General features: G+C 38.7%; 1 protein-coding gene and 1 pseudogene across 3 annotated transcripts; one reads left to right on the top strand and one right to left on the bottom strand.

The window, feature by feature from the left end:
- The first annotated feature begins 28,661 nt into the window (after positions 1–28,661).
- On the top strand, positions 28,662–120,878 carry MUCL1 (mucin like 1). 3 transcript variants are annotated; one of them, XM_073021343.1, is made up of 7 exons: positions 28,662–29,329; positions 38,913–38,972; positions 102,140–102,224; positions 117,088–117,154; positions 117,623–117,664; positions 119,297–119,446; positions 120,729–120,878. In XM_073021343.1, exons 4-7 carry the CDS (start codon positions 117,097–117,099, stop codon positions 120,776–120,778), a joined length of 300 nt encoding a protein of 99 aa, XP_072877444.1. In that variant the 5' UTR covers positions 28,662–29,329; positions 38,913–38,972; positions 102,140–102,224; positions 117,088–117,096; the 3' UTR covers positions 120,779–120,878. The 3 variants fall into 3 exon arrangements, with proteins under 3 accessions (XP_072877444.1, XP_037852912.1, XP_037852913.1); XM_037996984.2 differs by lacking the exon at positions 102,140–102,224; XM_037996985.2 differs by lacking the exons at positions 102,140–102,224; positions 117,088–117,154.
- LOC103238448 (non-selective voltage-gated ion channel VDAC1 pseudogene) lies at positions 70,345–71,257 on the bottom strand (annotated as a pseudogene).
- Positions 120,879–144,179: the final 23,301 nt, after the last annotated feature.

Below are 144,179 nucleotides of genomic sequence, written 5' to 3' on the forward strand. Positions count from 1 at the left end.
CTGACCAACATGGTGAAGCCCCATTTCTACTAAATATACAAAAATTATCTGGACGTGGTGGCATGCAACTGTAATCCCAGCTACTCAGGAGGCTGAGACAGGAGAATTGCTTGAATCTGGGAAGTGGAGATTGCAGTGAGCCAAGACTGCAACACTGCACTTCAGCCTGGATGACAGAGTGAGCCTCCATCTCAAAAAAAAAAAAAGAAAAAAAAAAAAGAAAAAAATAGCTTACCAATAACTTACCAACCAAAAAACAAAACAAAACAAAACAAAAGAAAACAAAACAAACAAACCTGTAAGCAGATGGATTCACAGCCAAATTCTACAAAAGGTACAAAGAGGAGCTGGTATCATTCCTTCTGAAACTATTCCAAACAATAGAAAAAGGAGGACTCCTCTCTCACTCATTTTATGAGGCCAGCATCATCCTGATACCAAAACCTGGCAAAGACACAACTCCTGCCTTTAAAAACCCTTACCTGTATGCCATCGGGGAGTTTGGGTCTTAAGCAGCATGAGCTGTTCCAATTCTCCTTCCTTGGTGTCTTGCAAATAAATGGCTCTCTTTCTACTGCTGCAATAACCTTTTTGTGGATGTCTGGACTTACTGCACTGGGCAAATGGAACCTAGTTTGGTTCTATAACAATATCTAGTAGGTAGCAAAGATTCGGATTTTGGAGGCTGAAAGTCGGGCGACTCTTGTTATGCAGGGGCAACACATTTGGATAAAAGAAACTGTAACAGTTGGAAAACTTAACTGTCTGCCACCTGGTGTGGTGTCAGTGAAAAAGATGGCAAAAAGGCAGAGTATTGGGGTTGGTTGGTTGCTTCTTGCTGCTTTCATCCAAGTTCTAGAAAAGAGATAAATTCAGGCTAGAGCTCACCAGTCTGTTGACAGAGATACAGACTGTTGGAGGTATAGCTCTCTTGCAGGTGCTCTGTGCCTGAGTCTTCTAATTTAAATTGACTGAAAGTCTGGAATTGGAGCCTTGCAGTTTGGTAAAGAAAATCACTAGCGTACTTCAAAGGGAAGCAGTTATATGCTGTGGCTGTGAAAAGACAGCCTAAGCAGGAGATAAAGCTGTGGTCCTAAGCCTTTTTCAGCACCTTTTATTAAGAGTTTTCTGCTAGACAATGGGAGCCCAGTGCAACAGCAAAGATCAGATTAAGCATCTTGCTATTATGCTAAAACAAGGTTTTTTTTCTTTCTGAGGGCTTCTAGACTGCTGCCATTAACTTTATGGCTTAAGGGGCATGGATAGAGGAGAGAAGCCAGAAAGCACAGACCAGAGTCTTCAGATTTAAAAACGATATGCAGATGCATTTGGTTGTGGAATATTTGCATGTGGGATGTCTGGAACTAACCACAGGCAAACAGATCATAACTCTACTAAGGTTTTGAAGGAATTATACTGACAGAGGAATCACAAGCCTGGCTGTAAAAGCCCGTGACTGTTCGACCCCTAAAGCCCAGGCCTCCAAACCAGAGAGTGGGAAGGTGTGCAGCTCCCAAGTAGGTGATAATTTCCAACGTTGTATTCGTCAGTTCTCACACTACTATAAAGAAATATCTGAGACTGGGCAATTTTTAAAGAAAAGAAGTTTAATTGGCTCATGCTTCTGTAAGCTGTGCAGGAAGCATGATGTTGGCATTGTCTTGGCTTCTGGGGAGGCCTCAGGAAACGTACAATCTGCACGTGGTTGGAGCAGAAGGCGAGGGGAGGTGCCACACACTTTTAAATGACCAGACCTTATGAGAACTCTATCACGAGAACAGCACTGGGGGTGGGTGCTGAACCATTAGAAACTGCCCTCATGATCCAAATCACCCCCCACCAGGCCCCATCTCCAGCACTGGGGATTACATTTCAACATGAAATTTGGGTGAGGATACAGATTCAAACCATACAAAATGTTTATTTCAATTCGTTCATGGAAGATAATGGACAAGGAAGAACAGACTAGACAGGACAGTGGACAAGGAAATTACTCTCCAAGACCAGAATCCAGGATGCCAGATGGTCAAAATAAGCACTCTACTACCAAAGAACAATGGAATTTATTAACTAAAATGGACTAGTGACTGCTGTGTATTTTCTCTGCTCCCCATTACCAAATCAAAGATTTAATTGCAGTTAATCTGCTTCTCACTCCTCCATTGCATCTTCGGTGTTTTTGGGGCAGAGGAGGTCACCAGATCACAAAGATCCATATCTAGATTTGATGGGAGTTTATCTCCCAGAGGTCCTGGACTTTGATCTGGAAGAGGTGTGCCTGGTTGGGGCTTTGCTGTTGTGTCTTTTGAGGAGGGTATAAACATGTCCTTTAAGGAGAGGAAGGTTGTGCACAGATGGTTGGGTGCCCAAAGGGATCGACTGTGTTAGAGACTGCAATAAGAGTTCCAAATATTCACTCTTCCTTTCTTCCTTAGTAAGAATCCTCAAATGTTAGATGGAAACTTGGCTGCTGGACCTAAAGATTATTTTTCAGCTGTCATTGCTAGTCCTGTGGACACAAGATTAAGTTCTGGCCAAGAGTGTACAAATGACTGTGCCTGGTGCATCTGCTGAGAGGTGTCATTAGAGGGAAGAATTGGAGAGTCCTTCTTTAAAACAAAGCAAAAAACTCTTTCCTGCTGACCAGAATGAGTTTGCTAGAAGTGGAAGGGATATTGTCAACCAGGAGGTAATGTGGAGTCCACATGATGAAGATGGTTGTGTAACAAGATAGAAGAAAGCTGGATTGTTGATAACGGAGCTCCCCAGAACAGTTGTAGGCTGCCTGTGCTTATGTGAAAGAAAAATGTATTTTTGGATCAAATTCTAATGAATACACATTTTACCTTAGATTTATATAATTAAGTAAAAAAAAAGTGCAGTTTTTTGTTTTATTTTGTTTTGTTTTAAGATGGAGCCTCACACTATCGCCCAGGCTGGAGTGCAGTGGCGTGATTTTGGCTCACTGCAACATCCGCCTCCTGAGTTCAAGTGATTCTCCTGTCTCCGCCTCATGAGTAGCTGGGATTACAGGTGTGCGCCACCACACCAGGATAATTTTTGTATTTTTAGTAGAGATGGGGTTTTATCATGTTGGCCAGGCTGGTCTCGAACTGCTGTTCTCAAGCAATCCACCAGCCTTGGCCTCCCAAAGTGCTGAGATAATAGGTATGAGCCACCACACCCAGCCCAGTGCAGCATTTTTAATGATCAAAAAAACAAACAACAAAAAACAACCAAACCTAAGGAAACCCCATGGAAGTGGAGGCAATATGGTGAAGATATAGATTTGAATAATGTTTTGTATTCAATTTGACTCTAAAGAGACATAACAAACAAGTTGTATTTTCTTTTCTCTCAGAGACCCCTTCGCTGAGTAAAGGCACCTGATGTATTGCTTGGGATTTGGGGGTGGAGCTCCTTTGCAACTTGATGGCAATTTTGAAGCAGGCCCGTGTCCCTGAGGTTGGCTTGACCCTTCCCTGTGAGGTACACTCCTTGAACAGTTTCTCTAGCGATATTTTTCATAAGCAAATTTTTCTTTTCTTCAATATCAGGCATAAATTAAATTTATAAAGGGGCAAAATAGCTTGGTTTGATGTTAAGAAGACTACATATAAATAATGCTGCCTAAATGCCACATAAAGGTAAAGTATTTTAAACAAGTTGCAGTTATCAGCCCAGTTATGATATCATATAACAGTAGAGTATGTGATACTGGCTACTTCAATAATAAATGTGTCTATATTCTATGTGTGTTAGAAATACTCTTTGTATAATACATTAGTCAAATAGAATTATTATACCACAGTGAAAAGTTTAATGCTAAAAAGTATATTTGAAGCATTTGAAGGTCATATATTTCAAAATATATGAAATAAAGAAACCATAATATCCTTTGCTTCTAATAAAATCTTACTCTGAAGTGTGGTACTTAGAGAAGTTGAGAGTTGATTCCTCTGATACAATCTCCGATGGATACACGGTCCAGAGCCCTGTTCACATAGCCCTCTCCCTAATCCTGGCCTGGGCTGCTCGGGGGTCTCAGGGAAATGCCCAGGGTCTGTGGGGGTAAAATTAGGTAAGAACCTCTCTAGTTCTATGCTCTCATTTAACATAGGAGGCGAAGTTATGCTTTTTGGGTCATATCATTGAAACTGCCTTTGCAAAATTATATGAGTGAGAAAATTACGGCAGTGAGAGAGATCTGATCTAGCCAAGCACCCTTGTGCCTTTAGCCTCCAAGCTGCCTTTAATTATTCCTGGTGTAGCTTTGAGAGACATTTACTTTATAGTTTAATTGATAATAGGCCTTCCCCAAAACTTGATCGTCTTTGTAAAGCTAATGAAAGGCCATCAGGGTAGGAGGAGGAGAGAAGCCTGAATCCTGCTGAGGTGTAGATATAAACAAGCACCAGCCTTTATTCTGGAGGTCACAATATATACAACTTCCCTGATTACTCCTGGAAATGACATCACTATTCTAGAATCTCCTTTTGTGATATCTTTTCAGGTTTTTTGTGTGTCTGACACTTGACTCCATCTGGACCCTCCGACTACTCCTGTGGCCCTACCCAGAAGCAGCTCAGTGAAAGAGACAGCTTCAACTCCCTATAATTTCATCTCCTACCCAACCAATCAGTAGCAACCACCTATTGCCTGGCTACCCCCACCCCTTCCCCCAAACCACCTTTGAAAAACCCTTAACCTCTGAGCCTTCCATGAGGTTGATTTGAGTAATAACTCCATCTCCGGTGTGGCATGGCCAGCCTCGTGTCAACTAAACTCTTTCTTTGTTGCAACACTGTGAATTGTCTTTGTTTGTGCAGTGGGCAAGAAGAACCCATTGGGTGGTTACCTCATGTGCACTCAGAATCCTCACTGTGATTGGTCTGTGTCAGGAGCTCTGTCGTGTTATGGTCCAGGGTAGGACTTCTGTCAGGAAGTGCCTTCTGTATTACTCTCTGATTTGTTTGCCGGGTTTACTAGAGAGAGCTTGCAGGTGGGAGAAGACAGAGAAGGGAGACGAGAGGTGATGAAGGGGAAGGGAAGTGTCAGGTTTACTCCTTATTTAGAGTAATCTGATAAGAGTTTCTTTCTTCCTTCTTTCCTTTCTAACTTCCATCAAACTATACTTTTCAAAAAGTTAAAAAAAAGACTCACAATATAATATGAGACTATGTAAAAGATTTACTTAAGTCATTAAGGAGGAAACCAGCAAGATAGGAGGGATTGATATACTTGTTAAATTAAAGAAAAATGCTGGAATAAGGTTGCAAAATTAGATACAAAATTGGTTAATGTCCTACAAGACTCAACCTTTGGAGTAATTTTTTCTGCTGGACAGAAAATCATGTGTGACTTACCAGTCTCCTCCAAATTAACATCTAACTTCACAGAATAATAAATAGTAAGCCAAACAATACCATAGTCCCTAGAATCAGATGACCCATTGAGGAGCTTGTTAGACAATGTCCTAGTGTTACCAGTGGCAAATTTATATGAGTCTGCAGCAAACTCAGTTTTTGCCTCCCTGGAGGAAAGAATTTGGCCAAGAAGTAGTTTCAAGGCAAAAGGAGAAACTGAGGCAAATTTTAGCGCAGGAGTGAGAGTTTATAAAACATTTTAGAGTAGGAATGAAATGAAGTAAAGTACGCTTGGAAGAGACAGGCAACTTGAGAGATCCAAGTGCCCCGTCCAGCCCTTGACTTGGGGTTTTATACATTGGCATGGTTCTGGGGTTTGCGTTTCTTCTCCCTTGATTCTTCCCTTGGTGCGGGCTGTTCGCATGCATGGTGGCCTGCCAGCACTTGGGAGAGGCCACATGCCCAGCGTGTCTACTGCAGTTATGCACATACTCACTTGAAGCATTTTTTCCTTAACGAGCGTTCCTCGAGGAAGGTCAGATACCTGTTAAACTCTGCCATTTCGCCTCTCAGTGAACATGCTTGAGCCCACAGCTGCTGATCGCCAGCTTCGGGTGTTTTCTATCTGTTGGGAGGCTGTCTTTTCCTGGTGCCAGCTGCGACCAACAATTATTTTAGAGAGACAGTTTAACAACTACCTGACCATCACCTGATGGTCGCCTGACATTTCGTGGTGGGGGGCTCTCCACTCTGCTCATTTCTGTCTAGCTACCTACTCTAACACTAGTACGACTTTGAAAGGGTGCACAGTAGTCTTCCTGTCTTATTTCCAAGTTTTAAATAGTTTCTCTTAACTTTTCTTTTTAATTTAAAATTTCTTCTTCTTCTCCTCCTCCTCTCCCCCTCCTTCTCCTCCTCCTCCTCTTCTTTTCTTTTTCTTCTCCTCCCTCCTTCTCCTCTTCTTCTTCTTCCTTTTACTCTTCCTCTTCTTCTTCTATCCTCCTCTTCCTCTCCCTCCTTCTCCCCCTCCTACTCCCCCTCCTCTTCCCCCTTCTCCTCCCCCTCCTCCTCCTCCCCCTCCTTCTTCTTTTTGTTCTTCTCCTTGTCCTCCTCCTCCTCCTCCTCCTCCTCCGTCTCCTTCATCTTATAATCCTTTCTGAAACTGACAGAGCCCTGTTCTGTGCTCTGAGATACAATGGTGAGAAAGCATCTCCAGAGCTCTAACAGCTCTTGCTCTATCCAGCTGTCTTCATTGGGATGACAGCTCTACCTCCCAACCCAATCTGGTGTGAGAGGTGAGGACAGTCAGACCTGCCTGATTCTGGAGTCCTGCCTCAGAATTTAGTCTAGTCCATTCATCTGATAGGGATCCTCTGACAGCCTGGTAAGGCTAGTCTCTGCTGTTAGTTGACAGACTGCCTTGGGAAGGGGGAGCAGGCATGTCATTTGTTGCTCATAAAACAGTCACAACAGTAAGTGGAGTTCTTGAGGTTCACATAAATTTATCTAGGTCTTTACCATGTTTTTGCCTCTACATTTGTAAGGCATTTCACAACACACATATCCAATATTCTTCTCGTCATTCACTCTTCCTCTGCCCTTTACTGTTTCCACCTCCCTCCTAGGAGTCAGTCCTTGTTCTTTTAAAAGATAATAGCTGTGATTCCATTTTGTTTGAACATAATTACATGACAGAGAGCTTTCAAAATGATTCTTGTGACAGACAGAAAAAGTGGTGACAGTGGCTCATTATTTTCTGTTTCCAGCCAGTAATTTTGTTAATTACACTATGCTTTATTACTTTCTGAATAAACAACTGAAGAGCATGAACCAAACATGATGTTACAATTGCGTGAGTTTGCTTATTGCCTTTACAGTTTATAAATATTTCTATAGCCAACTTTGCTGTAGCTGTGTGAAACCCTGAAATCTCTCTGAAATCAAATGAAGGAGCACCCCAGTATAATGTATATTTTGAAATAAGAACTTTTAGGAATCAATGGGCCCTAGAAGAGACTTTTCTCCTGTCTCCATAAAGATCAGATGGATCCATCAAGAACAATTGCTTTTCCTTTCCTTTGCTGTTATCTCATTATCTATTAATATTTCAGGAAAGGAAAGAATGTAACCAGACCTGGCCCAACCATTTTACAAAATAATTCCTGTCTCTCAGTTCATTCGACTTCCAAAGAGAATCATTTGAAAGTCCATCTCTGTTCCCCCTTTCATTCATTCTCCCAAGTACCCTTTCTTTTTCCTTTGGCAATCCTTTACTGTCTCTCCACAGTTACTCTATTCCCTATCTTCCCCCTCCCCTCTGAAAGAAGATTATATAAGTGTTTGGGGCCCATTGGGAAATTGGGTAATCACTCTGTAATTCCCCCCATGCACACAGTTAAATAAATTTGTATGCCTTTTCTCTTAACAGTCTGCTTTATTGTGAGGCAATAATGGTTCGCTGATTTTTTCATTGAAAAAGAGTTTGCTGATTTTTTTTTTCAGTGAACCTCTCTAGGGCAAGGGGGAAGCTTCCCTATGGCCCCTACAGTTTTGGCATAGTTGGCAGAATCATCAAAGCCATTGTGCGCTTCTGGAGACCACAGTGAAGGGAATCCAGGACTCAACAAAGTTGGCAAAGAAATGGTAAGAATTTCTTACTGGTCAGCCTCCCAGTTTCTTTCTTTCCATGAACTCTGGTCGAGTGAATGGTAAAAGAAAAAAAAAAATCGCTCTCTCCCTTTTCCTTTCCAAATGTAAGATTATTGAGAGAAAAGGTTTTATATGGGACTAGTTGGGTTTTAGCAACTCTGGTGTATTTACTTTGGGGTATGAATATTTATATTGTTTTGTTACTGGAAAGGAGTCCCAATCCAGACCCCAAAAGAGGGTTCTTAGATCTTGTGCAAGAAAGAATCTGGGGCGAGTCCATAGCGTAAACTGAAAGCAAGTTTATTAAGAAAGTAAAGGAATAAAAGAATGGCTACTCTATATGCACAGCAGCCCATTTTTATGGTTATTTCTTGATTATATGCTAAAGAAGGTATGGATTATTCGTGAGTTTTCCAGGAAAGGGGTGGGCAATTCCTGGAACTGAGGGTTCCTCCCTTTTTTTTTTTTTTTTTTTTTTTTTAGAATATTTAGGACAACTTCCTGACATTGCCATGACATTTGTAAACTGTCACAGTGCTGTTGGGAGTGTGTCTTAGTGTGCTAATACATTGTAATTAGTGTATAAAGAGTGGTGAGGACCAGCAGAGGTCACTCTCATCACCACCTTGGTTCTGGGGGGTTTTGGTTGGCTTCTTTACTGCAACCTGTTTTATCAGCAAGGTCTTTATGACCTGTATGTTGTGCCAACCTCCCATCTCATTGTGTGACTAGGAATGCCTTAACCTCCTGGGAATGCAGCCCAGTAGGTCTCAGCCTTATTTTATCCAGTCGTATTCAAAATGGAGGCACTCTGGTTCAAACGCCTCTGACAGTTTGAACTCTTTTTCTCTCAGAAATAGCCTTTTTTTGTTGTTGTTTTTCCATTTTCCTTTGTCTTTCTGTGTTATTCTTTTATAAAGAGGGGTACCACAGGGTAGAACATGAGCCTAGATCCCTATAAATGTTCAAGCTGGCCCTGTAGACTGGTTAGTTTTTTGCTGATCTGACTGGATGAGCATCTGTAAAGACAAACTGCTTTTAGTCCCTGAAACAAAAACTGGATTTTTTTGGGGGGTGTTTATAACCTTGGGAGGTTGACTTTGTGACTAAGTGTGGGTACTCTCTTAGTCTCCACCATCAGGAGGGTATGAATTTTTGGGTTCATGTTAGGTGGCGAATCTGAAAAGGCTAGGAGTCTGAGACATGTACGATTTTAAGCAGCACATTATTTGTACCAAATGTGCCAAGCTCTTAGGGGAGATTTGTCATAAAAGGTCCCATTTTTATGGGACTTTTGTTGTCTTTTGTTACTTTCAGCCTATTTCTGAGAGTGAATTTTGGACATTATGGGGACTGCCTCTTCTATGCCCTCTCCAGAAACACATCTTGCTTATACAGTGACAACCTATTCTCAACCTGGGAAATTTCCACCTGGGCTTACTATGAAGAGGCTCATTGGATTAAATCACTATTGGAATAAATAATCCATTGAAAATTCTAATTATCCATGGCCAGCAGAAGGATCTTTTGAATTAGAAAGGCTTAAATTTAAGGAAAATTTTTAAGAGCTCTCATTCTAAGCATTTGCCTTATTTGTATTTATGAGAAGATCAAATAGAAAGAAAGACATGTACTAGTGTTGCAGCTAGCCTTAAGAACTCTCCTGACAAGATTAAAGAACAGAAATCTAATCTAGAACAACAGTTAAAATCTGCCCCCAATTTAAATTTCCCTCCAACTTATACTCTTTTTTATCCTCAACTATGTGTCCCAGACCGCCCGAGAAGATTCTTTGGATCATCTGGGCCGCTGGTCAAAATCCCCCTCCTCAAAATCCAGTCTTAACCCCACAGCAAACTTCTGTAATAAACCCTAAAACAATTACACCCCTAATGCCTCCAGAAAATACTTTAGCTAATCAACTGCCTAATCTAACTTCTGTGTCTCTGCAACATTTACAGAAAACACTTAGACCTAATTTAAAGTCCAGATGCATACAGGTTGATTGTATAAGAGCTGACAAGCAAGAGAAACCCGTTAGATAAACCAGGCAGTGCTTGACTTCTTGTGCCATATGATGCTTCTTCCTTTCCAGGCTATGTAAGTAACTCCAATAGCTCCAGGCTTCCCTAGGCAGTGCCCCCTGAGAATATATCCAGGGCCTCCATGACAAAGAATTTATGTCCCCTATATGGCAGCAAATCTTCTGAATTACAAAACCTTTTGCTCACACTTTCAGAAGATCCTTCCTACCAAATTTATAGAAGAGTCGGAGAGGCTAGAAGCCATTTACAATCCCACTCACAGGGACCTTGACTGGCTGCTAAGGGATGTACTTCCCACCCATTCTACCCATGATTATTCTGTAGTCCATAGACAGGCCAGAAGGCCTCCAGGGGAAAACCCTAAACATGGGAAATGGGAGGCCAGCTCCTCTCCCTGGCACCCTAATGGTTGACCAGGAAATGGTTCAGCTAGAGGCTAATACTCAGGGTCCGATGAGGTGATATTAGAGGCTTTCACTCCTAAGGTTAATTGGTCTAAGTTCCAACTATGTAACCAGAAGGAGGGAGAACACCCTAGGGCTTTTATTGAGGGGTTTATGCAAACTTTTCAGAGGCATACTGGATTAAAACCTGATGCACCAGAACACAGAAATCTTTAAATTTCTGCCCTTGTTGAAAATCTTCTTCCATAACCCCCCCCCCCCCCCCCCCCCCACACACACACACACACACACATCTAGAACAATATAGTTGGTTGGGCTACTCAGCCTCTGTATTAGTCTGTTCTCATACTGCTATAAAGAACTACCTGAGACTGGGTAATTTATGAAGAAAAGAGACTTAATTGATGCACAGTTGCATAGGCTTAGTAGGAAGCATGACTGGGAGACTTTAAGAAACCTACAATCATGGCAGAAGGTGAAGGGGAGGCAAGCACTTTCTTCATATTGTGGCAGGAGAGACAGAGAGCAAAGGAGGGGGTGCCATACACTTTTAAACCATCAGATCTCATGAGAATTCACTCACTATTATGAGAATAACCAGGAGGAAATCCACTCCATGATCCAATCACCTCCCACCAGGTCCCTTCCCCAACATTGGGAATTACAATTCAACATGACGTTTGGGTGGAGACATAGAGCCAAACCGTATCATTCCAATCCAGAGCCCTCTCAAATCTCATGTCCTTCTCACATTTCAAAACATAATCATGCTTTACCAACATTCCCCCAAAGTCTTAACTCATTCTAGCATTAATTCAAAAGTCCAAGTCCAAAGTTTCATCTGAGACAAGGCAAGTGCCTTCCACCTATGGGCTTGTAAAATCTAAAAAAAATTAGTTACTTCCAAGATACAATGCAGGGACAGGCATTGGGTAAATGCTGTCATTCCAAAAGGGAAAAATTGGCCAAATTAAAGGGGCTACGGGCCCCATGCAAGTCCAAAACTCAGCAGGGCAGTGTTAAATCTTAAGGCTCCAAAATAATCTCCTTTGACTCCATGTCTCACATTCAGGGCCCACTGATGCAAAGCATGGGTTCCCAAGGCCTTGGGCAGTTACACCCCTGTAGTTTTGCAGGGCACAGCCCCTTTGGCTGCTTTCACAGGCTGGCATTGAGTGCCTGCAGTTTTTCCAGGTACATGGTGCAAGTTGTTGGTAGATCTACCATTCTGGGTTCTGGAGGATGGTAGCCCTCTTGTCACAGTTCCACTAGGCAGTGCCCCAGTGGGGAATCTGTGTGGGGTCCCCAACCCCACATTTCCCCTCCACTAGCAGAGATTCTCCATGAGGGGTCTGCCCCTGCAGTAGACTTCTACTTGGACATCCAGGCATTTCCATACATCCTCTGAAATCTGGGTGGGGATTCCCAAACCTCAACTCCTGCCTTCTGTGTACCCACAGGCCCAACACCATATGGAAGCTGCCAAGGTTTGTGACTTGCACCCTCTGAAGCAATGGCCCAAACTGTACCTTGGCCTCTTTTAGTCGTAGCTGGAGCTAGGGCAGCTGGGACCCAGGGTGCCATGTCTTGAGGCTGCAGAGAGCAGTGGGGCCCTGGGCCTGGCCCGCGAAACCATATTTTTCTTCTAGGCCTCCTGGCCTGTGATGGGAGGGGATGCCTGAAGGTCTCTGACATGCCCTGAAGACTTTTTCTCTGTTGTCTTAGCTATTAACATTAGGATCCTCTTTACTACTGCAAATTTCTGCAGCAGGCTTGAATTTCTCCCCAGAAAATGGGTGTTATTTTCTACTATGTGGCTGAGCTGCAAATTTTTCAAACTTTTACCCTCTGCTTCTTCTTAAAATATAAATTCCAGTTTCAGATAATCTCTTTGTTCATGTATTTGAGCATATACTTTTAGAAACAGGTCAATTTTGAATGCTTTGCTGTTTAGAAATTTCTTCTGCCAGAAACCCTAAATCATCTTTCTCAAATTCAAAGTTCCGCAGATCTCTATGGGGTGCAAAATGCCACTAGTCTCTTTGCTAAAATATAGTAAGAGTGACCTTTATTCAAGTTCCCAATAAGTGCCTTATCTCCATCTGAGACCACCTCAGCCTGGACTTCATTGCCCATATCACTATCGGCATCTTGGTCACAAGCAGTCAACAAGTCTCTAGGAAGTTCCAAACCTTCCCTCATCTTACTGTCTTCTTTTGAGCCCTCCAAATGGTTCCAACCTCTCCTGTTACCCAGTTCCAAAGTTGCTTCTACATTTTCAGGTATCTTAATGGCAATGCCCCACTCTTCAGGTACCAATTTTCTGTATTTGCCTGCGCTGACACCACTATAAAGAACTACCTGAGATCAGGTAATTTATGAAGAAAAGAGGTTTAATTGACTCACAGTTCCACAGACTGTACAGGAAGTATGACTGGTAGGTCTCAGGAAACCAATCATGGCAGAAGGTGAAGGGGAAGTGAACACCTTCACATGGTGGTATGAGAGAGAGAAAAGGGGGAAGTGCCACACGCTTTTAAATCATCAGATCTTGTGAGAATTCACTGACTATCCTGAGAGCAAGGAGGAAATCCACCCCCATGATCCAGTCACCTCCCACCAGGTCCTGGCCCTAACATTAGGAATTAAATTCAACATGAGATTTGGATGGGGACACAGAGCCAAACCATCTCAGCCTCTAAGCATTTGTTATGGAAGCAGCTACACAGTTCTTTGAAAACAACTCACAGAACAACAACAAAAGAGAAAGATTTAAAATGTGCAGGCCTTGGTTTGTAGGTTGAGTCACTGCAAAAGTAAAATCAGACCCCTGAGAGCAGATCGATATTCTCTCATCAGTCACAGAACATTCCTCCGGGTGTCTGCAGATACTGTAGGAATCCTGGACATTTGAAAAACAATTGTCTAGCCCTTAAAGTAGAAGAAAACTTAAAAAATTCCTCCGTCTGACTCAATAGGTTTGTTTCTCTCCTACTGTGGGACAATATCTTGTTGATTGGCAGGGTCAGTGAATCTTCAGTTGCACTCCAGAATCTACCATTAAAGTTAACATAGAGGATCAGGCTGGGCGTAGTGGCTCATGCCTGTAATCCGAGCACTTCGGGAGGCTGAGGCAGGGGGATCACCTCAGGTCAGGAGTTCGAGACCAGCCTGGCCAACATGGTGGAACCCCGTCTCTACTAAAAATACAAAAATTATCCAGGTGTGGTGGTGGGCCCCTGCAATCCCAGCTACATGAGAGGCTGAGGCAGGAGAATCGCTTGAACCTGAGGGACAGAGGTTGCAGTGAACCAAGATTGTGCCACTGCATTCAACCTGGATGACTGAGACTACATATCAAAAAAAAAAAAAAAAAAAAAAGAGAATAGAAAAAGATAGAGGATTAAGAATTGGATTTTAAAATTGATACTGGGGGTGATGTTCTCTACCATTTGACCAGAAGAATTATCTCTACCTCTCACCTCTAATTCTATTCAAGTCTCTGGGCAACCTATTTCATTTCATTATTTATCTCTTAGGTCACCCCGATATTCCTAGGCCCTCTTAACACACACCATGACTTTTCTCTGCCCTCAGACAAAACTCCAAACTTTCTAGTCTCCCTAATGGAGATCCATTCTGATTTAAATTCCTCTGAAGATAAAATCTTAAAGGATGCTCCATCTAGTTGCTAGTACTTACATGCAAATGAAGTCAAATTGCTGTTGAGTGTAGAGCCTATGTACATTTCCTGGAAGAGGAACAAGTCAGCCAGGTGCAGTGGATCTATAATCCTAGGACCTGGGAGGGGAGGCAGACAGATTGCTTGAGCTCAGGAGTTTAAGACCAACCTGGGCAACATGGTGAAACTCCATCTTTACAAAAAAACAAAAAATTAACCTGGATTGGTGGTGTGCCTGTAGTCCTAGCTATGTGCGGGGAAGAGGCAAGAAGATTGCTTGAGCCCAGGAGTTGAGGCTACAGTGAGCCCAGATCACATCACTGCACTCCAGCCTGGGTGACAAAGGGACACCTTGTCTCAAAAAAACCAAAACCAAAACCAAAAACAAACAAACAAACAAACAAAAGACCAAATCTTTCCAACACTTGTTTACGAGTAGTACTTGTTTTCACTACTTCATCCTGTAACACCCCAATTTTACCAGTAAAAAAGGAAGGAAAGTTTGATTCAGATAGAAATCAAATCTATCCATTTGTGCAGGATCTAAAAGCCATAACCTTGTAATTCGTTGCCACCCTATTGTGCCTAATCCTGCTGCTATCCTGACCTCAATTCCCACTGATGCAGTCTGGTTTATAGAAACTGACCTTTGTCCAGCATTCTTTCCAATTTTGCTGCACCCTGACTCAAAATTTCTCTTTGCCTTTAACTTCAGAGGGAGACACTTAACATGGACTTGAATACCTCCAGGATATTGTGAGTCTCCTTCAGTATTCTCTGAAATCCTCAAAACTGATGTAGACTCTATGACCTTTACCCAAGGTTCCATTGTTGTTCAGTATGTTGACAGTCTTTTGCTCTGTAACCTGACCAAGTAGGATGCCCTTCTAGAGTCCCTCATTTTCTTAAAGGCTAGCTATTTGAAGCCACAAAGCCTCCAAGTCTAAACTTCAATGGCTGCAGACAACTGTTATTTGCTTAGGACATGAGATATTTCAAGGCACTCAAAAAGCTCACTCCAAAAATGCCATGAGTCTATTTTGTCTATTTCTGTTCCCCAAATTAAGAAATACCTATTAGTTTCTAGAAGCAGCTGGGTATTGCAGCCAATGAATTCCTAATTTTGGGGCTCTTGCTAAATTTTTATTTGCCCTCCTCCCAGGTACCATTCTGGAAATTAGCATTATTCATACCCCTGCTCTCGGCTTACCTAATTTTGATAAACCTTTCCACTTATATTGCCTTGAAAATAATGGGACTGCTGCTGTTATTTTAGGACAGCCCTCTTCCTCCCAGATCCATCCTAGAGCATATTTTTCTTTCCTCCCCTTCCCCTTCCCCTTCCCCTTCCCTTCCCTTCCCTTCCCTTCTCTTTTTTCTTTTCTTTTCTTTTTTTTTTTTTTTTTTGTTGAGACAGAGTCTTGCTTTGTTGCCAGGCTGGAGTGCAGTGGCGTGATCTCAGCTCACTGCAACCTCCGCCTCCCAGGTTCAAGTAATTCTCCTGCCTCAGCCTCCCAAGTAGCTGGGACTATAGGCGCATGCCACCAGGCCCAGCTAATTTTTGTATGTTTAGTAGAGATGGGTTTCACCATGTTGGCCAGGATGGTCTCAATCTCTTGACCTCATGATCCACCCACCTCGGCCTCCCAAAGTGTTGGGATTACAGGCATGAGCCACTGCACCAGGTCCCTTGTAGCATATTTTTCATGCCAACTGGACCCTGTGGCAGCAGGTGTGCCGCCAGGCCTATGTGCAGCTGCCACTTTAATTGATAAAGTCAGCACTGTTACGTTAGGTTTCCCTATTCACTCTTAAGTTCCTCATACTGTGTCTGCTGTCTTACAAGTTCATAAAACGCAGTGTCTCTTTAGGTGATGACAGGCCACCTGTGAGCAACCCCCTTTGACCAATCCCTCCATTATTTTATATCATTGCAACACTATAAATCCAGCTACCCTCCTGCCTCTCCCTGATGATGGAGACCCTCACTCCATTTCATATGATTGCCTTGCAGCTGTTGGTATGGTTTGAAAGTCACAAGAGGATCCCTCGGACATTTCTTTAGACAACCAAGATTTACTTATTTTTTGTGATGGCTCTTGTAAATGAGATTTCAAAGGGAATGTAACTAGCTACACTATAGTTTTCTCACATGAAACCCTCTCTGGTAGGCAGACCATCTGCCTACCATAAAGTCAGCTCAAGTTGCTGAACTTGTAGCCCTTACTAGAGCTTGCACATTGGCAACAAACAAACAAACAAACAAAAACAAAAACCAAAAAAACGCCACTCTATGCAGACTCCAAATATGCCTTTGGAGACTATCATACACTTAGTACAATTTGGAAATCCTGTAGTTTCTTAACCTCTGCTGGCACTTCTATTGCCAATGGGCCTATAATTCTGTCCTATTATAGGCTATCCACCTTCCCACTAAGATTGCTGTTGTTCATTACCCAGCTTATACCAAGGATATGGATACTGTACCCCAAGGAAATTATTGAACAGACAGGGCTGCTAAATCTGTGGCCTAACGGCCCTCCTTATCCTTTTTATACGCAATTTATTAACCTGCCCTTATCCCTGCCTAACATTGCTGATTATCACAGTAATGCCTCACAATGTGAAACAGGATAAATGGATATTAATGGGTGCCAAACTATTATCAGATTGGTTGTATACTGGGCCAAATGGACTCCCTGGAGCCCCTTTCCTTTTAACTCTTTGGCACTTATCTCCCATCAGATGGGATGTATATACAAATGGGGAATAATTAATAAATTAAAAGATAGTTGGTACTGTCCTGGGAACTATAAAATTTATGGCCAAATTATTTCCCAGTGCACTATTTATAAATCTCACTAAATCTCTAGAGGAAACCAGTATTCCTCAGGAAGCCCCCGAAGGCCCATGTTGCCGCTTCCAGCACTCCAAATAGACTTCCTGGATTTACCTCCAGCTTTAGGCTTTTCTCACTGCTTTATTATTTTCTGCATGTTCAATGGGTGGACTGAATGTTATCCAACTAGGTGTGCTGATGCTACAGCTGTGGTAAATAAATAAGTTGCAGATTATTCCTCATTTTGCTATTCCCTTATGGATTGAGTCAGACCAACGGACTTATTTCACAGCAGAAATAAACCACTTGCTTGCAGAGGCTCTGGGGTACTATTAAAATTTTATAACTCGGCCGGGCGCGGTGGCTCAAGCCTGTAATCCCAGCACTTTGGGAGGCCGAGACGGGCGGATCACGAGGTCAGGAGATCGAGACCATCCAGGCTAATATGGTGAAACCCCGTCTCTACTAAAAAATACAAAAAACTAGCAGGGCGAGGTGGCGGGCGCCTGTAGTCCCAGCTACTCGGGAGGCTGAGGCAGGAGAATGGCGTAAACCCGGGAGGCGGAGCTTGCAGTGAGCTGAGATCCGGCCACTGCACTCCAGCCTGGGCGACAAAGCGAGACTCCGTCTCAAAAAAAAAAAAAAAAAAAAAAAAAAAAATGTATAACTCATATCATCCCCAATCCTCAGGGTAAGTGGAACCTAAAAATTTAGACATAAAAATAATTTTGGGAAAATTTTATCAAGACAGTGGACTTAAATGGCCAGAAGCATTATCTCTGACCCTTATAAAAATCTGGAATACCTCAAATAGGAGACATGGATTAGCCCCTTTTAAAATAGAGTTCAGTCACTCCATAGCTACTGACACCTCTAAACTTTCTCTTCTTGGGCTGAATGAACACCATGGGGATTTTTATTAAAAATTTTACTTTAAGTTCCAAGATACATGTGCAAAACACGCAGGTTTGTTACATAGGTATACATGTGCCATGGTGGTTTGCTGCACCTATCAACCCATCATCTAGGTTTTAAACCCTGCATGCATTAGGTATTTGTCCTAATGCTCTCCCTCCCCTTGCCCCCGACCCCGATAGGACCTGGTATGTGTTTATGTGTTTTTCCCCTCCCTGTGTCCATGTGATCTCATTGTTCAACTCCCACTTATGAGTGAGAACGTGTGGTATTTGATTTTCTGTTCCTGCAGTAGTTTGCTGAGGATGATGGCTTCCATCTCCATCCATGTTCCTGCAAAGGACATGATCCCATTCCTTTTTATGACTGCATAGTATTCTGTGGTGTATATGTGCCACATTTTCTTTATCCAGTCTATCGTCGAGGGACATTTGGGTGGGTTGGTTCTATGTCTTTACTATTGTAAATAGTACCACGATAAACATATGCATGCATGCGTCTTTATAGTAGAATGATTTATATTTCTTTGGGTGTATACCCAATAATAGGATTGCTGGGTCAAATGGTATTTCTGGTTCTAGATCCTTGAGGAATGTCCACACTATCTTCCACCATGTTTGAACTAATTTGCACTCCCACCAACAGTGTAAAAGCATCCCTGTTTCTTCATAGCCCCACCAGCATCTATTGTTTCTTGACTTTTTAATTGAAAGGTGATTAAAGATTGCCTGAACTTATCTCACTCATTCGCCCTTTGATCTTTCGCTGTGACTGTTGTTTTGAACTGTGCTTTTTACTAATTCTTGCTGTTTTTCTAGACGGTCAGGCACAAAGCTTTTGCACCAGGCTTGTAAGTCTTGACCACATTAACTAGTCAGTCTAATTTTGGTTATGCCAACATCTAGATGATGCAAAAGAACCTGAATTCATTTTTGTTTCTGCCAGTATGAGCACCTGGTGGATTCAGTCTGGAAGATGGATGTATGACAATATATGGCATCCAGAACCAGAGAAACAATGTCACATTGCATCTCTTATGGTAAGTCAACTGGACACAGAAAAGCCACTATGGAAGCTCAAAACTGTCTTCTACTTAGATAAAATTACTAGAAAGAAAATTTTCCTTCTGCATTGAAAACAGGAATGATGCTGGACCTTTGCTAGGTGACATACTAGGCAATATTGCAATCAGACCTTATAGTTTGATTCCACAAATGGCATTCTTGCACTTCTTACACAGACCATAGGTGGTCCTGATGCTGACTCATGAAATCAATATTTATCAAATCACCAGATGTTACAGATGGCTCACAAGCCAGCCCTGGTGTGCAACTTGGGGCAGCTTTCCTGTCAGATACTAAGGATTACATATGGATAGACTCAAAGTCTGGACTGATTTGGCGAGGTGATAAAACCAAGCCTTCTAACAGCCAAAACTAAAAGTCTTTTATATAAAATATTTCACAACTTGTTCTGCTCCCATAAATTGACAGGGAGACATGATAGCTGGAGATGTGGAAATGCCAATAACAAAGAAGATGAGGCACAGCAAACTCCAGGCTGAGGCGCCACAGGCTCCACCCTGACCCTATCTGTAAATAACAGTGGCCTTTTAATATTGTGTGGCGACAAGATGTACAAGTGGTTCCCACCTAGATGCTCAGGGTGCTGTGGACTCAGTTATCTGACATCCTCTGTTACTAGGTACTCCACTTTAAATGGCAGCCAAATTACAAATGGGCCTTTTTGTTCATAAAGTGGTGCTACACAGAAGTAATGAATGTGACTTTGTAAAAAACCCAACTGTGTATTACAAATCTATGTTCTTTTCAGTCCTCAGAACTTTTCCCCTGGCATTTGGAACTTAAGAAAATGAAAGGGCAGTTTAAAATCTTTCCATGGCAAGAGAACAAGACTTCGGTATCACTACACAAGCGTTGGGAGCACTCCAGCCAGAAGTCAACAGTCTGGCTTCTGCTGTACTTCAAAACTGCGCAGCCTGGATGTGCTGACGGTCCAACAGGGAGGAGCTTGTGCAGCTATTGGTGACAAATGCTGTTTCTACATGAACTGCTCAGGGCAAGTAGAGACTGATCTGCACCTTTTGAAAGTCAAGGTAAAATATTATCCATTATGTAACCAAGGCTAAACTGTTCTATTGGTCTGACCTATTCCTGGGAATGGGAGACTGATTTAACGGGGTGTGGGGAAGTGTGCTTAGATATGTTCTTTTCTCATTTTAATCTATGTTCTTTTCTTCCTTTTCAGATCTCTGACTACCCAACTACTAAACCAACTTCTCTCTTCAGAGCCACTAACTCAGAGATGGAGTCTTGCTCTGTCGCCCAGGCTGTAGTGCTGTGGCATGATCTTGGCTCACTGCAACTTCCGCCTCCCGGGTTCAAGCAGTTCTCTGCCTCAGCCTCCCAAGTAGCTGGGATTACAGGCACCTGCCATCATACCCAGCTAATTTTTGTATTTTTAGGAGAGACAAGGTTTCACCATCTTGGGCCAGGCTGGTGTTGAACTCCTGACCTCCTGATGCACTCGCCTTGGCCTCTCAAGGTGCTGGGATTATAGGCATGAGCCACCGCGCCTGGCCTAACTCAACTTTTTATATGTGAAACTTCTAGGAGCGTTGCAGACAGGGAGAATGAGTGAGCTCCTTGGGATAATGCATATTTTGAATTAAAAGCCTTTATAAATCAACAGGCCTCAGAAGAAACTTTTCCCCTAGCTTCAAAAAGATCAGATGGGCCCATCAAGAACAATTGCCCTTTCTTCCCTTCCCTGTTATCTCATTATTTCAGGAAAGAAGAGGAAGAATGTATCCATACCAGGTCCAACCATTTTACAAAATAATACCTGTCGGTCAGGTTCTTTTAACTTCCAAAGAAAACCATTCACAAGTCAATTTCTGTTCTCACCTTCCATTCATTCTCCTAAGTATCTATTTATTTTTCCTTAATAATTATTTAATGCCCCTCAACCAGAATTACCTATATTTCCCATCTTCTCCCTCCCTCTGAAAGAGGTTATAGAAGTGTCTGGGCCCCATTGGGAAATTGGGTAATCACTCTATGTTTCTTCCTGCACACATGGTTAAATAAATTTGTGTGCTCTTTGTCTTATTAATCTGCCTTACTATAAATTGATTTTTTTCATTGAACCCTCTGAGGGCAAGGGGAAAGCTCCTCCAATGCCCATACACAAGTGAAGCAGATCAAGATGGATTTATCACAAATCTGCCTTGCTATACAAGTGTCTGATGTATAAAAGATTGAAGTGAAATACTTCATAGCACCAATAAAATATAACTCAGTGGCAAATTTTCTAAAAAGAACTTTGTATCTAGGATTGATAGGTTTGGAAAAATCTTACAAACTTTTCTTCAACATCTGAAGGTGGTTTTCAGTCTATAGTAATTGTCAGGCATCTGAGCCCAAGCTAAGCCATCATAACACCTGTGACCTGCATGTATACATCCAGATGACCTGAAGCAACTGAGGAACCACAAAAGAAGTGAAATAGCCCGTTCCTGCCTTAACTGATGACATTCCACCATTGTGGTTTGTTCCTGCCCCACCCTAACTGATCAATTGACCTTGTGACATTCCTTCTCCTTGACAATGAGTCTCAGGAGCTCCCCACCGAGCACCTTGTAACCCCCACCCCTGCCTGCAAGAGATAACCCCCTTTAACTGTAATTTTCCACTACCTACCCAAATCCTATAAAACTGCCCCATCCCCTATCTGCCTTTGCTGACTCCTTTTTCAGACTCAGTCCACCTGCCCTCAGAGGATCAAAAAGCTTTATTGCTCACACAAAGCCTGTTTGATGATCTCTTCACACAGATGTGTGTAACAGTACTACTATTATTTTATTTTTTTGAGACAAGTTTTCACTCTGTTGCGTAAGCTGGAGTGCATGGGTGTGATCATGCGTCACTGCAGCCTCAACCTCCCTGGGCTCTAGTGATCCTCCCACCTCAGCTTCGTGAGTAGCTGGGACCACAGATGTGCACAACCACACCCAGCTATTTTTTGGTAGAGATTTTTTTTGCCATGTTGTCCAGGCTGGTCTTGAACTTCTAGGCTCCAGTGATCCGCTTGCTTTGATCTCCCAAAGTGCTGAGATTACAGGCATGAGCCACCATGCCCAGCCCTTAGTAATAATTTTAAAAGGTCTTTTAGTTTGAAGTTTTTGATAGCCTGAGAACTGAGGCAGCATCTTCTTAAATTACTCTTGTAAAATCTGTGGGTTTGAAGTTTGATTAATGAGAACATGATGTGTTTTTCCAATGCTTCATGTAGTGTCCCTTGGTCACGTTCCTGTTTTATTCTTACTGCTTGTGTTCTTTATTATGGCTGGATTGGTGCTAGAGAAAACAAACTTTGTTTGTGTGTGAGTGTGGATGTGTCTGATAAGTACTTGAAATGTGACTTACATGATTTTGCTGTTTTTCTTTTTCATGAAATATTAAAGTAGGAAAGTTGACATTTTGCTTTTAATTCAACCTAATATGATGTGAAGAATTTCCAAATAAGATTGTTTTCATGTAAGACTCGTGGCCTGGATGCACTTAAAATAATAAGATAAAAATAAAATATGATTATTAAAAACTATTTTGCTTTATGTCAAACATGCTGGTATACCAAACAATTCTACAAATATTAATCTTGATTAGTCTTCCTTTTAATTTTATTATTTAAAATATATTATTTTTTGCTCAAAAGGATATAATATTCTTTCTAAATTCAAGTAGCCAACGTACTCTTTTCATATTTGTATTAACCAACAATCAATTTATTGAATGATTTAATTTCTTAAGAACTATTTTTATACATAAATGAGTAGATTTTGTAATCATCATTAATCCTTGCTGTGTCAGGGGTCCCAAAAACTACCATTAGATTTGATGATTCTCTGGAAGGACCCACAGAATTCAGAAAGACTGTTATCGTTACACAGTTAGAGTTTATTACAGGAAAAGGAAACAGATTAAAACCAGCAAATGAAAAGGTGCATAGGCAGAATCCAGGATAAACCAAGAATGAGCCTTCAACTGTCTTCTTCCAGTGGAGTTGAATGGATTGTGCTTAATTCTCCCAGCAGTAACGTGTGATATCATTTTTTCTTCTTTTTCTTTTTTTTTAAAAAATTTTATTTTTCCATAGGTTATTGGGGTACAGGTGGTGTTTGGTTATGAGTAAGTTCTTTAGTGATTTGTGAGATTTTGATGCACCCATCACTCAAGCAGTATACTGCACCCTATTTGTAGTCTTTTATCCCTTACTCTCCCCACCCTTCCTCCAAAGTCCCTAAAGTCCAGTGTATCATTCTCATGCCTTTGCACCCTCATAACTTAGCTCCCACATAATGGTGAGAACATATGATGTTTGGTTTTCCATTCCTGAGTTACTTCACTTAGAATAGTACTCTCCAATCTCATCCAGGTCACTGTGAATGCCATTAATTCATTCCTTTTCATGGCTGAGTAGTAGTCTTTCTTTCTTTCTATCTATCTATCTATCTATCTATCTATCTATCTATCTATCTATCTATTATCTATCTATCTATCTATCTATCTATCTATCTATCTATCTATCTAATCACAGTTTCTTTATCCACTCATTGACTGATGGGAATTTAGACTAGTTTCATATTTCTGCAATTGTGAATTGTGCTGCTATAAACATGCATGTGCAAGTATCTTTTTCATATAATGGCTTATTTTCCTCTAGCTAGATACCCAGTAGTGGGATTGCTGGATCAAATGGTAGTTCTACTTTTAGTTCTTTAAGGAATCTCCACACTGTTTTCCATAGTGGTTGTGTTATTTTATATTCCCACCAGCAGCGTAGAAGTGTTCCCTGATCACCTCATCCACTCCAATGTCTACTGTTTTTTGATTTTTTTGTTTTTGGCCAGTCTTGCAGGAGTAAGGTGGTATCACATTGTGGTTTTGATTTGCATTTCCCTGATCATTAGTGATGTTGAGCTTTTTTCTATATGTTTGTTGGCCATTTATATATCTTGTTTTGAGAATTGACTATTCATGTCATTAGCCCACTTTTCGATGGGATTTTTTGTTTTTTCCTCTCTGATTTGTTTGAGTTCATTGTAGATTCTTGTTATTAGTCCTTTGTCAGATGTATAGATTGTGAAGATTTTCTCCCACTCTGTGGGTTGTCTGTTTACTCTACTGACTGTTCCTTTTGCCATGCAAAATCTCTTTAGTTTAATTAAGTCCCAGTTATTTATCTTTGTTTTTATTGCATTTACTTTTCGGTTCTCGGTCATGAAATCCTTGCCTAAACCAATGTGTAGAAGGGTTTTCCCAAGGTTATCTTCTAGAATTTTTATAGTTTTGGGTCTTAGATTTAAGTCCCTAATCCATCTTGAGGCGATTATTGTGTAAGGAGAGAGATGAGGATCCAGTTTCATTATCTTACATGTGGCTAGCCAATTTTCCCATCACCATTTGTTGCAAAGGGTGTCCTTTCCCCACGTTGTGTTTTTGTTTGCTTTGTCGAAGACCAGTTGGCTGTAAGTATTTGGGTTTATTTCTGAATTCTCTATGCTGTTCCATTGTTCTATGTGCCTATTTTTATATCAATACCATGCTGTTTTTGTGACTATGGACTTATAGTATAGTTTGAAATCAGGTAGTGTGATGCCTCCAGATTTTTTCTTTTTGCTTAGTCTTGCTTTGACTATGTGGGCTCTTTTTTGGTTTAATATGGATTTCAGACTTTTTTTTCTAATTCTGTGAAGAATGATGTTGGTATTTTGATGGGGATTGCATTGAATTTGTAGATTGCTTTTGGTAGTATGGTCATTTTCACAATACTGATTCCACCCATCCTTGAGCATGGGATGTGTTTCCATTTGTTTGTGTCATCTATGATTTCTTTCAGCAGTGTTTTATAGTTTTCCTTGTAGAGGTCTTTCAACTCCTTGGTTAGGTATATTCCTAAGTATTTTTTATTTTTTTTGCGACTATTGTAAAAGAGATTGAGTTCTTGATTTGATTCTCTGCTTGGTCGCTGTTGGTGTATAGAAGAGCTACTGATTACTGTACATTAATCTTGTATCCAGAAATTTTACTGAATTATTGTATCAGTTCTTGGAGCCTTCTGGAGAAATCTTTAGGGTTTTCAAGGTAAGCAATCATATCATCAGCAAACAGTGAGAGTTTGACTTCTTCTTTGCTAATTTGGATGCCCTTTATTTCTTTCTGTTGTCTGATTGCTCGGCTAGGACTTACAGTACTACGGTGAAGAGGAATGGTGAGAGTGGGCATCCTTGTCTTGTTCTAGTTCTCAGAGGGAATGCTTTCAACTTTTCCCCATTCACTATTATGTTGGCTCTGGGTTTGTCATAGATGGCTTTTATTACATTGAGGTATGCCCCTTGTATGCTGATTTTGCTCAGAGTTTTAAACATAAAGGGATGCTGGATTTCATCAAATGCTTTTTCTGTATCTATTGAGATGATCATGTGATTTTTGTTTTTAATTCTATTTATGTGATGTATCACATTTATTGACTTGCATGTGTTAAACCATCCTTGCATCCGTGGTATGAAGCCACTTGATCATGGTGGATTATCTTTTCGATATGCTTTTGGATTCAGTTAGCTAGTATTTTGTTAAGGATTTTAACATGTATGTTCATCAAGGATATCAGTCTGTAGTTTTCTTTTTTGGTTATGTCCTTTCCTAGTTTTGGTATTAGGTTGATACTGGCTTCATAGAATGAATTAGGGCAGGTTCCCTCTTTTTCTAACTTGTGAAATAGTGTCAAAAGGATTGGTACCAATTGGTCTTTGAATGTCTGGTAGAATTCTGCTGTGAATCTGTCTGGTCCTGGACTTTTCTCTGTTGGTAATTTTTAAATTACCATTTCAATCTTGCTGCTTGTTATTGGTCTGTCCAGGGTATCTAATCCTTCCTGATTTAAGCTAGGAGGGTTGTATTTTTTCAGAAATTTATCCATATCTTCTAGGTTTTCTAGTTTATGTACATGAAGGTGTTCATAGTAGTCTTAAATAACCTTTTGTATTTCTGTGGTGTCAGTTGTAATATCTCCTGTTTTGTTTCTTGTTGAGGTTATTTGGATATCTCTCTTCTTTTCTTTGTTAATCTTGCTATTGGTTTATCAATTTTATTTATCTTTTCAAAGAACCAGCTTTTTGTTTTATTTATCTTTTGTATTTTTTTGGTTTCAATTTAGTTTTGCTCTAATCTTGGTTACTTCTTTTCTTCTGCTGGGTTTGGGTTTGGTTTGTTCTTGTTTCTCTAGTTCCTTGAGGTGTAACCTCAGAGTGTCAGTTTGTACTCTTTCAGTCTTTTTGATGTAGGTATTTAGGGATATATACTTTCCTCTTAGCACTGCCTTTGTTGTATTGCAGAGGATTTGATAGGTTATGTCACTGTTGTCATTCAGTTTGAAGAATTTTTAAATTTCCATCTTGATTTTGTTTTTGACCCAGTGATAACTCAGGAACAGGTTATTTTATTTCCATGTATTTGCATAGTTTCAAAGGTTCCTTTTGGAATTGATTTCCAGTTTTATTCCACTGTGGTCTGAGAAAGTGCTTGATATAATTTAATTTTTCTTAAATTTATTGAGGCTCGTTTTGTGGCCTATCATATGTTCTATCTTGGAGAAATTTCCATGCACTGTTGAATAGAATGTGTATTCTGTGGTTGTTGGATGGAGTGTTCTGTATATATCGATTACATTTATTTGTTTCAAGGTGTAGTTTAAATTCATTATTTCTTTGTTGACTTTCTGTCTTGATGAACTGTCTATTGCTGTCAGTGGAGTATTGATGAAGTCCCCCACTATTATTGTGTTGCTGTCTTTTTCATTTCTTAGGTCTATCAGTAATTGTTTAGGATTGTGATATTTTCCTGTTGGACAAGACCTTTTACCATTATATAATGTCCCCTTTGTTTTTTTTTAACTGCTGTTGCTTTAAAGTTTGTTTTGTCTGATATAATAATAGCTACTCCTGCTCGCTTTTGGTGTCCATTTGTATGAAATGCTCTTTTCACCCCTTTAAGTTTATATGAGTCCTTGCGTGTTAGATGAGTCTCTTGAAGGCAGCAGATAGTTGGCTGGTGAATTCTTATTCATTCTGCAGTTCTGTATCTTTTAAGTGGGGCATTTAGGCCATTTACATTCAATGTTAGTATTGATATGTGAGGTACCGTTCCATTCATCTTACGATTTCTTGCCTGTGTACCTTGGTTTTTTTGTTTTTGCTTTTTAACTTGTGTTTTTGTTTTATAGGTCTTGTGAGATGTATGCTTTAAAAAGGTTCTGTTTTGATGTATTTCCAGGATTTGTCTCAAGATTTAGAGCTCCTTTTAGCAGTTCTTGTAGTGGTGGCTTAGTAGTGGCAAATTCTCTCAGCATTTGTTTTTCTGGAAAAGACTGTATTTTTCCTTCATATATAAATGTTTAGTTTCACTGGATAAAAAATTATTGGCTGATAATTGTTTTGTTTGAGGAGGCTGAAAATAGGGCCCCAATCCCTTCTAGCTTGTAGGGTTTCTGCTGAGAAATCTGCTGTTGATCTGATAGGTTTTCCTTTATAGGTTACCTGGTACTTTTGTCTCACAGCTCTTAAGATTCTTTCCTTTGTCTTAACTTTGGATAACCTGATGACAGTGTGCCTAGGTGATGATCTTTTTGTGATGAGTGTCCCAGGTGTTCTTTGTACTTCTTGTATTTGGATGTCTAGGTCTCTGGCAAGGCTGGGGAAGTTTTCCTTGATAGTTCCTTCAAATGTTTTCCAAACTTTAGAGTTCTCTTCTTCCTCAGCAATGCCAATTATTCTTAGGTTCAGTCATTCAACATAATTCCAGACTTCCTGGAGGCTTTGTTTATGTTTTCTTATTCTTTTTTCTTTGTCTTTGTTGAATTGAGTTAATTCAAATACCTTGCCTTCGAGCTCTGAATTTCTTTCTTCTACTTGTTTGACCTATTGCTGAGACTCTCCAGAGCATTTTGCATTTCTATGTGTCCAGTGTTTCCTGCAGTTTTGTTTTTTTATTTATGCTATCTAATTTCCTTGAATATTTCTCACTTCACTTCTTGTATTTTTTTTTTAAATTTCCTTGCATTGGGTTTTACCTTTCTCTGTTGCCTCCCTGATTAGCTTAATAACTAACCTCTTGAATTCTTTTTCAGGTAAATTGAGATTTCTTCTTGGTTTGGCTCCATTGCTGGTGAGGTAGTGTGATTTTTTAGGGGTGTAAAGGAGCCTTGTTTTGTCATATTACCAGGGTTGGTCTTCTGGTTCCTTCTCATTTGGGTAGGCTCTGTCAGAGGGAAGGTCTAGGGCTGAAGTCTGTTATTCAGATTGTTTTGTCCCACGGGGTGTTCCCTTGATGTAGTACTCTCCCCTTTTCCTATGGATGTGGCTTCCTGAGAGGTGAGCTGTAGTGATGGTTATCTCTCTTCTGGGTCTAGCCACCCAGCAAATCTATCAGGCTCCAAGCTGGTACTGGGGGTTGTTTGCACAGACTCCTGTGATGTGACCTATGGGTCACATCCCATGAATATAAGCACCTTTTCTGGTGGAGGCGGCAGGTGGGTGAAATGGACTCTGTGAGGGTTCTTAGTTTTCATGGTTTAATGCTCTATTTTGGTGCTAGTTGGCCTCCTGCCAGGAGGTGGTGCTTTCCAGAGAGCATCAGTGGTGGTAGTATGGAGAGGAACCAGTAGTGGGCAGGGCCCTAGAACTCCCAAAAGTATATGCCCTTTGTGTTCAGATACCTGGGTGAATAGGGAAGGACCATCAGGTGGGGGCAGGGCTAGGTGTGTCTGAGCTCAGACTCCTTGGGCAGGTTAGCTGTGGCTGCTGTGGGGGATGGAGGTGAGGTTACCAGTTGAATGGAATTTTGTACCTAGGAGGATTAAGGCTGCTTCTGCTGAGTCATGCAGGTTGTCAGGGAAGTTGGAGAAAGCTGGCAGTCACAGGCCTCACCCATCTTCCATGCAATCTGTAGGGCTGGTCTCACTCCCACCGTGCCCCACCTAACAGCACTGCCTCTGTTTCCAGGCAGTGGGCAAGCAGGGCTGAGGACCTACCCCAGACTACCTACCTCCCAGCTACAAAAGAATAGGACTTTAGTTCTTCCTCCAACTGTGGAATCTGCCGGCCAGATTCGTGCTCTCCCCTGAGTTCTGGCCAGGAAGCTTCTCAAGTGTTTCAAATTGTTACAAAGTTCACCTGGAGGTTTCTGTCTCCCTGTGGCATTTTCCCCGCACCTCTGGCTTCCCTCCCAAAGGATCGCTGTGATGCCAGACAGGAATAGCCTGCTTCCGGACCCAGTGAACTTCCAGGGCCTCTCCCACTGCTTCCTCTACCCTTGTGCTTCGCTCGGCTCTCTAAATTGACTCAGCTCCAGGTAAGGTTGGAATCTTCTCCTGCAAACTAGACCTTCAGTTTCCCCAGTAGGGGTGTGTGTTCTGGGGTGGAGGATCTCCCTTTCTCACTTCTGCAGTTTGGGCAGTCACAGTATTTGGGGTGTCTCCCAGGTCCTGCAGGAACAGTCTGCTTCCTTCGGATGATTTAGGGATCCTCTCAGGTTTCCTGATTTATTCCTGCAGTCATTCTGGAGCTAAAATTCACAATGCAAGCCTCCGCATGCTGCAAGCTAGTCCTGCCTCCCATCCACCATGATGATCTTTTAAGTCTAATGTGTGACATCATTTTTGAAGTACTGCCAACCAGCTTAGCTCATTGGAGCTTTGTTGTCCAGAGTTTTCCTGGGGGTCAGTTACATTGGTGTGGAACATCCACTTGACTGACCTTAGCTACTCAGTTGTCAGCTCCCCCAGAGGTCAAACTAATGCATTGTGGCCCAGAAACAGGTAAATAGAAACATGAATTCAACATAAATCACATTGTTAGCATAAATTATCTGTTGTGGCTCAAGGTCTTGGGTTTACAAAGACATTCATTAAGAAAGCTATTCCAGAAAGCTCAGAGGTTATCTCCCAGGAGCTGATCAAAGGCCAGTCCTTTCTTTGGAATGTGCAGGGTTTGAACACACCAGGCCTAGCTAAGCTAACCTTTTATTGTATTTGCAGAATTTACTGCACTTGCAGAATTCACTCTTTACACAGAATGCTTACATGAGGGTTAGCAATGCATCTGAATGACACACGTTTGTATTATTGATGTTGTTAGGTTATTGGCTCTCAAGGAACCTTTAAGATAATATGATCATTGGTCATGCAGATGTTCAGTAATGCCAGAAATGGGCGTGGAAGTAGGTACTCAGATAAAGGCAGAGGTTGAAGTCAAAGTTGAAGAGCAGATTCAAAGACAGAAGAGTTTTTTTTATAAAAATGCATTTTAAAAATTATTTTTATTGATACATGATACTTTACATATTTATGGTATAAATATGATATTTTGTTGTATGCATAGAATGCATAATGATAAAGTTAGGGTATTTGGGTTATGTATCACCTTCAGTATTATCTCTGCATTGGGAACAATTCAAGTACTCTTTTCTAGCTACTTTGAAGTATATGTTGCAACTATAGTCACCCTACTCTGCTGTTGAACATTAGGACTTATATCTTCTATCTGACTGTATTTTTGTAGCCATTAACCAACGTCTCTTCATCCTTTCTCCCACCCACATTCTGTTCCCAGCCTCTGGTATCTATCTTCTACTTTCTACCTTCTCAAGATCAAGTGTTTAGCCCTCACATATAAGTGAGAACATGTGATATTTGAAACCACCTGGTGAAAGTGGGCATCCTTATCTTGTCGCAGTTCTTAGAGAAAAAACTTTCAGCTTTCCACCATTCAATATGATATTAGCATGAATTTGTCACATATGGCCTTTATTGTTTTGTGGTACATTCCTTCTATGATTGGTTTGTTGAGAGGTTTTAGTTTGTTGAGAGTTTTTATCAAGAAGGGAAGTTGAATTTTATCAAATTATTTTTCTGCATCTTTTGAGATGATCATAAGATTTTTGTCCTTCATTTTGTTGATGTAATGTATCATGTTTAATGATTTGCATATGTTGAAGCATTCTTGGATCCCTGGGATGAATCTTACTTGATCATGGTGTATGATCTTTTGATGTCTTATAGGATTCAGTTTGCTAATATTTTGTTGAGAATTTTTGCATCTATATTCCTCAGAAATATTGGCCTGTAGTTTTCTTTTTTGTTGTGTCCTTGTCTAGTTTTGGTATCAGGTAGTGCTGGTCTCACAGAATGAGCTAGGGAGAATTCTTTCCTCTTGAATTTTTTGAAATAGTTTGAGGAGAATTGGTGTTAGTTTCTCTTTAAAGATTTGGTAGAATTTGGCACCAAAACCACCTAGACTCCTAGATTTGATAAATTCAATAAAGTGCCAGGTTACAAAATCAATGTACACGAATCAGTAGCACTGCTACACACTAACAGCAACCAAGCTGAGAATCAAATCAAGAACTCAACCCCTGCTTCTGTTTTTTTTTTTTTTTTTTTTTGAAACAGAGTCTTGCTCTGTCACCCAGGCTGGAGTGCAGTGGCGCGATCTTGGCTCACTGCAACCTCTGCTTCCCAAGTTCAAGCTATTTTCCTGCCTCACCCTCCTGAGTAGCTGGGACTACAGGCGCCCACCACCACACCCAGCTAATTTTTTTGTATTTTTAGTAGAGATGGGGTTTCACCAGATGGGGTTTCACCATATTGGCCAGGCTGGTCTCAAACTCCTGACCTTGTGATCCGCCTGCCTCAGCCTCCCATAGTGCTGGGATTACAAGTGTGAGCCACCACACCTGGCCGAACTCAACCCCTTTTAAAACAGCTTCAAAAACAAAGTATCTAGGAATACACCTAACCAAGGAAAGATCTCTGCAAGTAAAACTGCAAAACACCGCTGAAGGAAATCATAGATGACACAAGCAAATGGAAACACATTCCATGCTCATGGATGGGTAAAATTAATATTGTGAAAATGACCATACTGCCAAAAGCAATCTATGAGTTCAATGCAATTCCCATCAAAATGCCTTTAGACAATCCTAAAATTCATATGGAACCAAAAAAGAGCCCACATAGCCAAATCAAGACTAAGCAAAAAGAACAAATCTGGAGGCATCACATTACCTGACTTCAAACTCTACTACAAGGCTATAGTTACCAAAACAGCTTGGTAGGCAGTGTGCGGTGGCTCACGCCTATAGTCCCAGCACTTTGGGAAGCTGAGGCAGGTGGATCACTTGAGGTCAGGCGTTCAAGACCAGCCTGGCCAACATGGTGAAACCCAGTCTCTACTAAAAATACAAAAATTAGCTGGGCACGGTGGCACGTGCCTGTAATCCCAGCTACTTGGGAGGTTGAGGTGGAAGAATTGTTTGAACCCAGGGAAGGAAGTTGCAGTGAACCGAGATCATGCCACTGCACTCCAGCCTGGGTGACAGAGTGAGACTTTGCCTCAAAACAAACCAACCAACCAAACAACAACAAAAAACAAAAACAGCATGGCATTGGTAAAAAACAGGCCCATAGACCATGGGAACAGAATAGAGAACCCAGAAATAAAGCCAAATACTTACAGCCAACTGATCTTTGACAAAGCAAACAAAAACATAAAGTGGGGAAAGGACACTCAATTCAACAAATTGACAAACCACATGTAGAAGGATCCTCATCTCTCACCTTGTACAAAAATCAACTCAAGATGGATTAAAGACTTGAATCTGAGACCTGACACCAAAAAATTTCTGGAAGATAATTTGGAAAAGGTCTTCTAGACATTGGCTTAGGCAAAGAGTTCATGACCAAGAACCCAAAAGCAAATGCAACAAAAACAAAGATAAAGAGATGGGACTTAATTAAAAAAAAAAAACTTCTGCACAGCAAAACAAATAATCAGCAAACAGACAACCCACAGAGTGGGAGAAGATATTCACAAACTATGCATCCAACAAAGAACTAATATCCAGAATCTGCAAGGAACTCAAACAAATCAGAATGTAAAAAACAAATAATCCCATCAAAACTGGGCTCAGGACATGAATAGACAATTCTCAAAAGAAGATTTACAAATGACCAAGAAACATATTTAAAAATGCTCAACATCACTAATGATCAGGGAAATTCAAATGAAAACCACAGTGTGGTACTACAGTCTTGTAAGAATGGTCATAACTGAAAATAAAAAAATTATAGGCGTGGATGTGGTGAAGAAGGAATACTTTTTCACTGCTAGTGGGAATGTAAAATAGTACAACCACTATGGAAAAGAGTACGGAGATTTCTTAAAGAACTAAAAGTAGAACTACCATTTGATCCAGCAATTCCACTACTGGAATTACCCAGAAGAAATAAGCCATTATATGAAAAAGATACTTGCACATGCATGTTTATAGCAGCACAATTCGCAATTGCAGAGATATGAAACCAGTCTAAATGCCCATCAATGAACGAGTGAATGAAGAAAATGTGATATTATATATATTATGTGATATATATAATATGTGATATTATATATATTATGTGATATATATAATATGTGATATTATATATAATTCCATGGAATGTAGTAGAATATATATGAATTCTACTCAGTTATAAAAAGGAATGAAATAATGGCATTCACAGCAACCTGGCTGGAGTTGGAGACCATTATTCTAAGTGAAGTAACTCAGAAATGGAAAACCAAACATTCTATGTTCTCACTGACATGTGGGAGCTAAGCTATGAGGATGCAAAGGCATAAGAATAATGTAATGGACTCTGGGGACGCAGGGGAAGGGTGGGAGGGAGGTTAGAGATAAAAGACTACACATTGGGTATAGTGTACACTGCTCAGGTGACAGGTGCACCAAAATCTCACCCCAAAAAACTTATCCATGTAACCAAACACCACCTGTTCCCCCAAACTGTTGAAATAATAATTAAAAAAAGAAATTAAATTAGTGTTACTCACAAGTAGAGGCCTGTTAATATCCCAGTTTTCTATATAGCATCCTGGGATCTGACCAATCATAACTTCCTAGCATATTCCTCTTTTCTGGGCAAGAGTGATGGTGAGGGGGATTGGGACTATTCACCTTTTTTTTTTCTCCTATTATCCCATGTATTTAACAAACCTATGGTCAGCTTCTTGGAAGAATAATAGTTAAAATTTATTGATCACTTACAATGTGCCAGGCACTATTCTGAACAATTTACATGTACAAATTAGCTTGATTCTCAAACTCATCCTTTGAATTAAGCATTATTATTAACTTTATTTTTTAGATGAGGAAAATGGGACCAAGAGAAAATTTCATAACTTGTCCAAGATCTTCTAGTTGTCAAGTTGGGATTCAAACTCAGGCAGCCTGGCTTAAAGCCTATACTCTACCATTATTCTGATGGCAAAGATGGTAAAATAGCTGATTCTGTGAAAAATATTACATATACATTCACTTGAGACCAAACAATTGATTATACATGTTCATTGATGTTTCCAGAGATGCTTACTTAATATGTCCATGTAGAACTGAAATCAGTTAATTCGAACACAGTGTAATGAGGTTTATCTGTGCTGCTTGTTCATTCTTCCTGATTTAACTTTTGGATACAGCATCTTAAGTTTGGTCACCGCACAGTTTCACAGTGACCTGCAGATGGCAGTGTAGCCCAATTTAATACAATGCCAGTAATAGAAAATGCCCTCTATTGAACAATTCTGTTTTCCTCCCATTTTCATAGCTCCATACAAAAGTTATATCTCTAAATTGCATATTCTGCGCCCTGATCCCACAGAGAAATTAGCTTTTAAGAATATTTCTTTTTTCCCCAATTACAGCCACATGAATCCTTTCTGGGGAGGGTGGGTGTGGGTGAAATCTGGGTGGCTTCCTCTGCAGCTGCCTCAGAGCCTGGGCTTCTACTGGTTACATTTTCACTTTTAGCACCTACGTCAAGAGCTTATTTAGGGAAGGTGATGGATATATTAATCAGCTTGAGTTAATCTTTCTACAATCTACACATATATCAAAACATCACACTGTACCCCACAGATATATACAATTATTATTTGTCGATTAAAAAAAGCTTACTGGTGAAACACATCCAACTAGTGACGGGAATAAAATGTTTCATTTTTCAAATAATTCCATCAAAAGCACTGATATCGTTACCTCACCCCAGGGATTTACTGAAGCCTCCTTGTTCTGCCTTTGGGTCTATAGATGAAGCTTAAAATTCTGACTTTTCTCCCTTCCTGTGGTTCCAGGAATCCTGGCATCTTGATGCTGCATTAGTGCTGGTGCTATCTGTGAGCACTACCATGGTGTAACATTCCTACAGCCTGACTCACCTGTTCTGCTCATTCTGTTTCTCTCTTTCTTGAAGGACCTCAAGGATATTTCCAGCATCATGTCATTTACAATTGCTGCCATAGCTCCCAAGAAGGCTTTTATGCCAGAAAAACCTAAGAATATTCTGCCTTGACCAAGCCATTTTTCTTCTAAGCAAGTGCTCCTTAGAAAGATAAATGTGCAAAGGAGTCAAGCAAAGCAAAGCAGCAAAGTTTTTTTGGTTTGTGGTTAACAGACTCCTTTTAACACCTGTTTCCTCCCTACTTTCTTTTTCTTCTTCTTTTTTTTCTTGAGATGGAGTTTTTCTCTTGTTGCCTAGCCTACAGTGCAATGGCGCAACCTCCCTACTTTCTTTCCTTGACTGAGGTCTGGCTCTCTGTTGTAGATACTCCATTTTTATAGCCTCTTGAGGGGAGACTGCTCCTGATCCCATATTTCACATTCAAATCAAAGATCTTTTTTTTTTTCACCTATACCAGCTTCCACCTTCCTCATTTTCAGACTTTCCTGGCACACACAGACGCCTTCAGTACTTGCTCCATCATCTGCTGTATTTCAAACCCTCGCGTCATCATCTAGTGTCCCTACTCCTATTTGTCTTTCCAGAGCTTTTTGACTACCTCTCTCTGAGAGGGGCCAAATCATGTGCTTCTTATTCTTTGTTTTACATTTTTACAACCAGTTATTTTACAACCTGTAGCCAGTTATTAAATAGTTATTGGATTAGATTGATTGAACTGATTATTATCTTACACATGGTTTCTAAAGTAGAGATATCTAGTAAACCGTGATACCAGTAATCCTCATGCACACCTTGAGTGTATATTGCTACTGGTAGCTTAAAGGGAATACATTCTAGAGTCTCAGTTTCCACACACTCTTTTCTAAAATTTGCCTGAGAACCAGCCTGTAACCAAGGAATCCTCCTGATGTGCCTTTCCCTTCTCCCTTTTCCAATTATCCTCCTCCTATTTGAAAAAGAAAAGTAAGTTTCTCACCCATGCAGAACGTTTTAGGTGCATTACTAAAAATCACGAAAAAGAATCTTGTGAAATTTTTAGCTTTAAAAGTACTTTGTCTTTTATGGTGATGCATACAAATCTCTAAGACATCAGAAGGATATTTGAAATATGGAACCAGTGTTAAGAAAGTGAATGACTTTAATGACTGAATAACCAATCATTTTCCAAATCAAGTGGTGTCTAACTTTTTGTCAACTAATAGACTTTTACTTTTTCGATGATAGATGTCTACGTGATGTTTCAAACGTATAACTTAAAAAAGGGTTCAAAGAACTGAGTGACATTCTTGAAAACGTTTATTCATTTTTATCAACTGATTTATTTGAAATGATGTTGTCAATGCTCACAAATAAAAATAGGAAATAGAAGTAGCTTTGATGCTGAACTCTGTATAATTAAGTAACATTCATTCTTAGCTTCATGAACTAATTGGAGAAAGTCCCATCTGTGAGATACATTTGCAATGTTATATTTGATATTTGTCAGGATTTATAAGTTACATGTATTATTTTGATCAATAGTGAATAAATCAAATTTGGATCAGAAGTAAATTTTTAGCATTTGGAAACTTATGGCAACAGAAATAATTTAAATAATATACATATACTTATTGCAAAAGAATATGATGAGGTAATCAATAAAATACTTTCAAGTACAAATATATATTAGGATAAAATTCTGTGGGAGGATAGAATATAAATACAAGTTCAAGAAGAAAAAAGAATTTTGTGAAATTTTTAGCTTTAAAAGTACCTTGTCTTTTAAAAGTGTTTGATGGTGGGTGTCAAATTGCTATGGCATTTAGATTCCATTGGATACATTTAAAAGAGTGAAGTAGCAGTTTTATTTAAAATGTCAGTATTATAATGTGTGAGAAGTTATATCACTTGCAACTATTTAAGCTTAAATAATTTCTTTAAAAATCTTAAATGCCAATTACAAAATGTATGAGAGGAGATGCAGTTTTTCCACATCCTTTTAGGGTGCTTGTGAGTAAATGTTTCGGAATCACTGGGCAGGGCCGCAGAGTATCTCCTTTGACTCCAGGCCTAAATGGCCCCCTTCTGCTCTTGCTCAAGATTGAATCTTAGAAGTTACTACTCTAGTAGGATGACAGTTTAAATCCACAAATATAAGAGAAAGAGCCAAAGTGAGAATTTCCTCATTGCCTCTGCCCACTGAAAACATGGCTTCATACTTGTTCTGAGCTTTGATCATTCACAGCAACACTCCTAGAGAGTAAGTGAGGTATCAGTTGTCAGCAGAAACAGTGAGGGACTTTGTACAGCAATCAGAGACCAGCAAAAGATACTATGAATCTAAGGAATAAAATCAGTGAAACGGTGAATAACAAATTTGGACTTGCTTATATAATTTTAGTTAAATACATTCCTTTTTGGGGGGATATCTTATGAAAACTATTTTAATTTGAATGGTAGATGTGTTTAGATATGTTTAGTGGTTATTATCTTATGATGGGTTATACATGCATTATAATGTGTACATTATACTATGTTATGTATTGAGTTGTGGCATGCCTAATCCATGTTCCCAATTTGAACATGTGCCACGAAACTACTATAAAATTCAACAATTGTTACATTATTATTTTCTTTTTTGTGCGTGTTTCCCTGCCTAAGAATGTGGGAGATTTCTCCAAATTTGTCCTGTTTATTCTTGATTATTTTGGTGATTAATTTGTTAAATTTTCTCATATTTTATATTGGATGTTTTAAAATTGGGTGATTGTCCAAGTGGCTAATAGGCATTATGGTTTGGTTAATAAGCAATACATGAATACTTAAGGCTGCTCGGGTATCTGTAAAGTCAAAGATTTTAGTGTGTCCCCTGGCTCTGGACTTTCTGTGTTGTACTGTGGATTTAGGAGAAGTAGAAGGAATCAGCAGTGAAATTCCTTCTGACTAAAGATGGACTTTGCTTATAAACAGATGAACTATATTAGTAGTGGAAGAAGGGGAGATAATCACAGATGCTGCAGAGACTAAAAATATAATGAAGATGTCATGAATAATTTCCTGGTAATGAATTTGAAAACATGAAATGTGCAAAGTTTCAGAAAATGTAAATTAATGAAATCAACTCAAAAATAGAAAACCTCAATGGTGTTATGACAAACAAATGGAAACTGTAATTAAATATCTTTCCATAAAAAGCAAGCAAACAAGCAAACAGATTACAGCAGGAGGTTTTACACAAAAATCATAACAATAATTTCAATAATAAATAATTCCAAACATATACAACTCTTTCTGACAATATAAAAGAGGGAATATTATCTACTTATTTTATAAAAATAGCATAACTTTGACACTAAAATCTTTTTTTGAACTTTTTTTTTACTGGTATATAATAGTCATACATTTTTTGGAGTACATGTAATGTTTTGATAGATGCATGCAATGTGTGATGAAATTAGGGTAATTGAGATATCCATAACCTTGAACATTTATCTCTTCTCTATGTTGGGAACATTCCAGTTCTTCCCTCTTAGCTATTTTGAACTGTACAATATATTATAGTTAACTATAGTCACCGTGTTGTACTATCAAACAGTGCCTCTTATTCCTTTTAACTGTATTTTTGTACCCATTAACCAATCTCTTCTCATCTTTCCTTCCTAGCTTCTGGTAACCCGGTAACCAGCAATCAACTCTCTACCTTCATGAGATCACCATATACAAGTGAGAATATGAAGTATTTGTCTTTCTGTGCCTGGCTTATTTCCCAAATATAATGACCTCCAGTTATAATCATTTTACTGCAAATGACAGGGTTTCATTCTTTTTTGAATGACTGAATAATATTTTATTGTCTATATGTACCATATTTTCTGCATCCATTTGTCTGTTGATGAACATTTAGCTTGATTCTGTATCTTGGCTATTATGAACAGTGCTACAACAAACATGGGAATAGAGATATCTCCTTGATATACTGATTTCCTTTCTTTTGGACATATACCCAATAGTGGGATTGCTAGGTCACACGGTAGTTCCATTTGTAGTTTTTTGAGGAATCGTCATACTGTTTTCCACAGTGGCTATACTAATTTCCATTTCCACCAACAGTATATAAGTGTTCCCCTTTTCTGCATCCTCGCCAGTATTTTTTTTTTTTTTTTGTCTTTTTGTTAAAACCCGTTTTAACTGGGGTGAGATGACATCTCACTGTGGTTTTGATTTGCATTTCCCTGATGATTAGTGATGTGGAACATTCTTTCAAATACTCATTGGCCATCTGTATGTCTTCTTTTGAGAAATGTTTACTCAGATCTTTTGCCCATTTTAAAATTGGTTTATTTGCTTTTTTGCTATTGAGTTCTTTATATATTTTGGTAATTTATCCCTTGTCAAATTGATAGTTTGCAAATATTTTCTTCTATTCTGTAGGTTGTCTCTTCACTTTGCTGATTGTCTCCTATGCAGTGAAGATACTTTTTAGCTTGATGTAATCCCATTTGTCTAGTTTTGCTTTTGTTGCCTATGCTTTTGAGCTGTTACCCAGAAAGTCTTTGCCCAGACCAATGTTCTGAAGCATTTCCCAAATGTTGTTTTCTTGTTTTCTAGTGTTTTCAGTTTCAGGTCTTAAACTGAAGTCTGTATTTTGATTTGATTTTTGTATATGGTGAGTGATAGGCATCTAGCTTTATTTTTCTGCATGTGGTTATCCAGTTTTCCCAGCACTATTTACTGAAGGGACTGTCCTTTCCCCAAAGAATATTATTGGCACTTTCGTTGAAAATAAATTGGATATAAATGCAGATATTAATATCTATTCTGTTCCATTGGCCTATCAGTCTGTTTTTATGCCAATGCCAGGCTGTTTTGGTTATTATGACTTTATAAGGTATTTTGAAGTTAGGTAGTGTGATACCCTCAGCTTTATTCTTTTTGCTCAGGATTGCTCAGTCTATTTGGGGTCTTTTGTGATTCATATGAATTTTAGAATTGTTTTTCTATTTCTGTGAGGGATGACATTAGTATTTTGATAGGGATTGCATTGCATTTGTAGATTGTTTTGGGTAATATTGACATTTTAACCATATTAATTCTTCCAACCCATGAGCATTGGAAATCTTTTCATTTTTGTGTTCTTTTCAGTTTTTTTCATCAGTTTTTAAATAGTTTTCATTATAGAATTTTTTTTTTTTTACTTCTTTGGTTAAATTTATTCCTAGATATTTTATATTTTGTTTAGCTTTCTAAATGGGTTTGTTTTCTTCATTTCTTTTTCAGATTGTTCACTGTTGGCGTATATAAATCCTATTAATTTTTTATGTTGATTTTATATCTTGCAACTTTTCTGAATTTGTTTATTAGTTTCAACAGTTTTTTGGTAGTCTTTAGGTTTTTCTAAATACACTATGTTATCTGTGAACAAGGCTAATTTGACTTCTTCCTTACCAATTTGGATGCCCTTTGTTTCTCTCTTCTGCCTAATTGTTCTTGCTAGGACTTCCAGTGCTGTGTTAAACAAAACTTGTGAAAGTGGGCTTTCTTTTCTTGTTCTAGATCTTAGAGGACAGTCTTTCAATTTTTTTCAGTTCAGTATGATGTTAGCTATAAGTTTCTTAGATGTGATCTTTATTATTTTGAGGTATGTTCCTTCTAACAGTTTATAGAGAGTTTTTATCATAAAGGGATGTTGTATTTTGTCAAATGCTTTTTCAGCATCTTTTGAAATGATCATATAGTTTTTTTCCTAGATTCTGTTAATGGGATTTATTACATTTATTGATTCATGTCTGTTGAATCGTTCTTGTATTGCTGGAATTAATCTCATTTGATCATAGTGAATGATCTTTTTAATTTGTTGCTGGATTCAGTTTGCTAGTGTTTATTTGAGAGTTTTTGTGTCCATGTTCTTCAGGGATATTGGCCTGTAGTTTTCTTTTTTGATGTATCCTTGTCTGGTTTTGATATCAGGGTAATGCTGGCCTCATATAATAAGTTTGGAAATATTCTCTCCACTTCAATTTTTTGGAATAGTTTGAGTAGAATTGGCATTAGTTCTTCTTTAAATGTTTGGTAAAATTCAGCAGTAAATTCATCTGGTCCTGGGCTTTTCTTTGATGGGAGACCTATTACTGCTTCAATTTGTTATTGGTATGTTCAGGTTTTCTATTTCTTTTCAATGCAATTTAGGCAGATTGTATGTGTCTGGGAATTTATACATTTCTTCTAGGCTTTCCATTTTGTTGGCATATACTTGTTCATAATAGTCTCTAATGATCCCTTGTATTTCTGTGGTATCAGTTGTTATGTTTCCTTTTTCAAATTTCATTTTGAGTTTTCTCTATTTTTTTTCTTAATTATTCTTAGTAAAGGTTTGCCAATCTCATCTTTTCAAAATTCGACTTTTTGTTTTGTCTATCCTTTGTATTGTTTTTTAGTGTCTCTTAATTTCATTTGGCTCTTGTCTTTATTATTACTTTCTTTCTATTCATTCTGCGTTTCATTTGCTCTTGTTTTTTTAGTTTCTTGAGGTGCACCATTAGGATGTTTATTTGAACTCTTTCTATTTTTTGAAACATTTATTGCTATAAACATCCCTCTTAGTACCACTTACACTGTAGCCCATAGACTTTATTATTGTTTCCATTTCTTTTGTTTCACAATATTAAAAAATTTCCTTCTTAATTTCTTCATGGGCCCATTGATCATTCAGGAACATGTTTAATTTCCATGTGTTTGTATAGTTTCTTCAGTTCCTCTTGTTAATAATTTCTAGTTGTATTCCATTGTGGTCAGAAAAGATATTTGATATAATTTTGACTTTTAGATTTGTTGAGACTTGTTTTGTGACCTAAAATATTATCTATCCTAGAAAATGTTCCATGTGCTGGTGATAACAATGTGTATTCCGTATCACTTGGATGAAATGTTCTGTAAATATTAGCTAGGTCCATTGGGTCTAGTGTAAAGTTTAACCTGGATTTTAAAAAATTGATTTCTGTCTGGATAATCTGTCCATTACTGAGAGAAGGGTGTTAAAGTCCCCTAACATTATTGTATTGAAGTCTGTCTCTGACTTCATATCTGTTAATGTTTGCTTTACATATATGGGTGCTCTGGTGTTGAGTGCATATATATTTACAATTGTTATAGCCTCTTGCTGAATTGGCCCTTTTATTATCATATAGTAACATTCTTTTCTCTTTTTATAATCTTTGACTTGAAGATTTTGGAGTCCATTTGTATGGAATGTCTTTTTTGTATCCTTTCATTTCAGACTTTGTGTGTCTTTGTAGGTAAAGTGAGTTTCTTTAGGCAACATATATTTGAACCCTGTTTTTTTTGAGACAGAGTCTTGCTCTGTCACCAGGCTGGAGTGCAGTGGCGTGATCTTGACTCACTGCAACCTCTACCTCCTGGGTTGAAGTGATTCTCTTGCCTCAGCCTCCCGAGTAGCTGGGACTACAGGTGCCTGCCACTGGCTAATTCTGTGTTTTTAGTAGAGGCGGGGTTTCTGATCCCCCGTCTTGGCCTCCTAAACTGTTGGAATTATGGTCGTGAGCCACCATACCCAGCCCATTCATGTATTTTAATTGGAGTATTTAGTCCATTAACATTCAGTATAATAATTGATAGGTAAGGACTTACTGTCATTTTGTTACTTGTTTTCTGGTTGTTTTTTAACTCCTCTTTTCCTTTCTTCCCTCCTTAGTGTCTTCCTTTATGGTTAAGTAATGTTTTCTGGTAATATATTTTAATTCACTGAGCTTTCTTTTTGGTGTATTTAATGTAGGTTTTTGCTTTGTGGTTGCCATGAGGCTTACAAAATTATCTTATAAATATCATAAGTTATTTTAAAGAGATGATGACTTAACTTTTATCACAGAAAAAAACAGAAAGAAAGGAAAAACTAAAAAACTCTATACTTTAATTCCACCCCCCATTTTAACTTTTTGCTTTTTCAATTTACATCTTTTTATATTGCCTATCTCTTAAAAGGTTGCAGTAGTTATTTTTTACAGATTTTTCTTTTGGTCTTAATTCTAGATTTATGAGTAGATTACACAATGACAATATTAGAGTATTGTTAATTTGTCTATGTACTTACTTTTACCAGTGAGTTTCTGTTTTTTTTTTTTTTTTTTTTTTTTTTTTTTGAGATGGAGTCTCACTCTGTCACCCAGGCTAGAGTGCAGTGTTGTGATCTCGGCTCACTGCAACCTCTGCCTCCCGGGTTCAAGTGGTTCTCCAGCCTCAGCTTCCCAAGTAGCTGGGATTACAGGCACCCACCACCACTTCCAGCTAATTTTTGTATTTTTAGTAGAGATGGGGTTTCGTCACGTTGGCCAGGCTGGTCTTGAACTCCTGACCTCAGGTCATCCTCCCCCCATGGCCTCCCAAAGTGCTGGGAATACAGGTGTGAGCCACCACGCTCAGCTGGTGAGTTTCATATCTTCAAATATTTTGCTTTTGCATGATAGCATTTTTTTTTCAGACCGAATAACTTTTAGCGTTTCTTGTAAGATGAGTCTAGTGGTGATGAATTCCTTCTGTCAGCTTTTGTTTGTTTGGAAAAGACTTTATCTCCCTTTCATGTTTGAGGGAAAGCTGTTCTGGGTACAGTATTCTTGGTTGGAAGTTTTTTTTTTTTTTTTTCCTTTAGCACATTGAATATGTCATTCTACTTCCTTTTGGCCTTTATGTTTTCTCCTGAGAAGTCTATTGCCAGATGAATCTGAGCCCTTCTATATGTTATTTGCCTCTTTTGTCTTGCTGTTTTTATGATCCTTTCTTTGTCCTTGACCTTTGAGGGTAAACTCTCAAAGTCGTATATGCCTTCGGGTGGTATTATTTGGATTGAAGTCATTTGGTGATCTCTAGCCTTCCTGTAGCTAGATTATATCTTTCTCTAGATTTGGAAACTTTTCTGTTATTATTTGTTTAAATAAGCTTTCTAACACTTTCTCTTTCTCAATTTCCTCTTTAATGGCAATGACACTTAGATTTGCTCTCTTAAATGTATTCTCTGTATTTCACAGGCGTTCTTCATTTCTTTTCATTTTTTTTTCTTTCTTCTTCTTTGACTGTGTATTTTCCAATAGCCTGTCTTTGCACTTACTGATTTTTCCCACTGCTTGACCCATTGTGCTATTGAGAGCCTATAATGTATTTTTCAGTTTAGCAAACATATTTCTCAGTTCCAGGATTTCTGTTTAAATTTTTAAATTATTTGAATATCTTTGTTAAATACCTGTAGTAAATTTCTGAATTGCTTTTCTGTGTTGTCTTGGAGTTCACTGAATTTCCTTTGAACTGCTACCTTGGATTCTTTAACAGAGCTTATACATCATTGTCTCATTAGGGTCAGTCAGGGGCTCATTGCTTCGTTCATTTGTGGAGGTCAGAGTTCCCTGTTTGCTGTTGTTTCTTGTGGATATGCATCTATGGCTTTGCGTTGGAGGACTACTTACAGTTTTTGCTGTCTGGCTTGTTTTGGTCTTCCTAGGGTATGTTTGCTATGAGGTAATTTTTAGCTGCCTGTGGGTCTCCTTATCCTAGATTGTTGCCTCCTTTTCAACACTAGATGGTGCCTTAAGCCCAGGTTTGGCTTGGGCTTCTTGTAACGGTTAAGAGTGTTGCCCATCCCTGACTGAGAGAGGAAGTCCCAAGAAGTTACCATACCCATGAGGGAAACCTGGCGAGGGATTTGTGCTTAGAAGACGGGTAGAATGTGCCTCATACAATGTCATGCTGCTGAACAGACACTCTGATTTGGCATCTCCTTTGGCTTAAAGACCAGAGTTTCACAGGCTGGGGTTTCTAGTCCTGCTTTCCCTTTTTATCTCCAGCTGGCCTTGGGGTTTTCCTTCCTACAGGTACTCATGATGTTTCCCACGAGTTGAGGCAGGAATGGGTTTCCTACAAGGGAATCCATGATGGTGGAGAAGCTGGCTATCTACCTCAATCTCAATTTTTCCAATCTAGAAACCGTAAGTCTGGGGGGAGTTTTCCACAAATGGTGCCTGGCATATTGAGGATCGGTATCAAAGATAGACAGGTTTGTTTCTCTTACCTTAAGCTCGGAGTTTCTCACTTCTCTGTGGCTCTAGGGATTGCCCCAGCCTCAGATTTGAGTTTTAGGATTTTGCTGGTTGTTTTATACACACACACACACACACACACACACATATATATATATATATATATATATATATATATATATATATATATGAGGGGTGGGGTACAGGGTCTTGCTTTGTCACCCAGGCTGGAGTGGAGTGGCTCAAATACAGCTCACTGCAGCCGTAACTTCCTGGGCTCAAGTGATCCTCCCACCTCAGCCCACCAAGTAGCTGGGACTACAGGTGTGCACCACCACAGCTGGCTAATTTTTTGTGTTTTTGTGGGGGCAGAGTTTTGCCATATTGTCCAGGCTTGTCTCTCACTCTTGGACTCAAGCAATCTGCCTGCCTCAGCCTCCGAAAATTCTGGGATTACAGGTGTGAGCCTCTGCACCTGGCCCCTGGTGGTAATCTTGATGCTGGATATTTGTTCTTAGTTTTCTGTTGGGGAGAGCAAAGTCAGATTGTTCCTGCTGTACCATTTTGGTGACATCCTTTGATACTAAAATCTTTTAAGGAAAATATAAGAATAATCACAGGCTAATCTTGTTTATATAAAGATGCAAAAATATGATCAAATTAGCAGCAAAGTGAACCTAAGTATCTTAAAGACAAGACACTACTTCAGGAAAACTCGATTTCTTTCTGAAAAGAAATTTTTTTAAAGAAGTCAGTTATTACTACTCATCATATTTAGATATTAAAATAAACATATATGATTATTTAAATGTAGAAATAGCATCGGTAGCATTCAACATCCATTCATTGTTAAAAGTCTCAGAAAACAAGGAATAAGAGGCATAAGAAACAATAGGAAACTTTCTTAACATGAAAAATTAAGGTTATTTACAAATAATCTATAGGAAACATCATATTCAATTATAAATTACTGAATGCACTTATCTTAAAATCAGAAATAGGTTGGGTGCGGTGGCTCACACCTGTAATCCCAGCACTTTTGTGGCCGAGGTGGGCAGATCACCTGAGGTCAGGAGTTCGAGCGCAGCCTGACCAACAAGGACAGAAAAACCAAATATCGCATGTTCCTACTCATAGGTGGGAATTGAACAATGAGAACACTTGGACACAGGATGGAGAACATCACACACCAGGGCCTGTCATGGGGTTGGCGGAGAGGGGAGGGATAGCATTAGGAGATATACCTAATGTAAATGACAAGTTAAGGGGTGCAGCACACCAACATGGCACTTGTATACATATGTAACAAACCTGCATGTTGTGGACATGTACCCTAGAACTTAAAGTATAATAATAATAATAAAAAAAAAAGAGCTTTGGAACATGGAAAAAAAAACCAGAAAGAATTCAGAGAATGCTGCTATTACTACATTTATTCTCATTATACTAGAGTTTCTAGCCTGATTATTAAAATAAGGAAAGAAAATAAAGGGTCAAATAATTGGAAAGGAAGAAAGAAAAAATGTCGTTATTTGTGGATGGCCTGATTATCTATATAAAATCAAAAATCAAAATAATCTATAATTTATCAAAATTGATATACTTCAATATCTTTATTTAAAAAATATAGATAATAACGTCCACTCTGTTTATGAGAATTAAATAAAATGCTGTGTATAGCCCTACAACATTGAAATTATACTGCAGTTTCTCAGATTCTCTTGCAACCAGAATGCAGGCTTGTGAACTAGCTCTTCTAATTTTAGGAACTTTCACAAGACCTTAGCCTGGAGATGAGCAGTGTGTGAAAACAGCCTTCATTTTGCTGGCATATATTGCCTGCCAAAACATACAGGCTGAAAGGACAGCAATGATTGCAGGACTGATTTCTGATAGGGAAATACATTTTACCGTTGCTTTAATCAAATTCTTGGCATGTAGTTCTTGGCAGCACCCATGGCCGTGCAGGAGGTTTTCTCATCAAACCAGTGCTGTGGCAAAGTTGTTGGCATTTTTACCAGAAGCTTGGACATCTGTTTCTCCAGCCTTTCTAATAATTTCAGGAACTGATAGTCTTTATTAAATTACTTTTCTGTTTAAATTAGCCTTAGACTAGGATAGTTTGCAATAACTACCTTGGCTAATACACAGTTACTTTCACTTTTAAAAATCTTTATTATGCATGCTTATTTTACAAGGTCGAATCAGTTGCGTGTAGACAATGTAGAATTAATCCCAGCACTTTGGGAGGCTGAGGCGGGCGGATCACAAGGTCAGGAGATCGAGACCACGGTGAAACCCCGTCTCTACTAAAAATACAAAAAAAAAAAAATTAGCCGGGCGCGGTGGCAGGCACCTGTAGTCCCAGCTACTTGGGAGGCTGAGGCGGGAGAATGGCGTGATCCCGGGAGGCGGAGCTTGCAGTGAGCCGAGATCACGCCACTGCACTCCAGCCTGGGGAACAGAGCAAGACTCTGTCTCAAAAAAAAAAAAAAAAAAAAAAAAAAATTTATATATATATATATATATTTCTTACCAATTAAGTTTATCGTAAGTATTCTTTCTACATTATTTGCTTTTCATTGTTTTTTATTTTGATGATTATAAGATAATTGAACATTGTGTTAGATCCATTTTGTTGCAGGACATTTAGGTTGTTTCCAGGTTATGGCTATTTTAACCAATGTAGCAACAATCACTTTTACGCATTTAACTTTTTCCCCTTCTTTGTATCCATTCTTAGGATAATTCCCATGGTGCGCGTTTTGTACCTACTGCTGTGTTGATTTCCAAAATATTGCCTCACATTTCTCAGCATAACTTTTGAAACCCTGGAACGTAACATATTTTCAGAGAATGTTTATACCCATTGCCTTGTTTATCTGAAAAAATTCTGTGTTTGACAGGGCAGGTTTCATTAAATTCTTTCAGTTGATAAAAACTTCAGATTTTTTCACGATGTGCCCAGTTTTTACCCTGTTGGTAGGAGAGCTGACATGAGAACTCCGTGATGCCAATACTCTATTTCTGATGCCTTTAGTTTCCATTAAGCACCTACTAGATTCTGGACACTGTTCTAAGCTATGCTCTATAGCTGTGAGCAAGACAAGGTGAAAAAAACTTCTTACTCTCATGGAATATAACTTCCATGAGACAAGAAACAAAGGGGTAATTTCAGATAACTGTGTCATGAAAGTCCTACTAAATAGATAAGTCATTTAGACACAGTTTCCATTTTGATGTTTCTGTGGAGGTATATCTTCAAATGTATGAAGATAATCCTAGTTAGATTGATAATAATCTCACTTTTTTTTTTTTTTTTTTTTTAATGGAGTCTCACTTTGTTGCCCAGGCTGGAGTGCAGTGGTGCAATCTCGGCTCACTGCAACCTCCACCTCCCGGGTTAACGCTATTCTCCTGCCTCAGCCTCACGAGTTGGTGGGACTACAGGTGCCCGCCACCATGCCCGGCTAAGTTTTACATTTTTAGTAGAGATGGCGTTTCGTGTGTTAGCTAGGATGGTCTCGACCTCTTGACCTCATGATCCTCCTGCCTCGGCCTCCCAAAGTGTTGGGAATAAAGGCATGAGCCACCGTGCCTGGCCGATAATAATCTTACTTTTTCAACGTACCTGTTATACACGGTTATACTGTTATACACTGTTATACTGTTATACACTGTTATACTGTTATACACGGTTATACTGTTATACACTGTTATACTGTTATACACGGTTATACTGTTATACATGGTTCTACTGTTATACACTGTTATACTGTTATACACGGTTATACTGTTATACACGGTTATACTGTTATGTACGGTTATACTGTTTATCCCACTTGGCACTTTACAGGCACATCCTTCCATTGTCAGAATAAGTCCTATGTAACATTAGGCAGGTTTATGTCTGAACTAAATGAGGATTTCACTCACTCACTTGCTTATTCCTTCATTTATCTAATTTGCTCTTTCATTCATCAAACATTTTCAAAACTGTACTACATGTCAGACATTGTGCTAAACAGGGTAACTATAAAGAGAAATAAGGCATAGTCCCTGCTATTGAAAAGCTAAGAGATGAATAGACCTTTGGATGAAATTTGTCATTTTGGTCTTGTACCATTACCTGACTGTAGCTTATAGAGTTATAAAATCAATATTGTTTGCCTTATTCATCCTCGCATGATTTTCATTTTGCTTTAATCTTATCCTCCTTTGCTTTACCAAAATGGAGGACCTAATTTCAGTTTTGCTTCTAAGCAAAAACAATGCGTATTCTGTAGGGTGTCCTTTAAAGTTTCATGCCTCTGTTTTTAAGGTTTAGAGGGCTGATGACGGAGAGTTCAGATACTGCAACCTAGTTAGCAATGTGAAATCCTACCCCTTACTTCTGTAGTTTCTCACAAAATCATTTCTCTGAGTGAACTGTCATTTGAAAGACGTCTTAATGGAACCTGTATTTAAATAGCAATTCATTTGTTTTTGTTTCTTATTAATGAAAAGTTATATCATAATTTCTGATCTGAAAAAATTGGTATAAATCTTGTCTCTTAGACTTAAAAAGTCTAATTACCTTAAGAACATATTCTGTACCTTATCCTATTTTTTGTGTGTGTGGGAGATGTATACATATCTATCCCCATCCTTCCACCACTAAATTTGGCCACCTGTGAACAATCAGAGAAGCAAGGGTGGAATTTGCACTATCTGCTCACATGCATTAGTGTAAGCATCCTTGTGTATTTCTTTACAAATATGAGCATTTATGTTTGTGTGCAATTCAAAAACATGGTCAGTTTTGATAGCTAGAAATTTCATAACTATAATTTATAGAATATTTGACTACAGAATTCAAAATGGCTATGCAATGAAATAAATCAATTTTAACAACACTTTTTTTTTTCTTTCATGTAGATTCGGGGCTTTGACTGTGTTTTAGGACTGGAAATGGTGGTATTTGAGGGAGAGACTGTAATTCTCTGAAGTGTGTGTGTGTGTGTGTGTGTGTTGGCCTAATGAGATAAGGAATTAATCATATGGCATTTTCTGTAGATATCAGCTGCTTATCTGAAACTGCAGTACTTGAATGAACTGATAATTCTTTTTGTCTTCTTCCTTCCTACTTGTCTCCCTCTCTCTTTTCTATCTTATTTCAGTTTCAATTTCTCCTTCTTCTTCCCCTATATTTATTAAGATATGTATGAAGGACTATGACCTACTTGGGGCATGGGTAAATATTTACAGTTTGAAGAGTGAACAAGATTTATAGAGTCATAAAAATGATTTATTAGGAGTTCCTGGTAGAAATATCACAATAGCCGGGCGCGGTGGCTCACGCCTGTAATCCCAGCACTTTGAGAGGCTGAGGCGGGTGGATCACAAGGTCAGGAGATTGAGACCATCCTGGCTAACACGGTGAAACCCCATCTCTACTAAAAATACAAAAAATTAGCCGGGCGTGGTGGGGCGTGCCTGTAGTCCCAGCTACTCGAAGGTTGAGGCAGGAGAATGGCGTGAACCCAGCAGGCGGAGCTTGCAGTGAGCCAAGATGGTGCCACTGCACTCCAGCCTGGGTGACAAAGCAAGACTCTGTCTCAAAAAAAAAAAAAAAAAAAGAAATATCACAATAAATTTCAAAAACAGATTTTTTCTTTTTTAAGAGACAGGGTTTGGAGTTCCTGATAGAACTATCATAATAAACTTCAAAACGGGATTTTTTTTTTTTTAAGAGACAGGGTCTTACTCTAGCAACCAGGCTAGAATGCAGTGGTTTGATCATAGTTCACTGCGGCCTCAAACACCCGGGCTCAAGCAATCCTCCTGCCCCAGCCTTTCATGTAGCTAGGACTATAGGCGCATGCCACCATGCCTGACTCATGTTTTAATTTTTTAAATTTCTGTAGAGACGAGGTCTTGCTGTGTTACTCAGGCTGGTCTTGAACTTCTGGCCTCAAGTGATCCTCCCTCCTCACCCTCTCAAAGCACTGGGATTACAGGCATGAGCCACTGCACCCAGCCAAAAAGGAAAATATTTTTAAGAGTATGATTTTGGAAACTTTATTTCATTTTTTTTTAATTGGTTTATCATTTTTTAATGATTGGCTCAGTGAAATACCGAGAACAATGGTTCTCAGCTGGGTGGAATCTTGCTTTCCCAGAAGCGTCTGGCAATATCTGGAGACATTTCTTATTGTTGTAACTTGGTGGTGGGGCAGTGCTACTGGCATGTAGTGGGCAGAGGCCAAGGAGGCTGCCATAATGCCCAGGGCTTCCTTGACAACAAGAATTATCCTGCCCAAGAGAGCTGAGACTGGAATCTCACTGCTCCCCATCCCCGCCAAAGCTGGGTATCCGTGATGAAAGAGAAAATGCCAGTGGGTCTTGGTAAATCTTGACAGCTTGTGAGGTGCACATCAGGCCAAATGAAGTATGGACACGTGGCAACTGAGGCGCAAGGTCAGGTTGAGGAAGGGAAGGATGAGGAGAGTAATAACTGTCCCTTTACTCTGTGTGCCCTCGGGGCTTGTTTCAGATTTGACTGCATTTTTTGGCCTTTCTGGGTTTGTGACACAGTAGGTGCTCTAACTTCCTGCCTTTCTGGAGGCTCATGCTAGGGCTTACCATTCCTGGAATCTAGTGGCGTATCATGTAATTTACATTTCCATTCAAAAAAGTTTTAAAAGTTTTTTGAAATTTATATAGATTCACAAGAAGTTGCAAAGATAGTACAGAGAGATCCCATCTACCCTTCATCCAGTTTCTCTTAATGGTTACATCTTAAAGAAGTATAGGACAATACCAAAGCTAGGAAATTAACATCGATGTAATGGGTGTAGTTCTAGAATTTTTTTTTTTTTTTTTTTTTTTTTTAGATGGAGTCTCACTCTGTCACCCAGGTTGGAGTGTAGTGGCCTGATCTCAGCTCACTGCAACCTCCACATCCCAGGTTCAAGCGATTCTCCTATCTCAACCTTCCTGGTTGCTGGGACTACAGCATACCACCACACCCAGCTAATGTTTCTATTTTTAGTAGAGACAGGATCTCACCATGTTGGCCAGGCTGGTCTCAAACTCCTGACCTCAGGTGATCCGCCTGCCTCAGAATCCCAAAGTACTGGGATTGTAGGTGTGAGCCACTGTGCCCCACCAGTTCTATGACATTTTATGACACATATAGATTCATGTAACCATCATCACAATAAAGATCCAGAGTGTTTTCATAATTACAAAGATATCCCTCTACTCTCTTTGGTCGCGTCCACCCCTCTTCTCCTACCATCCCTGACTCCTGGTGACTACTAGTTTTTTCTTCATCTCTATATTTTTATTATTTTACATCTTCATTCTTTAAAATAACTTTTCTATTATAGGGAAGGTAAAATAACAAATTTAAAGAACATTATAGGATAGAGTAATAAGATAAAGCCTTCAATTTTACACTATTTTCAACTACTTATTATGTCAGGGAATATCTGTGAAGCCATGTTGTCCATTTCTGGAAGAAATTCATTTTGCAAAGTATTTCTTTCTCCTATTGAGTCATCTTTAGGTTTATATGAAATGTCTTTTGCATGGAGGTCTGGAATTTGATTCTTCCTGCTTCTGCTTCTCTCCTTTGTTTTCTCTCTTGCCTTCTTCATAGGACCCTGGTATTCATATTACATGAGTCTTTCTGGTCAAAGCTGGGTGAATTCTTGTTTTTAAGACTTGGTCCACTCACTTGTGTCATTTTTCTGGGAAAGTAATTTTACTGATTACGAATGAGGTTGAGCACCTTTGCAAATGTTTGTAGGCCATTTGGATGGTGTGTGTGTTTGTGTGTGTGTGTGATGTGCCTATTTAAATCTCTTGCATTTTTTTCTGTCTGGTTGTTCATATTATTTTCTTATGGATTTGTAGGAATTATTTGCATGTTTTATATGAAAGTCTCCTTTTGTAATGTTACCTGCCAATATTTCCCCCATTATATGGCTTTAAAAATCAGACTTTATTTTTAAGAGTTGTTTTGGATTCACAGCAAAATTGAATGGAAGGTACAAATATTTGTCAAATATCACCTGCCCCTTCACATGCATGCTCCACTAGAGTGGTGCATTCGTTATAATTGATGAACCCACATTGACACATCATTATCACCCACTGTCTGTAGTTTACATTCAGGTTAACTCTTGATGTTGTACATTCTTTGGGTTTTGACAAATTTAAATAACACATATCTATCATTATAGGGTTATACAGAGTAGTTTCACTACCTTCAAAATCCTCTGTGCTCTGCCTATTCATTCCTATATCCCCTGGCATTTCTCTTTTGACTGTCTCCATAGTTTGGCCTTTTCCAGAATGTCATATAGTTGGAGTCATAATTACATAGGCTTTTCAGGTTGGCTTCTTTCACTTAGTAATATGCATTTAAGGATCCTCTATATCTATTCATGGCTTGATAACTTCTTTATTTTTAGAGCTATATAATGTTCCATTGTTTGACTGTACTGCAGCTTCATGTTTAGTCTTTAAATTGTTTTTTAAGTTTTTGTAAGTACCCAGTAAGTGTATATATTTATGGGTTACATGAGTTATTTTGATACAAGTGTAATAATCACATAAGGATAAACAGAGTATCCATCACCTCAAGCATTTGTTCCTTGTGTTTCAAATAATCCAAATATACTCTTTTAGTTATTTTTAAATGTACAATTAAGTTATTGATTATAGTCACCCTATTCTGCTATAAAATAGTAGGTCTTATTCATTCTATTTTTTTGTACGCATTAACCACTTCCACCTCCCCACCAGTCCCCCACTACCCTTCCCAGCCTCTGGTAACCATCCTTCTACTCTCTACCTACATAAGTTCAATTGTCTTTATTTTTAGACCCCAAGGTAAGTCAAAACATGAAATATTTGTCTTTCTGTGCCTGGTTTATTTCACTAACAAAGTGATTCCAGTTCCATCCATGTTGTTGCAAATGACAGGATCTCATTCTTTTCTTATGGCTGAATAGTACTCCATCATATGTTTGTACCTAGAAGTAAGATTGCTGGATTGTATGTTAGCTGTATTTTTAGTTTTCTGAAGAGACTCCAAACTGTTCTCCATAGTGATTGTACTAATTTACATTCCCACCAACAGTGTATGAAAGTTCCAATTTCTTCACATCCTCGCCAGTATTTCTTATTGCCTGTCTTTTGGATATAAGTCAATTTAGCTGGGGTGAGATGATATCTCATTGTAGTTTTGATTTGCATTTCTCTGATGATCAATGATATTAAGCCCTTTTTCATATACCTGTTTGTATTTGTATGTCTCCTTTTAAGAAATATTTGTTCATGGCCGGGCGCGGTGGCTCAAGCCTGTAATCCCAGCACTTTGGGAGGCCGAGGCGGGCAGATCACGAGGTCAGGAGATCGAGACCATCCTGGCTAACACGGTGAAACCCCGTCTCTACTAAAAATACAAGAAAATTAGCCGGGCGTGGTGGCGGGCGCCTGTAGTCCCAGCTACTCAGGAGGCTGAGGCAGGAGAATGGCGTGAACCTGTGGGGCGGAGCTTGCAGTGAGCCGAGATAGCGCCACTGCACTCCAGCCTGGGGCACAGAGCAAGACTCCGTTTCAAAAAAAAAAAAAAAGAAAAGAAATATTTGTTCATATCTTTTTGCAGATTTTCAAATTGGATTATTAGATTTTTTCCTACAGAGTTGTTTGAGCTCCTTATACATTCCGATTATTAATCTCTTGTCAGACAGGTAGTTTGCAAATATTTTCTCACATTCTGTGTATTGTCTCTTCACTTTGTTGAATTGTTTCCTTCTGTGCAGAAACTCTTTAACTTACTGTAATCCCATTTGTCTGTTTTTGCTTTGGTTGTTTCAAAAACTATTGGTTGAATGAACAATTAAATACTAAACTGTATAGTCTCAAAGTGGTATATTTATTTGTTTATTGATTTATTTTAGAGACAGGGTCTTTTTCTGACCCCAAGTTGGAGTGCAGTGGTGTGATCATAGGTTACTGCAGCCTTGAACTCCTGGGCTCAAGTGATCTTCTTGCCTCAGCCTCCTGAGTAGTGAGAGCTACCGGCTTGTGCCACCGCACCTGGCTTCAATGAGTTCAAGTAATACCTAGATCTTTAAGATCTTATGACTCTTGTGCTGAAATGATTTTGGAAGTTTTTAGTACTCATTGTCACTCAACTGGAGCCTTTGGCAAAAGGCTATTATTGCTACCTAGTGGCAATTACTGGTATTTTTAGACTAGAAAGTTTGGACTAGCAGCTTCAAGGTACACTCCATTTGAAAGGTAATTACTTTCCTATTATTGGGCTTTGATTGAACATGCTTCAATCAAATTTATGTCCAAACTGACGGACATAAACCCCAGGTAAGAGTGGCTGAATCTCACGATTTCCAACAATTAAAGGTTTTGCCCAGATGGGTGGTAAGGGTTCTGTTGCAAATAATTATTAAATCATATGGCTTGGTTTAGGTGTAAGTTATTAATAGGATGTCAGGCTGTTTGCCAATTAAAATATCTATGGCTGAGATTGGAGCTCCAGCATTAGCCTATCGGCAGACCTCTAATTTGTTAAATTACTATTGGCTCTTTGCCTCAATTGTTGGTTTGGTTGGTGATGAGCAAGCTTGCAAGATTTGGGTTGGAGGGCTTGTATTGAATAAACTTGATGGCATGTGGGCCTCAGCATTTCCCATAACTGATTGAGCAATTACTTGGAGGGTCTGGACTGCAGACCAATGAAAGCACCCAGACCAATAATAGTGATACCCACAGTTAACAAAATGGTGTACAGCTGCACTTCACAGTGTGTGTGTGTGTGTGTGTGTGTGTGTGTGTGTGTTAGTGGTGGTGAGAATTTGGGCTCAAATAGGTCCTGGGAAGACTATGCACCCTTGAATTGGCCTCCAGCATTTATGGGATAGAGGCAAGATTAAACATTTATAAGTACAAGGAAGATATATTTAAGAGTCTCACATATAATGAATATTTATATATGTGAAGGGGAGATATATCTCTCTTTTAAATGTAGGAAAGGGCAATGGGAAAGTTTTCAAAAAATTGGTGTGAGACATGAGTCACTGAAAGGTCCTTGATTTAAGGGAGATTAAGGCCTGGGGCAATATAGAGACCCATTCCAAGGTCCATTTTATGGGCTGAAATTTGAAAGAGTTGTTTGAGGAGACTATTATGTCTATCAATTAAACCAGCTATCTGGAATCTATCAGGGACATGAAAATTCCACTGATGATGCCTTTATATAAGAGAGCCCAGCATTCAGTATTCTGAAAATCGAAATGTGTGCTTTGGCTACTGTCAGGAAAGGAACTCCAAAGGGGTCAAGGAATACACTTGTTATTGATTGCTAGTTTTATTCTATTGAGATCTGAGGGGATACTTGATATAATCTCTCTTTCTCGCTCTTTTTCTTTTTTTTTTTTTTTTGAGACAGAATCTCACTCTGTTGCCCAGGCTGCCGTGCAGTGGCACAATCATGACTCACTGCAGTCTTGGCCTCCCAGGATTGGAAGATCCTCCCACCTCAGCCTCCTGAGTAGCTGGGACTACAGGTGCATGCCACCACACCTAGCTAATTAAAAAAGTTTTTGTGTAGACAGCGTTTTGTCATGTTACTCAGGCTTGTCTTGAACTTCTGAGCTCATGCAATCTGCCCTCCTTGGCCTCCCAAAGTGCTGGGATTATAGGCATGAGCCACCACACTGGGCCTGATTTCAGTTTTTAAAAATACACTTGTTTTGTGTCTTCGCATACAGTCTATCCTGGGGATTGTTCTGTGTACTGACGAGAGGAATGTGTATTCTGTAGCTGTTGAATGAAATGTTCTGTAAATTTCTATTAGGTCTGTTTGATCTACAGTACAAATTAAATCCAATGTTTCTTTGTTGACTTTCTGCTTTGATGATCTGTTCAATGCTGGAAGTAGGGTGTTGAAGTCCCCAACTATTACTGTAATCAGTCTATCTCTCTTTTTAGCTCTAATAATATTGTTTTATATATATGGATGCTCCAATGTTGAGGGGAAACATATTTAGAATTGTTACAGGCTGTTGCTGACTTGATCCCTTTATCACTATGTACTGACCTTCCTTTCTTTTTTTATGTTTTTTTCACATAAAGTCCATTTGGTCTGATATAAAGATAGCTGCTCCTGCACACTTTTGGCTTCTCTTTGTCTAGAATAATTTTCTCCATCTCTTTACTTTCTGTCTTTGTATGTCTTTACAGTAAAGTGAGTTTCTTGTAGGCAGTAAATAATTGAGTCTTTTTAAAAAAAATTCTTCAGCCAGTTTATATTCTTTAATTGGGGAATTTCAAGGTTGTTATTCATTGATGAGGACTTACTCCTGTCATTTTTTAAATTGTTTTCTGACTGTTTTGTATATTCTCTCTCTTTTTTGCTTATCTTTACTAGTCGGTGGTTTTTTTTTGTAGTGGTAACATTTGACTCCTTTCTCTTTCTCATTTGGGTATCTGTTCTATCAGTGAGTTTTATATTTTCTTATATTTCTATGATGGTAGATATTGTCCTTGTCCTTTTGCTTCCAGTTATAGGATTCCTTTAAGCATTTTTGTGTAGATCTAATCTAGTGGTAATGAATTCCCTGTTTTTGATTGTGTAGGAAAGCCTTTAGTTTTCCTCTTATTTTTGAAGGGTAGCTTTGCTGGGTCTGTTATTCTTGGCTGACGGTTTTTTTTTTTTTTTCCATGACCTTCCAGTGAATGGCAGTTTTTTTTCCATCAGGACTTTGAATATATCATCCCATTCTCTTCTGGCTTGTAAAGTTTCTGCTGAGAAATAGGCTGTTAGTCTGATGGGGATTCCCTTATATGTGACTAGATGCTCTTATTTTGCTGTTTTGAGAATTATCTCTTTGTCTTTGACTTTTGACAGTTTGGCTATAATATACCTTGGAGAAAACCTTGTGTTGAATCTATTTGGAGATTTTGAGCTTCCTATATCTGGATGTATGTCTACATCTCTTGTAAGGCTTGGGAAGTTTTCAGCTATTATTTTGTTAAATAGATTTTCTATGCCTTTGCTTATCTCTTCTCTTTCTGGAACTCTCAACATTTGAATATTTGGCCACTTTGTGGTGTCCCATGTGTCACAAGGGCTTTTTTCATTTTTAAAAAACTTTTTTTTTTTTTGTCTGACTGGATTACTTCAAAATAACTGTTTTCAAGTTTAGAAATTCTTCTTGATCTGGTCTACTCTTAAATATCTTTATTGTAGTTTTTATTCCATTCACCAAATTATTCAGTTCCAGAATTTCTGCTTGGTTCTTTTAAAAAGTCATATCTGTCTCAGTGGAAGTTTTCATTCAGATCATAGATTGTTTTTCTGATTTGCTTGTATCGTTTATCTTTGTTTTCTGTGTCGCACTGAGTTTCTTTAATATTATTATTTTGAGTTTTTAAAGGCATTTCATAGATTTCCTTTCTCTTGGGACTTGTTAGTGCACAATTATTATGTTCTTTTTAGGTATCATATGCTTTACTTTTTCATGTCTCTTTTGTTCTTGTGTCAACATCTGCTCATCTGGTATAACAGTTGCTTCTACCAATTTTATGAATTGTGTTTCATTGGGAATAAATTTTTTTCCTGTAGATATATCTATAGTGTTGGTTTAGTAGGTTGCTTTGGCTTTGATTCCAGGTGGGCACAGTGGTGTAGTCTCCATATAATTTCTTCAGCTGTAATTAGTGTGAGTGGTATCTGTGAGCTCCTCAGTGGCTTAGGGTGCAGTTGTTAGTGGAGCCTGTAGTGAGGATTTGCAGAGATGGGCACACCAGGTAGGCCAGTCCTCAGACACCATTGGTGGCAGCAATGGGCTGGGAGGGTCAGTTCTTAGTCCTCTAGGTGTCATACACAGGCATCAGTGGTGGCAGGTTTGGGTGGGCTGGTTCTCACACCTCCAGATGACATGCTGGGGTGCTGGTGGTGACAGCAGCAGACCAGGTGGGTGGGTCCTCAAGCTCCTGGATAGCGTACATGGTGTTGGCAGTGGTAGTAGTGGTGGTGGGCCAAAACTTGGGCCCCCATGGGGCACATGTGGGTGTGTGCTGGTGGAGGCCATGGTAGCCCTGTTCTCTGGCCCTGAGTGGCACACTTGGGTACTGGCAGTAATGGGGGGTGCAGGCCTGTTTTCAGGTCCCCTAAAGGCACAGGCAGGTAAGTGGTACCCTGCTGCTGGAGGGGACAGGGTTGCTGTCAGTGGCAGCAGCCCCAGGTGGGTAGCTCTCAGCCTCTGGGGAGTATACGCTCAGGCTCCCTTTGTTCCAGGGACAGCCTCCCTGATGTGCTGCTCCATATGTTCCCTGGAGTGTAGGACATTGCATGAACTAGACTGCTAGAGATTCAGCTGAACTGCTGGGTCTAGCTGGCATAATGATGCTATAGTCCTCTGGGTGGACATGGGCAATGTCCATGGGGCTTCAGGGATGTGGAGATGCAAAGGCTATTGGGCCCCAGGGCACGGGGCACAATGTAGTCTAGCAGGGGTTGGGCTCTCAAAATGGCACTTTGCTGTAGCTGCTTGGATTTTGGGCAGTGTGTGGGACCCAGTGCAACCTCACTCTCTGGAACAGTGCTGTCATATGGACTCCAGGTAGCTCCCTATACTGGTCTCAGGGCCCATGAGGGTCGAGGGGCTCTCTCCCATGGCTAGGATTGCAGGAGTCTCCAAGTGGGAATTTAGACCACTGTAATCTCTCATTTATCTTTTCCTCACAATGGGAAGTTCCTCTTGGCTTTGAGGCAACCCTGGCTGGGATGACTGTTTTGTTTTCCTCTCCTTCTGTGCCTCAGAAGTTCCCTGTCAACTTCCTTCCTGAATGCCATTGTTTCTCTGAGATGCTTTATTAGATATGTGCTTATCTACTCACTGTTTTAGTCCTTTTTTGTGGAGCAGGTTAGTACTGGGGCTCTGTAGTCAGCCATCTTAAAGCCCATCTTGCTTTGTCTTTATGAATTTGACTACTATAGGAAGCTCATATAAATGGAGTCATACAATATTTCATCTAGCTTATTTTTCTTAGCATAATACCTTTAATATCCATCTATGTTGTAGCATTTCAGAATTTCATTATTTTTAAAATTTTCATTCTTTATTGCATTGGATGTAGATACATTTTTTTTATTCATTCATTTGCTGATGGACACTTGGGTTGTTTTCACCCTTTGGTTATTGTGAATAATGCTGCTATGAATATGGGTGTGTAAATATCTCTTTTCAGACCCTACTTATAATTATTTCGGGTATTATATAGAAATGAAATTACTGAATCATAGAGTAGTTCTTTTTTTAATGTTTTGAGAAACCACCACACTCTCTTCTATAGCAGCTGCATAGACCAACAGTGCATGGGGTTCCAATATCTCCACATCATCTCTAACACTTGTTATTTTCTGTTTTTCTTATAAAGCCATCCTAATGGGTACAAAGTGGTGTCTCATTGTGGTTTTGATTTTTATTTCCCTAAAGATTAGTGATGTTTAGCATCTTTTCATGTGCTTATTGGCCATTTGTATATCTTTGGAAAAGTGTTTATTCAGGCCTTTGATCATTTTTTTTTTCAATTGGGTTGCTTTATTGTAGTTGAGTTTTAGGAATTCTTTGTATATTCTGGATATTAATCTCTTATCAGATATATGATTTAAAAATATTTTCTTGCATTCTGTTGGGTACCTTTTCACTCTGTTTATAGTGTCCTTTGATGCAGGCAAACTTTTGATTTTGATAAACTTCAGTTTATCTATATTTTCTTTTGCTACCCATATTTTGGTGTTATGTCCAAGAAATTATTACCAAATCTCATGCCATGAAGTTTTTACATATGTTTTCTTTTAAGAGTTGTATAGTTTTACCTCTTACACTTAAGTCTTTGATCCTTTTTGAGTTAAACTTTGTATATGGTGTAGGGTAGGAGTCCAACTTTATTCTTTTGTATGTGGATATCATTTTCCCAGCACCATTTGTTAAAAAACTGTCCTTTCCCTATTGAGTAGTCTTGGCACCCTTATTGAAAATCATTTGACCTTATACAGGAGAGTTGATTTCTGAGCTGTCTATTCTATTCCATTGGTTTATATGTCTGACTTCATGCCAGTACTACACTATTTTGATTACTGGAACTTCCTAATAAGTTTTGAGATCAGGTAGCCTAAGTCCTTCAACTTTGTTCTTTTTTGAGATTGTTTTGGCTATTTGGGGGCCCCAAGATAACCTTTTAAGCTTGTGCTGATTCAGCCCTATTCCATTTGACTGAGAGTGGACAAAGGGGAAGCACTGGTCAGACTCATACCTAGCCTTATGGTCCTATCCTGAGAAGACGGTCTGAAGAGGGTGAAAATTAATGTTAAATGGAAAGAAAGAGGAAAGACTGTTGATGAAAAGGAATTCAATCAATACATAATGCAAAAGAAAAAGCTAATGTTACCTTGGTGCTTTGTGAGAGGTTGGGAGCAAGAGAATATTATCTCTTAGCTATATTTATAGATAACCATAAAGGTGGAGCTATTTTTCTGCAGAAACCCTCTTCTTAGTTTGAAGCAGGAGGTTCAGGATAGGCCCCAGTGAAAATAAAGGCATTCAATCTGGATTCATCTCCATGATGTATCTTGATGATATTAACAACATCTTGTGAGTGAACACCTGGAATAAACCTAATGTAACTTTGTCTTTTGGCTCCTGTTTTGTGGGTTATATCTATTATAGAGGATTCCTTTTGAGATGTAGCATGTGGGAAATTTTGTCTCATGGATGTGCACAAAGGACTTTAACAACAGAGTCACAGACCACTATGTAACTATTAGCCTAGTTGAAAAAGTTTTCCAGATAAAATATCTGCTGTGCCTAACTTGTCATAGTATCATGTGCCTATAAACCATGTTTTTGTGAATGGATAGCAATAATCAAGAAACAGAAACTAATGCCAATGCTGTGGACTTAGTTGCATCCCCAAAAATTCATTGTTGAATGAACCCCCGTCACCCCATGTAATGGTATTTAGAAATAAGAACTTTGGGATGAATTAGGTCTAGATGAGGTCCTACTATGGGGTCCTTGTGATCAGATTAGGACCCTTGTAAAAAGCGACAGCAGAGAGTTTGCTTTCTGTCTCCATTATGTGAAGACACAGAAGGAAGGTGGTAGTCTACAAGTCAGGATAAGAACCCTCACTAGAGCCCCACCATGCTGGCATTCCAATATTGAGCTTCCAGTCTCCAGAATTAGGAGAAAATAAATTTCTGTTGTTTATGTCCCCTAGTCTATGGCATTTTGTAATGGTAACCAGAGATGACTAAGACAGACAGTTTAGAGGTTACTTGGGGGCTTACTCACACACAGTGTGTAACCATAGCATCTGCTGAGCATGCCTATGGGAAGTTGTATGGCATGCTCAAACTAAAATGTAATTGGAGGTAATTATTACTCATATGACATTATCTTGGGAAAGACAGAATGAAGCAGGGTATATGATGAGGCCCATAAGAAATTTGGAATCCAGAATTAACTTGAACTTAGCCCTTGATTCATACGCTAATCCATGATAGCATTTGGTATATGGACAAGGGCCACTTTGTAGGGAAGGCTGAGAAAGTACTGTTGTAATTTGGACTGATTTATTTTACAATGATCTTAGTTTAACTCATAATATAACAACTCTTTGGTGTAATATTGGTGTCATTGGTAAGATTACTGATTTATATTATAATAATCTTCGTTCAACATATAATGTCACTACTTGGTGTAATACGTTACTGACAAAATTAATTTGACTGATTTACTTAAACCTTGTCTGATGATACAAATTAATTAGAGTTTTGGCAGTTATTCCTTTGCTTTTTTTGTCTTCTAAATGTTGCCGAAGATGCAGAAAGAGGAGTGATGAGGAGCAATTTTTATTTAAAAAGCCTTGCCCAGGCCGGGCATGGTGGCTCACGCCTGTAATCCCAGCACTTTGGGAGGCCGAGGCTGGTGGATCACAAGGTCAGGAGATAGAGACCATCCTGGCTAACACAGGGAAACCCCGTCTCTACTAAAAATATAAAAAATTAGCCAGGCGTGGTGGCGGGCGCCTGTAGTCCCAGCTATTTGGGAGGCTGAGGCAGGAGAATGGTATGAACCTGGGAGGTGGAGCTTGTAGTGAGCCGAGATCGCGCCACTGCACTCCAGCGGGGGCGAAAGAGCGAGACACTGTCTCAAAAAAAAAAAAAAAAAGCAGCTTTGCCCAAGAGTCGGAGGGTGAACTGTTGAACTGTAAGGGGATTACCTGACTTATAACTGAATCGAAACTTTATCTCTGGAGGCTCCTGGATGCCTGCCTTTGACTCTTAGTCAAGATAAAGGCAGTGGGATTTATGATGTCAGAAACTCCCCAGGCCAGTTTGTTTGTTGACGATTTATAAGTGTCATAAACTGGCTCAAATATGTGCCCAGTGGGGCACAACAACCTCGCTGGGAACTTCTGTGTTACGCTTTCCTGAAGCTAGGACTTCTTGCACAGATCTTAGTGGTTCATCTGGAAACAGAGTACCTCTCTGTGTGAATGAGAACCCTGGGAACTTCTGCACGATTGTCTCTCGGACTCCAATGATCGTTTATACGCTCTTTCTCTTGCTGCCCCATAGCCTTTGCCTTTGAATGTCTTAGTATTCCCTGTGGGGTTTAGAGAGGCCTTTCAAATATCTGAACTTGGGAAATATTTGCATTATCCTAGCACATTTCTCTAAAACAAAATGGGCAAAAACATACATTTGTATTTCATTAGTTTATAAATATTGAAGTTTTAACAATTTAGCACTAAACAGAAATAGCATTATAAAATAATTAGTAAAATTAAAACAACATTAATATGGTACAAATTGTGATAAATAGTACACAATAAAAAATTAAATATAGAGATAAAGGGAAACCATCTTCTATCTCTTACATTACAGTGTACTTAGAAGTCAAGAACTTCACTTTTACGACCTTTAAAGGTGACTGAAGATGGAAAGTAGGGAAGTGTATTCCTGACCTGGAGACCCCAGATATCCTGATTGGGGCTTCAATTCTAACCTAAGAGACCCAAAGCTATGCTAAATTGGAAAAAAATGTTCAAGTCCTGGTTTGTGTTTGAGCTTCAGTGATTAGAAGGTTTATTATCTTGAGCAAGCCCTAATATCCTGTTACCACTCTGATGCCTCAAATTCCATATTTTAAAAATCGAGGTAAGAATAATATTGAGTGATTTTATGAGAATTAAATAAGTTGATGCGTGTATACTTGATATAAAAATAAAGTGTTGCACTAATATGTATCTTATAATGACTCAGTAATACAATTTTTCATATTATTATTTCCTATTCTCACTGGCTCCATTATTTGCTGGAGAATCTGCCCTGGCACCAGGATGCTTCTGCATCTTCCCACTCACGAGACCTGTGAATACAGAAACGCCGTGTGTTCTCAGAAAGGAGCAGCATGTCCTTGGCTTCAACTATGGCTACTGTTTGTTTACTTTGCCCAGCACTGGGATTTCTGCTGGTTCTTGAGGCCCTGGCACAAATTTGGGTACTTGTATCCTTCTGGGTGCTGGCAGCCTTCTCCTATTTTCTGTGTCCTGTTAGGTCCTAGGTGAGAGACAGCTGAGCTTTCAGGCAGTGGATTAAAGCAAGAAGCCAAAAATGAGAGTTAAGTCTTTACTCATTTACTGCAATGGTATAAGCAAGAGGTTAACACTGGAGAAAATGCTCAGTCCACCTGTTCCATTTTCCCCCATTGAATGGCACACTAGTCAAGGGTCATGTGGATCAGCTCAGACATTGGGATTGTCTCACTGTAGCTCAAAAGGCTTCTACAGTTTTATGGATTCTGAAGTGGAAGGGGTAGAGAACAGGGGGATGGGGCTTAGAATGGAAAAATAATGGGAACAGAGTCAGAGTGGGGAAAAGTTTCTTTATGGTTTCTCCCTTCTCCCCCTATAAGGAGGTCTTAGCAGAAGTGCCTGAAGAGGACCTCTGCCCAGGGCTCAGACAAAGAGACTTAAGAATTTGGGCATTAGTCAAAAACTGTAAATATGTGAAAGAGCATGGTCAGCCTGCACCCCGCTTCAGGGACTGCAGAGCACTGGTTGTGCACCAAGTCTGGTGTGGGGACAGCAGTTTTCTCCCATGAAATCTGCCAGGTGAAACCATTGCCTGTGATCAGGCCTGAAAAATCACACATAGGTCTTTAAATAGGAGCGGGACTCCTCTCGTTCCATCTCCTATAAATCTGGGTTATGAGCAGTTCTGCTAAGTTTTTCAAAATTGTTTCTTCAACCTTTTCTTTTTTCTATCTAGAAGCCTTTAATAAAAAATTGATCATTCTGTGGCTCACTCTGGTCCTCCCAGTGCTCTGATGACTTAGTACTTGTTCTTTATCCTTGACGCAGTGTCCCTCTGTATATGGTGAGGGAGCCTTTAAACTGCTTTTCCTCCTCAGGTCTTGTTCACGCCAGTCTCTTCTTTCTGAATTCTTGCAGTCCTTGTATTTCTACCACAAAAATCTGTATTATTTTTAAATTTTACATTACAAAATATCATACAGTAAATTTTGCTTTTCTTTCCTGTTAGTGTTTGGTCACATTTTTGGGTATATTTGTGCATGGATTATGTAACCATCACAACTATCAGGACATAAAACAGTTCTATCAACCCCCAAAACTCCTTTGCGTTGTCCCCTTGTACTTACAGCCTTACCCCACCCATTAGTCCTGGAAACCACTGATGTCTTTCTTATCACTATAGTTTTGTTTTTTTGAGAATGCCAAATCAATGGAATCATACAGTATGTAATCTTTTGAGATTGGTTTCTTTCACTCAACATAATGTCTTTGAGATTCACCCAAGTTTTTGAGTGTATCAATAGTTCCTTTTTACTGCTGAGTAATATTCTGTCATGTGGACATACACAGTTTGTTTATCCATTCACCCACTAGAGGATATTAAGGTTATTTCCAGTTTTTAACTGTCACAAATAAAGCTGCTATGAAAATTTGTGTACAAGTTTTTTGTGTGAACGTGTTTTCATTTCTCTCAGGTGAATAACTGGGAGTGGAATTGCTGGGTTATATGGTGAATGTTTGCACAACTTTATAAGAAAGTGTTAAATTGAAAAATACATCTTTTAATAAAAATATTACCATGTAATTTTGAGCAATTTTCACTGTATTGGGAAAATAATTACATTAAAGGAAGCATTTCAGAATTTGTATTAAAACAAACAATTGCACAACCCTAACACTATCCATGGTGTAAAATTGTGAAATTTGTGGCTGCTTGTCATCTTCTGAATAGCTTTTCTATGTTTGGGACAAATAGAAATCCAACCCTAAAAAAAGGTTGAAATACAGTTTCCCAACCATCCTTGCAGCCAAGGCTCAGGCTTGTGTACTAAACTCTGCCAATCTGGCCAATCTCCCCGGGATTTAATTTTGGATGTGAACAGCATGTGATAACAGGCTTTATAGGGAGCTTCCGTTTCCTGGGCGTATACTGGTTTCAAAAGCATCCAACTTTCAAGGCTATAGTGGTTGCAAGATTGGATTCTCATTCAGAAGTGCATTATGCTAGCATCATTCACTCTTACTTATAAAATTTTGGAATTTAGTGTTTGGCAACACCAGTAGATGTTGTGGTGGTTTTTTCATCAACCTGGTCCTGTCAGGTAGACTTGTTGGTATTGTTCCTGAAAGTATAGGCTCGATCTGTTTGTCCAAGACCCCAAGGACTTTGTGAACTTCCTTCTAGTCTGCTGTTCTTTAAATCACTTTTCCTTTTAAACTATTCTTAGTTGAGGTTTCTTTTCATACTATTTTATTCTTTATTATATGTATTTTATATAGTTGTATATGCACAGGCTACTTTGTGTATTCTCTTGCTAATTCATGATTTGCCTTTTATGGTTTAAAGATTAATTGATCATAAAATATTCCATAGTTTGAATCTCAAGGAGCAGCGAAGATACTGACAAATTTAAGAAATAACATAAAGGAGTTTGACTTCATGGGCCATACAGTGAGGGTTCTCTAGACTTGAAATGCCCTGTAGGGATCTAATTAAACTAAAGAGCTTCTGCACATCAAAAGAAACTACCATCAGAGTGAACAGGCAACCTACAGAATGGGAGAAAATTTTTACAATCTATCCATCTGACAAAGGGCTAATATCCAGAATCTACAAAGAAAATTTACAAGAAAAATCAAACAAACCCCATCAAAAAGTGGGCAAAGGATATGAACAGACACTTCTCAAAAGAAGACATTCATGCAGCCAACGGACACATGAAAAAATGCTCATCATCACTGGCCATCAGAGAAATGCAAATCAAAACCACAATGAGATACCATCTCACACCAGTTAGAATGGCGATCATTAAAAAGTCAGGAAACAACAGTTGCTGGAGAGGATGTGGAGAAATAGAAACACTTTTACACTGTTGGTGGGAGTGTAAACTAGTTCGACCATTGTGGAAGACAGTGTGGTGATTCCTCAAGGATCTAGAACTAGAAATACCATTTGACCCAGCCATCCCATTACTAGATATATACCCAAAAGACTATAAATCATGCTGCTATAAAGATACATGCACACGTATATTTATTGCGGCACATTCACAATAGGAAAGACTTGGACCCAACCCAAATGTCCATCAGTGATAGACTGGATTAAGAAAATGTGGCACATATACACCATGGAATACTATGCAGCCATAAAAAGTATGAGTTCATGTCCTTTGTGGGGACATGGATGAAGCTGGAACCATCATTCTGAGCAAACTGTCGCAAGGACAGAAAACCAAACACCATATGTTCTCACTCACAGGTGGGAATTGAACAATGAGAACACCTGGACACAGGGTGGGGAGCATCACACACCAGGCCTGTCATGGGGTGGGGAGAGGGAGGAGAGATAGCATTAGGAGATATACCTAATGTAAATGATGAGTTAATGGGTGCAGCACACCAACATGGCACATGTACACATATGTAACAAACCTGCACATTGTGCACATGTACCCTAGAACTTAAAGTATAAAAAAAAAATGCGAAAAGAAAAGAAAAGAAAAGAAAATGCCCCATAGGGGCTTAACTTTAAGGAGTCTCACCTTGTCATTTTCTTGTTCTTGCTTCTATCTCTTAACGTTCCCAATATGAAAATGTATGCTCCCAGTTCAGAGCAGTGGGACCTTGGGACTAAGGCCTCAGGTACATTGGGGAGCCATTTTGTCCCCAGAATTTATGCCTGCTTTCATACTCTGTCACTCACCTTCCTTCATTGTTGGAATCAACAAACTGGGTAACAGTGATGTCAGAGAAAATGCCAATTTTTCATTGGCATAGGTGCCTGGCAACACTTAGCAGCCTGCAAGAAACATACCCAGAGTCATATAATGTTGGCAAAAATGTCAGTTGAGTCACATGGTCAGGCTAGCAAAGGAAAATAGCCCGGAGATCTCCTATGAGGTCCATTTTTGTCTCTGCTAAAAAGGTTCCTTGATTATTCTCATTGCTCGGTGTCACTTCAGTGCTCTGTTCAACTTTCATTGTATTTCACCAGGCTTTTGTGTAATTTTGTTTTTACAGCAATAGAGGTTTTGATCTGCTGCCTTTCTGAAGGCTCACACTGGCTTACTCTCCTGAAATCATGTAACTTCTACAAAATATTAATTTTGTAATTACATCTAAACTTGGAAAATCACTCTATTCTTTGGTAAGATGAAACAAAAAAATTAAGATTTAATAATAAAATTAATCAGTCATTAATTTGTCATGAAACAAAATTTTCATTCATTCATTATGCTAAGCAGTGTCTGGGAGATTTTTTACTCCTTTAGAGATAATCTATTTTCCTGTGTCTGATAACAAACTCATCATCTGATAACAAACTCATTGGGCACCTGTGGCCGTTATTCAGTATTATTCAATGTTTATTTGTTTCTCTCATATATCACTTTTAAGTTCATAGTCAAAATCAGATAACTTCTGGAAATGGATTTTTTGTAGTCTCCTTCCCTCATTCCTTTTTCATCTTTTGCTTTTTCTCAAGATCCCTGTGTCCAACATTTATCTCATCTTTCCAGACAAAACCATGGTCAGTTTTTGGTTTTTATTCTGACATGACTTACTGAATCTTTGTTTCTGAGGCTTGGCTTCACTCATTTCTGAGTCTCCTCTGGGGTGGTGATTGTAGATACTTCATTTTTTTTGAGGTTTCAATATTTTATTCAAATTTTTTTAAAGTGATGTTAATTACAGCATTTGAAGAGGAGGATCTACTTCCACACAAAATGGAAGACTCTAAAATGTACCCATTAACTGCTAAAAAACAAATTGAGTGGTGAGAATACAACAGAAGTCCAATTTAGATTCTGAGTGTTGTTACCATGTGATTACAATCACACAGACTCTTCTAAGCCTATAGCTGGAGCTCCTGGAAGCTATTTCATACTTTGGCACAAGGGCAAAAAAGCACAACACGAGAAGGAATAAGTCCTGAATTACTGGCTTCATCGCATCCACCCTCTCCACCCCAAAATGGCACAAAAGAAACAGTGACCATACCCCACAGACCTTTTGGTGTAAAAGAGGTGACGATGAACTGGGGTGGGAACAGGTCATGAAGATCTGTTGAAAAAAGTCCCATTCAGGTGAGTTTGTACACACCATCAAGCAGTGAGCCTCTCGTCAATCAGGGTTAGGAAACCAAAGTTTGATTATCAGGATATCACAATTTCATTCATTTACTCAATATGAATTTATAAAGTGCCTACATATTATCAGCTTCCACTTGCAGCCATTTCTAGATAAAAAAGAAAACTGGCATCTCAAAGGGGCCACCAAGTTTCCCCAAAGTCTACCACTGAAAGGACCGTTTTTGGAAATGGGTTTCTTCTGCACCTCTGAAAGGGTAACATCTTAAAGCTGAATCATCTTTAACCTGGAGGTCTAACATATGTAACAATACTTGCATCCCAGACATGCAACATTAAAAGATACACCAAATTCTGAAGGTAGCTATGCTGCAAAATAGTTTAAAATTAAACAATTGTATAGTATTCATTTAGGCTTGAAATTCCAGTCCTAGACCAAGCTTGGGGCCACCAGGATTGACCTTCTTGACATCCAGAAGAGCTGACAATGTCAGTTTGATACCTGGCTTTAGGGTCTGAGTGTATCCTGAACCTGTCAGGCTGGAGTTGTTCACTTCAGCTGAGAATCAGGTGTCAGGGTCAATCTGAAGCTTGGCTGCTATTCTGAAGCATGTTACTGTTTCCTGCTGTCCAGATGAGACTGACAGCGGTCTCCAACTTCTTGTTCACCTTCTGGTAAATGGAGCCACCAAACTCTGTTCTGTCAGACATTAGTGTGAAGCCAGAATTCATCAGTCTTGTAGCCAACTGCAAAATTGCTCTGAGTAACTTGGGACTTTGCAGTCTCAAAATTCATCTGGTAGTTGGCTAGCCTTGTAACCGAGCACCAGAGCATACTGGATGGAAGGCCCAGCAATATCGAAATCCATGTTGCAGCCCAAATTAATGTGTTCCCACTTGTACTCTGTCTTGATTTTAGCCTTTTTTTTTTTTCCCTAGTGTTAGTTGAGAAGGATGAATTGAAGGTCAGCTTCAGTCCATGTGCAAGCTGATCTTCCACAGTAATCTCAGTGCCTAGTGTATTGTCAGTGTTCCATTTCTCCGTAAACGTCAGGCCATACTCAGTCCATCTGTACTTGGTTTCCAGACTGTCCGTCACTTTGGTGGTCTCAGCGTTGGCAGAGTCTGAGGTTGTAAATTCCAATCCATTTTCAGATTTTGATTTCAAATTAAGCTTTATTAAGCCAAATCCATAACCCTTGGTGAAGACATCCCTGGTAGATTTGCCAAGATTGGCATACGTGAGTGGCACAGCCATCTACTGCTCAGAGGTGGTGGCAGTGGGCTTGACATCGGCTACCGATTGTAGATACTACTATTATTCAGAGTGGAACATCTAATGATACATTTCCTTTTTCTAAGCTGTATCAGAATATATATATATTATATATTATAATATATTATATATATTATATATATATATATTCATTCATTCATGGTATAATCTCAAAACATTAATAATATACCAGACTACCTCATCCCTACCATGGATGGGCATGGAGGGGAAAAGCAGTAAGTTAATAAAAAAAGAAGATGGAAAATCTCTTTAATGATTACATTATCAAACTAATAATGCTACACAGGCCACCTATTATGATGACTATTTCCATATAGATTCAATAATGCTATACAGGATAACTGATATTTATGTTTTTCAATTAGTTTTCTGACTTGAATTTGTGTTTTGTTTTTCATGTATTCTCATTCTTTTAAATCTTTCTGTTGCTGTGAAATGGGTCTCACATAAAGAAAAGTGTAATGAATATAAATTTGTAGCTCAGTGTATCTGTGGTGTTCAAACTGATTGTTAAATGGAAGAGTACCAGCACACCAAACACCTCACTGACTTTTGTTTTTGTTTTTTTTTTGTACATTGATATTCATATTAATAGCAGCTTTATTCGTAATTGCCCAAACTTGGATGCAACCAAGATGTTCCTCAGTAAGTAAATAAACTGGTACATCTAAACAATGGAACACTATTCAGTGCTAAAAAAAGAAATGATCTATCAAGCCCCGATAAGATGTGGAGGAACCTTTTAAAATGGGATACATGTTCAGGTTTGTTATATAGGTAAATTATGTATCATGAGGGTTTGGTGTACAGATTATTTCATCACCCAGGTAATAAGTATGATACTCAACAGGTAGTTTTTCAATCCTCACCCTCTTCCCACCCTCCACCCTCAAGTAGGCCCCAGTGTCTATTGTTCCCTTTTTTGTGTCCATGTGTACTCAATGTTCAGCTCCCACTTATAAGTGAGAACATGTGGTATTTGGTTTTTTGTTCCTGTGTTAGTTTGCTTAGGATAATGCCCTCCAGCTCCATCCATGGTCTGGCAAAGGACCTGATCTCATTCTTTTTTATGGCTGCATATTATTCCCTGGTATATACGTACCACATTTTCTTTATGCACTCTACCATCGATGGGATTTAGGTTGATTCCATATCTTTGCTCTTGTGAATAGTGCTGCGATGAATGTACATGTGAGTGTGTCTTTATGGAAGAACAATTTATATTCCTTTGGGTATATAACCAATAATAGGATTGCTGGGTCAAATGGTGATTCTGTTTTAAGTTCTTTGAGGAATCACCACACTGTTTTCCACAGTAGTTGAACTAATTTACACTGTCACCAGCACTGTATAAGTGTTCCCTTTTCTCTGAAACCTCACCAGTATCTGCTATATTTAGACTTTTTAATATTAGCCATTCTTACTGGTGTGAGATAGTATCTCACGGTGGTTTTGATTTGCATTTCTCTAATTATTAGTGATGTTGAACATGTTTTCATATGCTTGTTTGTCACATGTATGTCTGCTTTTAAAAGTGTCTGTTTATGTCCTTTGCCCACTTTTAAATGGGGTTATTTGTTTTTTGCTTGTAAGTTTAAGTTCCTTATAAGTTCTGGATATTGAACCTTTGTCAGATGCTTAGTTTAAACATACTTTCTCCCATTCTGTAGGTTGTTCATTTACTCAGTTGATAGCTTCTTTTGATGTGCAGAAGCTCTGAGATTTAATTAGATCCAATTTGTCAGTTTTTGTTTTTGTTGCAATTGCTTTTGGTGTCTACATCATGAAATCTCTGCCAGGGCTGATGTCCAGAATGGTATTTCCTAGGTTATTTTCCAAGGTTTATATAGTTTCAGCTTGTACATTTAAGTCTTTAATCGATCTTGAGTTGATTTTTGTATGTGATGTAAAGTAGGGGTCCAGTTTCAGTCTTCGGCATATGGCTAGCCATCTATTCCAGCACAATTTATTGAATGAGGAGTCCTTTATGCATTGCTTGTTTTCGTCAGCTTTGTCAAACATCAGATGGTTATAGGTGTGCCACCTTATTTCTCTGTTCTTTATTCTGTTCTGTTGGCCTATTTGTCTGTTTTTGTACCAGTACTGTGCTGTTTTGGTTACCGTAGCCCTGTATTATCGCTTGAAGTCCAACAGCGTGATGCCTCCTGCTTTGTTCTGTTTGGTTAGGATTGCTTTGGCTATTTGGACTCTTTTTTTCTTTGGCTCCATATGAATTTTAAAGTAGTATTTTCTACTTCTGTGAAGAATGTCATTGGCAGTTTGATAGGTATAGTATTGAATCTGTAAATTGCTTTGGGCAGTATGGCCATTTTAATGATATTGGTTCTTCCTATCTGTGAGCATGTAAATTTTTTTATTTGTTTGTGTCATCTCTGATTTCTCTGAACAGTGTTTTGTAATTCTAATTGTAGAGCTCTTTTACCTCCCTGGTTAGCTGTATTCTTAGGTATTGCATTCTTTTTCTGACAACTGTGAATGGGATTGTATTTCTGATTTGGCTGTTGGCTTGGATGTTGTTGATGTATAGGAGTGCTACTGACTTTTATACATTAATTTTGTATCCTGAAACTGTGCTGAAGTTTTTTTATCAGATCAAGGAGCTTTTGGGCAGAGACTATGGGGTTTTCCAGATAAAGAATCATGTAATCTGCAAACAGGGATAGTTTGACTTTCTATTTTCCGATTTGGATGCTTTTTCTTTCTTTCTTTTGCCTGATTGTTCTCACCAGGACTTCCAATATTATATTTAATGTGAGTAGTGAGAGAGGACATCCTTCTCTTGTGCCAGTTTTCAAGGGAAAGGCTTCCAGCTTTTACTCATTCAGTATGATGTGGGTTGTGGCTTTGTCACAAATGGCTCTTATATTTTGAAGTATTTTCCTTCAATATTTAGTTTATTGAGGATTTTTAACATGAAGGGATGTTGAATTTTATCAAAAGCCTTTTTTTGCATCTATAGAGATAATCGTGTTTTTTATTTTAGTATTTATTTATTCTAATTTTAATTTTAATTAATTAATTTGGTTTCTAAATTATACTTTAAGTTCTGGGATACAAGTGCAGAATGTGCAGGTTTGTTACATAGGTATACATATGCTATGGTGGTTTGCTGCACCCATCAAACCGTCACCTACATGAGGTATTCCTTCTAATGCTGTCACTCCTCTAGCACCCCAGCCCCTGACAGGCCCTGGTGTGTGATGTTCTCCTCCCTGTGCCTGTGTTCTCATTGTTCAACTCCCACTTATGAGTAAGAATATGCAGTGTTTCGTTTTCTGCTCTTGTGTTAATTTGCTGAGAATGATGGCTTCCAGCCTCATCCATGTCCCTGCAAAGAACATGAACTCATCCTTTTTTATGGCTGCATAGTATTCCATGGTGTATATGTGCCACATTTTCTTCATCCAGTCTATCATTGATGGGGATTTGGGTTGGTTCCAAGTCTTTGCTCTTGCGAATAGTGCTGCAATAAACATACATTGTGCATGTGTCTTTATAGCAGCATGACTTATAATCCTTTGGGTATATCCCCAGTAATGGGATCGCTGGGTCAAATGGTATTTCTGGTTTTAGATCCTTGAGGAATTGCCACACTGTCTTCCACAATGGTTGAACTAATTTACAGTCCCACCAACAGTGTAAAAGTGTTCCTATTTCTCCACATTCTCTCCAGCATCTGTTGTTTTCTGTCTTTTTAATAATTGCCATTCTAACTGGCGTGAGATGCTATCTCATTGTGGTTTTGATTTCCATTTCTCTAATGACCAGTGATGATGAGCCTTTTTTCATATGTTTGTTGGCCACATAAATGTCTTCTTTTGAAAAGCGTCTGTTTATATCTTTTGCCCACTTTTTGATGGGATTGTTGTTTTCTTGTAAATTTGTTTAAATTCTTTGTAGATCCTGGATATTAGCCTTTTGTCAGAAGGATAGATTGCAAACATTTTCTCCCATTCTGTAGGTTACCTGTTCACTGTGATGATAGTTTCTTTTGCTGTGCAGAAGCTCTTTAGTTTAATTAGATCCCATTTGTCAATTTTGGCTTTTGCTGCCATTGCTTTTGGTGTTTTAGTCATGAATTCTTTGCCCAGGCCTACGTCCTGAATGGTATTGCCAAGGTTTTCTTCTAGGGTTTTTATGGTTTTGGGTTTTACATTTAAATCTTTAATCCATCTTGAGTTAATTTTTGTATAAGGTATAAAGAAGGCGTCTGGTTTCAATTTTCTGCATGTGGCTAGCCAGTTTTCTCAACACCATTTATTAAATAGGGAATCCTTTCCTAATTGTTTGTTTGTTTGTTTGTTTGTTTTGAGATGGAGTATCACTGTGTCACCCAGGCTGGAGTGCACTGGTACGATCTCGGCTCACTGCAACTTCTGCTTCCCGGGATCATGCCATTCTCCTGCCTCAGCCTCCCGAGTAGCTGGGACTACAGGCACCTGCCACCACACCTGGCTAATTTTTTGTATTTTTAGTAGAGATGGGATTTCACCATGTTAGCCAGGATGGTCTCAATCTCCTGACATGATACGCCCACCTCGGCCTCCCAAAGTGCTGGGATTACAGGCATGACCCACTGCACTTGGCCCCCCATTGCTTGTTTTTGACAGTTTTGTCAAAGATCGGATGGTTGTAGATGTGTGGTGGTGTTATTTCTGAGGCCTCTGTTCTGTTCCATTGGTCTATATGTCTGTTTTGGTACCAGTACCATGCTGTTTTGGTACCAGTACCATGCTGTTTTGGTTTCTGTAGGCTTGTAAAATAGTTTGAAGTCAGGTAGCTGATGCCTCCAGCTTTGTTCTTTTTGCATAGGATTGTTTTGGCTCTGTGGGCTCTTTCTTGGTTCCATATGAAATTTAAAGTAGTTTTTTTCTAATTCTGTGAAGAAAGTCAATGGTAGCTCGATGAGGATAACATTGAATCTATTTGAAAAGTATGGCCATTTTCATGATATTGATTCTCCTATCCAGGAGGATGGAATGTTTTTCCATTTGTTTGTGTTCTCTCTTATTTCCTTGAGCAGTTGTTTGTAGTTCTCCTTGAAGAGGTCCTTCACGTTCCTTGCAAGTTGTTTTCTTGGGTATTTTATTCTCTTTGTAGCAGTTGTGAATGGGAGTTCACTCATGATTTGGCTCTCTGTCTATTATTAGTGTGTAGAAATGCTTTTGATTTTTCACATTGATTTTATATCCTCAGACTTTGCTGAAGTTGCTTATCAGCTTAAGGAGATTTTGGGCTGAGATGATGGGGTTTTCTAAATATAAAATCATGTCATCTGCAAACAGAGACAATTTGACTTCCTCTCTTCCTATTTGAATACCCTATATTTCTTTCTCTTGCCTGATTGCCCTGGCCAGAACTTCCAATACTATGTTGAACAAGAGTGATGACAGAGGGAATCCTTGTCTTGTGCTGGTTTTCAAAGGGAATGCTTCCAGCTTTTGCCCATTCAGTAGGATATTGGCTGTGGGTTTGTCATATAAAGCTCTTATAATTTTGAGATATGTTCCATCAATACTGAATTTATTGAGAGTTTTTAGCATGAAGGGCTGTTGAATTTTGTCAAAGGCCTTTTCTGCATCTATTGATATAATCATGTGGTTTTTGTCTTTGGTTCTGTTTATATGCTGAATTACGTTTATTGATTTGCGTCTGTTGAACCAGCCTTGCATCCCAGGGATGAAGCCCACTTGATCATAGTGGATAAGCTTTTTGATGTGCTGCTGCATTTGGTTTGCCAGTATTTTATTGAGGATTTTCACATTGATATCAGGGATATTGGCCATAAATTTTCTATTTTTTTGTGGCGTCTCTGCCAGGTTTTGGTATCAGGTGGATGCTGGCTTCATAAAATGAGTTAGGGAGGATTCCCTCTTTTTTCTATTGTTTGGAATAGTTTCAGAAGGAACGATATCAGCTCCTCTCTGTACCTCTGGTAGAATTTGGCTGTGAATCTATCTGGTCCTGGACTTATTTTTCTTGGTAGGCTTTTAATTACTGCCTCAACTTCAGAACTTGTTATTGGTCTATTCAGGGATTCGACTTCTTCCTGGTTTAGACTTGGGAGGGTGTATGTTTCCAGGAATTTATCCATGTCTCCTAGATTTTCTAGTTTATTTACGTAGAGGTGTTTATAGTAATCTCTGATGGTGCTTTGTATTTCTGTGGGATCAGTGGTGATATCCCCTTTATCATTTTTTATTGCATTTATTTGATTCCTCTGTTTTTCCTTATTAGTCTGGCTAGCAGTCTATGTATTTTGTTGATCTCTTCAAAAAACCAGCTCCTGAATTCATTGATTTTTTGAGGGTTTTTCATGTCTCTATCTTCTTCAGTTCTGCTCTGATCTTAGTTATTTCTTGTCTTCTGCTAGCTTTTGAATTTGTTTGCTCTTGCTTCTCTAGTTCTTTTAATTGTGATGTTAGGGTGTTGATTTTAGATATTTCCTGCTTTCTCTTGTGGGCATTTAGTGCTATAAATTTTCCTTTACACACTGCTTTAAATGTGTCCCAGAGATTCTGGTACATTATGTCTTTGTTCTCATTGGTTTCAAAACACTTTTTGATCTCTGCCTCAACTTTGTTATTTACCCAGTAGTCATTCAGGAGCAGGTTGTTCAGTTTCCATGTAGTTGTGCAGGTTTTAATGAGTTTCTTAATCCTGAGTTCTAATTAGATGGCACTGTGGTCCGAGAGGCTGTTTGTTATGATTTCCATTCTTTTGCATTTGCTGAGGAGTGTTTTACTTCCAATTATATGGCCAATTTTAGAATAAGTGTGATGTGGTGCTGAGAAGAATGTATATACTGTTGATTTGGGGTGGAGATTTCTGTAGATGTCTGTTAGGTCTGGTTGGTTCAGAGCTGAGTTCAAGTCCTGAATATCCTTGTTAATTTTCTGTCTTATTGATCTGTCTAATATTGACAGTGGGGTGTTAAAGTCTCCCACTATTATTGTGTGAGTCTAAGTCTGTTTGTAGATCTCTAAGAACTTGCTTTATGAATCTGGGTGCTCCTGTATTGGGTGCATACATATTTAGCATAGTTAGTTCTTCTTGTTGCATTGATCCCTTTACCATTATGTAATGGCCTTCTTTTTCTCTTTTGATCTTTGTTGGTTTAAAGTCTGTTTTATCAAAAACTAGGATTGCAACCCCTGCGTTTTTTTGCTTTCCATTTGCTTGGTAAAACTTCCTCCATCCCTTTATTGTGAATCTATGTGTGTCTTTGCACATGAGATTGGTCTCCTGAATATAGCACACCAATGGGTCTTAACTGTTTATCCAATTTGCCAGTTTGTGTCTTTTAATTGGGGTATTAAGCCCATTTACATTTAACGTTAATACCATTATATGTAAATTTGACCCTGTCATTATGATGCTAGCTGGTTATTTTGCCTGTTAGTTGATGCAGTTTCCTCATCATGTCAATGGCCTTTACAATTTGGTATGTTTTTGCAGTGACTGGTACAGGTTGTTCCTCTCCATGTTTAGTGCTTCCTTCAGGAGCTCTTATAATGCAGGCCTGATGGTGACAATATCTCTCAGCATCTGCTTGTCTGTAAAGGATTTTATTTCTCCTTCACTTATGAAGCTTAGTTTGGCTGGATATGAAATTCTGGGTTGAAAATTCTTTTCGTTAAGAATGTTGAGTATTGGCCCCTACTCTCTTCTGACTTATAGGGTTTCTGCAGAGAGATCTGCTGTTAGTCTGATGGGCTTCCCTTTGTGGGTAGCCCAACCTTTCTCTCTGGCTGCCCTTAAAACTTTTTCCTTCATTTCAACTCTGGTGAATCTGATGATTATGTGTCTTCAGGTTGCTCTTCTTGAGGAGTATCTTTGTGGTGTTCTCTGTATTTCCTGAATTTGAATGTTGGCCTGTCTTTCTAGGTTGGAGAAGTTCTGCTAGATAATATCCTGAAGAGTGTTTTCCAACCGGTTCCATTCTCCCCATCACTTTCAGGTACACCAATCAAATGTAGATTTGGTCTTTTCACATAGTCCCACATTTCTTGGAGTCTTTCTTTGTCTTTTTCATTCTTTTTTCTTTTATCTTGTCTTCTTGCTTTATTTCATTACGTTGATCTTCAGTCTCTAATATTGTTTCTTCTGCTTGATTGATTTGGCTGTTGATATTTTTGTATGCTTCACAAAGTTCTCGTGCTGTGTTTTCCAGCTGCATCAATCATTATACAAGTCAGTATACAAGTTCTTCTGTATACTGGTTATTCTAGTTAGCAATTCGTCTAACCTTTTTTCAGGGTTCTTAGCTTCCTTGCATTGGGTTGGAACATGCTCCTTTAGCTCAGAGGAGTTTGTTATCACCCACCTTCTGAAGCCTACTTATGTCAATTCGTCAAGCCCATTTTCTGTTTAATTTTGTTCCTTTGCTGATGAGGAGCTATGATCTTTTGGAGGGGAAGAGGGTTTCTGGTTTTTGGAATTTTCAACATTTTTGCGCTGGTTTCTCCCATATTCGTGGATTCATCTACCCTTGGTCTTTGATGTTGGTTACCTTCGGACAGGGTCTCTGATTGGACAACCTTTTTGTGATGTTGATTCTATTCCTTTCTATTTGTTAGTTTTCCTTCTACCAGTCAGGCCCCTCTGCTGCAGCTCTGCTGGAGTTTGCTGGAGGTCCACTCTAGACCCTGTTTGCCTGGGTATCACCAGCGGAGGTTGCAGAGGAGCAAATATTGCTGCCTGTTCTTTCCTCTAGAAGCTTCATCCCAGAGGGGCATCTGCCAGATGCCAGCCAGAGCTCTCCTGTATGAGGTGTCTGTCATCCCCTGATGGGAGGTGTCTCCCAGTCAGGATACACTGGGGTCAGGGACCCACTTAAGGAGGCAGTCTGACCCTTAGCAGAGCTTGAATGTTGTGCTGGGAGGTCTGATGCTCTCTTCAGAGCCGTCAGGCAGGGATGTTTAAGTATGCTGAAGCTGTGCCCACAGTTGCCCCTTCCCCCAAGTGCTCTGTTCCAGAAAGATGGGGGTTTTATCTATAAGTCCCTGATTGGGGCTGCTGCCTTTTTTTTTTTTTTTTTTTTTTTTTTTTTTTTTTTTTAAGAGATGCCCTGCCCAGAGGGGAGGAATCTAGGGAGGCAGTCTGGCCTCAGCGACCTTCTTGAGCTGTGGTGGGTTCTGTCCAGTTCAAACTTCCCAAGCAGCCTTTTTTATACTATGAGGGTAAAACCGCCTACTCAAGCATCAGCAATGGTGGAGGCCCCTCCCCCCACCAAGCTCAAGTGTCCCATATCAACCTCAGACTGTTGTGCTGGTGGTGAGAATTTCAAGCCAGTGGATCTTAGTTTTCTGGGCTCTGTGGGAGTGGGACCCATTGAGCCAGACCACTTGGCTCCCTGATTTCAGCCCCCTTTCCAGGGGAGTGAACAATTCTGTCTCTCTGGTGTTCCAGGCAACACTGGGGTATGAAAAAACAAAAACCAAAAACCAAAAAACAAACTCCTGTAGCTAGCTCGGTGTCTGCCCAAATGGTCTCCTAGTTTTGTGATTGAAACCCAGGGCCCTGTTAGTGTAGGCACTGGAGGGAATCTCCTGGCCTGTGGGTTGTGAAGACCATGGGAAAAGCACAGTGTCTGGGCCGGAGTGCACCATTCCTCATGGCACAGTCCCTAATGGCTTCCTTTGGCTAGCAGAGGGAAGTTCCCCAACCTCTTGTGCTTCCTATGTGAGGCGATGCCTCACCCTGCTTTGGCTCACCGTTTTTGGGCTGCACCCACTATCCAACCAGTCCCAGTGAGATGAACCAGGTACCTCAGTTGGAAATGCAGAATTCACCTGCCTTCTGCGTTGATCTCGCTGGGAGCTGCAGACAGGAGCTGCTCCTATTTGGTCATCTTGCCAGCAATCCCTGTCTTGCTTTCTTGTTCCCCTCCTTTGCCAGGTCCCCATTCTCCACATCGTCTCTACCACCTTCCTGCAGATGTAGGATGCTCTGCAGGTTGTGGGCCAGAGAGGTCAGTTGCCTCACTCTAACATGTGTGGCCTGTTTCATTTCTGCCTTGTCCTGCTCCAGCCTTTGCTTCTGTCTTGCAATTTCTTGGTCAGGCAGCTCTGCAGGTTGCCAACAGTCAGTGCTGTCATTCAGATCATCGCGGTTTGTCCCTGAAGATCTCCACTGTGCTGTGAAGTATGTGGGAACTGTTTTGCATCACTCACTTGGGGAAGTTCAGGAGGCCTGCATTTTTGTACTGTTTTCAGAAGCTCACCTATGTCCTGAAGGGAAGACCTGTTCATTTCATTTAGAAACCTCAAGCAGAGGGTTTGGAGCATTTGAGGACTGGCCTTGGCATGGTGGATGTGAGGCCACCACTGGCCTGGAATGCTGGCCCCATCTTGGCTCTAGCCTTTCTGTGAATCTTACCCTGGGCTGAACCCCTTCCGGTCAGCTCTTCCTTTCTTCTTACCATATGTTATCTCCTGCTCATAGAGACCACCACAGCAGTGCATGCCTGGATCACCCAGAGTATCTATAGGGTAACTGACACTAGTCCCAGGATTCTGTACATTACTAGTACTGCTGTCCAAGTGCCCACAGGTGGGCCAGCAGCAGCTGAGTATGCATTTCATGGTGGGCAGCAGGCCCACCATGGCTTCTGAGGGCTTCACAGCTCTGGCTCCACTTGCCAGTGGTCTGTGGGCCACAAGTTACCACTCAGAACCATGTGGAATGTTCTTTCTCTAATACAAACAAGGGCCCACAAAGCAGAGTAGACCGTCCACTGGGCTGGGAGGAGGGAGGCACCTCATGTTCCAGAAAACTATGTCCCTGATTTTGCTGAGCAAATAGAAAGCAACATTACTTATGCAGTGCCTTGAGGGAGTAGAAAGAGCTCGTGGCAGCCCCTAGCTCAGGCTACTCCAGGCTCCCACCTCACACTACAGCACAGCTAGAAGGTCAAAGAAGGGCCATGCCATAGGCCTGGGTCCACAAATGATTCTCTTGGTGCAGTGTGGTGACCTGTCCCTGGTGAGGCTCATTACCCTGATTTCACATTTCCTTTTGCTGAAGGGAAGCCTGGTTTTGCCTACATAGCGTCTGTCTATCTTGCTAGATTGAGCTCCTTGAAGAAGGGGCTATGTTTTCTTCATTTCCATATCGTCAGTAGCTAGTCAATGCCCAGTATACACTAGAGGCTTGGTCATTGTTTGTCTTATTTTCTTTTTGACTCTCCTCTCACTTAGGACATGTCACTTCCCCTCTTGATCTCCATATGCAGATCTGTGAATAAGGGTAAATGGGTAAAGGCCCCTCTAGCTTTAAAACCCCTCTGACATAGAGAGAACTCTCAACAGAACCAGAAGCTAAGGAATGATGCATAGAGCATTTGCCCTGGGATGATGGGTAGGATCTACAGATCTGGCTATTAGGTGGGATCTTGCCACTTGAATTTGACCCTGATTTTCAAATCACTCGCAAGAATGATCTTTAGAGTTGGTGTTTGTGTGTGTGTGTGTGTGTTTTAGACTCTGTTGTTGACAACAGCTTCTGGAAATCTTTTCCACAGAGAATAAGGGGGCTTCTTTGGACAAATTGGGTGGATGTAGGCTCTATCTGCCTGACAGCTACTGTTTGGGCCATATCATGATTGCTGCATTCTGCTCCTCTACAGAGGTTTCTTCAGACAATACAGTATGTCTGGCCCTGTCATTTGTTACAAGTGTAGAAACAACAACCGAGAACCTGAAACTGCTGGGATAAGTGCCTGCCACTGAATCCTGTCCCCTCGCAGGCACATCTACAAGGTGCACCTGTGCTCTGGCCCTCTCTTTCCAAGAAGACAGACCATAGGAACTTCCAGGATCGTGTTGCCTTGGACACCACAGTCTGTGTGAACAGCAGGACTGAAGTTGTGAGAGTTGCCATGATAGTGACGGCTAATAGCAGGACAGTCACATTAGAAAGGCAGCATCCTGGCCTTCCACAATAGGCTGAGTGACTTGGCCTTTGTCTGCCCACTGGAGCTGCCATCTTATTGCCAGTTCCGGAGGAGCACTGTGAGCTCCTCCCCAGGAGCTGTTTCTTGGCTTCCCTTTGTCACGACTCCCTCTGGGCTGTGGTGGCACCCTCTCTGACCCTGTGGGGGAGTGGGCACAGGGGGAGGAGGGGAGCTGATGAGCTTGAGGCCAGTGGGTGGCCTGCTCTGGCTGTGGCACCTTCTTGGGCCTGCCCTGGCCTGGCTCCGTGGCTCTGCCTACTCCACCTCTAGGATCCTCAGGCTGCATCCTGCTGGCACTGCATCTTCCACTCACTCTCTGGATGTATTTTGCATATGAGAAGAACATGAGTTTGGGGAACCAGGAGTAGAGTGCTGAGGTGGGAGCCTAGAGTAGCCTGAGCTAGGGGCTGCCATGAGCTCTTTCCACTCCCTCAGGGCGCTGCATAAGTAATGTCACTTTCTATTTGCTCAGCAAATAGAAACATAAGTTCAAAACTTATGTCGAAATTTAATCACTTTTGGGATAGTACTGCAAAGTGGGACTGTTAAGAGGGCTGTTAGGCCAACAGGGCTCTGCCTTCATGAATGGATTAATGTCGTTGTCATGGGAATGGGTTCATTACTGCAAGAGTAAATGGTCATAAAAGTGAGTTTGCTTTCTTGCTTTCTCACTTGCTCCCTCTTTTGCCCTTTTGTCATTGTTCCTGGGAGGATGCAGCACGAAGGCCCTTACCAGATGCTAGTGCCATGCTCTTGGACTTCCCAGCCTCTAGAACCACAAGTCACATAAATTTCCATTCATTATAAAGTACTCAGTCTGTGGTATTCTGTTATAGCAACATTAAATGAACTAAGATAATACCTATGTTCTTAGTTTTCTGAGAATTTTCATCATGATTAGATACTGAATTTTGTCAAATGATTTTGCTGCATGAATTGATATGATCATATGATTTTTATCATTTAGCCTGTTCATGTGGGGGATTACATTGATTGAATTTTGAATATTGCACCAGCCTTGCCTACCTGGAATAAATACCACTTGGTATTGATATAGGAATTAAAAAGAAATTATTTAGGCAGATAGTGAGGGTAAGGAAGTAGTGAAAAACAGCTCCCAAATAATTTTCTTTTCTAACAAAGAGCAGCCAGTAAAATTGAGCTACAGACACAGACAAGTAAGCTGGAAGCTTTCAGGGGTGAATGCTAGCAGTTGTGTCAATGGGAAAGGGGCTACCTGGGGGTTAGGCATGTTCAAAATGGTGGTTCCATCTTCCCTTTTCCTAGCCAATCATGTGTGCAGTCAGAAGCAGACAACATGGTGCTGACCAGACAAAGACACAATTTGCATAATATTAGGGTGCAGTGGCTAGCTTCTGCTTGTGCTATGTAAATGTCACACCTGGTCCAACCAATTTTTGGGCCCTATGTAAATCAGACACCACTTCCTCAAGCTAGTCTGTAAAACCCTGTGCACTCCACTGTGGGCTGGAGGTCCCACTTGGGCACTCCTTTCTCTGGCAGAAGAGAGAGAGCTAATCTCCTTTCTCTTTCTTTTGCCTACTAAACCACTCCTAAACCCACTTCTTGTGTGTCTGTGTACTCAATTTCCTTGGTATGAGATGATGAACCTCAGGTATTTACCTGAGACAAATGACACTGCTTCAGTATGAGGTATGATTCTCTTTATATGGTTTGGATTTGATTTGCTAATACCTTGTTGATAATTGCATCATGAGAAATATTGATCTTTAGTTTTTACTTTATTTTTTTATTATACTGCCTTTGTCTGGATTTAGTATCTGAGTAATACTGGCTTCATAAAATGAGCTGGGAAGTGTTCCCACATGTCTTATATTCTGGAAGAGATTATGTAAAGTTATTGGTAATGTCTTTAAATGTTTGGTAGAATTCTCCAGGGAAACCATCTGAACATGGAGACATCTTTAAAGGAAACTTTATATTATGAATTCAATTTATTTAATTGTTATGGCCTTATTCAGATTACTTATTTCATCTCAAGTTCGGGTAGTTTGTGTTTTTTAAGAGATTGGTCCAATTCTTCTAAATTGTCAAATTTATGAGCATAAGGCTTTTCATAGTATTCTCTTATTATCCTGTTATTTTCTATTTTATTGTATTTTATATATGTATATGTATGTATACTTTTAATCTCTCTTAAAATCTCTGCCCTTTAGTTGGTATATTTGGACTATTTACATTTATGGTAACTACAATTAAATCTGTCTTTTTTTTTTTTTTTTTTTGGAGACAGAGTCTCACTCTGTCACCCAGGCTGGAGTGCAGTGGTGCAATGTCTGCTCACTGCAAGCTGTGCTCCCCAGATTCATGCCATTCTTCTGCCTCAGCCTCCCAAGCAACTGACTAATAGCCGAGCAGCAGCTGACTAATAGCAGCTGACTAATAGCAGCAGCCTCCTGAGCAGCTGACCCGAATAGCTGCCACCACGCCTGGCTAATTTTTTTGCATTTTTAGTAGAGGTGGGGTTTCATCATGTTAGCCAGGATGGTCTCAATCTCCTGACTTCTTGATCTGCCTGCCTTGGCCTTCCAAAAATCTGTCATTTTATTATTTGTTTTCTATTTGTTTTCTCTGTTTCTTGGTCCTTTGTTTATCTCCTCTTTCTTTTCTTTCTTTCTTTTTTTTTTTATTATACTTTAAGTTCTAGGGTACATGTGCACAACGTGCAGGTTTGTTACATATGTATATATGTGCCATGTTGCCATGCTGCACCCATTAACTTGTCATTTACATTATATCTCCTAATGCTATCCCTCCCCCCACCCACAATAGGACCTGGTGTGTGATGTTCCTCTTCCTGTGTCCAAGTGATCTCATTGTTCAGTTCCCGCCTATGAGTGAGAATATGTGGTATTTGATTTTCTGTCCTTGCGATAGTTTGCTGAGAATGATGGTTTCCAGCTGCATCCATGTCCCTACAAAGGACACAAACTCATCCTTTTTTATGGCTGCATAGTATTCCATGGTGTATATGTGCCACATTTTCTTAATCCAGTCTGTCACTGATGGACATTTGGGTTGATTCCAAGTCTTTGCTATTGTGAATAGTGCTGCAATAAACATACCTGTGCATGTGTCTTTATAGCAGCATGACTTATAATCCTTTGGGTATATACCCAGTAATGGGATGGCTGGGTCAAATGGTATTTCTGGTTCTAGATCCTTGAGGAATTGCCACACTGTTTTCCACAATGGTTGAACTAGTTTACCATCCCACCAACAGTGTAAAAGTGTTCCTATTTCTCCACATCTTCTCCAGCACCTATTGTTTCTTGATTTTTTAATGATTGGCATTCTAACGGGTGTGAGATGGTATCTCATTGTGGTTTTGATTTGCATTTCTCTGATGGTCAGTGATGATGAACATTTTTTCATGTGTCTGTTGGTTGTATGAATGTCTTCTTTTGAGAAGTGTCTGTTCATATCCTTTGCCCACTTTTTGATGGGGTTGTTTTTTTCTTGTAAATTTGATTGAGTTCTTTATAGGTTCTGGATATTAGCCCTTTGTCAGATGAGTAGATTGCAAAAATTTTCTCCCATTCTGTAGGTTGCCTGTTCACTCTGATGGTAGTTTCTTTTGCTGTGCAGAAGCTCTTTAGTTTAATGAGATCCCATTTGTCAATTTTGACTTTTGTTGCCATTGCTTTTGGTGTTTTAGACATGAAGTTCTTGCCCATGCCTATGTCCTGAATGGTATTCCCTAGGTTTTATTCTAGGGTTTTTATGGTTTTAGGTATAACATTTAAGTCTCTAATCCATCTTGAATTAATTTTCGTATAAGAAGTAAGGAAAAGATCCAGTTTCAGCTTTCTACTTATGGCTAGCCAATTTTCCCAGCACCATTTATTAAATAGGGAATCCTTTCCCCATTTCTTGTTTTTGTCAGTTTTGTCAAAGATCAGATGGCTATAGATGTATGGTATTATTTCTGAGGGCTCGGTTCTGTTCCATTGGTCTATATCTCTGTTTTGATATCAGTACCATGCTGTTTTGGTTACTGTAGCCTTGTAGTATAGTTTGAAGTCAGGTAGCATGATGCCTCCAGCTTTGTTCTTTTGGCTTAGGATTGTCTTGGTAATGTGGGGTCTTTTTTGGTTCCATATGAACTTTAAAGCAGTTTTTTCCAATTCTGTGAAAAAAGTCATTGGTGGCTTAATGGGAATGGCATTGAATCTATAAATTACTTTGAGCAGTATGGCCATTTTCACAATATTGATTCTTCCTATCCATGAGCATGGTATGTTCTTCCATTTGTTTGTGTCCTTTTTTATTTCACTGAGCAGTGGTTTGTAGTTCTTCTTGAAGAGGTCCTTTACTTCCCTTGTAAGTTGGATTCCTAGGTATTTTATTCTCTTTGAAGCAATTGTGAATGGGAGTTCACTCATGATTTGGCTCTCTGTTTGTCTGTTACTGGTGTGTAAGAATGCTTGTGATTTTTGCACATTGATTTTGTATCCTGAGACTTTGCTGAAGTTGCTTATCAGTTTAAAGAGATTTGGGGCTGAGACGACAGGGTTTTCTAAATATACAATCATGTCATCTGCAAAGAGGGACAATTTGACTTCTTCTTTTCCTAACTGAATCCCCTTGATTTCTTTCTCTTGCCTGATTGCCCTAGCCAGAACTTCCAACACTATGTTGAATAGGAGTGGTGAGAGAGGGCATCCCTGTCTTGTGCCAGTTTTCAAAGGGAATTTTTCCAGTTTTTGCCCATTCAGGATGATATTGGCTGTGGGTTTGTCATAAATAGCTCTTATTATTTTGAGATACATTCCATCAATACCGAATTTATTGAGAGTTTTTAGTATGAAGGGCTGTTGAATTTTGTCAGAGGCCTTTTCTGCATCTATTGAGATAATCATGTGGTTTTTGTCTTTGGTTCTGTTTATATGCTGGATTACATTCATTGATTTGTGTATGTTGAACCAGCCTTGCATCCCAGGGATGAAGTCCACTTGATCATGGTGGATAAGCTTTTTGATGTGCTGCTGGATTCGGTTTGCCAGTATTTTATTGAGGATTTTTACATCGATGTTCATCAGGGATATTGGTCTAAAATTCTCTTTTTTTGTTGCATCTCTGTTAGGCTTTGGTATCAGGATGATATTGGCCTCATAAAATGAGTTAGGGAGGATTCCCTCTTTTTCTATTGATTGAAATGGTTTCAGAAGGAATGGTGTCAACTCCTCCTTGTACGTCTGGTAGAATTCAGCTGCGAATCCATCTGGTCCTGGACTTTTTTTGGTTGGTAGGCTACTAATTATTGCCTCAATTTCAGAGCCTGCTTTTGGTCTATTTGGGGATTCAACTTATTCCTGGTTTAGTCTTGGAAGAGTGTAAGTGTCCAGGAAATTATCCATTTCTTCTAGGTTTCTAGTTTATTTGCGTAGAGGTGTTTATAGTACTCTCTGATGGTAGTTTGTATTTCTGTGGGGTCGGTGGTGATATCCCCTTTATCATTTTTAATTGCGTCTATTTGATTCTTCTCTTTTTTCTTCTTTATTAGTCTTGCTAGTGGTCTGTCAATTTTGTTGATCTTTTCAGAAAACCAGCTCCAGGATTCATTGATTTTTTGGAAGGTTTTTGTGTCTCTATCTCCTTCAGTTCTGCTCTGATCTTAGTTATTTCTTGCCTTTTGCTAGCTTTGGATGTGTTTGCTCTTGCTTCTCTAGTTCTTTTAATTGTGATGTTAGGGTGTCAATTTTAGATCTTTTAAGCTTTCTCTTGTGGGCATTTAGTGCTATAAATTTCCCTCTACACACTGCTTTCAATGTGTCCCAGAGATTCTGGTATGTTGTATCTTTGTTCTCATTGGTTTCAAAGAACATCTTTATTTCTGCCTTCGTTTTGTTATGTACCCAGTAGTCATTCAGGAGCAGGTTGTTCAGTTTCCATGTAGTTGAGGAGTTTTGATGGAGTTTCTTAGTCCTGAGTTGTAGTTTGATTGCACTGTGGTCTGAGAGACAGTTTGTTATAATTTCTGTTCTTGTACATTTGCTGAGGAGTGCTTTACTTCCAACTATGTGGTCAATTTTGGAATAAGTGCAATGTGATGCTGAGAAGAATGTATATTCTGTTGATTTGGGGTGGAGAGTTCTGTAGATGTCTATTAAGTCCACTTGGTGCAGAGTTGAGTTCAATTCCTGGATATCCTTGTTAACTTTCTGTCTCGTTGATCTGTCTAATGTTGACAGTGGGGTGTTAAAGTCTCCAATTATTATTATATGGGAGTCTAAGTCTCTTTGTAAGTCTCTAAGGACATGCTTTATGAATCTGGGTGCTCCTGTATTGGGTGCATATATATTTAGGATAGTTAGCTCTTCCTGATGAATTGATCCCTTTACCATTATGTAATGGCCTTCTTTGTCTCTTTTGATCTCTGATGGTTTATAGTCTGTTTTATCAGGGACTAGAATTGCAACCCCTGCATTTTTTTTTGTTTTCCATTTGCTTGGTAGATCTTCCTCCATCCCTTTATTTTGAGCCTATGTATGTCTCTGCATGTGAGATGGGTCTCCTGAATACAGCAAACTGATGGGTCTTGACTCTTTATCCAATTTTCCAGTCTGTGTCTTTTAATTGGGCCATTTAGTCCATTTACATTTAAGGTTAATATTGTTATGTGTGAACTTGATCCTGTCATTATGATATTAGCTGGTTATTTTGCTCACTAGTTGATGCAGTTTCTTCCTAGCATCAATGGACTTCACATTTTGTCATGTTTTTGCAATGGCTTGTACCTGTTGTTCCTTTCCATGTTTAGTGCTTCCTTCAGGATCTCTTGTAGGGCAGGCCTGGTGGTGACAAAATCTCTAAGCATTTGCTTGTCTGTAAAGGATTTTATTTCTCCTTCACTTATGAAACTTAGTTTGGCTGGATATGAAATTCTGGGTTGAAAATTCTTTTCTTTAAGAATGTTGAATATTGGCCCCTACTCTCTTCTGGCTTGGAGAGTTTGTGCCGAGAGATCTGCTGTTAGTCTGATGGGCTTCCCTTTGTGTGTAACCCGACCTTTCTCTCTGGCTGCCCTTAACATTTTTTCCTTCATTTCAACTTCGGTGAATCTGGCAATTATGTGTCTTGGAGTTGCTCTTCTCGAGGAGTATCTTTGAGGCGTTCTCTGTATTTCCTGAATTTGAATGTTGGCCTGCCTTACTAGGTTGGGGAAGTTCTCCTGGATGATATCCTGAAGAGTGTTTTCCCACTTGGTTCCATTTTCCCCCTCACTTTCAGGTACACCAATCAGACATAGATTTAGTCTTTTCAGATAATCCCATATTTCTTGGAGGCTTTGTTCATTTCTTTTTACTCTTTTTTCTCTACACTTCTCTTCTCACTTCATTTCATTCATTTGTTCTTCAATCTCTGATACTCTTTCTTCCAGTTGATCGAGTTGGTTACTGAAGCTTGTGCATTTGTCACATAGCTCTGGTGTTATGCTTTTCATCTCTGTCCGTTCTTTTAAGGTCTTCTTTGCATTGATTATTCTAGTTATCCATTCATCCATTCTTTTTTTAAGGTTTTTAGTTTCTTTGCGCTTGTTATGTAGTTCCTTCTTTAGCTCTGAGAAGTTTGATCGACTGAAGCCTTCTTCTCTGAATTCGTCAGAGTCATTCTCCATCCAGCTTTGTTCCATTGCTGGCAATGAGCTGCGTTCCTTTGGAGGGGGAGATGCACTCTGATTTTTTGAATTTCCAGCTTTTCTGCCCTGCATTTTCCCCATCTTTTGGTTTTATCTGCCTTTGGTCTTTGAAGATGGTGATGTACTGATGGGGTTTTGGTGTGGGTGTCCTTTCTGTTTGTTAGTTTTCCTTCTAACAGTCAGGACCCTCAGCTGTAGGTCTGTTGGAGTTTGCTTGAGGTCCACTCCAGACCCTGTTTGCCTGGGTATCAGCAGCAGAGGCTGCAGAAGATAGAATATTGCTGAACAGCAAGTGTTGCTGTCTGATTCTCGCTCTGGAAGCTTCGTCTCAGGGGTGTACCCTGCCTTGTGAGGTGTGAGGTGTCGGTCTGCACCTAGTGGAGGATGTCTTCCAGTTAGGCTGCTCAGGGGTCAGGGACCCACTTGAGCAGGCAGTCTGTCCGTTCTCAGATCTCAACCTCCATGCTGGGAGATCCCCTGCTCTCTTCAAAGCTATCAGACAGGGGAATTTACCTCTGCCGAGGTTTCTGCTGCTTTTTGTTTAGCTATGTCCTGTCCCCAGAGGAGGAGTCTACAGAGGCAGGCCGGCCTCCTTGTGCTGTGGTGGGCTCCACCCAATTTGTGCTTCCCAGTCGCTTTGTTTACCTACTTAAGCCTCAGGAATGGCGGGCGCCCCCTCCCAGCCTTGCTGCTGCCTTGCAGTTAGATCTCAGACTGCCGTGCTAGCAATGAGGGAGGCTCCGTGGGCGTGGGACCCTCCAGGCCAGGTGTGGTATATAATCTCCTGGTGTGCCGTTTGCTAAGACCCTTGGTAAAATGCAGTGTAAGGGTGGGAGTTACCCGATTTTCCAGGTGTTGTGTGTCTCAATTTCCTTTGTCTAGGAAAACGAATTCCCTTCCCCCTTGTGCTTCCTATGTGAGGCCATGCCTCGCCCTGCTTCAGCTCTCAGTGGTCGGGCTGCACTGGTTGACCAGCGCCAACTGTCCGACATGCCCCAGTGAGATGAACCCAGTACCTCAGTTGAAAATACAGAAATCGCCCATCTTGTGTGTAGCTCACGCTGGGAGCTGGAGGCTGGAGCTGTTCCTATTCAGCCATCTTGGGCACACCCCCTGTTTTTTTTTTAGATAGGATCTCACTTTGTTGCCCAGACTGGAGCACAGTGTCATGATCCACCTCCTAAGCAATTCTCCTGCCTCAGCCTCCCCAGTAGCTGGGGTCACAGATGTACGCCACCATGACTAACTAATTTTTGCATTTTTAGTACAAGTAGGGTTCTACCATATTGGCCAGGTTGGTCTTGAACTCCTTGCCTCAAGTGATCTTCCTGTCTTGGCCTCCCAAAGTATTAGGATTGCAGGTGTGAGCCACCATGCCTGGTTAGTTCCTAAGTTTTAATAGTTTTTCTTTTTAGTAGACCCCTCAGTATTTTATATATACCAGGTCATATCATCTGCAAATATAGTTTTACTTATTTCTTTCCAATGTTGATATTGAACCTTGCCTACTTTTTTCTCATGTAATTGCCCTAGCTAGACCTCCAAAACAATGAACAGAAGGGGTAAAAATAGACATTCTTGTTTTTTTCCTGATATTAAGGGGGAAATTATCCAGCTTTCACCATTATGATGTTAGCTGTAGGTTTTTTTGTAGATGTCTTTTATCAGGTTGAGGAAATATCCTTCTATTTCTATCTTTGTGTGTGTGTGTGTGCATGTGTGTGTGTGTTTTAATCAAAAAAGGGCACAGGTTTTGTCAAATGCTTTTTCTGTGGTTATTCTGATGATCACGTGGTTTTTGTCCTTTATTCCTTTAATGTGGTGCACTCCATTGATTGACTTTTTCATGTGTTGAAGAAGCCTTGCATTCTGGGATAAGTCTTATTTGGTCATTGTATATCTTCCTTTTTTTTTTTTTTTCCCTGGCAGTTATGTGCTGGAATGGGAAGTACTTTCCTTCTTATATGTTGTAAAATCCCATTGAGATGGAACCTACATTTATCATGATATTCCGCCCTTAAATAAAGTCTACTTTAACAAGTGCCATAAATATTGTCTTCTTTAGACAGCTATGGTGTCTGTGACTCAGGTAGAATCAGAGTCATCATCATTGTACCCCGACCTCTCATCCAGGGCCTTACATGTGTTCCTCTGAACCCTTTGTCTTTGATCCCCAGGGACTGTTCAGGAATCTGTTGGTGAGTCAGATTCCTGAACCATTGCTCTGGATGACAGTTCACTAAAGCTAAGGACAGATTTTGATTCTTAAGATTCTGAGTATACTAAAAATTCTGGATTAGAGTCTCAGAACAACAGAAGCTGAATTTGAGGCCCAAATTTCTTTGTTTGCAAGAAGTTGGGCTATAAGCAGCTGTTATAAGAAAGTAGGTTAGTCCCAGGTAAAAGGAGGTGGGTTAGAGCCCTAGACTTCTTTGTTTGAAAGATACCTGCTGGACTAGAAGTCTCTCTTCCTGGTTCTCTCTGTCTTGAGTGAGGATTGATCCCTGACTTCCTGGGTTGGTAGTTTTTTTTCCTGGCTTTCAGTCTTGAGTGGGAAATTTTTCTTGGCTCTTTGTGAGGCCTCTCCATTCTCTTTATTTTATCCTGTCTATCTCATGGAAAATTCTCAGTTGGCTGAAACTCCCTTCTTGAACTCCTACTGACTATATGCTCTACCAATCTGTCCACCTCCTTCCTGTTGGCATAAATTTGCGGAGAATAATTTGGAACTTCATTGTCCTCTTTGGGAAACTTATGATCTCCCCAAACCGGCTTCTGTAAGGCCTCTCCCTTCCCATTCCTCCTTTGTTCTTTAACCACTTTTGATCTTCCCTTCAGCTCTCTTGAAGCCTTTGATATGTCCCCCTTTTAAGTCTACCACCTTCATCCCTCTGTTCATTCTGCCAGGCTTTTCATTTTCCACTTCAACCTCTCAGCTCCCAACAGTCACTTGAACTGTAGACCCCTTGGCCTCCATTGGGGGCTCTCCTTAAGAGACTGAGGGATCCCTGCGGGATCCCCAAAAGCAATGATTAGAGGCTGAAAATGAAAAAAAACTTTGGAAACAGACTGGATGTTTTGTCCACTTAGGGTGTTGGATACACACAAACAGCTTCGTAATAATTCACTGAAATTTTAGCCCACAACTTCTCTAAGATGACAAAGAAAGTCTTAAACATTTCTGCTACAAGTGTTGGTGAACAGATGTCCTTAAGTTGTCCTATTTGCCAGAAATGCGATTTGGATAAAAATATAAAGTAGAAGAAAGGTGAGAGGCAATTATTTTACATAAACCAGAGAATTTTGTATTACTAACTTATGGCTAAACTTTTAAAATGAAAGCACTAAGATCTCTACAGTCTGTATGTTTCTCTATGTGTATATGCATGTATGTTATGTTTATGTGATATTTTTCTACTCCCAAATGGTATTATCAAATTAATTTATGGAATTTCTTAGAGGAGTTCTATGCAAATTGACTTAGAGATAAATGAATGCTTATATAAATGTTCCTAAAACTCACAGAAATTTAGAAACTAATTCAAATGTCTTTCAAGTTAATGTGACTTGGATAAGTCTTTGGTAAATAAGATTAGTTTAATATTGTTAGTAAAAACAGCTGTGTTCTAGGTTATCAGCATTAAGTATAATAGAAACACATTTATATTCTACTTGGGTTTAATAGTTATATAAGGTTAAAATAGTTAAGGGGGAAATAACTTGAGATGATGACTAACTTTGCTTAATGTTCCACTAAGTCTACCTGAAAAATAGTTTCTTTTTGGTAACTTGAAACCTTAAGTTATCCTAAGTTAAATGATGCATACTCATTGAATATCTAGATTATTTCCAAATAAGATAAAATACTGAAATGATTACTGAGCATAAGTTTAAGTTTATATATTTTTGGCACGTTGCTTTTATACAGTATAAAGAGACTGAATGTATTTGAGTCTGTTAATTTTTGTCACATTGAAAAATTATACTATGAGGAAGCATATGCCTCTAAAATTGTGAAATGGTATATTCATCACATTTACAAGCTTGCTACAGAATGCTGCTATGTAGCAAAGACAATTCACAATTATCTACCTCCTAATTTTCTCTATAAAAGAAAGCTTACTAAAGGTTAAAAATTACAATAAATACGTGAAAATAATTAGGAAAACAATTCTTTATCAAAAGTTTTCAGGGAAAATAGGATATATCTTTGGTAAGGAAAGATACGAGTATGAAGAATGTGTTTTTGTTAAGGGAAAAAGAGAGTAATTTTATCCTAAAGTTAGATGACTAGTTGTTCCAGAATGAGGAATAAGAAAAATATAGAGTGAAACTAAAGGACACAGGAAGTTGCAGAAGGCTTGTGGAAAAGGAAATTTATGTGTAGTTAAGCTGGCTAAGATTTGAATTCCTTTGTTTATATATTTAAAAATATGAGACTTAACATCAAAAGTACACGAGTGCAAAGCTAGAATATGGCTTTCTCTCTGTTAAAAAGACAAATTTTGGGTGGGGTTTGCTCTTAACAAGAGATTGTGAAAGACTTATCTTTAACTTTTGCATAATGTGCCTGGGAAACCAATATTTTGTGTCTTTTCTGAATAATTTCCTCTGTTTTCTTTATCATGTCTTTGATTACTTAAGAGTCTTTACAATATTAAAAGAGCTAAGGGTTTTGTTTACAACTATGTAAGCTTCTGTATTTGCCTTTAAAATCTTTTATTGTCACTTTGGTTAAATGGGTAACTATTGTTTCATGGTGGCCTGTGGTCCTACTTACTCATGTATTTAAACCTTCTTGACAATCTCTAACAATCAGATTCTTTATGAGGTCTTTTTGACCTAAAACTGACTGAGACATCACAGACGGCTCCTGGAAAATATTCAAGAGTATTTTTCTTTCATTTTGCAAAGTAAACTGGTAAAAATAATTTAGTTTATTTGATATGTTAAGTTGCATGAAAATGTGTCAAATAAGAAGTGATGCTTAACCTTCTCTAGGTTACATTTGTATGGGTAAAATGCTATTTTCAAGAAATCATATAAAATTTCTAGAAATTTCACATGCCCTGGTATGAAGTGATCAGTTATAATTCCAATTATTATTTTAAACTTTGTATGTCACAAAATAACCAAGTTTTCTTATTAAATGAACTATCATCAGATCTTTAACCTGGATTTATATTTGTTTTTCTTTTTAAATTCTTGTACCAGTACAGCACTGTATTGGTTACTGTAACTTTGTATTAATTTTTGATATCTAGAAGAGTAAGAGCTGCTGGTTTGACTTTCCTTAGAGCTGTCCTGGACATTCTGGGTCCTTTTTCCTTGACTTTTTATGTATGTTTTAATAAAGCATATTCTTTTATGCATGTACTCATATTCACCTACACACACACATCCAACCTTTTGAAATTTTGATGAGTTTTGCATCGAATATATAGAATTATATGAGGAGAACTGGAATTTTCTAATCTATGCAATGTTTTATTTCTTAGTTTATTTTTCCCTTTATTTACTTTCAATAATGTTTTCTAGTTTTTTGTATAGATGAGATCCACATATCTTTACAGTTATACACACCTTTCCAATACTTGGTATTTTCAGTTCATAAAATTTCAACCCATCTGATGATGCATAGTGCTATCTAATTGTTTTAATGTTTTTCCTTATGTCAAACAAATTAAAGCACATTTTCATAAATTTATTGGTCATAAAGATGTCCTCTTTTCTGAAGTCTTATTCAAAACTTTTCCCCAATGCTTATATTGGATTATCTTTTTCTAAGGAATTTATAAAATAGTCTACTTAAGAGTTGTTTGTTAATTACATGCATTATAACTATACCCTCTAAATGTGTGGCTTGAATAGTGCTTTGGGTGTAAGAGCTTTTATACTAGTTTAATTCATCAATCTATCTCTTCAGGGTTAGTGCTTTGATTTTGTTCTATATAAGAAATATTTGTGTGAACTTCATGAACTTATTTTTCTATATTATCTTTTAGAAGGTTTACTGAAACCTTCTAAAAGGTTATTTTATTATTATTTAGATTATTTAGATATATAATCTTATTTATTATTTAGATATATTATCTAAAGAATAAACTATTTATTTGAAATTTATTTTAGTGTATTGAGTGAAGTCGAGTATTTTTTGTCTTCTATATGAATCTTGAATTTACCTACCAGCATTTTTAAACCATCTTTTCTTCACTTTATTTTAAAATTCAATCAGTCACTGTATATTTATGAATTAGTTTCTGCTCTCTCTCTTCTTTTCATCGTCTAATTGTAAATCCTCATCATAAGCCATACTGTTTCACTGGTGCAATTTTATTGTATTTTATTTTTAAAATTTATCTTTAAAGTTTTGTATATTTAAGGTAAACAATGTAATGTTTTGATACACACAGTGAAGTTATTACCACAATTCAACTAATTAGCATAACATTCTCTTTACATAGTTACTTTTTTTGTGGCGAGAATACTTAAAATCTACTCTCTTAGCAAATTTCAAGTATACAATAAAGTATCATTAATTATAGTGACCTAGCTGTGTATCTCTAGAATTTATTCATCCTACATGACTAAAATTTTATACACTTAAAATAAATATATATTTTTATTTCAATAATTTAGGGGGTACAAGTGGTTTTTGGTTATATGGATGAATTTTGGGGTGGTGAAGTCTAAGATTTTAGTGCACCTGTCACCTGAGCAGTGTACATTGTATCCAATATGTAGGTTTTATTCCTTACCTTCCTTCCACTGTCCTCCATTTTGAGTTTCCAATGTCCATTATGCCACTCTGTATGCCTTTGCATATGGATCGTTTAACTTCCGGTTATAAGTGAAAACATATGGTATTTTGTTTTGCATTCTTGAGTTACTTCACTTAGAATAATGGCTTCCAGCCCCATCCAAGTTGCTGGTTGCTGCAAAAGACATTATTTCATTCTCTTTTATGGCTGAGTAGTATTCCATGGTGTACATATACCATATTTTCTTTATTCACTCATTCATTGATGGGCACTTAGATTGGTTCTAAATTTTTGTAGTGGTGAATTCTCCTGCGATAAACATATACACACAGGTGTCTTTTTGATATAATGACTTATTTTCCTTTGGGTAGGTAGCCAGTAGTGGGATTGCTGGATCAAATAGTAGATCTACTTTTTGTTCTTTGAGAACTCTCCGTATTGTTTTCCGTAGAGGTTGTACTAATTTACATTCCCATCAGCAGTGTGTAAGCATCCCATTTTCACCACCTCTACGCCAATATCTATTGTTTTTTTTTTTGACTTTTTCATAATGGCCATTTTGGCTGGGGTAAGGTGGTGTCTCGTAGTTTTAATTTGCATTTCCCTGATGATTAGCAATGTTGAGCATTTTTTTTTCATATATTTGTTGGCCATTTGTATGTCTTCTTTTGAGAAATGTCTATTCATGTCATGTGTCCACTTTTTGATGGGAGATTATTATTAATTATTTTTTTCTGGCTGATTTGTTTGAGTTCCTTGTATATTCTGGATATGCCCTTTTTGGATGTATAGTTTGAGAATATTTTCTCCCATTCTGTGGGTTATCTGTTTGTGCTGATGAGTATTTCTTTTGCTGTTAAGAAGGTTTTTAGTTTAATTAGGTCCCATTTTTTTTTTGTTGTTGTTTTTGTTGCATTTGCTTTGGGGTCCTAAGTCATAAATTTGTTGCCTAAGCCAGTATCCAAAAGAGTTTTTCCTTTGTTTTCTTCTAGAATTTGTTATGGTTTCATGTCTTAGATTTAAGTTTTTAATCCATCTTGAGTTGATTTTTGTATATTATAAGGATAGAGATCCAGTTCCATTCTTCTACATGTACCTATCCAGTTCTCTCAACACCGCTTATTGAACGGGGAATCCTTTCCCCATTGCTTGTTATTGTCAGTTTTGGCAAAAATCAAATGGTTGTAGGTGTGAAGTTTTATTTCTGAGTTCTCTAACCTGTTCCATTGGTCTACGTGTCTGTTTTTGTACCAGTATCATGCTGTTTTGGTTCCTATAGCTTTGTAGTATAATTTGAAGTTAGGTAATGTGATGCCTCCAGCTTTTTTCTTTTTGCTTAGGATTGCTTTGGCTATTTGGGCTCTTTTTTATTTCATATGAATTTTAAAATAGTATTTTTCTAATTCTATGAAAACCAATGTTGGTGTTTTGATACAATTTGCATTGAATCTGTAGAATGCTTTGGGCAATATGATCATTTTCATGATATTGATTCTTCCAGTCCATGAGCATGTGATGTGTTTCCATTTGCTTGTGTTATCTATGATATCTTTCAGAAGTGTTTTGCAGTTCTCCTTGTAGAGATCTTTTATCTCCTTGGTTAAGCATATTCCTAGGTATTTTGTTTTTTTTGCAGTTATTGTAAAAGAGATTGAGTTCTTGATTTTATCCTCAACTTGGTCATTGTAGCTGTATAGCAGTGCTAATGATTTGTGTACATTGATTTTGCAACCTGAGACTTTATTTAATTAATTTATCAAATCTATGAGTCTTTTGGAAGAGCCTTTAGGACTTTCTAAGTATACAGTCATATCATTAGCAAACAGAGATAGTTTGACTTCCTCTTTTCCAATGTGGATGTCCTTTATTTCTTTCTTTTGCCTGATTGCTTTGACTTGGACTACCAGTACTTTGCCGTACAGAAGTGGTGAAAGTGGGCATCCTTATCTTGTTCCAGGTCTTAGTGGGAATGCTTTCAACTTTTCCCCATTCAGCATGATGCTGACTGTGGATTTGTCATATATGACTTTTATTATTTTGAAGTATGTCCTTCTATGCCTAGTTTGTTGAGGGTTTTTATCATAAAGGGGCAATGGATTTGACTGAATGCTTTTTCTGTGTCCATGACTTTTTTGGTGTTTTTACATTTTTACCATTGTTGCTTTAAAGCCTGTTTTATCTGACATAAGAATAGGTACTCCTGCTTGCTTTTGGTTTCCATTTGTGTGGAATATCGTTTTCCACCCCTTTACCTCAAGTCCATAAGAATCCTTATGGGCCAGGCATGGTGACTCATGACTGTAATCCCAGCACTTTGGGAGGCTGAGGCGGGCAGATCACAAGGTCAGGAGATCGAGACCATCCTGACTAACATGGTGAAAACCCATCTCTACTAAAAAAAAAAAGTACAAAAAATTAACCGGGCATGGTGAGCTGAGATCACAGCACTGCAATCCATCCTAGGTGACAGAGTGAGACTCTGTCTCAAAAACAAAAACAAAAACAAAAACAAAAACAAAAACAAATCAATGTTTATATGTTAGGTGAATCTCTTGAAAACAGAAGATACTTGGTTTGTGATTTTTTAATACATTCTGCTAATTCATATCTTTTAAGTGGCGCATTTAGACCATTTACATTCAGTTACATTCATATATATATTTAACATTGAGACGTGAAGTAGTAGTTTCAGTCATCATGTTGATTGTTACCTTAATACTTTGCTATCTTCATTGCATTATTGTTTTATAGGCTCTGTGAGTTTTATGCTTTCAAGTGGTTCTATTCTGGTGCATATACATCTTTTGTTTCAAGATTGGGAACTCCTTTTAGCATTTCTTGTAGGACTGGTCTGGGAATGACTAACTCCCTCAGTTTTTGCTTGTCTGAAAAAGACTATTTCTCTCCATTTATAAAACTTAGTTTTGCTTGATACAGAATTCTTTGCTAACAGTTATATCATTTAAGGAGGCTAGAGATAGGACCCTAATCCTTTCTGGTTTGTAAGGATTCTGCTGAGAAGTCTGCTGTTAGTTTGATATGTTTTCCTTTATAGGTTATCTGATGCTTTTTTTCTCACTGCTCTTAGAATATCTTCTTTCACATTGACTTCAGATGGCCTGATGACTGTATGTCTTGGTAATGTCTTTTTGTCATGAATCCCACAGGTGTTCTTTGAGCTTCTTATATTTGTATGTCTAAATCTTTAGCAAGGCCAGGGAAGCTTTCCTCCTCAATTATTCTCTCAAGTAAGTTTTTGAAACTTTTTGCTTTTTCTTCTCCCTCAGGAGCACAAATGATTCTTAAGTTTGGCTGTTTTACATAATCCCATATTTCTTGGAGCTTTTGTTCATTTCTTTATATTCTCTTTTCTTTATTTTTTCTGATTGAGTTAATTCAAAAGGCTTGTCTTTGAGTTTCAAAATTCTTTTTGGTCTAGTCTATTGTTAAAACTTTCCATTGCACTTTGTAATTCCCTAAATGTGTCCTTCATTTCCAGAAGTTCTGATTTTTCTTTTCTTTTTTTTTTTTTTTTTTGAGACGGAGTCTTGCTCTGTCGCCCAGGCTGGAGTGCAGTGGCCGGATCTCAGCTCACTGCAAGCTCCGCCTCCCGGGTTTACGCCATTCTCCTGCCTCAGCCTCCCGAGTAGCTGGGACTACAGGCGCCCGCCATCTCACCCGGCTAGTTTTTTTTTTTTGTATTTTTTTTTTTTTTTTTAGTAGAGACGGGGTTTCACCGTGTTAGCCAGGATGGTCTCGATCTCCTGACCTCATGATCCGCCCGTCTCGGCCTCCCAAAGTGCTGGGATTACAGGCTTGAGCCACCGCGCCCAGCCCTGATTTTTCTTTAAGGTATCGATTTCTTTAGAAAATTTTTCATTATTATCCTGAATTGTTTTTTAAATGTCTTTATGTTGAGTTTCATCTTTCTGTTGTATCTCCTTGAGTAGCTTCATAATCAACCTTTTGAATTCTTTATCTGGCATCTCAAAGATTTCATACCGGTTTGGATTCATTGCTGAAGAGGTAATGTGATCTTCTGGATGGGTTATAGAACCCTGTTTTGTCATATTGCCAGAATTATTTTTCTAGTTCCTTCTCCCTTGGGTAGACTATTTCTCCTAATTATTTTACAATTTATTTTTAATTTTAGTGTGTTTTCTTACATTTTTTCCTCGAGGATGTGACCTTATCATTACAGTTTATTATAACTTAATTTGTCTCTGGATGCTTTCAGAGATGAAGACTCTGTAGGAATTCCTTGGTTATAGAGAGTCTTTGTATAATGCTTACTCAGATACTGGTTGTAGTACAATATGCTTGGTGTGTGAGCAGGTGGGATTGGAATGGTGGGTGTGTCTTGAAGCTTATCTCATTCTCCAGTGGTATGCACTTCTTTATTTATTAATTTTCTCCCCCAGTACTTTATTTACTAGATTGAACAGTTCAGGCTTCTGGCCAGTATGGGAGGTATCCATGGGTATCAACTGACTGTGACTAAAGCAGGTGGGTAAATGCAATATCCAATTGTGGACAGAGATCCCAGCCTTGACAGAGGCAGTTGGGGGAGGTCTCAGTGAAATGCACTGAGGTCTTTTCATGGGGATAGGGAGGGAGCCACCTCATCTTCCTGTCAAGTCACAGGAAAATTATTTGCCTCCCAGTCACACTGCTGACCAGTGTTTCAGCTGTTTAGATCAGACGGGTACCTCTTTCCATCTTCAGGAATGCTGATGTTCCATGTAGAGAGGGATTGTGAATACTCCTTGTGGAAGCCTGAACCTGAAAGACACTCCTTATGTAGGGATGTAGTCACCCTGAAGTGTTCCAGAAAGGCTGTGTACAGGTGCACCCATGGACTGTGTCAGTTGGCCTCTAGCCGGGAGGTGGCACTTGCAAAAGAGCACCAGCTGTGGTGGTAGCAGTGGGATTGGTCCTTTCCTTGTATTATGCAAGGGAGGTACTTGGTGCCTCTGGCAATGAGCGGGGTCATAAAGTTCCCACAAGTTTCTGTCCTTCGCAGTAAACCCCACCCAACTCCCACGCATTTGGCAAAGCAGACATGTTCCAGGGAGGAGCACAGCTGCCTCTGCCACAAAAAAGAATCTACATGGGGAGTGGGGAGTGGGGAGTGGGGAGTAAACATTACACCAGCAGCCAGAGAACTGCCCTCCAACCCCCACTGGGGTCACTGCTTACACCCACATATGGATAGCCAGAGTGTGGGACTTGCTTGACCCAGCCATAACCTGGCTTTTCCCCTCTACCTGCCCTAGCTTAATGCAAAGGACCGAAACTTGTGGGAACTTTATTACCCTGCTCATTGCCTGAGGCACCAGAGTACCTCCCTTGGGTAATGTAAAGAAAGCACCAATCCCACTGCTACCTTTTGCAAGCGCCACCTCCTGGCTAGAGGCCAACTGACACAGTCCATTACAGCATCTGCAGGCAGAATAATACAGCATTCTGGAAGGAAACTTATTCGTATCATCAGCTATCACCATTGTCTGCATCACTCTGGCTAAGCAGGAGGTCCTGAGTCTGTCTACACGACCAGTTTATTATTACTGCAGCTGGTATTTGAGAAAGCCAACACACTAAGGCTATTTATAACCAAGGAATTTCACAGTAAACCCCACCCAGCTCCCACGCATTTGGCAAAGCAGGCCTCATACCTGCAGTATTCCACTAGTAGCAGCTAGCAAGGTTCCAGGTAGTCTGTGCTCAGAACTCAAAACTGCCCCACACCATAAACCTTCCCCAGGGATGAAACTGTACAATTTGACCAGCATCTTCCGTTTTCTCTTTGACCAGCATCTCCCCTTTTCTCTCACTCCTGTGTCCCTGGTATCCACCATTCTGCTCTCTGCCTCTATGAGTTCAATTATTTTTAAGCTTCCACATGTAAGTGAGATCATATAATATTTGTCTTTCTGTGCCTGGTTTTTTCACTAAGCATAATGTCCTCCAGGTTCATCCATGTTGCCATAAAATGGAAGAGTTTCCTTCTTTTTTTAGCCTAAATAATATATATATATATGTGTGTGTATATATATATAGTTATCTATACATATATATGTAGTTATCTGTCTGTATCAGAATTTCTTTATTCGTTTATTAACTGACACTTAGATTGTTTTCATATCGTTGGTATTGTAGAATGATGCTGCAATCAACACATGAAGAGGCACAGATATATCTATAAGATGCTAATTTCCTTTGGGTATATACGTAGATGTATTGCTGGGTCATATGGTAGTTATATTTTTAAGTTTTTGAGAAACCTCCATACAGTTTTCCACAGTGGCTGTACCAATTTACATTCCTACAAACAGTATACAAATGTTCCTTTTCCTCCACATCCTCACCAACCCTGCTATACTTTGTTTTTTCAGTAATAGCCATTCCACTATGTGGGAGGTGATATCACATTGTGGCTTTGATTTGCATTTTTCTGATAATGAATGAGGTTGAACACCTTTTCATATCCTTGTTGGTTATGTGTCTGTGTTCTTTGGAAAAATGTCTATTCAGGTCCTTTGTCTACTTTTTAATTAGATTACTATTAGTATTTTTAGTTGTTGATTTTGAATATTAACCCTTTATCAGATATATGATTTACAAATCCTTAGGTTTCATTTCATTTTGTCAATTGTTTCCTTTGCCACTCAGAAGCTTTTTGGTTTGATGTAGTCCCATTTATTTTTGCTTTTGCTGCCTGTGCTTTTGGTATCATATCCAAAAAATTGTCACCATAATCAACATCCAGCAGGCTTTCTCTTATGTTTTCTTCTTGGAGTTTTACAGTTACAGGCCTTAATAATTCTATATAAGTATTAGAACAATTTCTATAATTTTTCTTCAAGATTATCTTGGCTATATGTGGCTTTGAATTTTAATACAGAAAATAATCAACCAATTAGTTTCCAAAAACAAATTCCCTACAATTTATGCAATTGCCTTCAATCTATAGATTACTTTGGAGAGAACTACATCTTTATAATATTGAGTTTTCCTGTTCATTTGTATTTTATCCCTCCATTTATTTTGCATAGTTCCTACAGAGATGCTTTGAACATCTGTATTTATTACTATTCACTTCGTTACATTGCTGCTACTGTAAATTATATCATTAAAAATTCTAGTTGTTTGCTGCATATATATGTATAAATGCAATTTAGTTTTGTATATTGACCTTGTAGATAGAAAGCAGCTACAGGCAATTTTATTTTTATTTTTAAAATTTATTCACTTTTAATTGACAAAAATTGTTTATGTTTATCACGTACAACATGTTTTGAAATTTATACTGGGGAATTGCTAAATCAAGTTAATTAGCATATGCATTACCTCACATACTTATCATTTTTTTGTAATGAGAATCCTTAAAATATACTCTCAGCAATTTTCAAGGATAATATTTGTCTTTCTGTGCCTGGTTTATTTCACTAAGCATAATGTTCTCTAGGTTCATCCATGTTGCCATTAATACATAAATACATACATTGTTATAGTCACCATTTTATACAGTAGATCCTTGAACTTATTCTTCCTGTCTAACTGAAACTTTGTATCCTTTGACCAACATCTTATAGTTGATTTTAAATTCTCATTGTTTTTCCGTAGATTGTTTTAGAAGTTCGATGAACACAATTGCTTCATCTATAAGTAATTATCTTTTCATAATTTCTTTCTATTCATCTTTTCTTTTTTTCTACTTCCTGCCTGATTGCCCTGTTTGAATCTCTAGCACATTATCGATATACAGTCATGCACCATATAACGATGCTTTCGTCAGCAACAGGTTACATATAGGATGGTGGTCCCATAAGATTATAATACCATGTTTTCACTGTATCTTTTATATGTTTAGCTACATTTAGATACACAAATATTCCCACTGTGTTCCAATAACCTACAGTATTCAGTGTAGAAACATGCTGTACAGGTTTGCAGCCTAGGATCAGTAGGCTATACTATATAGCTTAGGTGTGTACTAGGTTACAATATCTAGGTTTGTGTAAGTGCACTCTGAGATGTTCGTGCAATGATGAAATCACCGAATCACCTAATAACGTATTTCTCAGGGTGTATTCCCATTCCCGTCATTAAACGATGCAGGACTATAAATGGTATCCCTTGTTGTACCAGGAGAATGCTTTTGATACTTCAGTCTTTACTATGATGTTTGCTGTTAATTAAGACGATACTTTTCTATTTATATTTTTGTAAGAGCTTTAAAATAATGAATGGATATTGAATTTTATCAACTGCTTTTCTGCATCAATTAAGATAATCCTATGATTTTAAAAAATTCTGTTAATTAGATTACTTTGATAGACAGAATATTGGAACCCCAAAGAGGGTCCACATTTTAATGCCCGAAATCTGCATTTATGTTAGATGGTATGGAAAGGTGTGATTAAGGTCATAGATGAAGTTAAAGTTGTTAATTAGCTGAACATATAATGAGCGAATTATCCTGGATTATTCAGGTAGGCACAGTATAATTGCAAGGATCCTTTTAATGTGGAAGAGGGAGACAGGAAAGTCAGGGTCAGGGTCATACAGAATGAGAAAAACTCACTCATTGCTGCCTCTGAGCTTAGAAAGGGCCCACGAGGCAAGTAATGTGAGCAACCTCCAGAAACTGTAGAAGGAAAGAAAATAGATTCTTCTATAGAGCTTTCAGGAAGAATGCAACCTTTGATTTTGGCCCAGAGAGACCCATTTCAGACTTCTGGACTCCAGAACTGTAAGATAATACATTTGTGTTGTTTGAAGGCACTAAGTTGGTGGTAATTTGTTATGCAGAAATAGGAAAGTAATACACTGACATTCGCTGATTTTCAAATATTGATCGTATCTTGCACTCTTGAAATAAATTGAATTAGATAATGTGGTCTTAACCTTTTTATTTATCACTGGATTTGGTAATTTATTGTTTATAAATTTTGCTTTTATGGTCATAGCAATGAATGTTTTGCAAATTATCTTTCTTATAATATACTTTTGAGGCTTTGGCATCAAGGATATACTGGTGTCATCAAATTATGTTGAAGTCTTCCATCATTTTTTCAACATTTGGGAAGAATTTTGATGAGATGAATGTTTTTTCCTTTTCAAATTTTAGGTAGAAAGTCTTGATGAAGCTACATGGGGCCTCAGATTTTTTTTAATTGGGAGATAATGTATTATGAATTTAATTTATTTAATAGATCTATGGCAATGCAAATTAAGGTTTCTGTTAGATAGATTTTTTTTGATGCCCTGAGAGGTTGTTGAGGAACAACACCCTTATGATTCCTAGAGGCTTCATGCTTAACAGGGATGACCCGTGACACACATTTATAAAGTCCTAAGACAGCCTAAGGATCTTGCTGAAAGGTACTATGTAACACTGAATTTCTGAGATCTTAGCACAACATCTTTATAAATCTCATCTCTCTCTACTTGTGATGTGCACCTAAAAGAGAAACTGATGGCACTTTTGACATTTTGTCAGGAAATCTCCTTATCTAGATCTAGCAGTTCATTAGCTATATTTTTATGTCTTACCTTTCTTTAAGCAAGAGTTTTGCCAATTTCTCCTAGCCTTTAATAATATCTTACTCAATTTTCTTAAAGCCCTCAACAACAAGCTTTAGTCTTGTCAGGCGTTGGACTATTTTCTCCTCATATCTTTTACATCCTCTTTCTTGCAATTTGTCCAAAGCCAAAGCTACATGTTTTATGTTTTTGTTATTACAGCATCCCAATTTTGGTGCCAAATTTTATTTTGATCATTTATTTCTGCATAAAAAAGCCACTGCAAAATATCATGACACTGTACAAAAACTGTTTTAATAGACTCACATACACTGTGGGTGAAGAATCTGGACAAGGCACTGAAGGAATGTCTTATCTCTTCTTGACAATGTATGAGACACACTTGGGACTATTTAAATGGCTGGAGGTAGAAATCATTTGGAGGATCCTTCAGACATATTTCTTGTACTTGGTCTCAGATGACATTAAGGTTGAGCTCAGCTGGGACTGTCGACCAGAATGCCTACACGTGGCCTTTCCTTGCAGCTTGAACTGACTCGGTGTGATGACCTCAAGGTAGTTAACACAATGGAGATGGTTCATCTTCTTAGTCAGACACATTGGGTATATTTTGTTACTGAGCAATGAGCTCTCTGCCCAATGCATATAGCAGTCAACGCTATAGCACCAGCTTTTGAGAAAAGGAGATCCTTTATAGTGAGTTGATTGGCAAGGAGACAGGAGGTACCACTCAAATTTGTCTCCCTGACCTGTGGTCTTGGGGCAGGTTTTATAGGCAGAGAATAACAATGAGAGAGATAGGAAAATGCAACAAGATGTGATCTGATTGGTTAACGCAAAGAGATGACGATGGCTTCCTGTCTCTTAAGTTTGTTCTGCAACAAAACAAGGCACCCTTCACTTCGTAATTTGGTCCCCATTCTCAAACCAAGTACTTAGATTCTGCTTGTGGTTGGCTTTTTTGTTCCAGCTGACTCTGGGGTTACCAGTAGGGTACACTTGGTTTATCTGAGCATGCTCAGGTTATGTGACCTGCAACTTGAGGGCCGTTGCACTCAAAAACAACTCATCATTTGGTTACATTTCGTTACTGACAAAGTGAGTTGGACTGGACTGGTTCTGCTGTTATAATTTCTGTACTGCTAAATATTTATTGTATGTTTTAGCCAAAATTTTCTTACATACCTACAGTACAGTTTTCAATTTTAGTACATTTAACATGGGTGCAATGTGTACTTTCTCCTCTAAAAGTGTTTCTGATGTTATTTTTGATCCAGTGAGTTTCCTTATAAAATTGTTTTTCTCCAGTACATAATCAGGTTCAAGATCATATACTGCATTTGATTGCCTTGTCTCTTTTGTTTCCTTTATTCTGCAAAAAAACTTGTAGCTTTTTTTATGTTTTAAGACATTGACAAATTCAGGAATACATTTTTTTAAATAAACAAAATATTCTTCATTTGGAGTTTGTTGGATGATTTCTCACAATTTGATTTAGGTTTTGCATTCCCACCCAGGCAAAAACTACCAGAATGATCCAGAAACTTGACTAAGTTTCTGAATAAATATTTCACAGTGTGCAAAGTAAACATCCAGCAAGAACAATGGTCGAAGACCGACAATGTAAGTGTTAGGGTAGATGGAGGTTAGCTAGAGGAAGAGTCTCCCTTAAGCATATCAAGGTCAGTTTGGCACTCTATTTGAATGATAGTGCTTCAAAGTGTCAGGAAGGAGACTTGCAAGTGTTGTCAATGCCCAGAAGGGTAAAGTGATGATCAAAGACTGACAGGGTCTTTGAGTGCAATGGTAGAGAGAGGTAAGGGAGAAAGAAGGAGGCTCTCTTAAGTCTTTCCAGGGTGGGGCTGACAATGTATTTGAAATGATATTTCCTCAAGGTATTAGGGAGAAGATTCACAGCCTGTAATTATTTTCAGATTTTCAGATAGGGAATTGTGGAAGCCTGAGTATATTGCACAGTTTGCAACATTTATTTAAATAAAATAAAGGCAATGTGTTAACAAAGCTTGAGATGGGGTAAAAGATGATCTGACTGATAGGAAAACTGAGTATGAGAAAGACATTCAGAGAGACAGAGTGACATTTAGAGAGAAAGAGTAAGAGCTGCAAATTCAGAAAAAGAGAAAGAATGCAACAAATAATATAGGAGGAAGAAAGAGTATGATAGTTCTCAGAAAGAAGAGTGAAGTGATAATGATACAGGAGTGGGGCAGGGAAGTGCTGGGTAGAGAACAGCAGCGTCCCTGGTGAGGGCTCTACCCTTGGGCTTGTGCCCACAGACCTAAATGAGAACAGGCACTCCTGTTTTCACACCCAAATGTTGCATTTTCCAGGACTGCTCTGTCCCACCACACCCCCCATCTTGTGTCCATGTAAACACCAGACCTTAGTGGGCACAGACAAAAGCAACTGAATGTTGAGAGGAGAAGAGGAACAGACCAACAGACACCAGCAGAGACCAGTAGAGCAGCAGACCAGTGATGGTGGAACTGCGGTAGGGATATCTGGATGCCCAGAGGAATTAGGCGGGGTTTGGGGGAGGTGGTCAGAGAAGAGTCTGGCCGCTTGGCGGCCCGACTCCAGGGGAAGACCACCTTCCCACTCCATCCTCCCCTTCGGCTCACCATCCGTCTCACTGGGAGCCACCTTCACCACTCAATAAAACCTTGCACTTGTCCTTCGGACCCATATGTGATCCAGTTTTTCTGGTACACTGGGCGAGAGCTTCGGATACAGAAAATGGTCACACTGGCCCTCTATGCTTGCCATAGGCAGAGAGTCCACTGAGCTGGTTAACACAGCCATCTGCAGATGGCAAAGCTGAAAGAGCACATTGTAACACACACCCTCTTGGGCTTCAGGAGTCACAAACACCCACCCCTAGATGCTGCCATGGGACCAGATCCCAAAAGTGCTCCCCATGGCCTCTGCACTTGCCCGTCTGCATGCTCCTCCTAGGGGTTTGAGTATGGAGGCAACCTAAGGAGCGAGCCACATCCCTGTTGGATGTCCTGCGAAGGGGATCAGGGAACTCTCCCATTTCAATAATAGTTGGAAATATCACTCTTCTGATTGTTTCACTTCATGGGAGAGTATTTTGTGGTTTGTTCTTGGGTTTCCAGCTTGGGGCAGCCCTTCAACATTAGTGGGAGCAAGATAGGGCAATGATAGGAAATGGGTATAAAGGAGTGAGTGGGATGAGCCAAGACTGGGGAAAGAATGAGAAGTAGGAGAAAGACTGGAAGTTCTTTTACTTAACTACAAAGAGCCAGTGGTGGAGAGAATTTGTGTTTAGGAAAGATCTTTCCTGGTGTTAAAATAATGAACGAGGACACACAGAATTCTGGAAAGAACTTCCGTTGACTTTCATCAGAGGAAGTGCCTGTGAGGTTTATTAGGGTGACTGAAAATGACTATGCTCATTTGTGTGGGTAACTTGTACTTTCAGCTTTAGGTGTATGCTGTTTTTGCTGTGTAACTGTTTATTTCCAGATTTCTGGGAGCATGAGATCTTTCAGACAATAAAACATTCATGTACCTAAACACTATTTGAGTTTTATTTAGCTAATTCTGTTTATGGTTTTCCTGCCTGCCTACCCTTTCACAGCCTGAGGTTCTACCTTCCACGATATCATCCACATCCTGCTTAGTCCTTTTCCTAGACCTATGCTCCCTCCTCAGTACGTCATGAAAAGCCATCCCTTTTCATTTTAAGCTTATCGTATGAATTTGTCTTGCTTCTTTCAGCCTGTCTGACTTCCTTCCTTCCTTCTTTCTTTCCCTCTAGTTAACTCTCATGTGTCAAGAACTAACCAAGTGCTTGGCACTCCTCTAAGTATTGTGAAACAGTGTTGAGCAAAGAACCTCTTTTCCCCCTCTGTCTCTTAGAGCTTATTTACTGAGAGTGAGGCAGAAAACTGACAAGCAAAGAGCAAAGAAAGGCCGGGCATGGTGGCTCATGCCTGTAATCCCAGCACTTTGGGAGGATGAGGTGGGTGGATCACCCGAGGTCCGGAGTTCAAGACCAGCCTGACCAACATGGTGAAACTCTGTCTCTACTAAAGTTAGGAAATTAGCTAGTCATGGTGTTGCACGCCTGTAATCCCAGCTACTTGGGAGGCTAAGGCAAAAGAATTGTTTGAACCCGGGAGGCAGAAGTTGCAGTGAGCCAAGATCATGCCATTGCACTCCAGTATGGGCAACAAGAGGGAAACTCCATCTCAACAAAACAAAAACAACAAAACAAAACAAAACACAAAGAGCAAAGAAAGAAAGAGACAAGCAAATATCAGGCAATAATGGGTATTATGATAAGAATAGAATCAAATTATGTAATGATAACTTTGGGGATTACTTTAGTTTGGAAGCCATCGAAGGTTGCCTGAAGATGTATTTAATTTGAGATTGAATGGCAAAAATGTATGACAGAAGTTACGGGTCATGCATTGAAGAAACATGCTGTGTCTATGTATCATGCTTGGGGCACACATTCGGATTTCTTTTTTTTTTTTTTCTTTTTTTTTCTTTTTTTTGAGACGGAGTCTGGCTCTGTCGCCCGGGCTGGAGTGCAGTGGCCGGATCTCAGCTCACTGCAAGCTCCGTCTCCCGGGTTTATGCCATTCTCCTACCTCAGCCTCCCGAGTAGCTGGGACTACAGGCGCCCGTCAACTCGCCCGGCTAGTTTTTTGTATTTTTTAGTAGAGACGGGGTTTCACCGTGTTAGCCAGAGTGGTCTTGATCTCCTGACCTCGTGATCCGCCCGTCTCGGCCTCCCAAAGTGCTGGGATTACAGGCTTGAGCCACCGCGCCCGGCTCACATTCGGATTTCTAATGCTAGACAGTCATTGCACAGCGCTGTGTATGTCCCAGCTCCCTTGGCATGAGCACAGGAGGAGATCTTACCCTTGGTCCTAACAGCAAATCCTATTTCACCTCCCATCATCCTAGGACTTCCCTTCACCTCAATTTTTTTTTTTTTTTTTTTTAATAAATGCAGTATCTGAACCCATTGTTAGTCTGTGTCTAGTTAATTCTTGTTTTGTTGAAATTCAGCCGTTTGTCCTTGATGATCCCAGGCCAGGGCTGCTGCAGGTTCTTCCAACTTCTCTGTGGCATATGGTGAGGAGTGAGGAGTCTGGTTTTGGACCAAGTCCCTGATGCTCCCTGAAGACCTTTTTTCAGATTGGGGCTTCTGTGCTGCTTTCTCTAAAAGCCTGTCTCCCTTTGTGATATGCTCTAAATTAGAGTGTGCAGTAATGATTAGGGGCAGGTTTGTAATCCTTGAGTAAATCTGGGGATTAATAATAGATATGATTTTTGTATGGAGGAATATTAAGTTATCACAGTTATAAGATAACCCAGTTGTGTGTTTTTCAAATTGTTTAATGTAGAAATTATAATGAAAATGATAGTTCCACTTAATTTAAAAGCCCTAATCATATATTGTGAATAAAATTAAAATATATTAGATTGGAAAACTTTTTGATTTTTATAAAAGATAATACATTAATATTTCTTATATACTCAGAATCCTTAAAGGAATAAACACAGGAAACGCAAGAGATAAAAAGATTAGAGTATGTAATTCAAGTTGTCAATAAGCCCGAACTTACTGCACTCAGGGAAATGCAAATTAACATAACAAATATTGCTTGTGGCATAACAGTCCGGCAAAATTCAACCTAAATAACCTTTACTATTTGCAGAAATGGTCATAAAAATATTTGTTTTTGTTATTTTAATTTTTAGAACTCTTTGAGAAAGCTGTTGACAATACATATCAAATTAAATGTATACATATATTGTGACTCAAAAACCTCTGAACATTTATCACATAGAGACTGTACATAAGGGTACTTTAAAAAGTATATCAATGGCTTCATGATTTGACAATAGCAAAAGAATACAAACGACTTGAATTCCTTTAAGCAGGTAATGCTAGAGTAAATTATGATATAACCAAGCTACTGAAAAGAAAGGTACAGATATATAAGGACTGAGTTAGAGTTCTAAGAAGTAGTGTTGAGTGCAAAAAGGAGAAAGAATGGTTTATAATTAAAGGCCATTTTGTACAGCATTTTAAAAGAATTTGTGTACAAACACAAATATATGGTCACTTGCATCTACCTATATTTGCCTATTATAATAGGAATATGGGGAAATTTATTAAACATTTGCTTTTTGGTATTGATGATAGCAGTGTATGAAATATTAGCCATAAAGGAATAGGAATAAATAACTACGTATAAGTTCATATATGCATAAAATTTTCATAAATATATAATCACCAAGTTAAAATGGCAGTTATCTCATTGTTTTGGTCCATCTAGAGACTTTTACTTTCTTACGTATACTTACGTATACTTACTATTTTAATTTTTATAAAAAATGCAAAAATAACTTTGTAATGGTAAAGAACCGTAGGAAAAAGTTTTGGAGATATGTCATCTATTGAATTTCACTTTTAAAATTACGTATCTACTAGTATATAGTGCATACATATATAGAGAGATAAGGTTTGGTTATACACACAATATATGAATTTATATAGAATATATTGCATAATATTTGACAGATGTTACAAAATGGAATAATTTGTAGATATTAGAAAGATCTCAGTTTAATTTTAATATAACATGCCCTATATATAATGCTGTTCATTTTAATGAACAAATTTGGTGTTAGATCTGAGTATATTTTATATACTCACACATGAGAGTTTATGCTTGAATTTTAGATCCCTCTTAAAGTGATAATATTAAAAATCTACAATTTGAAGCATTATAATATTATCAAAATCCAAAAACTTCAGAAAAATAAAGCCTCAAAACTGTTGCAGGCCCCATGGGGCTCCCCTACACCCTGAGCCTTCACGTCCTCTGTACACTCAGGCCACTGGTTGCAGGTTGTCTGCTTCCCCAGCAACAGCAGACCAGCTTCAGCTTGGGCAAACCAGCACACTTCTCTGCCACCCAGTGGGCTGCTTTTCCAGTGAGTTCTGAATATCAGCTTCAGGGAGGAGGGCTCTTTCCATGGTTGTCCTTCCTTGGATATTCTCCCTCAACCCTAGGGTTTCACAGAACTTCCTTATAACTACTCATTTATCAAACTTTAGAAATTCTTTGTATCACACTTTTCCTGTTTAATCCACTGTGTGATTTTGATCTCTTCAGGGGACCCTAACTGATACAAATGTTTAATCTTTTTCTTTGGCAAGCCAGTCATTGCCTTAAGTCTGTCTGGTGGGTCTCTGCCTCTGTGGAGGGACACAGTGGGCTCTCAATAAGTAACCATCTCCTAGAAGACCCTTCAATTTGTGTCAGTTTTGTTGGGAGGCCTTACAAGGGTGACTGTAGGGCTTATTTCCTATGGGGTAGAATCAGATAGTACCTGATTTTTAAGTCTTCCTTCCTTCTTTGTCTCTTTTAAATACTTCTGTCTTTCACTTTTCCTTCAGAATATGTGTTTTTTTGTTAGCTTTTTTTTATGCTAACCTCTCACCGTATTATGACAACTCTGTGCCTCATGGCAGATATGAGTTTACCCAAGACAAGGACATTGACTTGCCTTTCCGAGGTTGAAGACCACTCTCAGGAATTTCCTCTGCCTTTCTTCATTCACCTGATGGGGATCTCTTAGCATGTTTTGGGAAGTAGACTGGTTGCTGTTATCAGACAGACTTTCCAATAAAAGGAGAAATAGATGTTCAGTGCTGGTCCAGGTCACAGAGATCCTTCCAATAAGGGTATGACCCAAAAAGGCATACTTTTTTTTTGAACAAGAAGAACTTTAAAGCAAGGGAAATCTTTAAAATGTAGAGAATTCCCTATGATTCTGGGTATTCCAAGTGTTCGTCACCCCTCTTTGAGGCCTCGGTTGGGTCCAGCACTTGGTTGTGCTGTAAATGTGGATTGTTTTCCTCCCTTGCTGTCTTTACTTAGCAACTTGGCTCCATTATGACAAAGGACAAGTAGATTGATGTAACTTGGTGCAGTGCTGGGCCCTACTCAACAACTGCAGAGAGGTCTGGATGATCATATTCGCCATGCATTCACCATTCCTTTCCTTCAGACTGACGGTTTCCTTTCCGTTGCATTGTCCAAACATACCACATTGTTGATTCCTCAGCTCCTTAAGACTCTGTTCAAATATCACCTATTCAATAATGTCTTTTTTAGTCACCTTATATAAAATTGCTCCCCATTTTCCATCTCTAAACTGACTCTCCTTTCTTATTCCTGAATTCTTTATTTATTAGGCCTTATCACCTCACACATAATACATGGTGTTTTCTCTTTCTTTACTTTTTTAGTGTATGAATCCCTGCAAAACCACGTATGAAGTAAAAGTTTTGTGTGCTTTGTTCATTGTTATTTTTCTTTTTTTTTTTTTTTTTTTTTTTTTTTTTTTTGAGGCGGAGTCTCGCTCTGTCGCCCAGGCTGGAGTGCAGTGGCCAGATCTCGGCTCACTGCAAGCTCCGCCTCCCGGGTTTACGCCATTCTCCTGCCTCAGCCTCCTGAGTAGCTGGGACTACAGGCGCCCGCCACCTCGCCCGGCTAGTTTTTTGTATTTTTTAGTAGAGACGGGGTTTCACTGTGTTAGCCAGGATGGTCTCGATCTCCTGACCTCGTGATCCGCCCATCTCGGCCTCCCAAAGTGCTGGGATTACAGGCTTGAGCCACCGCGCCCGGCCTCATTGTTATTTTTCTAACATCTAGCATTGCATCTGGCACACAAGAATGCTCAATGAATGTTTTTTGAATGGAAAAAATTGATTAAATGGATGCATGAATTAACAAATGTTAGTTTATTCTGTATACTTACTCCTTGATTTCGAATTTTTACACAATGGTTGCTAAATCCAGTAAGGTCATATTTGGTTCTTTAGATCATTCAGTGTTGTACTCACTCTGCACCAGCATCAGATGACCTAATTACATGTTCAGGAGGGAGGCCATGACTTGGAGAATGCACAGGCTGAGTTACACAGGATGGTCTTTGGATCAGTCTGCTCTACCCTGATCATTCCCCTGGGGTGAGACAGAGGGCTAAGCACTTTGTAAGTGTATGAATCCTAGAATCTATGAAAAGAGCACTCCAGCCGGGCACGGTGGCTCACGCCTGTAATCCCAGCACTTTGGGAGGCCGAGTCGGGTGGATCACGAGGTCAGCAAATCGAGGCCATCCTGGCTAACACGGTGAAACCCCGTCTCTACTAAAAATACAAAAAATTAGCCGGGCGTGGTGGCGGGCGCCTGTAGTCCCAGCTACTCGGGAGACTGAGGCAGGAGAATGGCGTGAACCCCGGAGGCGGAGCTTGCAGTGAGCCGAGATCGCGCCACTGCACTACAGCCTGGGCCACAAAGCGAGACTCTGCCTCAAAAAAAAAAAAAAAAAAAAAAAAGGGGAAAGAGCACTCCAGATTTCAGGAAGGCTGGTTATGAGGCATCTCCAACCTGTCAGAGGAGCTGGTAATTATGGAGACACTATACCCTACATGTAAAAGGAAGCCTGGAAGAGAAGTTGCCTGGAGCATATTTAATATAAGAGACTCGATTTGAAACCTGTTTAGTCAGAACCAATGATTTAAATTTACAACCTTTCCAAAGGGCCCCTGGCTGTGCTGTTGATTCTCCAGTGGTTTGTGTCCCAAAGTTTTCTGGCATTACCTAACCTGGATTCTGGTTGACAGCTCCTGATTGGTGCCTTCTGCATATATATTGTCGGGATGTGGAATCCTGGTCAGTGCCTTGCCTTCTCTTAGGCTTTGAAGCATTTTTTGTCTGTGCTTCCTGATCTTCAGGTCACCACCATGAAGTTCTTAGCAGTCCTGGTACTCTTGGGAGTTTCCACCTTTCTGGTCTCTGCCCGTAAGTAAAGATACTTATCTGAACGTAAGTTGTGTGGGAATACACATAAAATATCTCCCCTAAAGATGTGGGCTTGTGGTTGCTTAGAATGTGCTTTTTTACCTCTCCTGTCCTAACTTGTTCTATTACCATTTTGACTGACCGTTCAAGATGGAGAGGACTATCCTTAGGCTCTTCTTAATTCAGTCTGATCTTAATTCAATAATACCTTGGAACCCAAGTTTATTGTTACTGTTAGTAAAATATGTTTAATAAATCAGAGATTTATTTCGGGAAAGGAAAAATGACCACATATTAGGTTTTTATTGGTTTTCTTATCTTATCTGTGCACTGGTTCTGCCTCAACTGGTACACCAAGGACTGAGGGTCTTCCATTGTAAAGTCTGAAATATTGTCCATATTCTCTCTTACCTCCATCCTCCAAACTGGTATTCAGCTAACATCTTATTTTTCCTTCTTCTCTTTCAGAGAGTCCAACAACATCTGCTCCAGCTGACACGTATCCAGCTAGTGAGTCTGCACCTGAATGTCATCTCTTTCCTGCAATGACCATTTTCCATTTCCAGCCTCATGTCAAATAGACAGTTTCCATGTGGACAGTCTCAGTTATAAGAAATCCTAAGCAAAAGCCTGTGAAAGCTATATTCCTGATTTTAAAATTAACCACAAACATAGTGAATCTGCTTACGTCTTATACATTCTTAGAACATATGAAATCTAGGCCATAGACTTATACAAATGTGGACTTATTATTCATTGTTTTTCAGCAGAAGGCACAAGAGCATGAGGTCTGATGTTGTAGCCTGAGAATTTTTGAGACATGCCTTTAATAAATGGAAGGACTGAATATATAGCCAGTGTCAAAAAGAGGCCAGTGAGTCTCAGAATGAAGGAAGACACTGTAATTTTGAAGTCATATAAAAATAAGTCCATTTGGATCACAAGCGAGGGTGGTGTGTAGGATGTGGAGTGCAGGGGTCAGGTAGAAGAAGAGGTCTAAGCTTTACTCTTTGAAATGGTGTATATTCCTTATTCCCAGGCTGATGTTTGTTTCCCTTCTCTAACCTGAAAATGAAAGTGGTGGACCAAAGTCTTTAGTCATTCTTGGGCTTCTCCCAAAGTGTTCTTCACATTCTGTACTGTGTGTGTGTTGTGCCCATGCGCAAGTTAAGGGGGTCTGTCTTTATCCTTCACATCTTGGTCACAAGAGCATTAGCTTTAGTCAGACCTCACATATATTTTTCCTGCCATGTGAGGCCCCATTTAAAAAATATTCTCTCTTAAATAAGGCCTAAGACAGCATGGATAGAGTGTGGGTTTGGAGGTGGAGCTACTTATTTGCTGAGGTGGGTTTAACTCACAAATGTGGGGTCTGACTCTTGATTCTTATCAATAGCTCTGGTGTAAGGTCTAGAGAGAGAGATAATTTTCATAGCTCTTACCCAGTCCCTTTTTATACATAGTAATTGATGGGGCATTTTTATTACTGTCAGAAGTAATACTTCTCCTGTTATATCTAATGTGGCTGTCACAATTACCTCTCTAATAAACAGAGTCCAAGTTGTCACAAAGGGTGAGACAAATATGGCTCTTTTCATTCTGGAATCTGATAGAAGATATCTTACTGCACTCTAAGGCAGGAGATATAACTCCAAGATGAGATGCATCTTCTTAGTCTGCCTCCTCCTTCCCTCTAGAGTTTACTCACACTCATTCATGCTGCATTGGAATGTATGCTCTCTTAGGTTATTCTGTGGGAAGGCATCAGAATGTCAGGCTACTAGAGATTTCCTTATTGCTTCTGAGCAGTAGTCCCTGTGAATAGGAACACTCATGGTCTTGCTCTTTTGTGCTTATACCTGGGACAAAGTACTTGCTTGTCTCTTTAATTGGTGTCACTGCCCTTGGAGGGAAATCCCAAATTCTTTCTGTCCCAGCAAAGACAGGACAGGGAAGGGTGAAGCATAAGGAAAGAGGGCAGGTAGGCTAAAGATAAGACAGAACTGATGACAGATTTGCAGAGATGAATTCAGGAGGAGGAATGTACGTCCACCCCTGGGTGGGATAAATTTTGTTCCAGAAGGAGTCAGTCTCACCTAGAGCTTTTCCTTCTAATTTCACCTGGCTCTGATGGTGATGAAGCCGCTGAAGCTGAAACCACTGCTGCTGCAACCACTACAACCACCGCTGCTGCAACCACTACGACCACCGCTGCTGCAACCACTACGACCACCGCTGCTCCTACCACTGCAACCACCGCTGCTTCTACCACTGCTCATAAAGGCATTCTAGGTAGCAAGACTCCTCCATCTGTGTGCTTCCTTTATGTGGCTCCTTGATTCCTTGGGTTCTCTATTCTCACAGAGTCCCTGTTTTTGAGGTCAGGGAGACCTCTTCTTTACGCTGTTCTCTAATTCCTTGTAGTTTTCTAAGTCAAGTCAACAGACAAATACCAGAGGAGTCAAAAAGTTACCTGACTTTTAGGTTACCAATATTACCTGAACGGATCTTGAAATATTGGCATTTATTAAGGAAAACTCTTCCTTAGTAGAAACATCATTGGAAAGACCAAAATAAGTTTCTCCATGAAGCTAGGTAACTGCTTATTTACTTATTTTTTAAATCAGGTAGGGTGTGTGTGTGTGTGTGTGTGTGTGTGTGTGTTTAAATCAGGCAATTTAAAAATCAGGTAATCTAGTAAAATCTTTGTTTCCTTTAGAGAATTTTCCCAAAATAGAAAATAACAAGGAGTGATTTTACAATCTTTCTTGAGGCAGATTATTTTGAGTGCTATTCAGGGTATTTCTGGGGTTTTGGACATTCATTGAGGATCAATGTACATTTCTCCTATTCTGGGTTCACTTTTTCTTGAACTTTAACTTTCACGTAGTATTGATTAAAACATTTGTTCAATCTGAACATATGCCAGGAACTATGTCATAAAATTTACATATATATTATAATTTAAATATCACAGTCATTCTATGAAATAAACATTTTAAAGACGAGGAAATGGAAGCCTTGCAATGAGAAACTTTCCTTTGATCACACAGGCAGAAAGAAAAAGGAAATTGCATTTAAACAAATGGAGAGTTACAATGAGAAACTTTGAGCACACGGGCAGAAAGAAAAAGGGTTCAAATTGCACCCATACAATCAAAGTCCCTAAGAAATCTTTAAATATTGCTTTATACTTTTTCATGTCTGGGTTAGTGCTTGGAACTCTGTCAATAATCTGTAGAGTAGACTATGAGTGAGAAAATGACTTTTCTCTCTTATCAGAAGAAGGCTGGATCTCTGTGCCATATTATAGGAAAACTCATACGTATTGACTTTCTTCTAGTTCTCTCTAAAGTTCCAACCTACCTGGGCTTCCGTCTAGGGCTGTATTTCCAAAATCTTTAAGGACAGGTATTAGTTGTTTATCTTCCCGTATTTACAATCCCATGTTCCTTTCGAATCCCCTGAGTTTCGTTGACATTTGACACTTGTTAGTTCCCTCAGATTCTGAAGAATAAATCCACATTCTTCATCCTTTGTGGAAGCCTCTTGACAATATTTTTTTCTCTTACAGATTTACCCAAATGGCTTCAGGATTTCCTGAAAGGCAAAGTGTTTCCCTGAGATGGAATCAACTTGAGTTTTCTGCAATTGGTCACAACTATTCACGCTTCCTATGATTTCATCCAACTACTTACCTTGCCTACTATATCTCCTTTATCTTAATCAGTTTATTTTCTTTCAAATAAAAAATAACTATGAGCAACATAAAAATGGTATTTCTTAGGGACTATGGGGTGGTTGTCCAATGTTTAGACAATCCAAGTGACAGACACTTCAGATTTTACCTAATACTTCCTTGTGCTCCTACTGATAACTAGATTTCCTTCTTGTTTCTTTTTTAAATAAGACACTAGTTTTGTGCTTAATACTAAAGACTAGAGATTTCTCTAACATGGATAGACTAATCAATACTTAATAGATACAAATGTTCAGTTTGATTCCACCAAACTCTCCTATCAACTGACAGAATTTTTTTCTTATCTGTAATGACTTAGCACGTGTGGTAAGAAAGAGGAAAGAACTCCTGACATCTGAGTACTGGTTTGACACAGCCAAGTTTCAGAGTTGTTAGAGGGTGACTGGATGCTCACAGTTAGGCAATGGTGTTTTCCTGTTGGACACAATCTCACAAAACACCAGCATCAGACAAGGCCATTCAGTTACTGATGAATTGAGAGTAAAAAGAAAAACCAATGCATATATATATATATATTTTTTAAGCACAGACAAAACCAGAGTTAGTGTGCAAACCTTAGAATACTAAACATTCCTCTCTCTCATTCAGTGATTGCTGCTTCACTATGAATTACAGGTTAAGCTTCACAGTAGTCTGCCCTCCTTTTGGATACTGTTTATCAAGAAACCTAATCTTAGCATTGTTCATATTTGCTGACAGCATCCAATCCAGAGGTTAGCCTCACTTCCCTGATCCCTCCCTCAAATCTCCTGACTCAAGCTCAAATCCTAAAATACAAAACACCCTGACAATAAGACACCTCTCTCAGTTCCCCATGGGGTGTGCTTTCTCCCATTGAAACAAGTAAGAAATCCAACTTTTTCAATCCAGGTGTGCTCCTGGTGGTTATTGAATAGAGGACTTTGACACCTGAATGCACAGTTGCACAACGTATTATATATGAATAAGACATGGTATATTGGTTTTTTTCACTGACTTGATTATGATCAGATTCATCACTGGAACCCTGGACATCTCACTTAGGACTCTAATTGTGTACCTTTGAAGGCTTTGTCTTCACTCCTGATTGATTGATCCATTGGCGGGATCCATTGGTGGGTCAGACTCTTGAAGCATTACTCTGAATGATGTTGATGATCAGCAAGGACAGGTTGTTATTAAGATTCTGTGTGTATTCTAGAAGCTGGGTTAGAGTCGTAGATGGAGGTTGCATTAGGATTCTGTGCTTTCTGTTTGTAAGAAGCTAGGTTAGAGTCCCAGGAAAGCAGAAATTATGTTAGAGGCTCAGGCTTCATTGTTTCAAATAACTGTGGGGCTGGAGGTCTTTCTTACTGCTTCTTTGTTTGGAGTAAGGATGATTCTTTTCCTGACTCCTGGCTCTGGCCCTGGCCATGGGCTGGAAAATTCTTCTTAGCTCATTTGTTTCAAGTGAGGATGCACTCCATGACTCCTGGGCTGAACACTTTTTTTTTTTTTCCTGGTTCTTTGTGAGGTCTGTTTGTTTTCTCTATTTGATCCTGTCTCTCTCATGGGAACTTTTTAGTTGACTAAAATCCTCCTCTTGAACTCCTGCAGACTTTATGCTTCCCTGAATCTGCCTACCTCCTTTCAGTTGGCATGATTTTGCCAAGGATAATTTAGAACTTCATTGACCTCTTTGGGAAACTTACTATCTCCCCAAACTGGCTTCTCTAAGACTTCTCCTTTTCCATCAGTTCCTCTCTTCCTTCTTCTTACCACCTTGAATCTTCCCTTCAGCACCTTTGAATCCTTTGATATGTCTCCCTTTAAACCCTACCATTTCTACTCCTCTGTTCACGTCTGCTAGACTTTTTCCTCCACACTTCAATCCCTCAGCTCCTTATAATTACTTGAACTCTAAACCGTCTGCTACCACTGGGGGCTCTTAAGGGACTCAGTTTCCCCCAATAGCAACTACCTGAGGCTTAACAGATAAAAGGCTAATTGGAAACATACTGGACATTTTATTATCCATTTAGATGGGTATTGAAGCTATCCAAACAGGTGCTTGATGTCTCCTTAGTCACTGGACTAGAATGTAGTCCCAGCCTCCATTAAATTGTCCATCAGAGCAATGAAAGTCTTAAAGGTGTTTTCAACAAATAATGGTAAGAACTTTAGCCCTCATGTTGAATGGGCAAATTTACCATGTCCCATTTTTGCTAGAAACACAATTAGGATAAACATGTAAAGTGGTATAAAGATGAGATTCAACTGTTTTATATAAAGCACTGTTTTACATTATTGACATATAACCAATCTTTAAAATGAAAGCTATAAAATCTCTGTTTGCATCAGTGAGCATGCATGTTTATGCATATTTATGTATGTTTATGTATGTATGTATGTTATGTATATGTGACATTTTTCTATTGCTGGATTACCAAATCAATTTACAAATTCTCTTAAAGAACTTGTATTCAAATTGGCTTTGAGATTGGTCAGTGCTTATATATATATTAAATATTCCCCAAACTCCCAGATATATAAGAACTAACCCAAATATCTTTCAAATTCAGGCGACTTAGGTGCATTTTTGGTAAATAAGATTATTTTAATATTGTTGGTTCAATAAAAACAGCTACATTTTCTGATTGATTAGCATTAAGTATATGATCATACATTTTTATTCTTCTTGAGCTTACTAGCCTAACTAATATTATAGATATTGGATGTTTAAGATTATAACATTTACAAATTCAATCTAAGGACAAATGTACAAGCAAAGATGCAGTAAAAATGAAATATGATTATCTCTTCGTGTGTGCAAGGGATTGGCCCCAAGACACTTCCCATCCACTCGCCACCTGCGAATACTGTATTTTCCATCTGACTTTGGTTGAAAAACATCTATGTGTAAGTGAACTTTCACAGTTCAAACCTGTGTTGTTCCAAGGCCAACTGTGCTTGATATCTATTACTTAATATATTAAGCACAGTAGTAAAGAGAAAACCAATCCCATGTACTTAGCTTTTTAGGTTTTTGCTTTTGTAATGCATGCCTAACATGCACGTGTTGTAAAAATAATTTAACAGGTACTAATTTGTGAATGATAACTAGTTTTATTTGATGTTACAGTATGTCTGCCTAAAAAGAGTTTCAAAACTTAAATGACTAGCAACCTAAGAGCTATGCTAAGTTAGGTAATACATATTCATTAATATTTTCTTTTCTTTTTTTTTTTTTTTTTTTTTTTTTTTTTTGAGACGGAGTCTTGCTCTGTCACCCAGGCTGGAGTGCAGTGGCGCAAACTCGGCTCACTGTAAGCTCCGTTTCCCAGGTTCACGCCATTCTCCTGCCTCAGCCTCCCCAGTAGCTGGGACTACAGGTGCCCGCCACCACGCCCAGCTAATTGTTTTTTTTTTTTTGTATGTTTTAGTGGAGACGGGGTTTCACAGTGTTAGCCAGGATGGTATTGATTTCCTGACCTCATGATTCACCCACCTTGGCTTCCCAAAATAATTTCTTCTTTAGACTAGAAATGTATTACAATTTATTTAAACTTTTTGTGTGTATAGATATAAATAGTTGCCAATATTTTCCGTTATAAACAGTGATATGATGAATATTCCTGTATAAGAGTGATTTTATACATGAGCAAATATAGCTGTAGGATAAATTCTGAGGAACAGAATTGCTGAAGCATAGATAGATTTTAAATAATCGTATGTGTTGTCAAATTACTCGCCACAAGGATTACATTAGGATAGACTTGAAGAAATTGCTGTTTTATTTCTTAATGCATTGTAATAGCATAACTTTATGGGGCACAATTTGATGTTTTGATACATACATGCTGTCTAATGATCAAATCAGCACAATTTGTGCATTTGTCACCTCATGCCTTTATTTTTTCTCCCAGGTGATAACATTGAAAAGCCTCTCTTCCTGCTGTTTTGCAATATAAAATACCTAACCGTCAATCATAGTTACTCTTCTGAGCAACAGAACACCAGAACTTATTCTTATCTAATTGCAACTTTTTTGTAGTCATTTACCAACCTCTTCCCTCCCTGTACTTTCCCCTCTTCTCCTCAGTGTCTAGTAACCACTGTTCTAGTAACTTCTATGAAATCAACGTAAGAAAATTAGATTCCACATATGACTGAGCTCATGTGGTATTTGTCTTCCTGTGTCTGGCTTATTTCACTTAACATAATGTCATCCATGTTCATCCATGTTGTTGCAGATGACAGGATTTCATTCTTTTTCATGGATAAATGGTATTCCATTGTGTATATATACCACAAATTTTAAAATCCATCCATCTATTGTTGGACACTTAGGTTGATTCCATACCTTGGCTACTGTGAATACTACTACAATAAACACGGAAGTTCACGTATTTCTTTGACATACTGACTTCATTTCCTTTGGCTACATACTCAGCAGTGAGATTGCTAGATTATATGGTAGTTCTTTTTTTAACTTCTTGAGGAAACTCCACACTGTTTTTCCACAATGGTTGTACTAATTTACAATCTCATCAACAGCATGCAAGTGTCCCCTTTGCTTCACATCCTTGCCAATACTTGTTTTCTTTTATCTTTTTGATATTAGCCATTGTAGTTAGAGTGAGATAATATCTTGTGATTTTGATTTGCATTTCCCTGATGATTAGTGATGTTGAGCATTTAAAAAACGTATTTGTTGGCCATTTTTGAGGTGTAGGCAACAGTGGATGTAGTATGTGGGAACACTGAACTCATTGTGCTAGTGTCTCTCAGAGCTAAAGGAATCCAGAGAATTCTGCATGCTGTATCCAAGTTGATGGATGAAGCTCAGACCATGGAATACCTTTTCTTAGGCAGTAGAAAGATACAGTTAGACATTTTTCAGTTCAAACAAATTCCACTGAGGTATTGTATGTTGGAGCTTTTATGGTGGAGAAAAGTAGAAAGAAGAAGAAGAAGAAGAAAAAAAAACCTTACTAGGCTCTTTAGTTCTGTCTCCATTTGATCCAGACATAGTACTCCCAAAGAGTATTATGTGATCATACAAGTTTATGTGATCATACAAGAAGTCAAGGAGACCCTCCTAAAAAGTAAGGGATTGACCATAGCCTGAGTCCCCATTTCAAGTTGTCTATAATTTTAGTGGTAAGTTGAGGAAATGGTAGGCAATCAGACCATGGCCAGACAAAGTTTGGACATTCACCAGAAAACATGGTAGTGTCTGGTATGACATGAGAATAGCAGTAGTCTTGAGGGAGAATATTTTAAGGCATGTGCACCATGAACTTCCAGACAGTGTCCTCTCTAGAATTAGATACAAGTTATTCACACACCTATAGCCAGCTAATTTTCAACAAAGGTGCCAAGAATAGCACCTTGGGAAAAAGACAGTCTCTTCAATAAATGATACAGGGAAAATTGCATGGCCACATGTAGATGAATGAGACTAGACCCCTACTTACCACATTCTTATTTCCCATTTTCTACTGGAAATAAAATATAGATATTTGCAAATTTTATAAGATCTAGTTTTCAGAGACTTCATGGTTAAACAGCATTTATTAAGAAGCTGTTTTCTCCACAGCCCTGAATTTAATGAACAGAAGAAAAGTCCCCTTAAACTTCTTGGAAATAATTTTCTTCAAGTATCATAAAGGAGTAAGAATTATTGTTTGTTCCAATAAGCAGGTGAAGGAATGAAATAAATTTGAGTGTAACCTTCTTGTTATCTAATTGCTATGTTCAGATTGTGTTCAGATTGTATCTTAGAAATGCTAGAAAGACGCAGATTGTCAAAGGCTAGGGATAAGAAAATATTGACTTATGAGAATAGATACCTTCTTTTTTATCTTTCTGACTTTTATTTTAGGTTTGAGGATATATGTGCAAGTTTGTTACATGGGTAAATTGTGTGTTGCAGGTGTTTGGTGTACAGATCATTTTGTCACCTAGGTAATGAGCCTAGTACCCGAAAGGTAGTTTTTCTTTCTTTTTGTTTCAATCAATTATTTGCATGCTTTATTACTTGGGTCAATTATTTACATTATTATACCAATAATAGGGGTTTTCTGGGAATTTACCAAATATGAAACAAGCAGAGAAACAAACAAAAACAATCTTTAAAGAAAAGTATTTCCTCTGTGGACAAAAACAGTCAAGTATTCAAATTAATTTGGTCTCTAACTAATGAAAACCTTTCTGGAAGAGTCCTATCATTTTCTTTGTGGCACCAAATTTATTCATAATTTAAAGTTCTGACTTGTTGCTAATAAAAGATGCCAAAAATGATCTGAAGCACTGCTAAAATTAACCTTGAATTTTGATTGAAAGAAGAAAACCTAATAAATTGCATTTATCTCATTCCATTTAAACCTTGACATGATGCTTTTAGACCTTACTGCTTTAATTTGAAGACGTATTTGTAGGACTTTCCACTTAGTTCTTGATATTTTAGGGGGAAGACTTACATGATAATTGCGATAAAACTTCTTGTTTTATTCTTTGAATGGATCTCCAACAATAAGGAATGCAGCTAGTGTGCTGTATTAGTCTGTTCTCACACTGCTAGTAAAGACATACCCAAGGCTGGGTAGTTTATAAAAGAAAGAGGTTTAATTGACTCACAGTTCCACATGGCTGGGGAAGCCTCATAAAGAGAATTCTATTTGTGAGATTTCTCTGTAGGATCGATTCCCTGAGATGATCTCAGGTTGCAAAACACACTAGTCTATACCCAACCCAATGTGTGTAGGCTGGAATGTGGTGATTGTGATGGAAAAAACAGTGAGTTTAGGGATGCAGCGAGGGGAGCATTGGGCCCTAAACTCAAGACATCTCTCCTCACTTGATATGGTTTGGCTGTGTTCCCATCCAAATCCCACCTTGAATTATAATAATTCCCATGGGCAAGGGCAGAGCCAGGTGAAGATGATTGAATCACAGGAGCATTTTCACCCACACTGTTCTCATGGTAGTGAATAAGTCTCATGAGATCTGATGGTTATAAAAATGGGAGTTCCCCTGCACAAGCTCTCTTGCCTGCCACCATGTAAGGTGTGACTTTGCTCCTCCTTTGCCTTCTTTTTTATTTTATTTTATTATCGAGAAGAAGTCTTGCTCTGTCACCCAGGCTGGAGTGCAGTGGGACAATCTTGGCTCACTGCAACCTCTGCCCTTGGGGTTCAAGCGATTCTCCTGCCTCAGCCTCCTGAGTAGCTGGGATTACAGGCGTGCACCACCACACCCAGCTAATTTTTGTATTTTTAGTAGAGATGGGATTTTGCCATGTTGGCCAGGCTGGTTTCGAACTCCTGACCTCAAGAGATCCACTCTCCTCAGCCTCCCAAAGGGCTGAGATTACAGGTGTGAGCCACCATGCCTGGACTCCTTTGCCTTCTGTTAGGTAGTTTTTTGATTCTCATCCTCACCCTCAACCCTCAAGTAGGCCCCAGTGTCTATTGTTCCATTCTTTGTGTCCATGTGTACTAAATGTTTAGCTTCCATTTATAAGTGAAGACATATGGTATTTGGTTTTCTGTTCTTGTATTAATTCATTTAAGATAACGGCTGCCAGCACCATCCATGTTGCTGCAAAGGATATGATTTTATTTTATTTTTTTAGGGCTACATGGTATTCCATGGTATATATGTACCACATTTTCTTAATCCAGTCCACAGTTGATAGGCATCTAGGTTGATTCCATGTCTTTGCTATTGTTGACAGTGCTGGGATGAATATGCACATGCATGTGTCTTCATGGAAAAACAGTTTATATGCATCTGTGTATATATGCAGTAATGGGATTGCTGGGTTGGGTGGTAGTTCTGTTTTAAGTTCTTTGAGAAGTTACCCAACTGCTTTCCACAGTGGCTGAATTAATTTACACTCCTGCTGACATTGTATAAGTGTTTTCTTTTATCTCAATCTTACTAGCATCTGTTATTTTTCTGACTTTTTAATAATAGCCATTTTGACTGGCGTGAGATGGTATCTCATGCAGATGGTTTTGATCTGCATTTCTCTAATGATTGGTGATGCTGAGCATATTTTCGTAAGTTTGTTGGCTGTGTGTATGTCTTCTAAGAAATGTCTGTTCATGTTCTTTATCCATTTTTTAAATGGGGTTGTTTGTTTTCTGCTTGTTGATTTGTTCAAGTTCCTTATAGATTTTGGATATTGGACTTTTGTCAGATGCATAGTTTGCAAATATCTTCTCCCAATCTGCAGGTTGTCTGTTTACTTGGTTGATAGTTTCTTTTGCTGTGAATAGATGCTCTTTTGTTTAATTAGGTCTCACTTGTTTGTTTGTTTTTTTTTTTTTTTTTTTGCAATTGCTTTTGGAGTCTTCATAAGGAAATCTTTGCCAGGGCTGATGTCCAGAATGATATTTCCTAGGTTTTATTCTAGGGTTTTTATAGTTTTAGGTTTTTACATTTAAGTTTTTAATGCATCTTGAGTTGACTTTCGTACATGGTGAAAGGAAAGGGTCCAGTTTCAATCTTCTGCATATGGCTAGCTTGTTATCTCAGCACCATTTATTGAATAGGGAATCCCTTCTCCATTGCTTGCTTGGTTGACTTTGTCAAAGATCAGATGGTTGGAGGTGTGTGGCATTATTTCTGGCTTCTCTACCCTGCTCCATAGGTCTATGTGTCTCTTTTTTGTATTACTGCTATGCCATTTGGTTACTGTAGCCTCGTAGTATTGTTTAAAGTCAGGTAGTGTGATGCATACAGCTTTGTTCTTTTTGCTTATGATTTCTTTGGCTATCTGGGCTCCTTTTTGGATTTCATATTAATGTTAGAAAAGTTTTTTTATAATTCTATGAAAAATGTTATTAGTTCAATAAAAACAGCATTGAATCTGTAAATTGCTTTGGGTAGTGTGGCCATTTTGCCAATGTTGATTCCTCCTATTGATGAGTATGGAATGTTTTTCTATTTGTTTGTGTTATCTCTGTTTTCTTTCAGCAGTGTTTTGTAATTCTCATTGTGAAGATCTTCACTTCCCTGGCTACCTGTGTTCCTGGGTATTTTTGTTCAACATTCGTTTTGTGGCTATTATGAATGGAATTGTGTTCTTGACTTGGCACTCAGCTTGGATGTTGTTAGTGTATAGAAATGCTACTGGCTTTTAAAAATTGATTTTGTATCCTGAAATTTTGGTAGAGTTGTTTATCAGATCTAGGAGCCTTTGGGAAGAGATGCTTGGATTTTCTAGTTATAGAATCATATCATCTGCAAAGAGAGAGAGTTTGACTGCCTCTCCGACTATTTAGATGCCATTTATTTATTTATTTATTTATTTATTTATTTATTTATTTATTTTCATTTGCTTGATTGTTCGGCTGGGACTTCCTAAAATCTTTCAAGTTGGGAAGATTCAAAGACTTACCAGATTTATGTCTTTTTTGGAAGTGGTGATAAGATGGTCCTCTAAAGAAGAAAAGAAGACATTTATATTTTTATCATGTAATATATTTGGGAAACAGTGAGGAAGACACCAGGAGTATATCATCTCTTACCCAGTGAATAGTCCTTCACTGAAAAATAACTTGCATCAGTAGTTGTGGAGCAAGAGTAGGTTTACCTCAAACCACACTTTGGTTCTTAAAATGTTTAATGTTACAGGCGTTCTACTCACATCAAGAAAATAATGACTACTTCCCTTCCTTACAAGGTACGTTGATACTGAGTACAATGGAATTTGTGTTACCCAATATGCACAGAGTCATATGGAGAAATAAAGTCTAAGGACTTAACATCAGATGCTGACTGATGTATAGACTTTATTTCTCTCAATCTAATCTGCTCTAGCTCTGTAGACAAGTGTCTGACCTACACTTTCCTTCCTATGCTATCAGGAAGGATTCAAGTGCCCAGTTAAATTCAGTCCTCACAGAGGAGCATTATTTGGATGGCTAACAATCCTTCTCCATTTAGATTCAATATAAGAAGGCTAAACCTGGATCTAAATTGTAAATCTATCTTTGGCTTGAGGGTGGCCACAACACAAAGTATGTGGTTAGAGAGAATAATGAGACCTGTAACTGAAAACATAATTAACATCAGTCCACCCTCCTTTAATTAATTAGGTCTCCTTCAAATATGCTTGATTAAAAATTTTAAAATTCTATTTTAGACCTATGGCTCTTTACTAGGAGATGTCATGCCCATTGATATCAAGAATGGCAAGGACTTCATGATAGTGTGTGGCAGGACAGCTCTACTGCTGAGGAAGAGTATAGAAAGGGGGTTCCAGGCCCAGCTCACAGATTTGTTAACAGCAGAGAAATACAGGTACTAGGAAGAAACTTCAGCTCTCCTGTGCAATAGGATGCTTCAGCCCAATAAGAATTGTTTTCAGAGAAACAACCATTTGAAGAACCAACAACTCAACCTGAGAACTGAAGGCTAGAACACAGGTGTTTGGATTTGCAGTAAGCCCTACTTTTTGTCATCTGCTGGTCAGACTTCAATTTTGGCGGCTAGTAACTACCAAGCTGTGACTCCTTCAACTAAAATATTTGTGTGACAGCAGTCATATTAAACCTTTTTTTGAGGATATGACTTCTAGTGGAGAAATTACGTGAGCTTGATCTATCTTTTTTTCCCACTGAGTTCTTTCTCTTCACATGTCTTTAGTAAGCTTGATATACGAATTAAGCCCTATAACACCTTTAGCTTGCACCTTTCATGGCACCTATAAGTGTTCTCATATTTTTCCATTCTTAAAATAATTATTTTTTCTACGCCTCACCTTCTCTATCTACAAAATCATTTATTCTTTTTCTGTTTATAATAAACCTTTCTCAGCGGTGAAGGAGTGTGGATGTGCTAAGTTGACAATATTCAGTCAATAATTATAATGAGGGTTGAAGAAGTCTTGGAAGTTTTATTATCCGGCGGGTAAAGTGAAAGTGAATGTCCGTTCACCTTCCTTAACAATTTCTGTCCCCATAACCTTAATGGGGTTGACTTGAATCAGAGAATTTGTAGTCTCACAGTTTGTTGAACACTGAAACACTGATACAGAAACTCCTGAAAGCAGCAGGATAAATCTTTGAAGTGAAGAGTGCTCATGTGAAGTTTGAGCCAGCATGCCACTCAACATCAGGCTGCTCAGGAAATTAAGCAGTGCCTTAATTTCCATTATGAGCCAAAAAGGAATCAGTCATTCCCATATGAAGGACAATAAAAAATAATCAGATTGTACTGTATGTATCCTACATTTTCAAAGTGTGGATTGCAACTTGGAGCCAGTATTTCCTTTGTCCTCTTTCCCCCATCTCTGTTATGGACATGATAGTCTGTGGGAAAGATACATACACATACAAACATACATTCACACATCCTGAGATAGATGTGCTTGGTTTTGGGAATTTTATCCCAGTAAAAGAGGAAAACAGCAGATACTCTGTCTACACATTGGCATTTTAAAGAGTGCTAAGGATTTTTCTAATTCTAAAGCTCTATCTTGTATATAAAGAGATTTTTTTTCCCTGTAAACCCAGGAGTCAGCAGACTTTAAATGGGAAGACAGGCTTTATGGGGGCATATATTCTGTCAGAACTACTCAACAACGCTATTGTAGTGCAGCTGTAGACAATAGGTAAACAGATAGGTGTGACTATGTTCCAACGAAGCTTTCTTTACAAAAATAGGTGGTGGCCCAATAGTCCTGTGACTCATCCTTTGATGATTCCCTTAGACTCAAGCTGAACACGTTTCCTTTTAGAATACTTGACTGTGTGCTAGTTTAGTATATCTTCCATTTATCTCTAAGTCAGACTTTCTAACCTTAGGCCAAACTCTTGAATTTATTTAATGATGTTAATGATGGTTAAGAAGGTGATGACATCTACTAGTTATTGAGATCCAGAAATATTTTATGTTCTTTTTATATGTATAGTCAATTATCAATATTTGCAGTAGTTATGTTTTATAAAGTCTCCACAAACTCTGAATTAGTGCATAATGAACCTTGGTTCTTAGCATAGTAAAGGGTTATATTCCTGCAAGCCTCTGGCACATTTTTGTCAACTGATCAAAGCAAAACTTTATTAAAATAATGTGTGTTTCTGTTTTAAAGTTATTCTATAATATCTGATTTGTTAACATTGAACTCATGTCCAACAGCGTTATAACTCATGTCTCAATGATGCTTATCTAACACATATATTTTTTCCCTATGGCACATCACAGTGTTTTTGTACTTTGGAACACTGGACAGAACTTCACTCTTCTTTTTTGGAATAAGTGCGATGTGGTGCTGAGAAGAATGTATATTCTGTTGATTTGGGGTGGAGAGTTCTATAGATGTCTATTAGGTCTGCTTGCTGCAGAGATGAGTTCAATTCCTGGATATCCTTGTTAACTTTCTGTCTCGTTGATCTGTCTAATGTTGACAGTGAAGTGTTGAAGTCTCCCATTATTATTGTATGGGAGTCTAAGTCTCTTTGTAAGTCTCTAAGGACTTGCTTTATGAATCTGGGTGCTCCTGTATTGGGTGCATATATATTTAGGATAGTTAGCTCTTCCTGTTGAATTGATCCCTTTACCATTATGTAATGGCCTTCTTTGTCTCTTTTGATCTTTGATGGTTTAAAGTCTGTTTTATCAGAGACTAGGATTGCAACCCCTGCTTTTTTTTGTTTTCCATTTGCTTGGTAGATCTTCCTCCATCCCTTTATTTTGAGCCTATGTATGTCTCTGCATGTGAGATGGGTCTCCTGAATACAGCAGACTGATGGGTCTTGACTCTTTATCCAGTTTGCCAGTCTGTGTCTTTTAATTGGGGCATTTAGTCCATTTACATTTAAGGTTAATATTGCTATGTGTGAACTTGATCCTGTCATTATGATATTAACTGGTTATTTTGCTCGTTAGTTGATGCAGTTTCTTCCTAGTCTCGATGGTCTTTACATTTTGGCATGTTTTTGCAATGGCTGGTACCAGTTGTTCCTTTCCATGTTTAGTGCTTCCTTCAGGGTCTCTTGTAAGGCAGGCCTGGTGGTGACAAAATCTCTAAGCATTTGCTTATCTGTAAAGGATTTTATTTCTCCTTCACTTATGAAACTTAGTTTGGCTGGATATGAAATTCTGGGTTGAAAATTCTTTTCTTTAAGAATGTTGAATATTGGCCCCCACTCTCTTCTGGCTTGTAGAGGTTCTGCTGAGAGATCTGCTGTTAGTCTGATGGGCTTCCCTTTGTGTGTAACCCGACTTTTCTCTCTGGCTGCCCTTAAGATTTTTTCCTTCATTTCTACTTTGGTGAATCTGGCAATTATGTGTCTTGGAGTTGCTCTTCTCCAGGAGTATCTTTGTGGCATTCTCTGTATTTCCTGGATTTGAATGTTGGCCTGCCCTACTAGGTTGGGGAAGTTCTCCTGGATGATATCCTGAAGAGTGTTTTCCAACTTGGTTCCATTTTCCCCCTCACTTTCAGGCACCCCAATCAGACGTGCATTTGGTCTTTTTACATAATCCCATACTTCTTGCAGGCTTTGTTCATTTCTTTTTCTTCTTTTTTTTTTTGTTTTCTCTTCTCACTTCATTTCATTCATTTGATCCTCAATCGCTGATACTCTTTCTTCCAGTTGATTGAGTCAGTTACTGAAGCTTGTGCATTTGTCACGTATTTCTTGTGTCATGGTTTTCATCTCTGTCATTTCGTTTATGACCTTCTAGCATTAATTACTCTAGCTATCAATTCTTACACTCTTTTTTCAAGATTTTTAGTTTCTTTGCGCTGGGTACGTAATTCCTCCTTTAGCTCTGAGAAGTTTGATGGACCGAAGCCTTCTTCTCTCATCTCGTCAAAGTCATTCTCTGTCCAGCTTTGATCCGTTGCTGGCGATCAGCTGCGCTCCTTTGCAGAGGGAGATGCGCTCTTATTTTTTGAATTTCCAGCTTTTCTGCCCTGCTTTTTCCCCATCTTTGTGGTTTTATCTGCCTCTAGTCTTTGATGATGGTGATGTACTGATGGGGTTTTGGTGTAGGTGTCCTTCCTGTTTGATAGTTTTCCATCTAACAGTCAGGACCCTTAGCTGTAGGTCTGTTGGAGATTGCTTGAGGTCCACTCCAGACCCTGTTTGCCTGGGTATCAGCAGCAGAGGCTGCAGAAGATTGAATGTTGCTGAACAGCGAGTGTACCTGTCTGATTCTTACTTTGGAAGCTTCCTCACAGGGGTGTACTCCACCCTGTGAGGTGTGGGGTGTCAGACTGCCCCTAGTGGGGGATGTCTCCCAGTTAGGCTACTCAGGGGTCAGGGACCCACTTGAGCAGGCAGTCTGTCCCTTCTCAGATCTCAACCTCCGTGTTGAGAGATCCCCTGCTCTCTTCAAAGCTGTCAGACAGAGTTGTTTGCATCTGCAGAGGTTTCTGCTGCTTTTTGTTGTTGTTGTTGTTGTTTAGCTGTGCCCTGTCCCCAGAAGTGGAGTCTACAGAGACAGGCAGGTTTCCTTGAGCTGCTGTGAGCTCCACCCAGTTCGAGCTTCCCAGCGGCTTTGTTTACCTACTTAAGCCTCAGCAATGGTGGGCGCCCCTCCCTCAGTCTCGCTGCTGCCTTGCGGTTAGATCGCAGACTGCTGTGCTAGCGATGAGGGAGGCTCCGTGGGCGTGGTTAGATCGCAGACTGCTGTGCTAGGGATGAGGGAGGCTCCGTGGGCATGGGACCCTCCCGGCCAGGTGTGGGATATAATCTCCTGGTGTGCCCGTTTGCTTAAAGCGCAGTATTGGGGTGGGAGTTACCTGATTTTCCAGGTGTTGTGTGTCTCAGTTCCCCTGGCTAGGAAAAGGGATTCCCTTTCCCCTTGCGCTTCCCAGGTGAGGTGATGCCTTGCCCTGCTTCAGCTCTCACTGGTCGGGCTGCAGCAGCTGACCAGCACCGATTGTCTGGCACTCCCTAGTGAGATGAACCCAGTACCTCAGTTGAAAATGCAGAAATCACCGGTCTTCTGTGTCGCTCGCGCTGGGAGTTGGAAACTGGAGCTGTTCCTATTCGGCCATCTTGCTCCCCCTAGAACTTCACTATTCTTTAAGACACTTTAAACAGTGAAATCATCAAGAAAAGTAACAAAAATGTGAAAACATGGCACTGACTAGATCACATACAACAAAACTTTACAGTATGAGAACTGAAACAAGGAAGCACAGTATTGCCTTGTTCAACCTCAGCTGGAAACAATGCACATCAGTGACAAATTTTTCTCCAGCTCTGCAGGTCCATAAATGATCATGAAAGTACACCGAGTATTGATTTTGGAATTAGAAATACGCCTTAGCAAGTAGACAGATGTGCAGATATGCAACCTATGAATAATGAGGATTGACCCTAACTTAAATAGATTATTTAAACTTTGATGCTGTATTAATATTCCCATTTTACAATTGGGGAACTGGAAGGTTAATCCTTAAATAAATTTTACAAAGTTACAGAGTTAGTAAATGGAGAACCCTGTATTTTAGCTTTTGTTATATGACCTTAAATAAATGACTTAATTTTTTTAATGCAGAAACTGTGTGTTACGTTAGGAATGTTAAAATAAATTTATAATTATTTACTTGGAAATATGCACCTTGACCCTCACTAGATTTCAGGTTGTATGAGTTTTAGCTATCTGTAAATGTAGGTCTCTTTGCTCTGCTTTCTCACATGCTGTTTGTTGAAAGTGTGGCAATGACATTGAAAGTGAATAAGTGGGACAAACACATCATTGCATTATTTAAAGACATTTAAGCATAAAAAGAGGAGATATTGAGGACAATTATTTTCCTCTAAGACTGTATGGTTTACAAGTATTATCATTCTTATTTTACAGAAAAGAACACTATGACAATAAAGTTATGTCACGCCAAGATCACAACAGCTACTAGGAATCAAAGCTTGGTTTTAATCCAACTACTTATCCTGTTATATTATTTTTACTTTAGATTTAAATATATTTGGGAAATCTTTTGATTATTTATGAAAATTGAAAGATTCAGAGAGAAAGACACAAGTTGTCATGGAGACAAAAATCAGATTCAGATACCTTGTACTCTTTTTGGTCCTATACCATTGCATTTAGCTGTCTTCAAAATTCCATAGAAGTTAAGAAATGGCGAGATGAGTTCTCAAGGTGTATGTGTGCATAATGCTTAAGCTCTCCTTGGTCTTAGAAAACTTTGTGCTCATATAGTTGCGAGGGCATGAAACACTTTACACTTCCCTAAAACTCCAAATTCTTGACTGACTTACAGGGAACAAATATTTTCTGATGCATCTGTAAACTTTGTTTTGTCTTTATCTTTGTAAGGCTTTGAGTTTTGGAACCTACATCTCATTTTCACTTTCTACTCTATTCTGATCCATTTACTTGAAGGCTAGTCAATAGCCCCAAGAGGAAGGTTGCTTTATTCAGTTAAGTTAATTTGTTATTACTATTAATAAAATTAATATTGGTTTTGTCTGTTTTGTCTGTTACATCAGGCATTTTCACAAATACTGGTGATGATGGTAGTAGAAGCGTAAGAAGTCAGAAGAACAAAAAATGTGACTCTAAGAACTTAAAATACAGTCAGGAACACAAACATACATAAATATTTCTAGTAATTTCTAGTAATTTGCTGACAAATATTTTAAAAACATTTTTTAAAACATAAAGTCTTTTATTTATGGCATTTTTTGGTTTCTAGGGCACAAAGTTTCTACCATGGCTTATTCATTACCTTAAATGTAAATGAATTAACCTAATCTCCTCACTGAAAAGACAGTGGCTGAATGGATGAAAAATATAAGACTGAAAGTATAAGCTGTCTATAAGAAGCTCACTTTGAAATGAAGAATAGACATAGGCTAGAAGTAGGAGAGAATTTTTTTTTTTTACAGATGCTAACAAAAGACAATAGGATGACTATACTTATATCAGACAAAATAGACTTGAAGTCAAAATCTGACAAAGAAGAGCTCTGTATAGTGATAAGGGGGCCAATTAGTGAAGAGGCTACTAAAACTGTAAATATATATGCACCCAACATATACACAACTAAATATATAAGGCAAACATTGACAGAACTGTAGGGAGAAATAGATAACAATACAATAATAGTAGAACTCTTCAATACCCTACTTTCAATAGTGGATAGCACATCCAGACAAAAGACCAATAAGGAAAGAGAGGACTTGAATAACACTGTAGACCAAATGGACTTAAAAGACATATACAGAGCATTCCACCTAACAGTAGAAGAATACAGATTCCTCTTAAGCATGTAAGTCTTTCTTCAGGATAGATCACATGTCAAATTACAGATCTTAACAAATTTAAAAAGATTCAAATTTAACCAAGAATCTTTTCTGACCACCATGAAATAAAACTAGAAAGCAACAGCAAAAAGAAACCTGAAAAATTAACAAATATGTGGAAATTAAACAACAAACTGTTGAACAACCACTGGGTCAAAGAAAAAATAAAAAAGAAATTAGATAATTAGAAATTACAAAAATGAAGTACAACATACTAAAACTTATAGAATGTACCAAAATAGTATTAAGAAGGAAGTTGATAACAATAAATGCCTATATTAAAAAAAGAAAAATCTTAAAGAACCTAAATTTATACTTAAAGGGGCTATAAAAGAAGAATAAACTAAACCCAAGGTTAGTAGAGGAAAGAAATAACAAAGATTAGAGAAGAAATAAATGAAAATGTTGTTATAACGACATTAGAAAAACCTCAGTAAGACTAAAAGTTGGTTTTCTGAAAAGGTAAGCAAAATCGACAAACTCTTAGCTAGATTTAGAAAAAAAGACAAAAGGCTCAAATAAATGATATCAAATAATATCAAAAATGAAATAAAATACTACTAATGCCACAGAAAGGAAAAGGATCATAAGACACAACTACGAAAAATTATACACCAGTAAACTATAACCTAAAATAAATGGATAAATTCCTAGAAATATACAATCTATCAACATTAAATAATACAGAGCTAGAATGTTTATAAAAGGCTTATAATTTGTATAAACATTGATTCATTAATTTAAAAGTTCCTAACAAAGAAAAGCTTAGGACCAGACGGTTTCATGGGTGAATTCTACCAAATATTTAAATACGAATTAACGTTATTATTTCTCAAGCTCTTCATAAAAAATTGAAGAGAAGAAGGCTGTTAAATTGTTCCTTTTACAGACAATATGATCTGATTTGTAGAAAACCCTAAAGACTCCACCAAAAAGCTGTTAGAACTAACAAACACATTCAGTAAAGTTGTAGGACACAAAAATAACATGTAAAAATCCATTGCATTTCTATAAACTAACAACAAAATCTCTGAAAAAATATTAGGAAAACAATCCCATTTGCAATAGCACCAAAAATAATAAATACTTACAAATGAACTTCACTAAGAAGGAAAAAGACTCTTATACTGAAAACAATAATAACGGATAAAAGAAATTAAAGCCTCAAATAATAGAAAGATATCCCATGTTTATGAATTGGAAGACTTAATCTTGTTAAAAATCTTTGCTATTCAAAGTGGTCTACAGATTCAGTGCAATCCTTGTCAAAATGTCAATGGCATTTTGGATTAAAATGGAAAAAACAACTGTAAGATTTAGGGAAATCCACAAAACACCAAGAACAACCAAATCAATCTTGAGAAAGAACAAAGCTGGAAACATCATACTTCCTGATTAAAATATTTCAGAAAACTACAGTAATTAAAACAGTATGGTGTTGCTATAAAGACAGATATATAGGCCAATGAAACAGAATAGACAGCCCAGAAATAAATCCATACATATACGGTCAGCTGATCTTCAATAAGGATGCTAAGATAAATGATGGAAAAATGATAGTCTCTTCAACAATTGGTGTAGGAAAACTGGAAATCCACTTATAAAAGAATAAAATTTGACCCTTATCCTGCATCAAACAGAAGAACAACCCTAAAATAAAGACTTAAATGAAAGACCTGAAAACACAAAATTCCTAGAAGAAAATGTTGGGTGAAATCTTCATTATATTGGTCTTGGTAATGATTTCTTGGGTATGACACCAAAAGCACAGGCAACAAAAACAAAAATAAAGTGGAAGTACATCAAACTAAAAATCTTCTGCACTGCAAAGAAAAAAATATAGCATGAAAAGATAAATCATAACATCGGAAAAAATATTTGCAAACCACATATCTAATAAGGGGTTAATCTACAAAATATATAAGTAGCTCAAGCAAATCTATAGAAACAGATAAATAACTTGATTTAAAATTACACAAATGAATCGGTATTTGTCCAAAGAAGACATATAATTGGCTAATAGATATTTGAAAAAATGCTCAACATCACTAATCATCAAGAAAATGCAAATCAAAACTATAAATAGATAGAGGGATATATTAACATATGGATTAGAGGCCCAAGAATTAGCCCTCCAGTACCCACTAATGCTGGAGCCAGCATAAGCTATTCTTGTACCACTGGGGCCAAAAGTCTGGCTCAGTTAGGTCCAAGTCCTCAATAAAAGCTTGCTACAACTTCAACTAACAACTGTACCATAAGCCACCAAGGAAATCACAGATACTACGGGTCCTGTGTACTGCCAAAGAAATCACACAAACATTGCACTACTTATTGGCAAACACCCTATTGACCAATTATATGTCTTCTTTGGAGAAATGTACACCCTATTGACCAATTATATGTCTTCTTTGGAGAAATGTCTATTCATTTGCACATTTAAAAAATCAAGTTATTTGTTTCTATTGAGTTGTATGAGTTATTTATTTTGCATATTAACCCTTTATTAGATATATGGTTTGTAAATGTTTTCTCCTATTTTGTGAGTTATCATTTCATGTTATTAATTGTTTTCTTTACAGTGCAGGCACTCAAAATCAAAGCCAAAATATCCTACTCAACCAACAACATATGTACATCTTCAGGAAAAACTCTTCCCCTACAAATGCAATTTCAAAACATTGAAACAAGTGATGGCTATACCAGATGTGTAGATACCGACAGAAGGACACAAAAAACATGAAAAGCAGGGAAATATGACACCACCAATGAACAGAAAAATTTTAAACAAAATATTAGCAACTAAATTAATAAAAAGAATTGTACACTATGACCAAGTATTGCTTATTCCATGATTGAGGATTGGTTCAATATTTGAAAAAAATAAATAAATGTAATCAACAGTATAAACAGGATAAAAATTACCTGATCACATGATGCAGAAAAGTAATTTGACAACATGTAATACATCACCATGATAAAGAAGGTCAGAAAATTAGAAAGAAGAAACATATCCAAAAAACATAGCTGACATTATACTTAATGACAATGACTGTTCTCCCCACTAAAGTCAGGACAAGGGAAGGATGTACATGTTTTTCTACTTTTATTCATTATAAAGCTGGAAGTTCTCACCACTGCAATAAGGCAAGGAAAAGAATGTAAAAGTATAGGAGCAGAAAGGAAGAAATAGTAAAAGATCCTAGGAAAACTTTGCAGATGTCATAATTGTCTATGTAGAAAATACTAAGAACTCTCAAAAAATAATTCTTAGAACTATAAGTGAGTTAACTAAGCATGCAGAACACAAGATAATCATACAAAAATCAATTATATTTTAATATACCAGAAGTAAATACACAGACACCTAAATTCAAAATGTATTATCATTTGCACAAATGTATTATCAAAATGGAGTTACTATTGCTAAAATACCCCAACTTAGACGTAAATTCAATAAAACACATACCAGACTACAACACATACAGACCATTGTCTCTCGTCATTAGCTTAATTAGCAGAAGACTGAAAATCAGAGTAGCTCACTAGATTGCTAAAAATTTGAAACTAAACAGTAAGCCTATTATTGAGAATTGAAGTTTGTGGGTGTCTCGTGTATCCTTCCAAACATCTGAATTGTAAAGGTTTGTGGTCCAATAATCAATGTAAAACAATGCACAGAAAGATCTGTTTGCGCTCTTTGGCCTGAGGGCTTTGAAAATGGAAAGGAAATCTGGAGCAGAATTATAATTGTAAGCGCAATTCCCACTTGGACTTGCTAGTCTGATCATTTCCTTTGTCTGTGTCAGTGGGAGTTAGTTCATACTTAATAAGTCACATATTAAATCTTCAGTGTTCTTCATTCTTATCTGTAATTATTCCTTTACATTTATTGATTTTTGTAAAAGTATCCACATACTTGCAGGTCTCTTTGAATCCATATAAAGTCTCTGTTTTTTGATGCTATCTTCAAGGTCCTGCCCCAAAGCCCAGCTACACAATGCTTCACAAAGGGCTGTTGGTGAAGCCATAGACATCATAGTCAACTCTAATAGATAATTGATTCAATTTAGGAGCATTGGCAATACTAGATAATTATATTTCTTCTTCTAATACTCATTGGCTATTATAACTCATAAGATATTAGGTTTATCCTTAATATCAGTACTTTAACAGAAAAAGGTATTTTAATACAGATTAAATTGTTTCCTTTTAAGATACCATAGGATAATGTCTTCCTTTGTAGTAAGCAAAGATTTTTCAAAAATCAGGTGTTTTAGTTCATTTTGTCTTGCTATAACAGGATACCTGAGACTGGGTAATTTATAAAGAATAGAAGTTTATTTGACTTATGATTCTGGTGGCTAGAAGTTTCAAGATTGAACAGTTACATCTGGTGAGGGCCTCAAGCTGCTTCCGCTAATAATGGAAAGCAGAAGGGCTGCACATGTGTACAAAGAGATCACATGATTCGAGAGGAAGAAAGACTCTTTTTTTTAAAAAAAACAACAAACTTGCTCTTGTGGTAACTAATCCATTCCCACCAGAGTGAGAACTCATTCACTCCATGGGAGAGTATTAATCTATTCATGAGAGATCCTGCACTATGACCCAAACACCTCCCACTAGACCCCACCTCCTAACACTGATGCATTGGCAATTAAACTTCAACATGAGTTTTGGCAGGGAGATACCACATCCAAACCATAGCATTAGGACAGAAATGTGTTAACTATAAAGATAAGATGTATAATTAGAGCATTTTAAGAAATTTAGTCCATTAAAAACCACCATTAAGTGACTGAAAATTCACATCTGGGAGCACAGTTTCGTATTTTTAATTCATATACACACATATGAGTCAATTTTCAAATGACTCATATACAGAATATGTAAGCCATTTCCATAAAATATCAAGAAGACAAATAACCCAATTAAAAGTGGCACACTGAATAGACATTTCATAAAAGAGAATATTTAAATAATGCAGATACCTCAAATTATTTTACTTTAAAAGTTTGACCTCTTTGACTATTCTTTCATTATGTTTTATTTTCCACAATCCTCTAAGTGCTTTATATATTTTAAATTTAATATAGTAATTTCAGTTGAAGTAAATTTAGTTGTTCTTTATCAAAGTCATTTTTTCTATTTTAGGTCTCTTGCCTTTCCACATATGTTTTAAAATCAGCTTGTGAATTTCTACAAAATTTCCAGTTGGGACATTAGGGAGCATTGACATGTTTATGGCAGTTTATTGGCAACTTATGTACTTCCTTGTTATCTACCATTTCTTTTTGTGTGTGCCACTTATTACCTGTGTCAACTCAGACTTTGTGTCTGTGGGTGAGAATGTCTGCTTTGACCATATTATTTTCCCACAGGGAAAGGAAGCAGAGTAGTCTTGCTAGAACATACTTTTGTCATTCCTAGGAAGAAAGCATAAGGTTAAGATGACAGGATTCTCTCTGCTACTAGTATGTAGGGCAGTACTCATGGACAATTGATGGTTACTTGCATTATCTGAAGCCAGTTTCCAGTCCATTTTTTTCTTAGATATGTACACATCTAACAAGACAAAGTAAAATGGTGTCCTAAGCAGAAATGTCTTATTCTTCTGGCAAAAGAAGCACAATTTCAGTACAATTGAATATGACAAAGTAAAATAAACATGTTCAGAAAGGGGAAGACAGAGTTGTGTAATTGCATCACCAATCCATCAGACTTGATCACCACATCCTGAAAATTTCCCACAGGTGTCCCCTCTTCACTACCATTATACACAGATGAAGTGCCCAATTATACAGTTGGTCAACTTAGTCTTTCATGTTGCTACAAATCTAGCATTGTTTGAATCCACAACAACTTTAGAGGCAATATTTTACATTTCCATATGAGAGATGACATAAAATCTCTCACCTTTAGGGAATTTATAATCTAGAATAAAATACATAATATACATGTTTACCTCAGATATTGTGCAAAATGAGCACCTGAGTGA

The sequence above is a fragment of the Chlorocebus sabaeus genome, chromosome 11, assembly GCF_047675955.1.
Source record: "Chlorocebus sabaeus isolate Y175 chromosome 11, mChlSab1.0.hap1, whole genome shotgun sequence".
NCBI classification, from domain to species: domain Eukaryota; kingdom Metazoa; phylum Chordata; class Mammalia; order Primates; family Cercopithecidae; genus Chlorocebus; species Chlorocebus sabaeus.

Excerpts from the sequence above, each read along its gene's own strand:
- MUCL1 (XM_073021343.1), top strand. The coding sequence starts at position 117,097 with ATGAAGTTCTTAGCAGTCCTGGTACTCTTGGGAGTTTCCACCTTTCTG. Across the intron at positions 117,665-119,296 it reads AGCTGACACGTATCCAGCTA|CCGCTGAAGCTGAAACCACT; the intron begins GTGAGTCTGCAC and ends ATGGTGATGAAG. Across the intron at positions 119,447-120,728 it reads TGCTCATAAAGGCATTCTAG|ATTTACCCAAATGGCTTCAG; the intron begins GTAGCAAGACTC and ends TTTCTCTTACAG.